The sequence below is a fragment of the Mytilus trossulus genome, chromosome 5 (genome assembly GCF_036588685.1).
Source record: "Mytilus trossulus isolate FHL-02 chromosome 5, PNRI_Mtr1.1.1.hap1, whole genome shotgun sequence".
NCBI lineage: Eukaryota > Metazoa > Mollusca > Bivalvia > Mytilida > Mytilidae > Mytilus > Mytilus trossulus.
Window position 1 is genome coordinate 77,832,555 of NC_086377.1, and position 134,098 is coordinate 77,966,652.

Here is a 134,098-nt window from a genome sequence, read left to right on the forward strand (position 1 = left end):
TACAATCCGGAAAAATCAGTATGACGAGATATTCTAAATATATCCAACCTACATTATTTTTTACAGTGACGTCATTGTTGCTATGCCACACAGAAGAAGTGATATCCTTCACTGGTTATTCAAATCATTCTCAGAGTTCGTGCACTAATCAAGAAATTGTATTTCTTAAATTTAAACCTATTTATGTTTGCTGTAGATGATTCAAACATCAACATGCAGTACTTTAATTTGTAGGTCAACAACATTCAATGTAAACAAAGGCCGAAGGGATACATAAGTTTGGGGAAAGAAACGATTTTTTTCTTTTTGTCCTAAAATTATGTTTGAAGAATCTTCCTCCAATTCAGGAGCATCTCAATTGATGAGTAATTGTCCACTAAAATAATGGTTAATGTATCTGCACACTTATAATGTGACATTTAGTATATGATTAGTAGTTTACGATTAAAACTAAATTTGTGTACCAACATTATCATTGTAGTGGTAAAAAAAATCAAATTAGAAATGTTGCATTAGCAGTTTGAACCTATTTATTAATGAAATCTACAAATATTTCCAAATATAGTATCTGGAAACAAGCTTCACACAGTTTACATCAATCATCGTGTTTGTTATTAAGAAAAAAATAAATATCTTAGAGAACTGTCACAAAAAATGTAAAATGGTCCAAGCCTGCAGTTCAGAGGTACACATTTCAGATTTTAAAAAAATAATGTAGTTGTTGTTAAAATGACATAATTCAGTTGAATTTTAGATAATCAACTATCAACTTTAATCAAATGTTAAGATTTATAAATGCAGATCTCTTCCATTGGTCCAAATTGAATCCTAAACTAAGGAAACGAAATTACATTAAACAACAATTAAATTTCAATATTGTCAACCTTTCTACATGTTCTAGATGTTCCTTTTTCATTCTTTATATGAAGAATATCAAAAGATATTCCCCTACCCCCCCAAAAAAAAAATAAGAAACAAGGAACGTCTTTCCCCTCAGAGCTATTCAGCTCTTTGATTTCAGACTTAATTTTAAATGCTTAAACTATTTTTTCTTTTAAATAATTTTCTTTTCCAGACTACTGATGGGTTTTACTATCATCACTTTTAAATAATTTTATTTTCAAGAAATTCCATCTTAGAAACACTCAATTTCATATAAATAATAATTTTCATTCAATTTCCACAGGTCACACCTGTGACCTAATTAGAAACTAATAACTTAACCAACATATTTTTCAAGAACAACATGCATTGTTCTTCCCATAATCTCCCATGTAGGAGGAGATAGGGGTAAACAAATTGGCAAAAAACAAGCATTTTTCTAGTTTCATGAAAATAACTTGTGTGTAAGTGTATGGATCTTTCTGAAATTCTACTACAAGGTTCCATATCACAAAGGGAAAGCTGGAATTGAGTTTGGGGATAATTGCCAAAAATGTTTAGGAATAAGGGACAAGAAAGGGGCCAAAAATAAGCATTTTTCTAGTTTCCAGACAATAACTTGTGTTCAAGTGTATGGATCTCTCTGAAATTGTACTGCACGGTACCATACCACAACCGGAAAGCTGGGATTGATTTTTGGGGATAATTCCCTCAAAACTTTAGGAATTAGGGGCAAAATAGGGACAAAAAACAAGCATTTTTTCTAGTTTCGTTACAATAACTTGCGTGTAAGTGTATGGATCTTTATGAAATTGTACTACAAGGTTCCATATCACAAAGGGACAGCTGGGTTTGAGTATCGGGGTAATTGCCCTTAACGTTTAAGAATTTGGGGCCAAAAAGGGATATGTTCCTTACGTCGTAACTACAATCCTCTTCCCTTTCATAAATGTGACGTACCGAATTAGACTATTTATCTGATTAATTATCACATAAGCAACACGATGGGTGCTTGTGGAGCAGGATCTGCTCACCCTTTCGGATAACCTGAGATCATCCCTAGTTTTTGGTTGGGTTCGTGTTTTTTTTTTTAGTTTTGTATGTTGTGTCATGTGTACTATTATTTGTTGGTTTGTCTTTTTCATTTTTAGCCATGGCGTTGTCAGTTTGTTTCAGATTTATGAGTTTGACTGTCCCTTTGGTATCTTTCGTCCCTCTTTTTAGGTTCAAAGGATCCACAATTAAACTTAGTTTGATTTAACAAAAATTGAATATATGGGATTCTTTGAAATGCTGAATCTAACCATGTATTTATATTTTTGATTTTTGGGCCCCGTTATCAAATTGGTCCACATTGAGGTCGAAAGGGTCCAAAATTAAACTTAGTTTGATTTCATCATACATTGAGTTCTTGGGATTCTTTGATATGCTGAATCTTACCATGTTTATAGATCTTGGATTTTGGACCATAATAAGTAAATTAAGAAAAAATGTTCTTACACCTCGTTCATTCTGTGTCAGAAACCTATGCTGTGTCAAACATTTAATCACAATCTAAATTTAGAGCTGTATCAAGCTTGAATGTTGTGTCCATACTTGCCCCAACTTTTCAGGGTTCGACCTCTGCGGTCGTATCAAGCTGCGCCCAGAGGAGCATTTTATTATTTTTGTCTTGATATATCTCATTTTCACTAGATCTTCAGTTTCTCCCTTTCGCGTATCAGGGGAGTGATGTTTCATCACTATTTACTACATAAATAAATATATTGGATAACACTACCCACCCTCTTTGGTCGCAACACCTTCTACCACTTGTATTACTCATCTGAGTTTTATTTCAATTAATTTTGTCGCGGAAATTAGCGACTAATGTAGCGTCAGTCAAAATGAGAAAAACAAAATGACAAATACAAACCCAGGTCCTTAAAAATAAGATGACAAATAGGACGAAATAGGACGAAGCTCCAAAAAGATGAGCAATTCCAGATTCTACCAAGACACCAACCCGTGCGATTTTATGAATATCATGTTAGGGAATGTGAATCTACGAAAAAAAGAGACAGTACACAGCACTTCCAATAACGATCGATCAGACTGAGAGATGACACCTAATATATTTGTAGGGGTACCGATTTTATATCCCGAGCTTATTTTAAAATATAGTAAAAAAACATGCCTCTTTTATAATGGTTTGGGGAGAGGCAGGACTGATGAATTACTACAAAACTTTTTACAAAAAACAAATATGACAGACATGCACCAACGACAACCACTAAACTACCAGCTACTGACTTGGGACAGGCACATTACAAATTTGGCAAGCGGATTAGAAATAAGTTGAAAGGGCTTAACTCGTCAGATCGATACAAAGCACTCAAACTTTTAACACTTATATATATACATACCGGACTTGACAGCGTATTTACACATCCCTCACAACAACAAAGACACATTGTACAGATCTGAGAGTATTCTCAGTTATTGACAGCTAGCTAAAAGCCTATAACAACTAATAAAAAATCATATACATGTATCTAAGACAATGTGTGACATTCTTGTCCCGCGTGTGTCTTTGTCAAATGATTTGCCTTCTCCTGAACTCTCTCTTTGTTTGTCTACCATTCATTGGTTAAGGCAGGGTTGCCACCCTAATCATTACAGTGGTGGGTTGGATTTGGCCATTTTGACAATATCCAATACACAGAATAAACTCTGTCATGTCTGTATTGTATAAACTCTGTCATGTCTGTATTGTATAAAGCAAATCATATGATGACCCGCCGAATTTGTTGAAAATAGTTCGATGAGAATCTGTACAAATAATTCCCTGTATAATGTACAGTCAGGGGTACTACTTGTACAAGTACTTTTTATTTACTTGAAGGAGTAAATTTGTAGGATACTTATACAAGTGAAGTTTATTGCGTATATATTGGCGAGTTTTGAATGTGTTTATGGGCCACTCAATATCTCTCGGCCGGAGGAAGTCAGAATAAAATTCTCGGAATGTCTGGAAATTTTTCTATCGTTTAAACAAGTAGTTATCTTCGATTTTGATACGACCCCTTGGGCTCAATGGCTAGGCTACCACATTTAGCACATTGTAACAATCAAAGTAAATAAGTTTCTAAACAAGTATAATGACAACGTAATTATATTAATTTTGTTTTGAAATGACCGATGTACACTGTGGGTATCTAGGTCAATTATAACGAGGTATTATGCCTCGATAACATGCAAACTAAATATGTTTGAAGATTTAACCATGTGATATTGTGTATTTTCATCATAGACTTAGGAGAGAACATTCTGGTTTTAATATTTATATTAGATCGGAAAAGAGAAAAATGATATTATTATCAAACGTATGTAATTTGATTAATTTAACCGAAATCAAGAATAATTTAAGAAATATATACATGATACACAAAATACAAATGAAATATATACTGTATTTACTTTTCTGTAGAAACAATAATGACAATAATTGAAGTCAGAATATTTAGCATGTTTAGAGTTGCACTTTTTATGACAAGATACTCTGCTTTGGTATTTTTAAATATTCATTTGTAAATTAAATATAGTAATTAAATCTGAATGCATCCTTGCAACCTACAAAAAATGTTTATAAACATTGAAATATCATTATATTTCATACCGTTTAAGCTGGGACTATTATATCATGTTAGTATACAAGTCCCTGCAGGTTTAAGTAAGGTTTTATAAGTAATTGTTATCTTTTTTTTTGTATTATAATATATCAATTAAATTGTTTCCCCTGATTCCATTGTTAAGCGAAGAGTAGGACAAATTAATTGAATATTTAAATTTTATGAATGTGAATAAAAATACATTTGTACTTGTGTGTTTTCAATTCACAAAGCATGAATTTTAAAAAAAATCCTTACAGCTCACAAAAAACCGTAATCACAATTTACAATAATAATAACAAAATTTAATAACTATCATAATGGTAATTATCTTATACTGTTTTAGTATGGATTTATAAGTCTTTGCTTATATTTTATATAGTAATACAAAGTGAAATGTTAGAATTTAAAATAGATTCATTCGATAAAAAAAAATGTCCATCCGTAAATACTTGACGTTTGTGTTCATTGATTATGTCATACATGTGGATATTATATAAAATAAAATAAAAAAATACTAACAGGAACATATGTTTATTCGATTCATGAATATCAATAATGTGGTCATTTTTATAAATTTCCTGTTTACCAAACTTAAAAATTTTTTTTTTTGAAAAACTAAGGATTTTCTTATTCCAGGCATAGATTACCTTAGAGGTATTTGGCACAACTTTTTGGAATTTTGGATCCTCAATGTTCTTCAACTTTGTACTTGTTTGGCTTTATAAATATTTTGATATGAGCGTCACTGATGAGTCTTATGCGTCTGGCGTACTAAATTATAATCATGGTACCTTTGATAATTATTTATTATAAAATTTCAATTCTATTTTTGTTTGTTTTAATGGTTTAACCTTATAGCATCTATGGTACGATTTTGAAAATTGTATTCACTGTGTTGACCAACTATCCTACACGTCTTGATTCATGCACAATCTAGATTATATTTCAAACGGTTTGCGTTCTCAAAAATTCCGGATAAAATGTTGATGAATCTGCAGTCAAAACATTTGATGTAGATAGTTTGACATTCGAATTCAACTATTAGATTAACAAATGTGATGATGCAAATGCGTATTATTTTCCTGAGTATCAGTGCGTATACTTTCTATTTACTGTTGCATGCGCTAATATACCATGTGCATGCAAAAATATTAATTTCACTCGTGAAAGCGCATTTTTGTTTTTCTTATCTTAATTCAGTATACGACAGAAAGAGCTTAATTGGCATGTGACTTTCAAGCACGGTCATCTTATTAACGGTATTATGATCTCTTGTTGTTTGTCTTTTGTTTCTTTTTTGAGTCACTTTCCCATTATAAACTTTGACCTTTTCGAAAAGCTAAGGATTGTCTACCCAAAGAATAGATTTATTAACTTTAGAATTAATTTTGCCTTTTAACTTTTTTCATTCGAGCGTAACTTACATCTCGTGTACATCAATTCTGATTTCTTTATATCTACATAAAGTTTTATATAAATTGGTTATTTTGAAAGTGTGTTCAGGTATTCGTAAAACTTCAAAATTAAGCTATTCTTCGGCAAATCCAAATTTCCATGTAAAATGTTTGAATTGATTTAAGTAAAATTTGAGATGTTTTATGAGACCAAAATAACTCTTTATATAAGGTCCCAATTAATTCCATGCCACATGTGTCACCGCACATTGAAATTGGACTTTAAATTTATCTATACCACATCTACCATGAGTACAGACAGCTTCAATAACGCGGAGTTGAGAATATGAAGGCATCAATACAGGAAATAAAATAAAAGATATGATAGATAAAATAATTGTATCCAGAATTCCAGATTATAAAGAAAAATTAGTGCATAAAATTAAATTGCGATTGGTTTGTGCAATTTACATAAGTCATCCGGTTTGTATCTTCGGAAACATTATGTACATTCCCAAGTATTGAATAAAACAGTCGAACTTTAAAATGTATATTCAAATAGTAGATGTAAATATACACTTTCAACTGGCTTCTTCTATTCAAAGTCAATTATTTCACGTCTAAGCAAACACAAATTCAGCAACAATCTGTCTTAGGTTGATGCATTTTTTTTTAAAGAAAGCAACTTGTTATATACAGATAAAAGATTGTGTTCAGATTAGTACTGATTTGTTTAAACAATACATACGGGCCTCTGTATCCTCAGTTCCCAAGGCAACAGGTTAGTTATTTTTTCTTGAAATAAAGCCAACAAGAAAGTGCACATGCCTGTGTTCGCATACAAGTTGAACTTATACAAAACAAATGTACTATTCTACAAAAAAACATTGCCAATTGACTTTCTGAAATTATATGTGTCACAAAGTTGACGGAGGAAAATGTGACTCTTTGTACTGAATTACATGCATGTGTCACTGGGGTGAATGAGTTTGTAGATACGACACCCCTCCCCCTAATTCCAGACCCTCACTGAGGTGACAAAAGAAAAGATCCTCCTGTTGGGGAAATGGTAGCTTTCAGTCAATATTCATTGGCAAATTTATGTGAATCAATGGCTCCATTTAACTTACTTTTTTATAGACATTCACATGATTCATGGAACACGTTCTCATCTAAAATTAGAAATTCTCATATGCCACCTCACTTATTTTTGAGCGAAAAAGCTACATCTTCTGGGATGATTGATATATTTCGCGTTAAAAAGTCTCTTTATAGCATTCTTATTATTTGTGTGTAATTTTTTTGCAAGATTTGTTGTCTTTTTTTGTAAATGCGAATCCAAAACTACATCATTTTATCATAAACCTCTTTCATAGGATGCTAGAATAAACTATTTCAACATAAAGGAAATAGTTGAAGCAAATAAACCTAAAAAAAAATACTCATTCTACATTTTTGTTATACTGTCATGCCATTTTTGAAGTATGTACATAACATAGCATTCACCCATCTTTATTTCAGATGTTTCAATGAAAAGAATGCTGAATTCAGTCTTTTTTCTCTTACTTGGATTTGTCAGTTCTGTATGCCTGCATACCAACCTGGTTTATGCTAAACCCTCACTCTGTGTGTAGACCTTGTATGCTAAACTCTCACTCTATGAATTTGAAAGAAAGCTCTTAATTCTTAACTACAACACTCAGGGTTTTTTTCCTGTATATCAATAAAATTGAGAATGGAAATGGGGAATGTGTCAAAGAGACAACAACTCGACCATAGAGAAGACAACAGCAGAAGGTCACCAACAGGTCTTCAATGCAGCGAGAAATTCCCGCTTTTCAATAAACTCTGGTAAAAAATGGAATTCATAGGTTTGAATGTCGGCATACCGACCTATGGTCCTATTCACATTGAAACCAGGGGCGGATCCAACCATTTTAAAAAGGGTGGTTCCTAACCCAGGACATACAACACTGGTTTACAGTGAACACATTTTGTTTTTGAACTTGGATATATACAAAATTTGATTGTTTGTATATCCACCTATGTTCTATTGAATTATAGTCTTACATACATGTTATTATTGTCAAACCAAGCTGGTGTTCAATGACCTAGTATGATTGTGTTAGGTTTTTCCTCCAGTCTAAAATTTCTGCATATTTGGTGGCATTTATTGGCTATTTTGCAAGCTGAACGATTTGCATTCTAACAAGCCGTATGTTATATTCATATTTTAAATTGTAAAACTATTATTTTTCATCATGCTCTAATTTAGTAACTTCTCGAGGGGCGAAAGATACCAGAGGAACAGTCAAACTCATAATCGAAAATAAACTGACAACAACCATGACATGAAAAACACGAACCCCACCAAAAACTGGAGTGATCGCAGGTGCTCTGGAAGGGTAAGTGGACCATGCTCCTCATGTGGCACCCGTCGTGTTGCTTATGTTATTACAAATCCAGTAAATAGTCTAATTCAGTAAGTAACATTTATGAAAAGGGAAGGGGATTGTAGTAACGACGTAAGAAACATATCCGATATCATCTGTGAAGCGGTTATTCCATACAGTGGGATTGCCAGTGACACTAGAACAATAGAAAAGTCACTCTTCTTATGAAAGAGATAAAAAAGGTAAAAAAAAAGAGAGACAATTTACGCATACAAATAGATATGCATAGGGATGAATATCTCTTAAAACACAAAACCATTATATAACTTTTTGACAACCACTATACGTAAAGTATATGTTTAAGCTAAATTTGTTAATATATGATTTTTTAATTGCCAAACATGCTGTTAATTGAACAATCTATTGTTCAACATAGGGTGTGTAAAAAACTGTCAGATTTGACTGCATATTTTTCTTTTTTTTTTTTTAAATATTATATATCAAACCTTAATAATGTAGCTTTCTGAGTATCCAATTTTTGTCGTGTCCCGATATGTAGTTTCGTCACAAGAATTTTTCAAAGTTGGGTGATTTTGTCTATATGAATGTCGGTAAATACGTATGATCGAGCACACCGACAAGTGTATCGTTGGGACAACTCGATATAATGTAATCAATATTCGTGACAAATTACCCAATGTGAAGTTTATTAAAATCATCATAACATAATTGATCAACACATTATGTTTGAAAAACATAAGTCCTATTATATAAGATTTTAAAGATTCATATCATTTACATTCAACGTTTTAATTGGATTCTGTTTTACTACAATGTAACCTCGAGGTTCAACGTTGATAGTTAAATAAAATCCCAGAAAAATGTTGAATGAAATTGTAAATGATGTGAACCTTCGAATTCTTATAATATCGGAATAGAAAATATGTGATCCGAATTAACCATGCACGTGTGTTAAAGAAGACTTTGCACTTTTATAATGTACAGGATGTAAAAAAAAATTCTTAAACAATATTATGATCCCAAATTTGATGAATTTTGTTGGCATACTTTAATACAAACACTACATATAGGAAATTTTATGTTAAATCTCAATGTATTATTATTATGAAAAATGTTTGGCTCGGTAAAAAAAAACTTTCTTCCTCCTCCCGTTTTGCATGTAATGGGGGAGGGGGAAGGGGGGTTCCAATAACAGCAAAACGGTAAATTGACTTAGCTTAAAACAGATAACAAGGAATTGAAAAGGGACAATAACAGATAACAGTAAATAAAATCTTAAAATCAGTCCGGTTCAGGACCAATACAGTAGATTTAATTATATAACTGGTTATATGGACCTATCTATGCCTTAACAGAGACATATATATTCATTTTAATTATTATCCTCATCATGTATCCTTGGTCATATGTTTTCCTTTTAGTTATTTTGATAATTGATTTGAATTAAATATACATGTACGCATGGGGGTACAAGGAACATTATCCAAAATGATATGTTAAATTCAAATTAGAACAATTATCAATATCACAAAAAAGAAAAACCTATTACTAGGATGGGGATAGGCCTAGGTCCATACGACCTTAACAGGAACACTGCCTTTAACTATGAGCAAATCCATACAGCATAGTCAGATATAAAAGGCCTTGCAATGACAAACGAAAAACAAAATATCAAACGAGAAACTAACGGCCTAATTTATCTACAAATTACTGAACGAAAAACTTAGCAACAAATAACAACCACTGAATTACAGGCTCCTGACTTGGGACAAGCACATACAGAGTGTGGTGGCGTTAAACATGTTAGTCGGCGCCCGACCCTCCCCTAACCTTGGACAGTGGTGTAACAGTATAACATAAGGTATATTATGTTCTCATTGAATTATAATTTAATGCGGTGTACCAATGTTTTTTTTTATAACAAAATCCATACGATAAGTTATTGTAAAATTGAATTATAATTTGTACAAAAACTGTGTAAAAAGTCAAAATACAATAAATAGTTCGTAAGCAAAATGTGTACAAAGTCAAAATACAAACTTCAAGTTGAACACATTTTTTGTACATATTATAATTTGTACAAAATTATACATCTAAAAACATGTTCACAGACAAAGGAATTTATTACAAAGAATAATAATAATGTAGACTGAAATGGTCCTAGACCCGACTGTTTTTAATATGTTTATGTGATGTAGGTTACTGGAATCCTTCTGCAAATACATGACCCCCATATCACCAGTGGAAAGACCCAAATAGATGTAAGATGTGATATGAGAGCCAAAGAGACAACTCTCCATCCGAGTCACAATGTTCAATTTTCGTCAATTTCTACATAAAATTGGCTGTCAAAATGCTAACATTCCAATTTTGAATAACAGTTTACAGCAAATACAATCTCACAATAACAGATAACAATAAAAATAATAGTCCTATAACAGCTAACAAGGAATAAGACAATAACAGCTTACAGCAAATATATTTTCAGAATAACAGATACTAGTAACAAAGAATTTAATTACCCCATAACAGCATAACAAAACTTATTAACCCCTTGCCCCCCTCTGTAATGGATGAAACCTAAGGGGATTCGCACTACCTGCCTAAAAGGGGGCCCGTTCCAGTCTTGCGATAGTGATTTCGTATATAATAAACAAAATATTGTCTCACACTAAAAGGGGCAGCCGGGCAACCTGCACGGCCCAGCTTGTCTTACAAAACAGCCAAGATGTACAAAACATTACCAACAAAAACCTTCAGTTGGGCAATCTTACTGGAATCTAATTATCTCTACTGATAAATAATGTAACACTAATAACACATTTAAGTTTTGGAATGATTTTATTCAGAAAGAATGTTTTTCATTGATGTACATTTCTATGCTCTTGTCTTTTCGGAGTTTATATTGGAAATTAAAAATTGCTGCATGAAAGAGACTAGCTCCACATTCCTATGCATATGATTATCATATGTACGTGAAAATCATTCCATAAAACATCCATTTGGTACCCTTTCAATGTCAGACACTGTCTAGTCATTTTTCTGCCACAATTACAAGGAAAACCTGGCTAAACTTGTGCTGGATCAGACACTCGAATCTTACATCGTTATTGATGTTAAGCAATTAGTTGAAAGGACCATCCGGAACTGTTGGATTTTATGACAGTCTTCCTTCCATACAGAACATCGCTGCAAAAATAATTTGAACATTCAATTAGGTGATTATAATATTATTTGGCAATCCAAAGAGAACCTGAAAATATTAGACCAACGTTTGAACAGAGATGCAAAAAAAAACCACCAAAAAAACAGCCATTTTACTTTACAATTGAAAAAGTAGTTAGTTGCATGTCTCATCATCTTTTGGTTGTCGACCCCAGATAAATATATCTAAATTTTCGTAGCAGTTTTCCTCCCCCCCCCCCCCACCCCCCCCCCCTTCTCCCTTAACTGAATTTGTTCAAGGTATGGTGGTTTTACCCCTTTTCAGATTTCAGAATGTCCTGTCATGATATCTTTTATAAATTAGATGAGTTTCTAGTAAGTTTCTACGATATTCTTTATCATTTGAGAAAATACTATGCATCTGAATTAAATTGTTGACTATTTGAAAAAGCGCGCCTTCTTTTACTTTAATTTTACCTCCCTTTATTTCAGTTTCTAAAGCACTGTAAGAATCGGAACACATTTATTTGGTGTACAGGATATTTGTAGAGATCTGTATGGCATGTTATTCTGACCTTGAACTCTTTTTATGAACCATTGACAATCTTAAGCGCATTTGACACTTCTATTAAAACCCTTGATATTATAGACGTTCAACAAATATACTATCATTAGTAAAGCAGACGAGACATTAACGCATTTGCGCTCTGATATTCTATAGTCTGTAGTATATAGTTAAATTGATCCACAACTGCGTTGTATACAAAGAACTTAAGAAAGTACTGTTGCACAAAATGTTGGTTATCGTTCAATCTCAAATTACTCATGAAAGATGCTGTTTTGCTGTAATTTTTTGTTTGATGGATATCATTTTGGTTTAAACGTTGCATATCCATATTATTGGCTAAATAGTGTCGGTCTGCCTGAATTGCACTTGACCGATTCTCAGAGTTGAATCTTTCACACTTCTTTAGACACGTTTTTAGTTTGTTTTTTTTTTAACTTTCGGGGTAAAGTGTTGAAAAGAAAAAAATAATAGTTTTAATGTTCATCCTTATCAAAATAGTTACAGGCTTCAACCAGTTGCAGGTTTATCAAATGGTAAAAGAAATACAGATTTCTGATTACTAGTATTAAGTATGGTCACGCATAATCTTTCACGATCAAAATAATGCGTTGCCTGATCTTTCACGATAAAGTTTGATGGAAATTCAACAAATTCAAGATTTTCATATACAAATTAATGCTTTTAAGGGAAGAACATACTTTAATTTTACTGTACAATCAGATACACCAAAGATTAAATTTCAAATATATCATAATAAACTGAAATATGACATAGGTACATAAAGCGTGTTATTTGTAATTAATTTCATAGACATGCATTGCGCCTTTTGTGTTTTTTCATAAAGTACTTCATATTTTCTTTATCTTATTTCACAGTTATGATGAGAAAGTTAAACCATTTTGACAGACATAATTTTTTGTTCGGATTTGAAAATTAAGCGATTTTTTCAAAGATTCTGACCTAGAATTTACATGAAATGTCTTTCACGATCCGTTACCAGAGCTTTCACGATCGTCTCTCAATACTTGACCGCCGTTAGATATTCTTTCACGATTATTTCTCTCGTTAAACCGAATGATACCCGTGAGTTCGCCCACTGCATAACGGTCAACCTACTCGTGATGGCATTGCTGTCCGTAAAATTTACAATTGGATGATTTTACCTTCACCTTTTTGAACTCTTGGTTAGAAATTGATGGAGAAAAAAGGAAACTGTCTTAAAATCTGATATAATTCAATGGCAATATGCATACTAAATAGATAGTGATACAGCAAAGTTTTGAAGTCATTGTGTTTGCATCTCTGCCTGATGTTTATTCTGATTATTTTAAAAATTTGAATAGTCATGAATCAGACTTAATTAGGTATTTTTTAAAATAGCATTAAAAAAAAAACTCAAACATGTTTTCCATTTGAATCTCAATAATCTGTTGTCGTGGTTGTTATACATTGGCTTTTTTTTTTTTAAGTGTTAGAAACATTGACCTGACAGCACCTAATGACACATGTCTTTGGAAATGAGACTTAATTGATCTAACATTTATTTTGACATACAATCTGAATCATGCATAACTATTAATGGCTTAAGTTTGGAAAACTATGATATCCTGAAGTTCTAACTTCTAGAGAGAGAAAAAAATTGAATATTTTCTTGGAATGATAATGGTAACATTTAGCTTTGAATTACGACATCAAAAAATATACTCAGCAGCCTTTGCTACTTTGAATGGTGTGTCTCCTTCCTGTATATAGGGTTTCCAAATAAATATTTTATTATGTTCTGGAGGTCTATGAGCTAACAATTTATCAGATTGTCTAGTATGCTTTCAATATGCTAAGAATATGAATACAGTCATTCCTTAGAGAATAAATGCTTCTTGGTTGCTCAATTTGGCTTCAGTATTCTCACTAACTTTTCAAAGTTCTCCAAATCATCACAACAAAGGAACACTGTCACTGGTTGGTGGGTGCCATTCTCTAATTCATAAATGCAGGCATGGCAAATAGAATTAGTGCATATTGACAAATAATTATATCCTTTTCCATGTTGTTGAGTTATTTCATAATGAAATTTTAATCTTCTTACAAATGGTTATGTTGAAGAGGGTGGGCCATCATTAGAGGTCTTATCATCATGGAATATTGAACTCACATTGTTTCAAAAAAAGAAATTACCTCCTTCATTTTTATTTGTTTTGGGTGCCAGGCATTGTTATAGTAAAACCTACAAATGAAGTTATGAACCCACACATTTAAACTCTCATACATATAATGAAAACATTATTGTATTTGTAATAGACTTTTACATATTGTGACTTAGATGGAGAGGTGTCTCATTTGCACTCATACCACATCTTCTTATACATGTATCTATAATCCACTTTTATTATTAATTAAAATTACATGTACCTCTTATGTACATTTGAAGATTTTTTTCCTGCTTGTCAAATGCTCCATATTGACTGTGAAACAAAATAAAATCAAGCATACCAGGTATTTATGTCTCTGATTATCATGATTATTGAACATGTCAATTATAATTATTTCTAATTATAAAGAAATTAAATCAGTAAAGCATGCTTGAGGATCGAACAGAGGAATTACTGTTCCTGTAGCATTTATTTGAACTGTAAACTTAAACCAGGCTTATTTTAATACTTAAATAGTTTTATCAAACATGATGAACCATCATAATCCATATAAAAATAAGCCTTAAATGAAATATATATAACCAGGTTAACTTATTATGCCTTCTCACTATATATATATATACGTGTATATACATGAAAAAAAAACTTGTCCATCTGAAAAAAATCCATACAATTTGATTTACTATATAAATATATATGTTTGTGCTTGGGTCTCCATTGGGAACAGCTGCTGATGTTTTTTGGGTCTTTTAAATAACTTTTTCAAAACGACATTTCTTGGTAGAAAAACTTGTTGTCTAATCCATTTGTCCAATGAGCAATGAAATATGTTATATCTTTATTCTCATCACCAAGTACATAGGTACAGAGAAGACATGCATGTATAATACAATTTATTAACTACATAAACATAAATATACAATATATACAACAACAACAAAGACAAAAAGAACTTATTCAGGGGGACACACTGCTTGTTTATAATTCGTTAAAACTAAATCTGATAACTCAATACATATGGCCAATTATAGTTTTTAATTATAATTAAGCTTGGTTTATATATGACTATGATACTTTCTACCTCAGATTTCTTCACTATCTTTGTCTTTAAATTTGGTACTGCTCTTATCAGCTTATGAGATTTCTGTCTCATACAATCCTTTTCAGTAAATATCATATCAACTTGAATTGTTACTTCTAGATACCATGCATATAAAAGAAGCAACTACCCAGAAGATCCTTTGTTATGAACTGCATTCCTTAACCAACATAAAAATTTGACTGATATGCTAGGATGGTGCATGTGGCACCTAGTATTGACCACATTCTACTCCCGACATAATTAATATTGAAACAAGATTGTTTCTAATTGAGCAGTACGTGCATCAAATCATAGACCATACTATTGGTCATGATGCACCAAAGTTTATTTGTAACATTAAAAGTTCAAAAGGCTCTTTTACGGCATGTAATATTTCTATACATGTACTTGAAATGCTTGAGGTTGAACTTAATATCTCTCTCCTCACTCCTGACAATTGCTTCTCATATGAAAATGCACAACTGTTGCAGTGTTTGGCATCCTACGGCTATTTCTGTTTTTAAAGTACAATGTATACAAGTAGATTTACTTAGCCAAAGTGGAAATGAGTCTTTTAAATGTTACCAAATTTACCATGCATATATAAGATGCATATATTTATATTAATTCAATAAGTATATACTAAAGTATTAAAAGGGGGGGGGGCACTTCCTATATACAAGTTGATAGGACTTGCCACTGGAATGGGTTTTTTTTCAACTTGAAAATATGGGAATAGGTCTAGAAAACTATCAGAAATTACTCAAATACATGTATATGATAAGGTCTAAAGTTCCAATTACATGTACATGTATATATGAAATAAAATTTTATCTTCAAATATTCCACTTTTCAAACACACCCCATGAACCTCAACCAAATACGGTTAAAGGTTTCAATTTTACCAACTCAATATATGAAAAGGTATACATCTTTAGATCAATATTATACATTTATGATAAGGGTGGGGTACCAGAACGCCAGCGATACCCCAGGCCCGTAGCCAGGAATTTCCAAAGGGGGGTTTGTTGGACTCACAAACTCGACTTTAACAGTCCAAATTCGAACAGAACATTCACTTTAACAGTGCTTATTTGTTTGGCTACGGGTATGTACCCCCATATAAATTAAGTACTGAAGTGTCCCCACCGCCCTGAGGTTGAAATAACAGAATGTATAATTAATCATATAATTGTGATTATAACTACAGAAAATTGTTTTTTCCCCAACAATAAAGGTTGGTTTCATACTGTCATTTTAGAGGAAACGTATCTAATATATATGTCTTTTTCAAAATACCATATCTCATTATCTGCATGTACGAAGTAGCCAGAAAACTTTTAAATGTACAGTGTATAACTACTTAAACTAGTATAACTACATGTAGTATTCAAATTTAAAGGTTGTTATCCTGATTAAGTGATTTGGACATTAACCATGTTAACATTGTCTCCAAATCGAGATACATCTGACTATATTCATGATCTTTGGTGTGTTTTGAATCAATTTGTCTCCAGATCGGGAGATTGTCTCCAGATATGGACACTGTCTCCTGATCGGGGAATATTGCCTAGCTGCCATATCTCTTCTGCTTTGCATTTGGACGAAACTTTCTAAATGATGACTGAGAAGAAATTTTCAATTGTACATTTAAATGAGTATTTTTATTTTTTCAAGGTTAAAGTATTTATGAAACCAAATTTGAAAGTTGAAAGACAGTAAAACTTGGTGCGTTGCATTTGAACTGTTGAAGAGTTTTTAGCCACCAGGCGGCGCTGATGTTTGTCACTTTTTTTGTGACAAGTATCTTTTTTATAAAAAGCTTGTCGTGAACCTGTCATTTAGACTTTTATAAATGCATTTAAAATCAAAATTGTGCATCAATATAAACAGGTCAGGATTACCATTAATTGGTGGATTATAACTCAATTCAGGTATACATAATCTACCATTTGACATTATAATCATGATAGTGACCACATTATAGTGATGACATGTAATTGATTCTGACACTTCGTGCTGCAATTTGTTAGAGAAACCTAAAAACTAATGCAACCCTCCTTTTCCTACTGATAAATTCTGAGTTTTCATCTATTAAATCTCATTTTTGTTCTGTAGTCTCTTCCTGTCCATTTCGACTAACAAATTTTAAAGTTAGAACTGATGCAGACTTAAGGAAACCAATTGTGAATATCCGTCAATTGGTGGATTATAATCCACATTTTTTAAAACATAGCAGAGGAAGTCAGAAGCAATTACATGTCACTAATGCAGCCTTCACGATTAACTTTTAGAGTTCACAAGCCCCAAGCTCAATTTAATTTTTTTTTAGTTGGATTCTGTTGGCTTGTAGAGAAGAATTTTACAAGTCTGAAAGCAATTTCAATTACCAGCCAATGCCGTAGGACTTGTGGTTAAGCGTGAAGACTGCTAATGAGTACTCATCAAAGCTTAAGATGGTATATAATATATACTATATATGGACCATAATTTGGTATTGGGACCGAAGTGCGTAACTCTGGCCATTTAAAGATAGTCGTCGCCTGCAAAACCGTAACTTTTGCTTTCAAATAATAAAGAACATCGACCAATAAGAATAGTCAGAAGAAAATGCAGAGAACTATAAGTATTTCTGTAGCAGGTGTAAAAACACAAGCGTTACTTTGGTTTCCGATTTCGTAACGCAAATTTTAGATGGTGTAATCTGCTTTGTTGTAATAGAACTATTTATAACAATATACAAATACAAACTCTCGCGAGATGTTCAAACAAGTAAATCAGAGATGATTTACATTCTAGTTTTGTTCTTCGTAATAATTAAGTTAGAAAATGACGTTATCGTTATGCGTTACATTTCACACGAAACAGAAGTCCAGTTAATTCCTTTTTATGCCCCACCTACGATAGTAGAATAGAAAATGAAAGTGCATGTTTCAGGTTAAAGTTTTTGGTCAAGGTAGTTTTTGATGAAGTTGAAGTCCAATCAACTTGAAAAAAGTAAAAACACAAAAATACCGAACTCCGAGGAAAATTCAAAACTTAGTACACATGTTCCCTATGATATTATCTTTCTAATTTTAATGCCTAATTATATTTTTTATCCAATTTCACTGTCCATTGAACATGGAAAATGATAGTGCGAGTGGGGCATTCGTGTACTTTGGACACATTCTTGTTTTTTATTTAAATAGTTTTTTTCGTTAAGTTCTAATCATTTCCGGTCATACGTGAAACATGTGACTAACATGTGATCACGCGCTTACGGCCGGATATATAAAATACTAGGTCTAAACATTGTTTTTGTTTCCAACAGGATGTCAGCAAGCATATTCTGTAGACTTGTTTCATATTGTTTAAAAAAGGAAAATACAATTTTCAAAGAGATCGCGCAATGGGGTCTATTATTTTTCCTATGTGCATAATATTACATACGATCTTGAGTGAAAATAAATGCCCAATGACTTGAAAAAATCGATTTCAGATTTGACGGACGTGATAACGTAACACACTTTGTTTCCGGATACCATGTAAAGGGTCCTTGGAAAATTCAATCGACATTACGTCTCTTATCATTGTGCCAATGCTAGTTGAATTGATTTTGCTTCAGCAGTAAATATTACTGGATATTTTAGGTGAATACTGATAATTTAATAAAGATTACATGTTAATATACCGTTACACTTGGAATATCATGAATGTACAAAGTTGGTATCTTTGTCACAATTTTTTTTTTTTTTTTAATCCTGTGCTGAAAATACTTTTCAGAAATGCAATAAACTTGTCAAAGGAGAAGTAAACTTTTACCATGCATGACTTGGAAGGAAGTACTTTATTATTTTAGCCCACTCAATTAGGTTAAAATGTGGAAACCATGTAGATGGTGTACAGGTGTCTGGTCACAAATATCACATGATGCCTATTTTAAGATTTTAATTCCAAGTTAAAAGTTTTTTACTTTACTGGATTTATAGGATTTTGACATTGCCAATGATTTGGAATAAATTGTATAAAACTGGAATTTCAAAACCAATATGAATACATTTTTTTGGCTAAAACATCAAGATACAACGATTATGGTATCCTGTATCAATGAAGAAAATATTTCTGAATAAATTGTACTAATTGTTTTCAAAACAAGCACATACATGCAGTCAGGGGTACTATTTGTACAAGTAATTTTTATTTACTTGAAAAAGTATAAAAAAATATACATATAAGTAAATTATAATGTTTGAATAATCTCCCCTTAATTTTCTCAAAAATTTACTTATACAAGTAAAAAAAAATTACAAACCCACCAAAATTCTCAAGTTTTGAGATGAAAAATCATGCTATAATGATTTTTCCCAGGTTAGCTCATAATTTTTTATTAGAGTTCAATGTTTCATCTCATTAATTCAACAAAGAAACTGATTGCGCAAAGATCATGGTATAGATTATCTCTCTCTGAACAAAAGCATCCATTAGCATATTGAAGATTCTACTTTATAAGATTTTGTTTTTGTTTTCTGACAACATAAAAAAGAAGATGTGGTATAATTGCAATTGCCAATGAGACAACTCTCCACAAAAGACAAACATGACACAGAAATTAACAACTATAGGTCACCGTACGGTCTTCAACAATGAGCAAAGCCCATACTGCATTGTCAACTATAAAAACTGTGTGAACATTGAAACTGTTAAGGAGCCTTCCAATTTTATTCAATTGTAATCATTGACCCGAATAAAAGTTTAATTTTATGAATAAATGTGAAATTCTAAATAGTGATTTAACGTGAATAGAGGGATTTAAAGGAGTATTATAATGAAACATCAGCCAACCAAACAAAACAAAACAAAACAAAAAACAACATCTAAAGGTCAACATATAGCAATGATATAGTATAAATTAATACATAAGTTAATACACGAGTGTGTACAGTACATGAACCTGTATGTCAAGTTCTGAATTGAAGAGTCTTTAATTTTAAAAGCCGTAAAAATTATCCACAGTCCGTAATCATTTTTCTTGAGATGTTTCTCACTTAGACCACAAACAAAGAGATGTATTTATGATTCACATGATTTTATTTCCGAAAAACAATATAACCAATTTTTAGTTAGCTCTTCACAAGCAATATTTATATGTATATGAAAAATGTCGCCGGTAATTTGCAGCGATTACGTCGAAAAAGTCTGCCAGCGACGTCTTGCACTTTAGCGTTAACGTTGAGGTTACAAAGGGGGAACGCAATTATTAGGATAAATCGCGTTTATTATAGAATCCAGCACAGTGTCATATATTTTTTATTTGATATTTGGAGAAAGCATGACAAAATGCAGTTTATGCAGAAAAATTATAAAAATGACATTTTCAGAAACAGTTTATTTCTATATTTTTTGGATTACAAAAATACCACTTTAAGCATCTGGTCCGCAATTTCAAGCACAGCTTGAAAAAGTGTATAGTCATTCGTGTAGGGATTTATTTTTTTCCTTATCATTTTGCTTATTATCACTTATCACAGCTTCAAATTGAACCCTATCTTAATAATTTACGACAAAAAATATTTGCTCTAAAATTTTTATAACACTGCCTAACTTTTTTGAAAAATTGCACAAATCCCCCAATTTCAGCCTCAATTTTCTTGAAAACGAGCATGGTGACCTTTGTTTTATCTTGTGTTTTATTTTATAACTCGCCAAGGCCTACAACATGTTTCAATACTATAAAAATGACATCGAGAAACTGTATCGGATTCCCTTATTGCCTTACATCCTAATGGGGGTCTAAAATTAAGTTTGACAGCTTCAGACATACTAATTTTTGACCTTTTTTAACTGTACCAAATCACTACTTAACATAAAGATTCAGCACCCAAATTTTGTTATCATGTAATTTCATCCCCTTACTTAATATATCATGCATAAAATATCAAGAAATAAATCAGGAAAGGGTATGAAAAAAATTGGCAAGTTATACACTGTTCACACTTGGGACTATATTTGTGGACAACGAAAATCAAAGGACGATAACTGTGTCCTCGGACCTAATAGGATAGAAGGACTAGACCAATTTTAATTAAACTTTGCATGACCTAAGCTTACGGAATTATAAGATACATGATGTAGTTGGCCAAATTTCATGGCCATAGGATATATATTATAGAAACTATGGCCATTTTAATATTGAAATTTGGATGTTTAATTTTGACGTTTAAATCAAATAATTTCAACTGTCATTACTGTCAAGATTTGGGCTTAGAAAATTAAAATATTGCAAAAGTGAAAAAAAATAGCTTTTTAACTGCTCCTATATATAATATATTAAGTATTTAAAACAACTTAACACTCATCTGATTTATCAGATCTATTACAATTATCTAAAAGTCAAATTTATATATGAACCTGTGCCTAAAAATAGAGATTTTCAAATTAAGGGAAGCCTTACATAAACATGCAATTTGTTCACCCAATTTCAAGTTTTTGAAGTTATTTTACCATAAATTATTCTTCAATATATATTAAATGTACTTTAAATGTAAAGAAAAGTTACAAAAAGCATACCACATGAGAATAAAATGGTCTTTGGCCATGTGAGATTGAAAATCATTTAGAGTCGATTTAGGCCGTAGCACATATTTACATATAAAAATGCATACAGAAGCTTTGAGAAGTGGAAATATGTTACTTTTGTCCATTTCTATGCTTAGACGTTATAATACAAGAAGTCTTATTGCAAAAAAACTCATGCATTCAACTTTTTTTGCAGACAGCATGGTCTGATGCACAGTTTTTTCACTTTTCAAGGAAAACTTGCATGCAGTTTTAGCCTCAATTAGCATATATTTGAGGCACTAACTATTCTAAAGAAGACAATGTTGGTCGCATATGAAATGAATAAGGTGTACTGATCATTGTAAAGTGCTTTGTAGCTCACCTGGCCCAAAGGACCAAGTGAGCTTTTCTCATCACTTTGCGTCTGGCGTCCGTCGTGGTCGGTCGTCGTTAATTTTTACAAAAATCTTCTCCTCTGAAACTGCTGGGCCAAATTAAACCAAAGTTGTCCACAATCATCATTGGGGTATCTAGTTTAAAAAAATGTGTCCGGTAACCCGACCAACCAACCAAGATGGCCACCATGGCTAAAAATATATCATAGGGGTAAAATGTAGATTTTGGCTTATACATGTATCTCTGAAACAAAGAATTTAGAGCAAATCTAACATGGGGTAAAATTGTTTATCAGGTCAAGATCTATCTGTCCTGAAATTTATCGGACAACCCGTTGTTGGGTTGCTGCCCCTGAATTGGTATTTTTAAGGAAATTTTGCCGTTTTTGGTTATTACCTTGAATATTATTATACATGTAGATAGAGATAAACTGTAAACAGCAATTATAATGTTCAGCAAAGTAAGATCTACAAAAAAGTCAACATGACCAAAATGGTCAGTTGACCCTTACAGAGTTATTTCCTTTTATACAGTCCAGAGCTCAGACATAAACAAGTCGATTTTTATACGACCGCAAAAATTTAAATTTTGGTCGTATATTGGTATCACGTTGGCGTCGTCGTCGTTGTCGTCCTCGGCGTCGTCCGAATTATTTTTGGTTTTCGCACTATAACTTTAGTTTAAGTACATAGAAATCTAAAATTTAAACACAAGGTTTATGACCATAAAAGGAAGGTTGGGATTGATTTTGTAAGTTTTGGTCCCAACAGTTTAGAAATAAGGGACCAAAAAGGGCCCAAATAAGCATTTTCTTGGTTTTCGCACTATAACTTAAGTTTAAGTAAATAGAAATCTATGAAAATTTTACACAAGGTTTATGACCACAAAAGGCAGGTTGGGATTGATTTTGGGAGTTTTGGTTCTAACTGTTTAGGAATCAGGGGCCAAAAAAGGGTCCAAATAAGCATTATTCTTGGTTTTTGCACAATAACTTTAGTATAAGTTAATAGAAATCAATGAAATTTAAACACAAGGTTTATGAACACAAAAGGAAGGTTGGGATTGATTTTGGGAGTTGAGCATCCCAATAGTTTAGGAAAAAGGGGCCCAAATAAGCATTTTTCTTGGTTTTCGCACCATAACTTTAGTATAACATGTATAAGTAAATAGAAATCTATGAAATTTAAACACAAGGTTTATGACCATAAAAGGAAGGTTGGGATTGATTTTGGGAGTTTTGGTCCCAACAGTTTGGGAATAAGGGGCCCAAAGGGTCCAAAACTTAATTTGTTTGATTTCATCAAAAAATGAATAATTGGGGTTCTTTGATATGCTGAATCTAAAAATGTATTTAGATTTTTGATTATTAACCCATTTTTCAAGTTAATCCAATTCAGGGTCCAAAATTAAACTTTGTTTGATTTCATCAAAAATTGAATAATTGGGGTTCTTTGATATGCCAAATCTAACTGTGTAAATGTAGATTCTAAATTTTTGGTCCCGTTTTCAAATTGGTCTACATTAAGGTCCAAAGGGTTCAAAATTAAACTAAGTTAAATTAAATTAAATTCTAGGGCTTCTTTGATATGCTGAATCTAAGCATGTACTTAGATTTTTGATTATGGGCCTAGTTTTCAAGTTGGTCCAAATCAGGATTCAAAATTTTTATATTAAGTATTGTGCAATAGCAAGAAATTTTCAATTGCACAGTATTCAGCATTCAGCAATAGCAAGACATCTTCAATTGTACAGTATTGTGCAATAGCAAGAAATCTTCAATTGCACAGTATTGTGCAATAGCAAGTATTTTCAATTGTCTGTGCGTCCCAAAGGTGGTATCCATTCTCTAACTTTAGTTTGCCTCAACCAAATGTTATGAAACTTATACACAATGCTTAAATGTCCACAAAGCACAGATCAAGTTTGAATTTTGGTGCTTCACTTAAACCGTTCTAGAGTTATGCCCCTTTAAAAATGATAAAGCCTTTAAGGTGTTGAATTTTTCGTTCCCGTTCTCTGACTTAAGTTAGCCTCAACCAAATTTTGAAAGTGACCTTTACCGTTCTTCAGTTATGTCCCTTTATAACTTTATATGATATGCAAGTGGGGGCAACTTCTGTGTCCCATGGAAACATTCCCAATTTATTTGTATATGGAATCATTATAAGATGTACATGTCCAACTGGCAGCTGTCACCCGACGTTGACCTCATTTTCATGGTTCAGTCAGTCAAGGATATAACTTTATAGAGTTATTACAGAAAAAATAACATACATTTGTTATTGTGGACTAAAAAATCAAAGAACTGTGATAACATATGTATGTTACATGTTTCAAAGGAACAATATACATCATTAGTTTTGTTTAAATGTATACAAGTTCTATTGATATTACTATTGTTTTTATGTATACTCAACTATAGAAAGATATAACAGTTCATAGTTTCCAATCATGCATAGTACACCTATGTTATTACAGAAAAAGTACATGTATGTCTGTAATAACTAAAGGGTGTTATTACAGCTTCTCTTCATCACTCCAAAGCATTTGCTCAGACATATACATGCTTAATTACAATGTATTTTAATCTATTGTAAGAAATATGATCAGAGCATGTAATGAGGTTCTGCACAAGCTTCCCAGTAATTCCCAAGTTTCTCATATATAGTAAGTTACATGCCTTAAATAACTACGCCTTGTTATAACAGCTAAGTTTATCCCTTAAAAGCCTCGTCTCATTGATTTACCATGGTTAATGAAAAATGTATTAATTTGATTAAAAAATTCATGGCTATGCATTTAGTTTCCGCGCACAGTTTCAAGCGTTCCCTAGAGGCCACTGAAAATTAAAATAGTTATGATTCATTTTACAAATAACAAACATATTTGTCTTTACTTTGCTGAACTTGTAATCATTATTGTTTAGCCTTTAGGGGCCAGATCAAGTGTGCCTCTGGGTGCGGAATTTTCTCGCTGTGTTGATGACCCATTGTTGGCCTTTGGCTGTCTCTGCTCTCTGGTTTGGTTGTTGTCTTTTTGACACATTCCTTGTTTCCATTCTCTATTCTGTTTAATCTGTTTACATGTTTTAAATTTTAAAACTTTTTTTCAGATTCTGATTGACTGGTGGCAGAAGGGGTATGAATATAAAGTGGCATTAAGGCCTTGCAGACAGACTTAACATTAACATGCTGAAGTTGCAATAACAGTTTGACGAAGACCCACATGTAATCCCATATTGACGGTTGTAGAACTCGTACCAACAGATTTCACTTTGGGTATTTAATTGTATTGTAATAAGTAAGGGACTTTACTTTAACACATTTCTTTAAAATCACATAATCTTCAGTTTGCATGCTCAGATTGAAAAAGTATTGCTTACGAGCTTCACTGTTCGACTTTCTTTCTCGCCTTGTATAAGTAGTTAAACAGGTTTTTTTCCATTGTTATGCATGGTACCTATGCAATAATTTCACGACGTGAAACCGTGAAATTTCGTATGAATTGATTCAGTATGCTGAAAAAAGTGTTATTAAAGATCGGACGGTAAATAGCTCAACGTATTTTGTATAGTTTCATCACTCGATGCATAAAATTGAGAATGGAAATTGGGAATGTGTCAAAGAGACAACAACCCGACTATAGAACAGACAACAGCAGAGTCCGTCATAGGTATTTTTATCGATCAGCTGCTGTCCTGTTCAATATCTCCGATTATATAAATCCTCTGGATCATAGTGGGTGCAATATTACCTATTAAGTTAGAAATACGACGATGATGTATGAGTGCCAATTGAGATATCTTTCCATTCAATACACAATCTAGTAAAGTAAGCAATCATAGGTTCGTTGCTGAAAAGTAAGCTATAAAGTGACCAAAAATTATGTGTGTAAAATAACATAAAAAAACCAGCCTTATTTTATATACAAAAATAGATTTTTATATATCCAATGCATAAAAGAAATATAGTAGGTTTAGGTGTAAAGGTGCAATTTTCACAAAACATATCAAATTTCCCACGTTGTCGAACATAAACATGGATAACATCATTAATGATTTTATTAAGATTGACAAATGTTCGAGTCCGAGTCCGTTAAAAATTAAAAAAAAAATTAATATCTCCATTTGAAAAAAAATCATAGCAAAGACGAAAACCATATGAAACAACAGTTATTTTCCACTGCTGTCAGAGCAAAGGGAACAGTTTGAAAGTGCCAAATACTGAAATATGTCAAAAATCAATACTTTTTTGTAAACACTGTCATGTATGTAAATACTTTATAATGGAAACCGCCGAAACCCAAACTTCTGAGGGATGTTTATATACAAAAATAAGGAGATGGGGTATGATCATGATGATTGCCAAATGGGACAACTATCCACTTAAGCACAAATAAAGTGGATGTAAGTAATGATAGGCAACTGTAACGCCTTCAACAATGAGAAAACCCCATACCGTATAGTCGGCTATTAATGGACACGATTGATGATTATACGCTATTGTCTCTTAAAGACAAATATATAAACACATGTTGTCCTCGATTTAAATTACTTTTTAAACCTAAAAGTAGGTGCAATATATATTTTTAAACTCAAAAAATTTAGTGACCCCATCAGATACTTGACAAACTCTTAGTCTTCGTCTTTTGTATGAACACAAAACTCATGGATCACACATTTCTGTTTAATTATCTATACGAAAGTTTCTGCGCTCATGAATATTAGCATCGGCTGTAATCGACGGCTAATGTTACACTTGTATGTTTGTCTGATGTGTAATTGTGTTTTTAACTGTTGTTTCGTTGCTGTCTGGTGGACAAATACATGAATTCTGCATCTCATCATCAAACACGTGAATAGCTGTATATCTGGTAAAACCAACACTTTTTCTTCGCATAGAAAGAACTCTTCATTAATCTGAGCATGGAACGAATACTTTATATCACAAACTATAAATGTGGATACAAAAAATGAAAAACTAAGCGAAATTGTTAATCCCGCATTGCACGACAAAATGTGTTGTATTTAAGTAAGTAGCACATGTTCTTGGTTGATTGTAAACACGTAGTAGTCCATAATGCATTGTTGCTCATTTAGTGGATTGGTCAAAAACCCAGGTAACAATAAATTGCGTCACACGTAAATAAACAATTACACGTGCGAGAACATAAGTATGCTAATTCATGCATTTCCATATAAGGTAGTGTTCCTGACCTGAGTAATGATAACATCAAAATTTCTTTTTGACTTTTTTTTTAAAGTCATGTGTGTTATGAAGGTAGATGTCACAGTTGTTATGTGGTATTTTATTTTTGCTGTGTGTGTTAATGTTTATTTTTTTACATGATCCTGTTTGTGTTTCAGATTTGCAAATATCATTTTCATTATTAATTAAAAATGTACTTTCAATAAATTTTAGGGAGGAAGCTTGATGGTTCCTGCCATTCCCTCTTAATAAGAAAATAATCTATTATAAATATTCAATCAGAATCCAAATTCAGAGCTGTTTTAAGCTTAAATGTTGTGTCCATACTTGTTCAACTGTTCAGGGTTCGACCTATGCAGGAAAATCCAGTTTGCTGTCACTTGACAGCCTCTTGTTCTTATTGTTGAAGGCCGTACCATTGCCTATAATTGCTTACATCCACTTCATTTGAACTTAAATGGATAGTTGTCTCATTGGTAATCATATCTCCTTATTTTTATAAAGATACAATGATTTCATTTTCTTTTACAGGATATAATGGCAAGTTGGGATGGGGTAAGTTTTTCTTCTTAAAATTCATTGTCATGTGACCTATGTCATGTGACATATGTTATCTATAAACTGTACATAAAGATACAGGCATGCAGTATTCCAGGGGGAGAACAGGAGAAATCAAAATGACTACTTACAGTAAACAGAATTTCAATATACAAAATTCCAGGAGACAAAAAAAAAGAAACGTAAGATATTGTAGGACATTCACAACTCTTTAAGTCGAAGAGAATCTGACAACGCCATGGAAAAAAATGAAAAACAATCAAAATTCAACAGTCTACATTAGTCATTTCAGGGCCTTTTATAGCTGACTATGCCATATGGGCTTTGATCATTGTTGAAGGCTGTACAGTGACCTATATTTGTTATTTTCTGTGTCATTTGGTCTATTTTGTAGAATTGTCTCATTGGCAATCATACCACATCTTCTTTTTATATTCAAAACATTACATAGAAAACTAAAGACAGAGCAACACAAACCTCAACAAAAACATAGGCTGATATCAAAACTGATGCATAATACAATTGTCTACAGACTTTTCTAAAAAAAAAACTCTGAAATTATAGACAAAAATTTCACTCCTTCTTGGTAATCACTGTTTTTGGTATAAACTGTTGAAACTGTAAAAATGTACCTTGTGAAATTCAATTATTACATTTATAATACATTTGTATGTTCTAGAGGAAAATGTAAAAGCTTTGTTTTGCTTACAGAAACTTCTTACAGCTGCAGAGAATGGGAATATAAAAGAGGTAGAATTATGTGTAAAGAACGGAGCTAACTTGGAATGTAGAAGAGGTGTAAGTAAAGTAAAATGTTTAACACATTTACAGATATTTATTATATAGTACACATAATGCGGATCAGTTAAACATTGCCCTTGTTAGTGTTCAATGATTCAGTGTACATTCTAGTTATTGCAAATACTCTTGTCTTCAAAATATTAAGAAACATACTATTATGATATATTGTGATTAACTTTATTACACTGATGAAAACCACTCCAGTTTCAATGTCAAAGAGTTGCTGTCTGATACTTCTTAACTGTATACAATTGAAATATTGTGATTTACTTCATTACACTTAACATAGTATTCTACACAAAAAACATTACTTTGGTTCAAAAAATATCTTGCATGACCATTACTTGAGACATGACACCTGATCATACAACTTTCATTGACCACTCCTGTACTAAACATGACATGTGACACCTGATCATACAACATGCATTTACCACTCCTGTACTGAACATGACATGTAACACCTGATCATACAACATTCAATTACCACTCTTGTACTGAACATGACATGTGACATGCAGCATTCATTACCCATTCCAGCTTACCCATTCCAGTACTAAACTTGACATGTGACACCTGATTATACAACATTCATTCACCACTCCAGAACTGAACATGACATGTGACACCTGATCATATAGCATTCATTTACCACTCCTGTACTGAACATGACATGTACCACCTGATCATACAACCTGCATTTACCACTCTTGTACTGAAAATGGAATGTAACACCTGATTATACAACATGCATTTACCACTCCTGTACTGAACATGACATGTGACACCTGATCATACAACATTCATTTACCACTCTTGTACTGAACATGACATGTAACACCTGATTATACAACATTCATTAACCACTCCTGTACTAAACATGACATGTGACACCTGATCATACAACCTGCATTTACCACTCCTGTACTGAACATGACATGTGACACCTGATCATACAACCTGCATTTACCACTCCTGTACTGAAAATGGAATGTAACACCTGATTATACAACCTGCATTTACCACTCCTGTACTGAACATGACATGTGACACCTGATCATACAACTTTCATTTACAACTCTTGTACTGAACAAGACATGTAACACCTGATCATACAACATTCATTTACCACTCTTGTACTGAACATGACATGTAACACTTGATTATACAACATTCATTAACCACTCCTGTACTAAACATGACATGTGACACCTGATCATACAACCTGCATTTACCACTCCTGTACTAAACATGACATGTGACACCTGATCATACAACCTGCATTTACCACTCCTGTACTGAAAATGGAATGTAACACCTGATTATACAACATGCATTTACCACTCCTGTACTGAACATGACATGTGACACCTGATCATACAACTTTCACTTACAACTCTTGTACTGAACATGACATGTGACACCTGATCATACAACATTCATTTACCACTCTTGTACTGAACATGACATGTAACACCTGATTATACAACCTGCATTTACCACTCCTGTACTGAACATGACATGTGACACCTGATCATACAACATTCATTTACCACTCTTGTACTGAACATGACATGTAACACCTGATTATACAACATACATTTACCACTCTTGTACTGAACATGACATGTGCCACCTGATCATACAACATTCATTTACCACTCTTGTACTGAACATGACATGTAACACCTGATTATACAACATACATTAACCACTCCTGTACTAAACATGACATGTGACACCTGATCATACAACCTGCATTTACCACTCCTGTACTGAAAATGGAATGTAACACCTGATTATACAACATGCATTTACCACTCCTGTACTGAACATGACATGTGACACCTGATCATACAACTTTCACTTACAACTCTTGTACTGAACATGACATGTGACACCTGATCATACAACATTCATTTACCACTCTTGTACTGAACATGACATGTAACACCTGATTATACAACCTGCATTTACCACTCCTGTACTGAACATGACATGTGACACCTGATCATACAACATTCATTTACCACTCTTGTACTGAACATGACATGTAACACCTGATTATACAACATACATTTACCACTCTTGTACTGAACATGACATGTGCCACCTGATCATACAACATTCATTTACCACTCTTGTACTGAACATGACATGTAACACCTGATTATACAACATACATTTACCACTCTTGTACTGAACATGACATGTAACACCTGATTATACAACATTCATTAACCACTCCTGTACTAAACATGACATGTGACACCTGATCATACAACCTGCATTTACCACTCCTGTACTGAACATGACATGTGACACCTGATCATACAACCTGCATTTACCACTCCTGTACTGAAAATGGAATGTAACACCTGATTATACAACATGCATTTACCACTCTTGTACTGAACATGACATGTAACACCTGATCATACAACTTTCATTTACCACTCCTGTACTGAATATGACATGTGACACCTGATCATACAACATTCATTTACCACTCTTGTACTGAACATGACATGTAACACCTGATTATACAACCTGCATTTACCACTCCTGTACTGAACATGACATGTGACACCTGATCATACAACATTCATTTACCACTCTTGTACTGAACATGACATGTAACACCTGATTATACAACATACATTTACCACTCTTGTACTGAACATGACATGTGCCACCTGATCATACAACATTCATTTACCACTCTTGTACTGAACATGACATGTAACACCTGATTATACAACATACATCAACCACTCCTGTACTAAACATGACATGTGACACCTGATCATACAACCTGCATTTACCACTCCTGTACTGAAAATGGAATGTAACACCTGATTATACAACATGCATTTACCACTCCTGTACTGAACATGACATGTGACACCTGATCATACAACTTTCACTTACAACTCTTGTACTGAACATGACATGTGACACCTGATCATACAACATTCATTTACCACTCTTGTACTGAACATGACATGTAACACCTGATTATACAACCTGCATTTACCACTCCTGTACTGAACATGACATGTGACACCTGATCATACAACATTCATTTACCACTCTTGTACTGAACATGGCATGTAACACCTGATTATACAACATACATTTACCACTCTTGTACTGAACATGACATGTGCCACCTGATCATACAACATTCATTTACCACTCTTGTACTGAACATGACATGTAACACCTGATTATACAACATACATTTACCACTCTTGTACTGAACATGACATGTAACACCTGATTATACAACATTCATTAACCACTCCTGTACTAAACATGACATGTGACACCTGATCATACAACCTGCATTTACCACTCCTGTACTGAACATGACATGTGACACCTGATCATACAACCTGCATTTACCACTCCTGTACTGAAAATGGAATGTAACACCTGATTATACAACATGCATTTACCACTCTTGTACTGAACATGACATGTAACACCTGATCATACAACTTTCATTTACCACTCCTGTACTGAATATGACATGTGACACCTGATCATACAACATTCATTTACCACTCTTGTACTGAACATGACATGTAACACCTGATTATACAACATACATTTACCACTCTTGTACTGACCATGACATGTGCCACCTGATCATACAACATTCATTTACCACTCTTGTACTGAACATGACATGTAACACCTGATTATACAACATACATTTACCACTCTTGTACTGAACATGACATGTGCCACCTGATCATACAACATTCATTAACCACTCCTGTTTTGAACATGACATGTTACACCTGATTATACAACATTCATTTACCACTCCAGAACTGAACATGACATGTGACACCTGATCATACAACCTGCATTTACCACTCCTGTACTGAACATGACATGTGACACCTGATCATACAACATTCATTTACCACTCTTGTACTGAACATGACATGTAACACCTGATTATACAACATACATTTACCACTCTTGTACTGAACATGACATGTGCCACCTGATCATACAACATTCATTAACCACTCCTGTTTTGAACATGACATGTGACACCTGATTATACAACATTCATTTACCACTCCAGAACTGAACATGACATGTGACACCTGATCATACAACCTGCATTTACCACTCCTGTACTGAACATGACATGTGACACCTGATCATACAACCTGCATTTACCACTCCTGTACTGAAAATGGAATGTAACACCTGATTATACAACATGCATTTACCACTCCTGTACTGAACATGACATGTGACACCTGATCATACAACTTTCATTTACAACTCTTGTACTGAACAAGACATGTAACACCTGATCATACAACATTTATTAACCACTCTTGTACTGAACATGACATGTAACACCTGATTATACAACATTCATTAACCACTCCTGTACTAAACATGACATGTGACACCTGATCATACAACCTGCATTTACCACTCCTGTACTGAACATGACATGTGACACCTGATCATACAACCTGCATTTACCACTCCTGTACTGAAAATGGAATGTAACACCTGATTATACAACATGCATTTACCACTCCTGTACTGAACATGACATGTGACACCTGATCATACAACTTTCATTTACAACTCTTGTACTGAACATGACATGTGACACCTGATTATACAACATTCATTTACCACTCTTGTACTGAACATGACATGTAACACCTGATTATACAACATACATTTACCACTCTTGTACTGAACATGACATGTGCCACCTGATCATACAACATTCATTTACCACTCTTGTACTGAACATGACATGTAACACCTGATTATACAACATACATTTAACACTCTTGTACTGAACATGACATGTGACACCTGATCATACAACTTTCATTTACAACTCTTGTACTGAACATGACATGTGACACCTGATCATACAACATTCATTTACCACTCTTGTACTGAACATGACATGTAACACCTGATTATACAACATACATTTACCACTCTTGTACTGAACATGACATGTGCCACCTGCTCATACAACATTCATTTACCACTCTTGTACTGAACATGACATGTAACACCTGATTATACAACATTCATTTACCACTCTTGTACTGAACATGACATGTAACACCTGATTATACAACATACATTTACAACTCTTGTACTGAACATGACATGTAACACCTGATTATACAACATTCATTAACCACTCCTGTACTAAACATGACATGTGACACCTGATCATACAACCTGCATTTACCACTCCTGTACTGAACATGACATGTGACACCTGATCATACAACCTGCATTTACCACTCCTGTACTGAAAATGGAATGTAACACCTGATTATGCAACATGCATTTACCACTCCTGTACTGAACATGACATGTGACACCTGATCATACAACTTTCACTTACAACTCTTGTACTGAACATGACATGTGACACCTGATCATACAACATTCATTTACCACTCTTGTACTGAACATGACATGTAACACCTGATTATACAACCTGCATTTACCACTCCTGTACTGAACATGACATGTGACACCTGATCATACAACATTCATTTACCACTCTTGTACTGAACATGACATGTAACACCTGATTATACAACATACATTTACCACTCTTGTACTGAACATGACATGTGCCACCTGATCATACAACATTCATTTACCACTCTTGTACTGAACATGACATGTAACACCTGATTATACAACATACATTTACCACTCTTGTACTGAACATGACATGTGCCACCTGATCATACAACATTCATTTACCACTCTTGTACTGAACATGACATGTAACACCTGATTATACAACATACATTTACCACTCTTGTACTGAACATGACATGTAACACCTGATTATACAACATTCATTAACCACTCCTGTACTAAACATGACATGTGACACCTGATCATACAACCTGCATTTACCACTCCTGTACTGAACATGACATGTGACACCTGATCATACAAGCTGCATTTACCACTCCTGTACTGAAAATGGAATGTAACACCTGATTATACAACATGCATTTACCACTCTTGTACTGAACATGACATGTAACACCTGATCATACAACTTTCATTTACCACTCCTGTACTGAATATGACATGTGACACCTGATCATACAACATTCATTTACCACTCTTGTACTGAACATGACATGTAACACCTGATTATACAACCTGCATTTACCACTCCTGTACTGAACATGACATGTGACACCTGATCATACAACATTCATTTACCACTCTTGTACTGAACATGACATGTAACACCTGATTATACAACATACATTTACCACTCTTGTACTGAACATGACATGTGCCACCTGATCATACAACATTCATTTACCACTCTTGTACTGAACATGACATGTAACACCTGATTATACAACATACATTAACCACTCCTGTACTAAACATGACATGTGACACCTGATCATACAACCTGCATTTACCACTCCTGTACTGAAAATGGAATGTAACACCTGATTATACAACATGCATTTACCACTCCTGTACTGAACATGACATGTGACACCTGATCATACAACTTTCACTTACAACTCTTGTACTGAACATGACATGTGACACCTGATCATACAACATTCATTTACCACTCTTGTACTGAACATGACATGTAACACCTGATTATACAACCTGCATTTACCACTCCTGTACTGAACATGACATGTGACACCTGATCATACAACATTCATTTACCACTCTTGTACTGAACATGACATGTAACACCTGATTATACAACATACATTTACCACTCTTGTACTGAACATGACATGTGCCACCTGATCATACAACATTCATTTACCACTCTTGTACTGAACATGACATGTAACACCTGATTATACAACATACATTTACCACTCTTGTACTGAACATGACATGTAACACCTGATTATACAACATTCATTAACCACTCCTGTACTAAACATGACATGTGACACCTGATCATACAACCTGCATTTACCACTCCTGTACTGAACATGACATGTGACACCTGATCATACAACCTGCATTTACCACTCCTGTACTGAAAATGGAATGTAACACCTGATTATACAACATGCATTTACCACTCTTGTACTGAACATGACATGTAACACCTGATCATACAACTTTCATTTACCACTCCTGTACTGAATATGACATGTGACACCTGATCATACAACATTCATTTACCACTCTTGTACTGAACATGACATGTAACACCTGATTATACAACATACATTTACCACTCTTGTACTGACCATGACATGTGCCACCTGATCATACAACATTCATTTACCACTCTTGTACTGAACATGACATGTAACACCTGATTATACAACATACATTTACCACTCTTGTACTGAACATGACATGTGCCACCTGATCATACAACATTCATTAACCACTCCTGTTTTGAACATGACATGTGACACCTGATTATACAACATTCATTTACCACTCCAGAACTGAACATGACATGTGACACCTGATCATACAACCTGCATTTACCACTCCTGTACTGAACATGACATGTGACACCTGATCATACAACATTCATTTACCACTCTTGTACTGAACATGACATGTAACACCTGATTATACAACATACATTTACCACTCTTGTACTGAACATGACATGTGCCACCTGATCATACAACATTCATTAACCACTCCTGTTTTGAACATGACATGTGACACCTGATTATACAACATTCATTTACCACTCCAGAACTGAACATGACATGTGACACCTGATCATACAACCTGCATTTACCACTCCTGTACTGAACATGACATGTGACACCTGATCATACAACCTGCATTTACCACTCCTGTACTGAAAATGGAATGTAACACCTGATTATACAACATGCATTTACCACTCCTGTACTGAACATGACATGTGACACCTGATCATACAACTTTCATTTACAACTCTTGTACTGAACAAGACATGTAATACCTGATCATACAACATTTATTAACCACTCTTGTACTGAACATGACATGTAACACCTGATTATACAACATTCATTAACCACTCCTGTACTAAACATGACATGTGACACCTGATCATACAACCTGCATTTACCACTCCTGTACTGAACATGACATGTGACACCTGATCATACAACCTGCATTTACCACTCCTGTACTGAAAATGGAATGTAACACCTGATTATACAACATGCATTTACCACTCCTGTACTGAACATGACATGTGACACCTGATCATACAACTTTCATTTACAACTCTTGTACTGAACATGACATGTGACACCTGATCATACAACATTCATTTACCACTCTTGTACTGAACATGACATGTAACACCTGATTATACAACATACATTTACCACTCTTGTACTGAACATGACATGTGCCACCTGATCATACAACATTCATTTACCACTCTTGTACTGAACATGACATGTAACACCTGATTATACAACATACATTTAACACTCTTGTACTGAACATGACATGTGACACCTGATCATACAACTTTCATTTACAACTCTTGTACTGAACATGACATGTGACACCTGATCATACAACATTCATTTACCACTCTTGTACTGAACATGACATGTAACACCTGATTATACAACATACATTTACCACTCTTGTACTGAACATGACATGTGCCACCTGCTCATACAACATTCATTTACCACTCTTGTACTGAACATGACATGTAACACCTGATTATACAACATTCATTTACCACTCTTGTACTGAACATGACATGTAACACCTGATTATACAACATACATTTACAACTCTTGTACTGAACATGACATGTAACACCTGATTATACAACATTCATTAACCACTCCTGTACTAAACATGACATGTGACACCTGATCATACAACCTGCATTTACCACTCCTGTACTGAACATGACATGTGACACCTGATCATACAACCTGCATTTACCACTCCTGTACTGAAAATGGAATGTAACACCTGATTATACAACATGCATTTACCACTCTTGTACTGAACATGACATGTAACACCTGATCATACAACTTTCATTTACCACTCCTGTACTGAATATGACATGTGACACCTGATCATACAACATTCATTTACCACTCTTGTACTGAACATGACATGTAACACCTGATTATACAACATACATTTACCACTCTTGTACTGAACATGACATGTGCCACCTGATCATACAACATTCATTTACCACTCTTGTACTGAACATGACATGTAACACCTGATTATACAACATACATTTACCACTCTTGTACTGAACATGACATGTGCCACCTGATCATACAACATTCATTAACCACTCCTGTTTTGAACATGACATGTGACACCTGATTATACAACATTCATTTACCACTCCAGAACTGAACATGACATGTGACACCTGATCATACAACCTGCATTTACCACTCCTGTACTGAACATGACATGTGACACCTGATCATACAACATTCATTTACCACTCTTGTACTGAACATGACATGTAACACCTGATTATACAACATACATTTACCACTCTTGTACTGAACATGACATGTGCCACCTGATCATACAACATTCATTAACCACTCCTGTTTTGAACATGACATGTGACACCTGATTATACAACATTCATTTACCACTCCAGAACTGAACATGACATGTGACACCTGATCATACAACCTGCATTTACCACTCCTGTACTGAACATGACATGTGACACCTGATCATACAACCTGCATTTACCACTCCTGTACTGAAAATGGAATGTAACACCTGATTATACAACATGCATATGCCACTCCTGTACTGAACATGACATGTGACACCTGATCATACAACATTCATTTACCACTCCTGTTCTGAACATGACATGTAACACCTGATCATACAACATTCATTTACCACTCTTTTACTGAACATGACATGTGCCACCTGATCATACAACATACATTTACCACTCCTGTACTGAACATGACATGTAACACCTGATCATACAACATTCATTTACCACTATTGTACTGAACATGACATGTGCCACCTGATCATACAACATTCATTAACCACTCCTGTTTTGAACATGACATGTGACACCTGATTATACAACATTCATTTACCACTCCAGAACTGAACATGACATGTGACACCTGATCATACAACCTGCATTTACCACTCCTGTACTGAACATGACATGTGACACCTGATCATACAACCTGCATTTACCACTCCTGTACTGAAAATGGAATGTAACACCTGATTATACAACATGCATATGCCACTCCTGTACTGAACATGACATGTGACACCTGATCATACAACATTCATTTACCACTCCTGTTCTGAACATGACATGTAACACCTGATCATACAACATTCATTTACCACTCTTGTACTGAACATGACATGTGCCACCTGATCATACAACATACATTTACCACTCCTGTACTGAACATGACATGTGACACCTGATCATACAACATACATTTACCACTCTTGTACTGAACATGACATGTGACACCTGATCATACATCTTTCATTTACCACTCCTGTACTGAACATGACATGTAACACCACATCATACAACATCCATTTACCACTCCGGTACTGAACATGACATGTGACACCTGATCATACAACATACATTTACCACACTTGTACTGAACATGACATGTGACACCTGATCATACAACATTCATTTACCACTCCTGTACTGAACATGACATGTAACACCACATCATACAACATCCATTTACCACTCCGGTACTGAACATGACATGTGAAACCTGATCATACAACATGTGACATAGCAATGACACTCTTGTGCTCAACACCAACATGTGACATAGCAATGACGCTCTTATAGTCAACACCAACATGTGACATAGCAAGGACACTATGATAGTAAACACAAACATGTGACATAGCAATGACACTCATAAGCTCAACACCAACATGTGACATAGCAATGACACTCATATGCTCAACACCAACATGTGACATAGCAATGACACTATTATAGTCAACACCAACACGTGACATAGAAATGACACTCTTTACCTCAACAGCAACATGTGACATACCAATTACACTCTTTACCTCAACACCAACATTTGACATAGCAATGACACTCTTATCATCAACACCAACATGTAACATAGAAATGACACTCATATGCTCAACACCAACATGTGACATATAAATGACACACTACGTGTCTGGCGTACTAAATTATAATCCTGGTACCTTTGATAACTATTTACACCACTGGGTCGATGCCACTGCTGGTGGACGTTTCGTCCCCTAGGTTATCACCAGCCTAGTAGTCAACACTTCGGTGTTGACATGAATATCAATAATGTGGTCATTTTTTATAAATTTCCTGTTAACAAAAGTTAAAACATTTCGAAAAACTAAGGATTTTCTTATTCTAGGCATAGATTTCCTTAGCCATATTTGGCACAACTTTTTGGAATTTTGGATCCTCAATGCTCTTCAACTTTGTAATTGTTTGGCTTTATAAATATTTTGATATGAGCGTCACTGGTGAGTCTTATGTAGACGAAACGCGAGTCTGGCGTACTAAATTATAATCCTGGTACCTTGATAACTATTATAGTCAACATCAACATGTGACATAGCAATGACACTATTATAGTCAACACCAACATGTGACATAGCAATGACACTCTTCTAGTCAACACTAACATGTGACATAGCAATGACACTCTTATAGTCAACACCAACCTGTGATGTAGCAATGAAACTCATATGCTCAACACCAACATGTGACATAGCAACAACACTATTATAGTCAACACCAACATGTGACATAGCAATGACACTCTTATAGTCAACACTAACATGTGACATAGCAATGACACTATGATAGTCAACACCAACATGTGACATAGCAATGACACTTTTATAGTCAACACCAACATGTGTGACATAGCAATGACACTCTTATAGTCAACACCAACATGTGACATAGCAATGACACTCTTATAGTCAACACCAACATGTGACATAGCAATGACACTCTTATAGTCAACACCAACATGTGACATCACATTGACACTCTGATAGTCAACACCAACATTAGACATAGCAATGACACTCTTTACCTCAACATCAACATGTGACATAGCAATGACACTCTTTACCTCAACACCAACATGTGATATAGCAATGACATTATTACACTCATCACAAACAAGTGACAGATCACACTTATAGGCAATGCAAACTTGAAAAAAATAAACATGGCTTATTGCAGTTCTTTACTTATACTCACCACAAACATACACCATTGCTATATTACCCTTATACTCACCACAAACATACACCATTGTTATATTACCCTTATACTCACCACACACATACACCATTGCTATATTACCCTTATACTCACCACAAACATACACCATTGCTATATTACCCTTATACTCACCACAAACACACCATTGCTATATTACCCTTATACTCACCACAAACATACACCATTGCTATATTACCCTTACACTCACCACAAACATACACCATTGCTATATTACCCTTATACTCACCACAAACATACACCATTGCTATATTACCCTTATACTCACCACAAACACACCATTGCTATATTACCCTTATACTCACCACAAACATACACCATTGTTATATTACCCTTATAATCACCACAAACATACACCATTGCTATATTACCCTTATACACACCACACACATACACCATTGCTATATTACCCTTATACTCACCACAAACATACACCATTGCTATATTATCCTTATACTCACCACAAACACACCATTGCTATATTACCCTTATACTCACCACAAACATACACCATTGATATATTACCCTTATACTCACCACAAACATACACCATTGCTATATTACCCTTATACACACCACACAAATACACCATTGCTATATTACCCTTATACTCCCCACAAACATACACCATTACTATATCACCCTTATACTCACCACACACATACACCATTGCTATATTACCCTTATACTCCCCACAAACATAAACCATTACTATATCACCCTTATACTCACCACAAACATACACCATTACTATATCACCCTTATACTCACCACAAACATACACCATTGCTATATTACCCTTATACTCACCACAAACATACACCATTACTATATCACCCTTATACTCACCACAAACATACACCATTACTATATCACCCTTATACTAACCACAAACATACACCATTGCTATATTACCCTTATACTCACCACAAACATACACCATTGATATATTACCCTTATACTCACCACAAACATACACCATTGCTATATTACCCTTATACACACCACACACATACACCATTGCTATATTACCCTTATACTCCCCACAAACATACACCATTACTATATCACCCTTATACTCACCACACACATACACCATTGCAATATTACCCTTATACTCCCCACAAACATACACCATTACTATATCACCCTTATACTCACCACAAACATACACCATTGCTATATTACCCTTATACTCACCACAAACATACACCATTGCTATATTACACTTATACTCACCACAAACATACACCATTGCTATACTACCCTTATACTCACCACAAACATACACCATTGCGATATCACCCTTATACTCACCACAAACATACACCATTGATATATTACCCTTATACTCACAACAAACATACACCATTGTTATATCACCCTTATACACACCACAAACATACACCATTGCTATATTACCCTTATACTCACCACAAACATACACCATTGATATATTACCCTTATACTCACAACAAACATACACCATTGTTATATCACCCTTATACACACCACAAACATACACCATTGCTATATTACCCTTATACTCACCAAACATACACCATTGCTATATTACCCTTATACTCACCACAAACATACACCATTGCTATATTACCCTTATACTCACCACAACACATATGATATGAAGCAGCTGGTAGACACCAAACATTTTACACGGAAATACCACTAAATATGTTCTAAGCTTTGATCATTATTTTGAATCGACACAAAATACTGTTAATCAGACAGGTTTAATGGACAACAAATATTTGTAAGAATTATATAAAGTGGGGTCTCATTTTATTCGTAACATAGAACTGAATCAGAAAGTAAAGGTTTTATTTTGTTTCCTGACGAAAAATTATTTTGTAAACATTTGATTTTAATGAGAAGTTAAAGAGAACAAGTTGTGTTAACATCTTTAGTCAGATAATGTTAATTCTACAGATCTAATGTAAAACATCTTTTAAAAATAACAAATACTTGACAGAATTATATAAAGTGGGGTCTTATTTTTCTTGTCTCTTCGTACTGAATCAGAAAATATTACTTGTTTTAATGTTTCTTGAAAAATTTTTTTTTTTTTAACTTTGATCATTCAATGTAATCATTGTTAATCAAACAGATTTAATGGACATCAAATATTTGATAGAATTATATAAAGTGGGGTCTCATTTTAATTGTCTTGTCCAGCTGAGTCCATTGTTTAACCTGACAGTTCTGATGGAAGTTCTGACATCTCACATTAAAACATGTTGTTTATTTGTTGTTTATGTTGAATATAAATAAAAGTGTGACTGGTCATTTTATTCAGTGTTGACCACTGATTCATGTGATATATATTTTGTTTATATTTATTACACAACATTGTCCAGTTTATGACACAAGTTTTGATATCTGTTATATGTTGATATTACAGAATGGATGGACACCATTAATGTTGGCGGCTAGGAGAGGACACCTGGAGGTCGTGACTTACCTGGTCACTCACGGCAGTCAGTTAGAGGCTACAGACACCATGGTAATGATAGATATAATCACCTTACTCTGACCAAACATCACTTTATACAGAATCTACACAAAATCATGTTGTTAATCAGACAAGTTTAATGGACAACAAATATTTGTTAGAATTATATAAAGTGGGGTCTCATTTTATTCGTAGCACAGAACTGAATCAGATAGTTGAGGTTTTATTTTGTTTCCTGACGAAAAAATAATTTTGTAAACATCTGATTTTAATGAGAAGTTGATGAGAACAAGTTGTGTTATCATCTGAAGTCAGATAATGTTAATTCTACAGATTTAATGTAAAATGCCTTTTAAAAATAACAAATACTTGACAGAATTATATAAAGTGGGGTCTTATTTTTCTTGTCTCTTCGTACTGAATCAGAAAATATTACTCGTTTTAATGTTTCTTGAATTTTTTTTTTTAAACTGTTGATCATTCTACGTAATCATTGTTAATCAGACGGGTTTAATGGACAACAAATATTTGATAGAATTATATAAAGTGGGGTCTCATTTTAATTGTCTTGTCCAGCTGAGTCTATTGATATAAATATTGTTTATGTTTCTAGAAAAAAAGTTTTTTTTTTAACCTGACAGTTCTGATTGAAGTTCTAACATCTCACAATAAAACATGTTGTTTATTTGTTGTTTATGTAGAACAGAGATGGGTCCGATTACTTTCAATGAAATTGATTAAATTACAATTACTTTGTCATATGTACGATTAAATTAAATTAACGATTACATCATTTCTGAAAGTGTCTGATTAAATTAATGATTACATTGGCAAAGTAATCATGATTACATCTGATTACAATGAATAAAAAAAACACATTTTAAATGATGTGAATGAATTAACGTTTAATATATAACTATAGCACTTTTTCCAAAGGATTTTGTTTTGTATATTATAAAATGACAACATCAAATTACATCTATTTAATAAACCACAAAAGTTCACTACAAACATACATACATGTGTGCATGAACATTGTGTCACCCATTACACTTTATCATAATTTATCTCTGAATTATTTTGACTTCAATTGAATCTGGCTTTATAAAGAGTTTGCTGTTTGTCTTCTAACCTCTACCAGACTTTGCATGTATTTCAAGGTGCAGTCTATGAAAGTTAAAATTTGGATGAAATAAAGTTACCAGATAAAAACTATGTAAAGTTTTAATAGAATTCTTTTAACAAATTATTAACAAAATAAAATACTATAAATCAATGCATTTCACATGTCCAGTCCAAGTACATACTAAAATTTACTTATTTTAAGCAAGATATTTGTCCAATTTTTAATTAAGTTTGTGCTAATTAGATAAATTTTCACATGTCTGATTAATCTTTTTTCATATATTGTCCTACAGCTACATTATGTATACTCAATTGGTAATTGCATTAAAAACAAACCTTAATTGGTTTCCTACCTGTCAATTCAGAGTTGACAAAAATCACAATATTAACAAAAGATTATAATTCAGGGTTTAAGAAAAGTATAATACCACTTAAATATGATAGTTTTTAATCAAATATATATGTACGTCTTTAAATTGTGAATATATGTACAATATCTTTTTCTAGAGACATAACATTGTATGACATGTCTCTTCTTAGGCTTATTATGACTTTTAAATACTGTAACAGTTTATTTCTTACTGAAGTATACAATCAATTATAAACATGCTTTAAAAAGTAAACCAAACTATCTTAACTTGTTGAATATTCATTCAATAAGAAGAAAAAAAAGGTTCATTTATTGACCACAGTTCAAGATTTTTTTCATTGTAATCAGAATGTAATCATAAAGTAATCAGGATTACAGGGCATTTTGAAAAGTTATTGATTAAAATTAAATTACATGTAATCAGATTTTTGGCTGATTAATGATTACAATGATTACTTTGAAAATTGTAATCAATTACAGCTGATTAACGATTACAATTACAATTACCCCAAGTCTGATGTAGAATATAAATAAAAGTGTGACTGGTCATTTTATTCAGTTTTGACCACTGATTCATGTGATATATATTTTGTTTGTATTTATTACACAACATTGTCCAGTTTATGACACAAGTTTTGATATCTGTTATATGTTGATATTACAGGGGCGAAGGACACCATTAATGTTGGCCGCTGAGTGGGGACACCTGGAGGTGGTGACTTACCTGGTCACTCAGGGCGGTCAGTTAGACGCTACAGACACCAGAGTAATGATAGATATAATCACCTTAATCTGAACAAACATCACTTTCTACAGAATCTACACAAAATCATGTTGTTAATCAGACAGGTTTAATGGACAACAAATATTTGTTAGGATTATATAAAGTGGGGTCTCATTTTATTCGTAACACAGAACTGAATCAGATAGTTAAGGTTTTATTTTGTTTCCTGATGAAAAGTTATTTTGTAAACATCTGATTTTAATGAGAAGTTGATGAGAACAAGTTGTGTTAACATCTTTAGTCAGATAATGTTAATTCTACAGATTTAATGTAAAACATCTTTTAAAAATAACAAATACATGACAGAATTATATAAAGTGGGGTCTTATTTTTCTTGTCTCTTCGTACTGAATCAGAAAATACAACTCGTTTTGATGTTTCTTGAAAAAAATATTTTTTTTAAAAACTGTTGATCATTCTACGTAATCATTGTTAATCAGACAGATTTAATGGACAACAAATATTTGATAGAATTATATAAAGTGGGATCTCATTTTAAATGTCTTGTCCAGCTGAGTCCATTGATATAAATATTGTTTATGTTTCTTAGAAGACAGTTTTTTTTTTACCTGACAGTTCTGATGGAAGTTCTGACATCTCACAATAAAACATGTAAACATCTGATTTTAATGAGAAGTTGATGAGAACAAGTTGTGTTAACTTTGTTTATGTAGAATATAAATAAAATTGTGACTGGTCATTTTATTCAGTTTTGACCACTGATTCATGTGATATATATTTTGTTTATATTTATTACACAACATTGTCCAGTTTATGACACAAGTTTTGATGTCTGTTATATGTTGATATTACAGGCAGGAAGGACACCATTAATGTTGGCGGCTGTGAGAGGACACCTGGAGGTGGTGACTTACCTTGTCACTCACGGCAGTCAGTTAGACGCTACATCCAAGGTAATGATAGATATAATCACCTTACTCTGACCAAACATCACTTTATACAGAATCTACACAAAATCATGTTGTTAATCAGACAGGTTTAATGGACAACAAATATTTGATAGAATTATATAAAGTGGGGTCTCATTTTATTCGTAACACAGAACTGAATCAGATAGTTATGGTTTTATTTTGTTTCCTGAAGAAAATTTTTTTTTGTAAACATCTGATTTTAATGAGAAGTTGAAGAGAACAAGTTGTGTTAACATCTTTAGTCAGATAATGTTAATTCTATAGATTTAATGTAAAACATCTTTTAAAAATAACAAATACTCGACAGAATTATATAAAGTGGGGTCTTATTTTTCTTGTCTCTTCGTACTGAATCAGAAAATATAACTCGTTTTAATGTTTCTTGAAAAAAAGTTGTTTTTTTTTAACTTTGATCATTCTACGTAATCATTGTTAATCATACAGATTTAATGGACAACAAATATTTAATAGAATTATATAAAGTGGGGTCTCATTTTAATTGTCTTGTCCAACTGAGTCCATTGATATAAATATGCTTTATGTTTCTAGAAAAAAGTTATTTTTAACCTGACAGTTCTGATGGAAGTTCTGACATCTCACAATAAAACATGTTGTTTATTTGTTGTTTATGTAGAATATAAATACAAGTGTGACTGGTCATTTTATTCAGTTTTGACCACTGATTCATGTGATATATATTTTGTTTATATTTATTACACAACATTGTCCAGTTTATGACACAAGTTTTGATGTCTGTTATATGTTGATATTACAGTGGGGAAGGACACCATTAATGTTGGCGGCTGTGGAAGGACACCTGGAAGTGGTGACTTACCTGGTCACTCACGGCAGTCAGTTAGACGCTACAGACGTGGTAATGATAGATATAATGACCTTACTCTGACCAAACATCACTTTATACAGAATCTACACAAAATCATGTTGTTAATCAGACAGGTTTAATGGACAACAAATATTTGTTAAAATTATATAAAGTGGGGTCTCATTTTATTCGTAACACAGAACTGAATCAGATAGTTGAGGTTTTATTTTGTTTCTTGAAAAAAATATATTTTGTAAACATCTGATTTTAATGAGAAGTTGATGAGAACGAGTTGTGTAAACATCTTTAGTCAGATAATGTTAATTCTACAGATTTAATGTAAAATGCCTTTTAAAAATAAGAAATACTTGACAGAATTTTATAAAGTGGGGTCTTATTTTTCTTGTCTCTTCGTACTGAATCAGAAAATATTACTCGTTTTAATGTTTCTTGAAAAAAAGTTTTTTTTTTCCCTTTTGTCATTCTTAATCATTGTTAATTGGACAGGTTCAATGGACAACAAATAATTGACAGAATTATATAAAGTGGGGTCTCATTTTAATTGTCTTGTCCAGCTGAGTCCATTGATATAAATATTGTTTATGTTTCTAGAAAGAAGGTTTTTTTTTTAACCTGACATTTCTAATGGAAGTTCTGACATCTCACAATAAAACATGTTGTTTATTTGTTGTTTATGTAGAATATAAATAAAAGTGTGACTGGTCATTTTATTCACTTTTGACCACTGATTCATGTGATATTTATTTTGTTTATATTTATTTCACAACATTGTCCAGTTTATGACACAAGTTTTGATGTCTGTTATATATTGATATTACAGGGAGGAATCACACCATTAATGTTGGCGGCTGAGGGAGGACACCTGGAGGTAGTGACTTACCTAGTCACTCAGGGCAGTCAGTTAGACGCTACATCCAAGGTAATGATAGATATAATCACCTTACTCTGACTAAACATCATTTTATACAGAATCTACACAAAACCATGTTGTTAATCAGACAGGTTTAATGAACAACAAATATTTGTTAGAATTATATAAAGTGGGGCCTCATTTTATTCGTAACACAGAACTGAATCAGATAGTTTAGGTTTTATTTTGTTTCCTGACGAAAAATTATTTTGTAAACATCTGATTTTAATGAGAAGTTGATGAAAACAAGTTGTGTAAACATCTTTAGTCAGATAATGTTAATTCTACAGATCTAATGTTAAACATCTTAACTTCGAAAAGTTGGAATAAGTGGCAAATTTCTGTCTGCTCTACAGTCCTTATATGAGAATGTTACATGTAAAGTTCGTGTCAATGATAGACATACACCATGGTTTAATGTGGACTGCGGAGTAAAGCAAGGCTGTTTATTGTCTCCCACATTATTTGCCGCCTACATCAACGACCTTGCTAAACGTATCAATAATCTAAATTGTGGTGTTTGCTTCGATGATACTGTGCTGAGTATACTTTTATATGCAGATGACATTGCACTGATTGCTCCGGACGAGGAAAGTCTCCAGAAGATGTTAGATACTGTTACTGGTGCCGTGAATGGAAAATTGATATAAACCCTATCAAAAGCAACGTTATCCATTTCAGGAATAAACCCTTCAGTCGATCGGACTTCCCATTCAAATGTTCCGACTTGGATATTGAGTACACTTCTTCGTACAAATACTTGGGCATATGGTTCGATGAGCATTTGACTATGGACAAAGCAGTTAAAGAACTTTCGAAGTCAGCTAGCAGGGCACTAGGCGCGCTATATGGAAAGTTCATTAGTGCTGGTGGAATGACTCACAGTGTATACACAAAATTATATCCACTATTGTAGAACCCGTTTTATTCTACGGAGCAGGCATTTGGGGAACTAAAACATTTTCAGTGATTAATTCGATTCAGAATAAAGCATCCAAGTTTTTCTTGTCAGCAGGCAAATATACATCAAATACCGCCGTCAGAGGTGACATTGGATGGTCTTTGTGTTTTACCAAACCGCGTATTGCTTGTATTCGTTTGATGTGTCGAATAAGTAGATCAGACGATGTCCGTATTACCCTTAAGATATCAGCATGGATTGCAAATAGGCGTAAGGGATGGTACTACCAAGTTAGCAAAATGATACAAAAGATTAATGCTACGGACATAGTGAACGATAATATCATTACGACAAAATCTGCGATGAGAACAATTTATGAGCGCGTAATTATTGTAGACAACGACGAATTTGTAAGCGAACTTTTTAATGACAAGAACAATCCAAACGGCAATAAACTACGTACATATAGACATACAAAGAAAAAGTAGAAACAGAAAAATATTTGAAACTTCAGTTGCCAAGATCGGTCCAACGAGTTGTTGTCCTGTTCCGAAGTGGATCGCTTCCGTTGGCAATCGAGACAGGCCGATACGCACGACCGCAAATACCAGTTAATGAAAGAAGTTGTAAAGTCTGTCCGAATGACGTCTTAGAAAACGAGAAACACTCTTTAATGAACTGCACTATGTATGATGACTTAAGATATAATTTATTTTCTCGAGCCAAAAACTTTATAGAAAACTTTGATACTCTTGATATTGACGGTCAATTTATCAGTCTTATGAAATGTAAAGAAATACAATCCTCATTATCATACGCACTTTTCAATTTTTATTGGAGAAGGAAGAAATTTATTTGAATATTAACATATATTTTTCATAGTTATATTTTTAAATTCTTTTTACTATCATTTTTATTATTGTTACTTTTAAGTACAGATATTTTTTAGCTAGATCACTTACTTATATCATCACATTTTAAATTATTTTTGTTTCCCTAGAAATATATATATATATATTTTTTCTCTTTCTTTTTGTCAGTTTTTATTTAAATAAGTGTATCCGGTTTTTGGCAAAACCTTTTAAACATTGCTTATGTTTTTATCTGTAATCTCTTTATTAATATAGTCTATCTAATATTAATTGATACTTTTACTAGTAAAGATTTTTAAAAACAGCCTACTTAATGTGATAAACCAGTAATTATTTTTGAATTTTATAAAGAAATGCTCATTTTATTTTTTATATAAATGTACAGTTGTCTGTTGTGTTTTAAAGTGTCTCATCAGTCTATTCTAAGGCTGGATATTTGATCTTTGTTTGTATTATGAATTGTTGTATATATATATTGTCTGATCAAATATGTGACACTATAATAAACTAATTATTTATTTATTTATTTTACAAGATTGATCGTTTATATAAATATACAGTGTTAATTTCCATTGTTTAACCCAAGCGTTGTATATTTTAAATAAATAAATTGAATGAAAACAACAGTTACTAATTTGCATTGGGATTAAAAATTCGATATGTATCACTACTTTCTTTTGTTTACAACTCTGTCTTGTATTGCTCTGGTCGTACTGTTTCAAATATTCAATTTCATTACTGTATCATGTGTTTTCATAACTTTACCATAGTACTATCATATCTAATGTCTAATCTTACCGTTTTAATTTATTGACATAACTGCACGGCTCGATTCTCAATTAACAGTGGTAAGATAATCGTTGCAAAGAATCCTGCTCAAACTTTAGTGAAAGTCTGATTTAACTTTGCATTGTTGCGAGAGTTTATCATGTTTATATTCTTTGTTGAAGGCAATTGTAGTGACCTGCAATACAAGTACCATTAAATAGAGTTTAGTTATATGTCTTGTGTTTCTGTCTCTGCCCTAGGTTTTCTATATTTTGCATGTATAGTGCATCATGACATAAGACATTGTTACGTGTACCATGATGAGCTATCGTGCAAGACTGCTGTGTGTATTTTTTACATGGAACGTTTGATCAGACTTTGACTTTTTGACTCCTGACCTACATGTATGCACGTTGGATGTGTCATCATGTTGCATTGTGTTCCTCGGTATATTACCTTAATCTCAAAATATAATTTTCAATTGACATTGCTTCTGAATATGTGGCATGTAGATGTATTGTCATAAGATAATGAGTCTTTTGGCACGAGAAACTTTATGTGAGCTTGACCTTTGCCCTCAATGTAAAACTTGTATATTTTGTTTGAATTAAATGGAGAATTAACTGTATGATTGTAACTCATACCACATCTTCTTAGATATATTAGATATATAGATATATTGTTAGTTTTGTGTACCACGATAACCCATTTCTCAAAATCAGCTTTGTGGTTTTTTTTACAAGGATCTCTTGACTTTGACTATGACTTTTTGACTCTTGACCTTTGATGATTGGATGCGACTCTGTGCCAATGGGATGATTACCTTGACGTCAAGTCAGGAGTCTCTAGTTTTTGTTAGTCTTGTATGTTTTTAATTGTAAGTTTATTTTATGATTTGGAGTTTGAACTGGTACACATTTTGTTAAGGGCCATCTGAAGCCAGCCTCTGGGCGAGGGATTTTCTCGCTTTGTTGAAGACCCTTTGCCTTTCACTGCATGCTTTCTGCGATTTTGACATGGTTACTGTCTCATTTACACATTCCAAATTTCCATTCTCAATTTTTAAGAATGTTTTGGTTCAGATGAAACTAAATCCTTTAATTTCTGTGAATATCGAGTAGGAAAATTTACTGCTTCAGTAACATCGTGTGCTGCCAGTTGTGATAGATAATGCAAAAAGTTTCAATCATTTTACCTTAGATTTCATTTCATGGAAATGTAGGTATGATGAGTCAGCTTTTACATCATAAAAATTCACACAGAAGGTATACGCATGTCAATAAACTGAACTCAATGCTAAGAACCTTTAAAGTACACTTAGACAGAGAGCTCAATCTAGTGAAACACTTTGTTTAGTTGGTCACATTTAACTTGAAATATCACTGTCTGTTACCAATCTGCACAGAGATCCTGAAAAAAAATGTACAAGTTAAGTCTGTTAAAAGAAGAATCCAATGGAAGTAAATAAGCTGATTACTGACATAAATAGAGAATATGTCTATTAACCACAGATGCCCCTGCTTGTGAAAAAATGAGTAAACTTCCACATATAGATGCAGGATTCGCGTAATTTTGACCGTTTTGTGATCATAAGCATTGTGAATAAGTTTCAAAACTTTTGGTTGAGGCAAATTAAAGTTAAAGAACGGAAACAATAGATTTAGCAGTGTTCCTATCTCAAGGCTCCGGGTTGACACTTGAATCATTGGTACTGTCATGGTGTGTTATTTGGCTTAAATTTGTGTTTGTGTTATTTTGGATAAAAAAATGTTTTATTTTATGAAAGAAAATTTAATGTTTGTATTTTGTAAAAGTTTTAATTAATCTGTTTAATTAATTTTACCTATGCTGTGGCATTAGTACTCGAAATGTCACAGTTTGCTCAAAGCACTTAATTTTGAAAGACTAATTGTAATTAGCATATGTCACTTGGAAAGTTTACGTTTTTTATCAAAGCTGTAATCAAAACATTATAGGATTAGGCTTTGTTAATTAATGTCTATTTTTTGTTAATGAGAGTAATATTTACATGTCGAGTCATATTGATTTATATTTGGTTTTAATATAAATAGCGTTGTAAAATTTAGGAAAATCAGTCACCTTTCGGAAACCTAACCTTTCACTACTAAAGTCTATTATACTGGATCTGTAAGACTGTCGATCAGTCTACTAGTTGACTTTGTAGTGTTTAGACAAAAATGTATTTTTGACTCACCTTTTATTTTTGGGAATTTTAAGATAGCAGTCGGTGTTTCGGCAGCGTAACCTCACACTACTCATGTCATTATACTGGCCCTTTAAGACTGTCTACCAGTCTAGCAGTTGACTGTGTAGTGTGAGACAAAATTTATCTCTGACTCATAATTTAACTTTGGAAATACTTTTTAAAGATTGTTTTATTTTTGAAACTTTTATATTTTGAAATTGAGATTAAGTAAGTAAGTATGATTTAGTAATTTTGGCATTTAGTTTATATCTTACATTTTAAGGAGAAATAACTTTACTTTGGATTTGATATTTAGTTTTGATACTTGGTACTTTAATTAGATTATTATTATTATTTGGAATTGTTTACTAATTGATTTGTTATCATCATTCGTTTAAATTGTTACAGTTATTAAATTATGAAAACCTTCTTTGCGTTTTAGCTATGCCTATCAGAACATTAAGTCTAGCGATAGACTGACCCCCTGTCCCTTGGTTCAAGCACAAACGAGTTAGCTCCCCCTTATCTAACAGTGCTCTGGAGGAACCTTGGTGACAGATATGGCGGAGTTGACCTGAGGCATGATACAAAAGAGATTCTGAAACTGCATAGCTAGAATGTAGGTTGGCAAAATTCATTCAAAATTATTTAAAACTTAAAATTTCAAAATTGAGACAACAGCAGGAGAGACTATGAGAGGAAGAGAGAACCAGTAGCAGGAGAGACAAGTTGCAGATTAAACAACACATAACTAAAAGATAAGTACATCTTGCCTATTATAATACACTTTAATAACTTTTAAGTGAAAAGTATAGATGTATGTTGATTCTTGGTGTGAATCTGTTAACTTTAAATAAATATTTGTTTGTGCAAAAACTTTACAGGAGTTAAAATTCAGTTCAGGAAAAACTGTACTTGTGCAAATAACTTTATACGATCTGGAAATTTGACTCATAGTAGAGAGAATTTAACATTTAGTTCAGGAGAGATTTTATTTGCGTTATTAATAGAATATGATGAGTAACTTAAGGTAGAGAATAGAACATAAACAATATACTGACAAAAATACTTTAAGTTTCAGTTTGGTAATTGGAATAGAAATATCATCATGGGTAGAAAAAGGATTTCAAAAGGATGGTGCTGCCAAAAAGACAGATGTGCCAGGCTATCCAGTGTAATACCAGGAACAGCGGGTTTCCAGTTTACTACAACCGTGGAGAGGAGCTTTGTGTAGATTGGACTGGAGAATCATAGAGTGAGCTGTTTATTTGACAGTAGACCATCTTGGAGCTGTATCGGTCGACGTCAGTTGCGTCATCTAGGCGCCACTGCAGCAGTGCACGGATCAACGAGCAAGGATGCAATAGGTGTCCTTCGACAGGTGTTTGCAATAATCGGAGGAAAAGTGCTTTAACTTTTGGACATCTTACCAGAAATAATTTTGACCATTACTTGCTAGAGCTTATTTATAGGATTGAACTTTTGTGAAACAACAAAGCAAAAACAGTTTACAAGAACAGAACTTTGACATTATCAACTCAGATCATTTAGAAATTTGTGAATATCATGATGGTGCTTATTATGTAATACCATAGCAACCTTCCAAGACAGCAGGATTTAGAAAAACAATCAGTTTCTATCTTTATTTTTTTGTGGTTCTAGGAATTAGTAGGAGTGCACGCCTGTTGGTTCTTTTCACTACATCAATTTGAATTTTGGATTACTAGAATGTTATTTTATTTTTCATCTGTTAAACACATGGAATATAGGTTGCTGGGAGCTAGCAAGTTGAAATACATAGTTGTTGCTATATATTATAAGTATATATTTTGGCGCCAGGTTATATATAGTTTATTGGAGTGTATAAAGACTATTTTTAAGATGTTAATATGTGAATGTATATATCATGTTTGGGGACAAACATATTGGAGTAGGGGGGAATATGTCATGGTGTGTTATTTGGCTTAAATTTGTGTTAGTGTTATTTTGGATAAAAATATGTTTTATTTTATGAAAGAAAATTTAATGTTTGTATTTTGTAAAAGTTTTAATTAATCTGTTTAATTAATTTTACCTATGCTGTGGCATAAGTACTCGAAATGTCACAGTTTGCTCAAAGCACTTTATTTTGAAAGACTAATTGTAATTAGCATACATGTCACTAGGATTAGGCTTTGTTAATTGAATTCTGTTTTTACTTATGAGAGTAATATTAACATCTCATGTCATGTTGAGTTAATCTGTGTTTTAGTATAAATAGCATTGTGAAATTTAGGAAAATCAGTCACCTTTCGGAAACCTAACCTTGCACTGCTAAAGTCTGTTATACTGGGTCTGTAGGACTGTCGATCAGTCTCCCAGTTGACTTTGTAGTGTTTAGACAGAAATGGATTTTTTGACTCACCTTTTATTTTTGGGAATTTTAAGATAGCAGTCGGTGTTTCGGCAGCGTAACCTCACACTACTCATGTCATTATACTGGCCCTTTAAGACTGTCTACCAGTCTACCAGTTGACTGTGTAGTGTGAGACAAAATTTATCTCTGACTCATAATTTAACTTTGGAAATACTTTTTAAAGATTGTTTTATTTTTGAAACTTTTATATTTTGAAATTGAGATTAAGTACATTTTATGATTTAGTAATTTTGGCATTTAGTTTATATCTTACATTTAAGGAGAAATAGTTTTTACTTTGGAATTTATATTTAGATTTGATACTTTGTACTTGATTTAGATTATTATTATTATTTGGAATTGTTTACTAATTGATTTGTTATCATCATTCGTTTAAATTTTACAGTAATTAAATTATGAAAACCTTCCTTGCGTTTTAGCTATGCCTATCAGAACATTAAGTCTAGCGATAGACTGACCCCCTGTCCCTTGGTTCCAGCACATACGAGTTAGCTCCCCCTTATCTAACAGTGCTCTTGAGTGAACCTTGGTGACAGTACTCGTACCACAACTTTTAACATCTAAAAACTCATGAACAGTGACGCCATCGGGACCCAATATCGAACTTAATAGATCTGTGTTATGGGGTAATGTTAATCGCGTATAAGGTTCCTAACATTTGATTGAGTCAGATTTATTTAAGAGAAAGGAAACGAAAGAGTCAGCACTTCTTATGTTTTTAAAGGGACATGATAACTCTTGAACGGTAAAAGTGACACTTAAACATTTCAAATTTGATTTTGTGTTGAGGTGGGGATCATGTTCGGTCTGTATGTGCCTGTGGTAAGTAGGGAGCCTGTGATTCAATGAATGTCGTTTTTATGTGTTACATACTTGTGTTTCGTTCAATTTTTGTACATAAATTTGTTCGTTTATTTTCTCGTTTGAATATTGTTTTACAATGTCATTTCAGTGCCTTTAATTGCTGACTATATGCGGTACTGACTTTGCTCATTGTTGAAAGCTGTATATGACCTATAGATGTTAGTGCTTGTGTCATCTGGTCTTTTGTGGAGAGTTATCATTGTCACTCATGCCACATAAGGTGGAGGGTTGGGATCCCGCTAACATGTTTAACCCCGCCTTATTTTATATGCACGTGCCTATCTTGTTTTTCGTTTATTTTTTGTAAATGAATTAGACCGTTTGTTTTCTTGTTTGAAGTGTTTTACATTGTCATGTCGGTGCCTTTAATAGCTGACGTTGCCGTATAAATCTTTCTCATTGTTGAAGACTGTGTAATGACCTAGGCTACATTGTATAATTGTTAATTTCTGTGTCATTTAGTCTCTTGTGGAGAGTTCTCATTGACACTCATGCACCACCTTCTTTTATATTTTGTGTATAATTTTTGTAGTGTTTGGTTGAGGCAAATTCTAATATGACGTGCTTCTTTAGCTTTGTAAAGAAACCATACTTTATTATCCAATAAAATTAGTTTGCACATGCGTATATTGACTACGGCAGAAAAATGAATTTCGTCAAAATGGTATGCATTTAATGTATTTCCTTAAATTAAAACACTTTCAAACACTAAAATGATACACATTTTGTTACTAATACTTTAACAATGACAACAATGTGTTACAATTTGTAATTGAAAATAGTTGACCTAGATACAGCAACGTCCATGTTGGCTGTTCTAACTTCAAAACCCCTCCCCCTAAAAACACGTTTCATCTCTCCTGTTAAAAAGGCATGTCATTGTATATTAATTTCATTGAAACATATGTTCCGACGATAAAATATAAAATAAAAAATAGGTTACTATTACTGTTGTACTGAAATGACAAAATTGTTTCATATTTCTGATAAAATGGATTGACCCTAGCAGGGAATCGAACCCCATTCTCCTATAAAACAAATAGGCGTAATTACCAATATACCACCAAGGTTTCCAATCCATTTTACAAACGCAACAAGATTGTCACCCAGTATTAATTTTAATCTCATGTATAAATACAGCATTTGAAATCGTCAGATGCACAAAGGCGTGCCCTCTGATCAACTTTAAAAGGTGTAGCCACCGCAAGTATAAATGGATTTCTGTCAAAGGGCCCCTCCTGCCAAGTCTCGAATGTCAGCACAACTTTATCAAGAAATCCTCTATCAGATATGAACATATTTACCAATGCTACCATATTAACCGGCGGAATATTTACGATTAATTTAGTAAACAAAGACATACCCGATTCTCCTTGTGCGTCCACCGCCATTGACGACTGACTTGAAAATGTGCGTATCAGAAATTGACCTCAAAGGAAAAGACTGTTGAAATATAACTTTTCTGTTATATTGTGACACAAATATTGTTTTAGTTAATAAATTAATTTATTAATATCTGTTTCAATTTTGAATTTTAGAAATTTATACAACTTTGCCAAATTAAACTGGTATGAACTAGTTGGATAAAAATCGACAGGAAGGTTGATGGAAGAGCCTACACAAATACCGTACACTTTATACACAGCGAACATAGGTATTACCGTAATTGTCCTAATCAGAATCGAAATAATTGATGCCAGCTATACTTTATTGTAGTTTTAACATGGGTAGGCATTATATTCGTGTTATTTTAGCCCTCGCTATCGCTCTGGCAAAAATAATCACGAATATAATGCCTACCCATGTTAAAACTACAATAAAGTATAGCTGGCATCAATTATTTCTTAACTAAAGTTAGGAGAGCGAAACCCCTGGGATGTTCGGGACAGACGGACAAGTGTAACTCTTTATGCCCCTAAATCATGGCGCCAACACAGAAGTTCTGACTATTGTGCTGGTATACACATCCCATTAGCACTGTCATTAACACATGTACACATAATTTTATTATAAAAATATTCAATCTTAATTTTGATTTCTTTATTTTTGGCCGAATGATTATATGCATGCCCTTCACAATGACTGAATGAGTATCAAATTTGACAAATTTATTGTACATAATTATACATTTTATTATATTTTATAACTTTTTTCCCAACTAATTAAAGCTTACCAACTTATTGATCATCACTTTCCTTTATATGTGTTTTAACATTCTGTTTTGAACAAAAAGATTTGTTACATACTATACTTCACATGTATTTCTTTCAAATCTGACATCAGTCGAACTTGATAATAAATGTGCAATCAAATATATATGCAAGTCGTCAACTGGTCAAGTGGCTAGATGCCCATATCGTTAGCAATATAAACAACATTGGGTGGTTTTAAAACTTCAAGCATAGGCAGATCCAATGGGGGAGACGCCCCCCTTTCATTTCATGGGAAAAATTTGATTGATTATATAGGGAATCATTGAAGCATGACTGGAGCGGGATCCCCTTAGGAAAAGTTCTGGATCCGCCACTGTCTAGACATATTTACGTAAATAAGGGATGAGTAGAGGAAAAAAATGAAAACAAAACGACTGAATCAAATAAAAGGATGTTCGATGTACTGTATACTTCGGTTTGTTTTAAAAATCTATACGATGCTTTATTTTTATCTAGTTTCCTTATCAAAATAATTAAAATGAGAAGATAAATATCTTATAGCTTCCTTACTGTCGATGCTTAAATGATTAATGTTATAAAATAATTTTAGCGTCTTTGACCTACTTTATCTTTTTATTCGGAGACTTGCGGTTATCTTCTGTTATGTTCAACGGGAACATTAGAATGATCTATAATAGAACCCAGATCGAACCAAGAAATTGGGTTGCATAAACCAAACAACCCGGATGTTGAACCAGTTACCATGGTTCCGAACCAAAGAACCAAGGTTCCGAACCAGAAAACCCAGATGGAACCAAGGTTTTGAACCAGAGTGCCCGGATATAACCTAATTGCATTCGGAATTCTCATGATTTTTTATACCTACAATGTATTTTCCAAATCATTTATTTATTTAGTATATTTATATATAATTATTATTTAAAAATAACAAATACTTGACAGAATTATATAAAGTGGGGTCTTATTTTTCTTGTCTCTTCGCACTGAATCAGAAAATATTACTCGTTTTAATGTTTCTTGAAAAAAAGTATTTTTTTTCAACTTTGATCATTCTACTGAATCAACATAAAATCATGTTGTTAATTATACATGTTAAATGGACAACAAATACTTGTGAATTATATAAAGTGAGGGTTGCTATTATTTGACTTGTTACACTTATATAATTAAGAGTTTACTATTTTTTTACCTGTTTTGTTTCACTGAATAAGAAAATATACATTGAATTTATATATCTTAATCTACCATTTAATAGTTTATACACTAATATAATTGGATATATTCTTACCCGATGTTATTTTTCTTACATTTGGTAAATTGTTTGACTCCTCTCATGATTTTGTTATCACACACCATTAACATGTTTATATTTTTATATTGTTATAGTATGGACACACAGCTTTACATCATGCTGCTCAGTTTGGAGGGATTGATGTAACAAAATGTTTAATAGATCAAGGATGCAGTCCTTGGGTGAAAACAAAACAGGTAACATTCAGTTTTATTCTTATTAGATAGATAGATATGTTATTCTCTAAAAACTAAAGACAAGTCAACAGAGAAAGTACAATTACAATATAAATACAAATACAATAGTTGAGAGTAAACAGCTGCAGATGAAATATAATAAAGTACAACTTTTAAGTTTATGATGAAATACCTGTATAATAAACAGGTTAAACTAAATATGAAGAAATCAGTCTGTGCGTTACTTTTACATGGAGGGACTAACCTTTTTGTTATTATACTTAATGAATGAACACAGTTTTCTTAAGGAGGCTCACGGGTATAAGATTTTCAGAAAAAAATTAAACAATAATTTTTCATTACAAATTTCATTTATTACCTTAAGGATGTACACCTCTGAGAAGCCAAACAATTCTAGAATTAAACTTTTTTTCTTAACCTGATTTTTGGGTTTATAAGACTATAAAAAAAGAATTGGTGAAGAAAAAATCATATGGTGGTGCACTTCTTTTTTTGCTACGGCCCTTTGAAAATGCCCAATTTTGATGATTTTCCCATTTTTCATCTATTTTTACCTATTTTTGGGCTATTATCGTGAAAAAAATCACAGTTCCACAATTAAACTTTTTGTCATACTTTTTATTAAGATGAAGTGGTCTAATCTGAATAAATTTTACCTAAAAAAACTATAGGTAGGTGTTAATATAAGAAAGGTTTATCATATTTTGACGCTTTTTTGTGTAAAATTTATTATGCTGTCAATTTTGTATTTTTGTGATGTTTCTCAATTATAAGAACAAAATGCATATTATTTCAATTTTTTTGTTATAAATGATTGAAAAAATACATATCTAAGAAATTTGAAAAGACCAAAATGATATGGGATGCACATGAATTTTGTAAAATCATTTTTTGTATCCCTAACACATTTTCTCAAAATTTTGGCTAAAAATACTGACTTGATTGGTCAGAAAATTTTAAAACTGGATTACTCAAAAACCATTTATAGTAGATACACAATTTTTTCACAGAGTTATGTTTGATTATAATATTTTTAAATCTCATTGATATTGTTCACTTGTATAACATTTTTTGGAAATAATTCAAGAACGAGATTTCAACGAGACTGAACGAGACTGAAAAGTCAGAAGAATACATCCTTAAGTAGTTATTACTTTATCATTATGGTACAAGAATCATTCCAAAAAAATAATTCTTGTTGGCCTCAGGTGACTTTTAAAATGTAGATATTATTGATAAAGCTCCAAATTATCTGCCTTTGGTGCAAAAATGCCATTTTTAACCGGATTTTTGTGACAAAAATGTCGGTTATTGATTTGGGGAAGAACGGCGGCTGGGCCGTTGGGCAGTCGAGTCGGGCGGCAATCAAATGTTTTCCGTGCATTAACTCATGAACCGTTCAACCAAAGCTTTTAAAATTTTAATATGTTGTTACTGACAACTAAATGAAGGTCAAGTTCAATAATGCCGATTTTGACTTTTACCGTTCAGGAGTTATGGTTCTTGAAAGATTGAAAAATGGAGTTTCCAGTCGTGTCCGTGCATTTACACATGAACTGTTCTTCCAAAGCTTCCCAAATTTTAATATGTTTTTACTGATGACAAAATGGAGGTCAAGTTCAATAATGACGATTTTGACTTTTACCGTTCAGGAGTAATGGTTCTTGAAAGATTAAAAAATGGAGTTTCCAGTCGTGTCCGTACATTTACGCATGAACTGTTCTACCAAAGCTTCCCAAATTTTAATATGTTGTTACTGATGACAAAATGGATGTCAAGTTCAATAATGACGATTTTGACTTTTACCGTTCAGGAGTTATGGTTCTTGAAAGATTGAAAAATGGAGTTTCCAGTCATGTCTGTGCATTTACGCATGAACTGTTCTTCCAAAGCTTCCCAAATTTTAATATGTTGTTACTGATGACAAAATGGAAGTCAAGTTCAATTATGAGGATTTTGACTTTTACCGTTCAGGAGTTATGGATCTTGAAAGATTGAAAAATGGTGTTTCCAGTCGTGTCCGTGCATTTTCTCATGAACCATTCAACCAAAGCTTTTGAAATTGTTATATGTTGTTACTGATGACAAAATAAAGGTCAAGTTCAATTATGAGGATTTTGACTTTTACCGTTCAGGAGTTATGGTTCTTGAAAGATTGAAAAATGGTGTTTCCAGTCGGGTCCGTGCATTTTCTCATGAACCATTCAACCAAAGCTTTTGAAATTTTTATATGTTGTTACTGATGACAAAATATAGGTCAAGTTCAATAATGATGATTTTGACTTTTACCGTTCAGGAGTAATGGTTCTTGTGATATTGCCAGGACACAAATAAATGTTAATAAATCCGGTTTGCTGTCATTGTGACAGGCTCTTGTTTGGCATTAAAATAGAAATATCTTAAATTTACGCATTGGTGACCTATATTTTTTATTGTTGTTTTCGAAAAGCTGTACATAAACTAAATAACTGTAAAATTTAAGCGATTTCTGTAATTTAGTTCTTTTTTTATTTCGATATTACAACTATTTCCCCTATTAGGTCAACAGAAAAAAGGACATTAACAAAAGTGTATACTTCTTTCGAAGGCAGATTGTGAGCGTAAATGAACGGTGACCCCATTTTTTTAAAATTAAAAAAATGATTTAGACCTGCGAGCCCCCTTAAAGCTGTTTATTTTTTGTATCATATAGATAAAATCGTCATTATTGAACTTGACCTCCATTTTGTCATCAGTAACAACATATTAAAATTTGGGAAGCTTTCGACATAGAGATAGTGATCAAGCACTTCTTAAAAACTATATTTTAGAAGGAGGAAGACCTTGATGCTTCATACTTTGTATATGGATGCCTCATGTTACGAAGTTTCTGCCAGTCACATGTCCAATGTTCTTGACCTCATTTTCATGGTTCAGTGACTACTTGAAAAAAAAAAATGTTTGTAATGTTAAATTATCTTTTATAAGTAAAAGTATAACTATATTTGGTATGTGCGTACCTTGCAAGGTCCTCATGCCCGTCAGACAGTTTTCACTTGACCTCAACCTACAAACACACCTAACACCAATCCTACATTACTGACACAACTACCATCTCATCATACTCTACCAACACACCCTACACCAATCCTACACTACTGATACAACAACCATCTCATCATACATCACCAACACACTTAACACCAATCCTACATTACTGACACAACTACCATCTCATCATACTCCACCAAAACACCTAACACCAATCCTACACTACTGATACAACTACCATCTCATCATACTCCGCCAACACACCTAACACCAATCCTACATTACTGACACAACTACCATCTCATTATACTCCACCAACACACCTAACACCTATCCTACACTACTGACACAACTACCATCTCATCATACTCCACCAACACACCTAACACCAATCCTAAATTACTGACACAACAACCATCTCATGATACTCTACCAACACACCCTACATCAATCATATACTACTAACACAACTACCATCTCATCATACTCCACCAAAACAACTAACACCAATCCTACACTACTGATACAACAACCATCTCATCATACTCCGCCAACACACCTAACACCAATCCTACATTACTGACACAACTACCATCTCATTATACTCCACCAACACACCTAACACCAATCCTACACTACTGACACAACTACCATCTTTTCATACTCCACCAACACACTTAACACCAATCTTACATTACTGACACTACAACCATCTCATCATACTCTACCAACACACCCTACACCAATCCTACACTACTGACACAACAACCATCTCATGATACTCTACCAACACACCGTACATCTATCATATACTACTGACAAAACTATCATCTCATCATACTCCAACAACACACCTAACACAAATCCAACATTACTGACACAACTACCATCTCATCACACTCCACCAACTCACCTAACACCAATCCTACATTACTGACACAACTACCATCTCATCACACTCCACCAACACACCTAACACCAATCCTACACTACTGACACAACTACCATCTCATCATACTCTGCCAATTCACCTTACACTAATCCTACACTACTGACACAACTACCATCTCATCACACTCTAACAACACACCTAACACCAATCTTACACTACTAACACAACCAATCTCATCATACTCCACCAACGCACCTAACACCAATCTTACACTACCATGACTACTGCATAACTACCATCTCATCATACATCACCAACGCACCCTACACCAATCCTACATTACTGACACTACAACCATCTCATCATACTCTACCAACACACCCTACATCAATCCTACACTACTGACACAACTACCATCTCATCATACATCACCAATACACTTAACACCAATCCTACATTACTGACACTACAGCCAATCTCATCATACTCCACCAACACACTTAACACCAATCCTACACTACTGACACAACTACCATCTCATCATACTCCACCAACACAGCTAACACCAATTCTACACTATTGACACAACAACCATTTCATCATGCTCTACCAACACATCCTACACCAATCCCACATTACTGACACAACTACCATCTCATCATACTCTAGCAACACACCTAACACCAATCCGACACTACTGACACATCTACCATCTCATCATACATCACGAATACACTTAACACCAATCCTACATTACTGACACTACAACCAATATCATCATACTCCACCAACACACTTAACACCAATCCTACACTACTGACACAACTACCATCTCATCATACTCCACCAACACAGCTAACACCAATTCTACACTATTGACACAACAACCATTTCATCATGCTCTACCAACACATCCTACACCAATCCTACATTACTGACACAACTACCATCTCATCATACTCTAGCAACACACCTAACACCAATCCTACACTACTGACACAACTACCATCTCATCATACTCCACCAACACACCTAACACCAATCTTACACTACTGACACAACCATCTCATCAACCTCTACCAACACACCCTACACCAATCCTACATTACTGACACAACTACCATCTCATCATACTTCACCACCACACCTAACACCAATCCTACATTACTGACACAACTTCCATCTCATCATTCTCCACCAACTCACCTAACACCAATCCTACATTACTGACACAACTACCATCTCATCATACTCCACCAACACACCCAACACCAATCATACACTACTGACACAACTACCATCTCATCATTCTCCACCAACACACCCTACACCAATCCTACATTACTGACACAACTGTCATCTCACATATTCCACCAACACAACTAACACCAATCTCACACTACTGACACAACTACCATCTCATCATACTCCACCAACACACCTAACATCAATCCTACATTACTGACGCAACTACCATCTCATCATACTTCACCAACACACCTAACACCAATCCTACATTACTGACACAACTACCATCTCATCATACTCCACCAACACACCTAACACCAATCCTACACTACTGACACAACTACCATCTCATCATACATCACCAACACACCTAACACCAATCCTACATTACTGACACAACTACCATCTCATCATACTCCACCAACACACCCAACACCAATCATACACTACTGACACAACTACCATCTCATCATTCTCCACCAACACACCCTACACCAATCCTACATTACTGACACAACTGTCATCTCACATATTCCACCAACACAACTAACACCAATCTCACACTACTGACACAACTACCATCTCATCATACTCCACCAACACACCTAACATCAATCCTACATTACTGACGCAACTACCATCTCATCATACTTCACCAACACACCTAACACCAATCCTACATTACTGACACAACTACCATCTCATCATACTCCACCAACACACCTAACACCAATCCTACACTACTGACACAACTACCATCTCATCATACATCACCAACACACCTAACACCAATCCTACATTACTGACACAACTGCCATCTCATCATACTCCACCAACACACCTAACACGAATCCTAAACTGCTTACAAAACTACCATCTAATCATACTCCAGCAACACATCTTACTTCCATCTAATCACATTCCACTAATGCACCTCACACCAATCATACACTATTTAACAAAACTATCATCTAATCATACTCCAACAACACACTTTACTACCATCTAATCACATTTCACCAACAGATCTTACACCAATCATACACTGTTTACAAAACTACCATCTAATCACATTCTACCAATACACCTTACACCAATTATACACTATTAACAAAACTACCATTCAATCACATTCCACCAACACACCCTACAACAATCATACACTTTTATCAAAACTACCATCTAAGCATACTGCGGCAACACATCTTACACCAATCATACACTACTAACAAAACTGCCATTTAATTATACTCCAGCAACACATCTTACACCAATCATACACTATTAACAAAACTACCATTTGATTATACTCCAGCAACACATATAACTACCATCTTATCACATTTCACCCACACACCCTACACCAATCATTCAATAATTTCTTTAACAGCAAAATCTCAAATATTATTCATTGATCTTTTTTTTTTTAATGTTACTTCATATTTGTTGTTGGTTTAGGTTCACTGGTTTTTATTTCAAGTATATATAAATAAGACAACATTCTGCATTGTATAGGTAAAATTAATGCAACAGTTACCTTTTATTTAATGCTTTACAGTTTTTGAAATAAAAGATATATATGGGTATAATTAATGAAAGATTATTTGATTGTATTTCAGGGTAAGACTCCTTATGATCTGGTAGAAATAAAAAGCTATGATGATGAAGAGGAAAAAAGGAAGAAGGAAGAAGTGATGGACTTCCTTAAGGTAAATAGTCTTGTCTTACTTTAAAAGATATTCACAGATTATAAGAGACAAAACAGACTTGGTACAAAGAAATTACAATAAATTGTTGCCTGTAGTTTTCAATGTCTTTGTAGTATTTGTTGTCAGTTAACAATGTAAGTTGACAATTCCAAGCTTGTTGCCTAATATACATGTTGGCATATGTGAAAGACAAATGTTTTAAATCTGTGTTCTCATCTGTTGGATGTCTCTTATTTTTTGTGTCATCAGCTGCAGGGGTTAAAATCAACTAGCCAGACGCCCGGGACTAGATCATTTATACCTCGGCAATTAAAATGTGTAATCCGATATGCCCAACTGACTAGTAACAAAAAATTCTTGATGTTTCCAAAATAGAAAGTGAAAAATCCCTTCATCACAATTCTATGTTAGCCAATTCGATTCAATTAAATCATCTGGGATTCCAAGAATTTGAACTGGTTTGTACAGTTCCTGTTGTACATATTTTAAAATTAGAACAAATAACTCTGGCATGTCTGGGTTGTCTGGTATCATGTGTTGATCGCAATTCTCGTACTTTAAATATCGATTTCTCATACCATGGCTTGGGGTATTGTACATTGCTTATCGTGCCGAGATTTTCAATTAATGGTATTTGGGGGTATGATGTATTGATTGGTATTGACCTGTCTTGTTGCACAGCTGTTGAGCACAAAACCATGCAACAAAATATTTCTTAATATTTTAGTATGGGAACCCCAGGAACTTCGTCAGTTTCAAAACGAAAAACGGTAGATGAAAGGAGTAACGAGGCTGAAAATTCACCCCCCGAAAATGCTAAATACGACATGGAAAAGCCGCGGAAAAAAATTAATAGTGTCCAGGACAGAAGGGCTGCTAAGTCTTTAGTCTTTAAACTTAGTTGTTTTTTTCTCTTTGAACCACACTATTATTTTATTTATTATTATTATTTTATCTGTTAAGTCAGTGTTTGTTATATCTATTTTGCGTGACTGTATTTATGCATCCCGTCATACTTTGAACGACAAAATTATTTCATGTCTACCTGTGCGAATTTCAAACGCGCAATTTTACACCAGTACCCATACCCTCCTTCCTTGATGGGTGCATTTTACATAGACAAATATAATCGTATAATATAATCAAACTGAGGATGTTAATGTGATGTATGCCTTTTTGTGCTTCTTCGTTACATTTGTTGTTTTTATAGTGATTAAGATGATAACACAATGTTTACTGCTGTACCCCTATTTTTGACATTTTTACCTATTATGTCTGTTTGTTTTGTTCACGCATCGGTGACAATATAATGGAATTTGCGACTGTCTATACAAGTGAGAGGTTTAGCTAGGTATAAAACCAGGTTCAATCCACCATTTTCTACATTTGAAAATGCCTGTACCAAGTCAGGAATATGACAGTTCTTGTCCATTCGTTTTTGATGCGTTTTGTTATTTGATTTTGCCATGTGATAATGGACTTTCCGAATTGATTTTCCTCTGAGTTCAGTATTTTTGTGATTTTACTTTTTTCAAACGAAAGGATACTTCCGAGAACACCACGCCTGGTTATAACAAACTGAAAATGTTTGGGGACATATTTTAGATTTTTAAAACGTTCCAAAAAAAACCAAAAACTTATGCAACCATTTCCAGAGGTTCAAATGTTCTTATTATACAATTTAAGCTTGAAATACATTTTGATCGATTTTAAGTGTTATTCTTTTACCCAGGCTAAGAGCTATCGCGAAAACTGTCATTTCTTTTAAGAAAATGAAAAGAGTGAAATTCAGCTTATAATAAAGGCAGTTTCTGCGTCATGCAGGTACGCGTGGCATAATTGGACTTCTTAGGGTACGCGTAACCGCCAAATATTCATATATTATTGGATAGAGATAATTGTGTATTAAACTGGTAAATTATCAAAATAAGTGAAACACAGAGATTTTAAGATATGAGATGTCAACATACAATCAGTAATCCGATTTCATTTTTAGCTCACCTGGCCCGAAGGGCCAAGTGAGCTTTTCTCATCACTTGGCGTCCGGCGTCGTCCGTCGTCGTCCGTCGTCGTCCGTCGTCGTCCGTCGTCGTCGTCGTCCGTCGTCGTTAACTTTTACAAAAATCTTCTCCTCTGAAACTACTGGGCCAAATCAAACCAAACTTGGCCACAATCATCATTGGGGTATCTAGTTTAAAAAATGTGTGGCGTGACCCGGTCAACCAACCAAGATGGCCGCCACGGCTAAAAATAGAACATAGGGGTAAAATGCAGTTTTTGGCTTATAACTCAAAAACCAAAGCATTTAGAGCAAATCTGACATGGGGTAAAAATGTTTATCAGGTCAAGATCTATCTGCCCTGAAATTTTCAGATGAATCGGTCAATCGGTTATTGGGTTGCTGCCCCTGAATTGGTAATTTTGAAGAAATTTTGCTGTTTTTGGTTATTATCTTGAATATTATTATAGTTAGAGATAAACTGTAAACAGCAATAATGTTCAGCAAAGTAAGATCTACAAATAAGTCAACATGACCAAAATGGTCATTTGACCCGTTTAGGAGTTATTGCCCTTTATAGTCAATTTTTAACCATTTTTCGTTAATTAAAGTAATCTTTTACAAAAATCTTCTCCTCTGAAACTACTTGGCCAAATTAATCCAAACTTGGCCACAATCATCTTTGGGGTATCTAGTTTAAAAAATGTGTGGCGTGACCTGGTCAACCAACCAAGATGGCCGCCACGGCTAAAAATAGAACAAAGGGGTAAAATGCAGTTTTTGGCTTATAACTCAAAAACCAAAGCATTTTGAGGAAATCTGACATGGGATAAAAATGTTTATAAGGTCAAGATCTATCTGCCCTAAAATTTTCAGATGAATCGGTCAATCGGCTGTTGGGTTGCTGCCCCTGAATTGGTAATTTTGAGGAAATTTTGCTGTTTTTTGTTATTATCTTGAATATTGTTATAGATAGAGATAAACTGTAAACAGCAATAATGTTCAGCAAAGTAAGATCTACAAATAAGTCAACATGACCAAAATGGTCAGTTGACCCGTTTAGGAGTTATTGCCCTTTATAGTCAATTTTTAACCATTTTTCGTAAATTAAAGTAATCTTTTACAAAAATCTTCTCCTCTAAAACTACTTGGCCAAATTAATCCAAACTTGGCCACAATCATCTTTGGGGTATCTAGTTTAAAAAATGTGTGGCGTGACCTGGTCAACCAACCAAGATGGCCGCCACGGCTAAAAATAGAACATAGGGGTAAAATGCAGTTTTTGGCTTATAACTCAAAAACCAAAGCATTTAGAGCAAATCTGACATGGGATAAAAATGTTTATCAGGTCAAGATCTATCTGCCCTGAAATTTTCAGATGAATCGGTCAATCCGTTGTTGGGTTGCTGCCCCTGAATTGGTAATTTTGAGGAAATTTTGCTGTTTTTGGTTATTATCTTGAATATTATTATAGATAGAGATAAATTGTAAACAGCAATAATGTTCAGCAAAGTAAGATCTACAAATAAGTCAACATGACCAAAATGGTCAGTTGACCCCTTTAGGAGTTATTGCCCTTTATAGTCAATCTTTAACCATTTTTCATAAATCTAAGTAATCTTTTACAAAATCTCCACTGAAACTACTAGGCCACAATCATCTTTGGGGTATCTAGTTTGAAAAATGTGTCCGATGACCTGGTCATTCAACTAAGATGGCTTCCACGGCTAAAAATAGAACATAGGGGTAAAATGCAGTTTTTTGCTTATAACTATGAAACCAAACCATCTAGAGCAAATCTGACAAGAAGTTAAATTGTTAATCAAGTCAATATCTATCTGCCCTGAATTTTTCAGATGAATTGGACAACTGGTTGTTGGGTTGCTGCCCTCCAATTGGTAATTTTTAAAGAAATTTTGCCGTTTTTGGTTATCTTGAATACTATAATAGATAGCGATAAACTGTAAACAGCAATAATGTTCAGCAAAGTAAGATCTACAAATAAGTCAACATGACCTAAATGGTCAATTGACCCCTTAAGGAGTTATTGCCCTTTATAGTCAATTTTTAACAATTTTCATTAATTTGGTAAATTTATGTAAATTTTTACCAAATATAGTTCTCTGTTACTAATGGGCAAAGTTCATGATAGATATAATTGTAAGAAGCAAAATCGTTCAGTAAAGTAAGAACTTCAAACACATCACCATCACCAAAATACAATTTTGTCATGAATCCATTTGTGTCCTTTGTTTAATATGCACATAGACCAAGGTGAGCGACACAGGCTCTTTAGAGCCTCTAGTTACTACATCCCTAATACGCTTTTGTAGAAACGATCCTGGCTAGTTTTTGAATATTTTTCTTTAAATATTAACTATAATTATTGATTATCTATGCATATATATAACAAATTATTTATTCAAATAAATTAGTTCATCATATATAACCGTGACTTAATCTTTATTTTAAATTCTAAATATGAAGACCTGAAACGGAATTAGCAAGCAATTATTCCGGCGTTCTTAATGAATATATAATTATTAATTTGTTGTTGGTCCAGAGGTTGTTGGTCTAGACGTGAAACTTGTTGTCGGTCCAGAAATTGTTGGTCTAGAGGTGGAATTTGTTGTCCGCCCTGAGGTTGTTCGTCTAGAGGTGGAATTTGTTGTCGGCCCTGAAGTTGTTGGTCCAGAGGTGAAATTTGTTGGTCCTGGGGATACGGTAGTTGGTCCCAGTATTGATGATTGTGGTGTAGTTGGAGGCATTGCCCTTAACAAACTTTGGCAAGTTTAAATATAATAAATTTTTATTTAGATTGTTTTTTTACAATGCCATCAATAAACAGATTATATACCCGTTCATTATGTGTTATTGCGAACCACAGAGTTGTCTGCTCTTGACCAAGGTATTTAAACTTTTGTAAGTTTACCTGTCCCATTGAATCAATACTATAGCAATTGCTCTCTGTGTAGTTTATTCATTTGATACCTTAAATTTCTTCTTGGAGAAATCTATCGTTCATTGATTAATTTACCTGACCCAAAAATATCCTCGTTTTTGGTTGAAATACATGTATAAAATTGAGAATGGAAATGGGGAATGTGTCAAAGAGACAACAACCCGACCAAAATAAAAAACACACAACAGCAGAAGGTCACCAACAGGTCTTCAATGTAGCGAGAAATTCCCGCACCCGGAGGCGTCCTTCAGCTGGCCCCTAAACAAATATATACTAGTTCAGGGATAATGAACGCCATACTAATTTCCAAATTGTACACAAGAAACTAAAATTTAAATAATACAAGACTAACAAAGGCCAGAGGCTCCTGACTTGGGACAGGCGCAAAAATGCGGCGGGGTTAAACATGTTTGTGAGATCTCAACCCTCCCCCTATACCTCTAACCAGTGTAGAAAAGTAAAAGCATAACAATACGCACATTAAAATTCAGTTCAAGAGAAGTCCGAGTCTGATGTCAGAAGATGTAACCAAAGAAAATAAACAAAATGACAATAATACATAAATAACAACAGACTACTAGCAGTTAACTGACATGCTAGCTCCAGACTTCAATTAAACTGACTGAAAGATTATGATTTCATCATATGAACATCAGGCACAATCCTTCCCGTAAGGGGTTTAGTATCATACCATCATAACATATATGAGAAGAACATAACCCGTGTCATGCCAACAACTGTTTTTAGAATAAATGTGTTTAGTTCCGACGCAAAGACCTTATCAGTGACTCAATATTAACGCCAAAATATGCAATCTTTAATGACTTGACAACAGTATCGTAATTATATCCCTTCTTAATAAGTCTATTCAAAGGTTTTGTAAGTTTATGAGGTGAATACTGACACCTTTGTGCTTTATAAAGAATATTTCCATAAAAAATTGGATGTGAAATACCTGAACGTATAAAAAGTCTGCATGTTGAGCTATATTTACGAATGATGTCTTTATACCGATGATAAAATTTAGTAAATGTTTTGACTAGTTTGTGATATCGAAAACCCTGGTGTAATAATTTTTCAGTAATACATAAATTTCTCTCGTTAAAATCTAAAACATTGTTACATACACGAGCGAATCATAAACTGCATATGATACAGTATTTATTCAATATCAATAATATATTTTCAATCTGTACATTATAAACACTGATTCAATTATAAAAAAGTTTATTTCGGATTTCCAATAAGTTAAAGGAAGATTTGCATTCAGTACAGCTTTCATTGGTTGGACTGTATACTTCAGACATCAGACAATTCAATGCAATTACACCAAACCAGTCATATAAAATATATAGGCCTAAAGTCTGTCAAAGGAGGTTATAAATGATTTGTGACAATGCAAATACTAGATTTTAGAATATAAATGAATAACGTTAACCAATGAATTCAAAATACTAATAACTATTCAAATTCACAAATAGGTACTGAATAAACATCATGTAAATCATTAAATAAAGAAACATGAAATTTATAGTTTTAAAAAAGGGAAATAACAATGAACATTCTGAAACTGATTATACTAGTAAAGGAGACAACTACATATGCACTTTCATATTTAGTCAACGTGCATCACTATGTATTATCTATAAATTATGTGGCGAAGCGAAATGATTTTGTTCAATACAATGACTGTACCTATTATAACAAATAGATGCAAACAACAGAATCAAATGTGGAAATAGGCAAAGAATTACGGTCAATTCAAGATAATTGTCTGTGTCTAGTCAAAATAAGTTGTGATTGCATTGCGCATTTCAACTTCCTGTAAAATATAGAGTTATTGTCCTTTAAATCTGAGATTCACTTGTTGTCGAGTATCCAGTTGCGAGTTGCGAGTATCGAGTTGCAAGTTACAAAAGTCGAGTTGCGAGTTAAGAAAGTCGAATTGCGAGTTACGAAAGTGGAGTTGCGAGTTCAGAAAGTCGAGTTGCGAGTTACAAAAGTCCAGTTGCGAGTTAAAAAAGTCGAGTTGCGTGTTACAAAAGTCTAGTTGCGAGTTAAGAAAGTCGAGTTGGGAGTTATGAAAGTCGAGTTGCCGAGCCTGGCAATAATCGTTAGGGACCGCAAAATTTATTCTTTGGCAGTCAGACACTCAAAATTGTGGACATTAAAATTATATATGTCTACATTGGCTAGAGATACAGGGGAAATGATGTGCGTGCATAAAACAAGTTTAAACCCGCTGCATTTTTATGTCTGACCTTAGTCAGGAACCTTTAGCCTTTGTTGCTCTTGTATATTTTTTTTATTTTTGTTCATCTTTATATTTAGGAGCATAGAATGGCGTAAATATTCTTGATCTAAAGATATATAACACTGTGTTTCGGGGCCTGCTTGGGGCTCCCTCTAGGTGTGTGATTTCTCGTTGTGTTGAAGACCAAATGGCGTTCGGTTGAATTGCATATTTTGGTTGGGTTGCTGTCTCTTTGACTCATTCCCCGATTTTATTCTTTGGTCTATGCATGTAGCCATCAAAGATACTATTGTAAAAAATACATTTGCGCCATTTTACAGGTAAGGTTTAATTGGAAAATTTAAAATGTTTAGTGCTACATCGTGAATAAGATTTTTTTTTAAGTATTCCTCCTGGGTATTGGGTAACTTATAAAACTGAGTCACTTAGGTTTAAAATTATATAGTGTTCACACGTTTGAGATTGTCAATTATGAATTAATTAGAAAAACGGTTTCAGTTAGTTTTCTAAGAATTCAATTTGGATTGTTCCATATTCGGGAAACTAAAGATGATACTATGGTAATAACATCTGATGCAGGAGGTAACGGTCATACTGCCATGATGTCCATAGAGATGTTCGAAATGTAAAGCCCCGATCACAACAGATCGTACGATTTTTTGTCGTGGAAGATCAATAAAAAAGTTGTCGTGCAAAATCAAATGTCAAAAAAATATGTAGAGAGGTCACATCAGCTACGACATGTCTACGATGGTTCCACGATGGGTACAGTACAGGAAATAAGAATTGTAATTATACTGTTGTGGGTTTGTCGCAAATGAGTCTTGTGAAAGCCGTGCGACTGTCGTATAACAATCGTGAGTTTTTGGTTCTATTTTTCAGATTTTCATGTCATGGAAATATGCGTGTTACCGTTGTGTCACTGTCGAACGACTGTCGCACAACAGTCGTGTGTCACTCGTACGTTTGACTCCGAAATGCTAGTATATAAACATGATAAAGAAGGCCCGATTTATTGCGTGCCATTTGCCATTTGCTTTCAATATTGTTCAGTGTCATCATAAGTTTGGTCCAAATAAACGGCGTTATTCCATATTGGTATCATTTTAGTAAGTTTCTCGTTATGAATTGGATTTTGAATAAAAAAGCATATTCACTTCAGAAAGTGTTATTCACCACGCTAAACGTCACACCCTTTTACATGCAACGTAATGTATGGTAAAATGTTTCATGTAAAATTTGTTTTGGTATATGTTTGTCATTAAATACATTTTTTTTTCTCGGAATATGGAACAAAACAGTTACTGTCTTTTGTTTCGGTAAATATGGGGTTTAATTGACTTTGGAATAACTGATATTCACTTCGGCCGTCGGACTCAGTGAATATCATGTTTTTCAAAAGTCAAGAAAACCGCTTATTTACCTCATCAAAAGACAGTAACTGTATATTATTCGTATTATATGAAAAAGAAGATGTGGTATGATTGCCAATGAGACAACTGTCCACAAGAAACCAAAATGACATAGAAATTAACAACTATAGGTCACCATACGGCCTTCATAAATGAGCAAAGCCCATACCCCATAGTCAGCTATAAAAGGCCCCGAAATGACAATGTAAAACAAATCAAACGAGAAAACTAACGGCCTTATTTATATAAAAAAATAAAAAAATTGATACACAACTATTGAACAATATTAAAACATATTACATTTATAGTTACCTTTAAAACTAAGGGCTTGGACATTTTAACCTAGAATAGTTAATGACATGGACATGATTTCCTAGATTGATACACAACTCTTTCGTTTTGTCTTTAACAATATTAAAACATATTACATTCATATTCACCTTTTAAAATTAATGGCATGGACATTTTAACCTAAGACTATTAATGGCATGGACATGATTCCATAGCAAAATTAGTCTGGGGACATAAATTTTATCAAAAATATAACTATGCAACTCTTAAACATTACTAAAACATAACATCTGAATTTCCATGGTTTAAATGTAATTAAATATTATAGGATTTTATAGGACATGATTACCTAGGAAAATTAGTGTGGGGACATATATTAATAACATCGGACCAAATATACTAGTAAATTCTGTAACCATGGACTTTTTATACTAGCAATATTTGTCCCCCTAGACATATTTTACCAGGACAAATTTATCACTTACACACGCATGCTTTGTTTATCAAATGTGAATCGATCCTCAAAAATATTTTTGTAACTCGCAACTTGACTTTTGTAACTCGCAACTCGACTTTTTTAACTCGCAACTCGACTTTCGTAACTCGCAACTCGACTTTCTTAACTCACAACTCGACTTTTGTAACTCGTAACTCGACTTTCTTAACTCGCAACTCGACTTTCTTAACTCGCGACTCGGCTTTCTTAACTCGCAACTCAACTTTTGTAACTCGCAACTCAACTTTCGTAACTCGCAACTAGACTTTTTTTACTCGACTTTTTTAACTCGCAACTCGACTATCTTAACTCGCAACTTGTAACTCGACTATATGAAACCCTCTTTAAATCTACTGGCAGATAGAAAGGCTATTAGAATGTATATATGTATTAAACTATTTGACACATGGGGCATGATAGTTTATAGCATATTTTTCTTTTGTAGACTGTCATGTCAAAGACATCCCCAGAAGTAACTCCTGACACCCATTTACAGGAATCTGCAGCACCAGTAGTTGAAGGTAAAGCTCTAATGTTAATTATTCAGATATTGGCTGAAATGATTTATAATTACTTGTTTCTAATATAGGGAAACCTTGATATCTGCTTATAATGTTATAATGAAAAAACCCAGCAAATTGATGGGAAAAGTGAAATAGGCTATTGATGAAGATTGATTGATTACAGATCACATAATTTTTTTTAATCTGTGCATGTCCGTAAATAAACAAATAAACAGACTCATACATCAGCACGTAGACATATTGACACACTGACAGATTTAACACATTAACAGATTTATATATCAACACATTGGCATATCGATGCATTTACAGATCGACATAATAATAGACTCCTACATCAACACATTGACATATTGGAACACTTACAGATTAACATATCACTAGACTCAAACGTCAACACAATAACATATTGAAACACTGACAGATCAACATTTTTACACTCATACATCATCAGGATGATAGATCAACACATTAACAGACATATTGACACACTGACAGATCAACATATTACAAGACTCAAACTTCAACAAATTGACATATCGACACACTGACAGATCAACTCTTTAACACACATTTGTCATCACACTGATAGATCAACACATTGATATATTGACACACTAACATATCAACATATAAACAGATTCATACATCAACACATTGACATATAGACACACTGACAGCTGAATACATAAACAGACTTGTACATTAACACATTGACATATTGAAACATTGACAGATCAACACTTTAGCACACATACATCATTACACTGACAGATCAATACACAAACAGGCTAATACATCAACACAAAGACATAAAGACATTCTGACATATTTAACATATTGACATATCGAAAAATGACATATCAACATATTAACCAACAAATGAGGAAAAATTATCTATGAGTTTGTGTATGGATACATTTTTTTTCTCAACATGAACACATCAAAACTTTCCATTTTTTTTAATTTTTTTTAGATTCAATCGGAAAAGGGCAACAGTCTGCCATGTTAAATCGTTTATTAGGGAAGGGCAGCTATGAATCATTTGACATGAGATGCATGGTAACCGGTCAATTTTCTGTTGGGAAAACGACTCTTGTGAAGCTGTTAGCTGGGGATGTCCTTCCAGAAGGGCGACATCCAACTGATGGGATTTCTCTGGTAGAAGGTCGCTGTGGCCTCGACATTCAGTCAAAAGAGTGGATTCTTGTTGATCCAGGTGAGAAAGAGCACAAGTAGAATATCTGACCACATTTAAAATATACTCTATTGCATGGACTGCGCTTTCAGCAGACATGTTATAGCACTGATTTAAATAGTTTCACATTGTAGCCATTTTTTGTGCCTTCTATTCACGCACCATATTAATTCAATATCAAATCTGATTTGTGTATGAAAATCTTAACATTTTACTAATCTTATTAGAAAGATGTTAAGGTTTTATATTTTGAAATTGAATTTAAATGTTAAAATTATGCAATGAATTAACATTTATTTTCCATAATCAATAATTTCATCAATCAATCAGTTAAAATATGACTCTCTTTAAAATGTGTTAATAGCATTATATGAATGTTACACCTGATAAGATATGATTCTTATTTTAATTCTGATTTTTCTTACATTCTTCACTTGGTTTTGACAGCCTGCACCTGTTTTGGATTTGATTTGCATGATGTATTAAATATAATTTCAGACTCTTACAATGCCCTAGATGTTGTGTACCATAAGGTTTTAATGACCTCTCTGGAAGAAGAGGAGGAGAGTGAAGTTACCAACAAAGCTTCAGATACAAGCCCAACTGGTTATGCCAAAGCTACACTTTCCTCTTTGCCCTCAGAACAGTCTGCAACAGCACAATCTCTACCATCTACGAAATCCTCCAATGTGCCTCACACAGTAAACCAGATGGAACAGAAAATGAGAACAAGAATGACTAAAGAAGAAATAAGAAAGAAAATGGAAAAAGTCCTCAAAAGTGGGAAGTATAAAATGAAAGTTGGACGTCTTATCTTCTGGGATTTTGGTGGACAATACGTTTATTTAACAACACACCAGACCTTCATGACATTCCGAGCGTTGTTTCTTGTAGTATTTGATGGGAGCAAAGATTTGCATGAACAGGTCCCTGATGTGATGTGTTTTCCAGGGCAGCACATGACGCCAACGCCAGCAGGTAATATGCATGTTATTTACACTCCGATAATGCAAACAGGATACATTTCTATAACAGCAAGGGATAATTAAAAAAATAATTAAATTTGTCTTTTCTAAATATTTAAGAAAACCTAAATGTTTACGTAACTTGTTTACATTGCCACTTTGAGTTTGTCACAAACTACCATATTAACCTCAATATGTCTCACATTTTGAAACATTAATATGAGGTTATACAATAATATTTATCAAAGATTCCAGGTTTTATTTTTTGTATGTTGGAAAGTGTTTTGTATACACAAAAATGATCAGTTAAATTTGAATCAAAATGAGTGGCCAACTCTTTTAGGAAGTTAGAGCATGAGCAAACAACTGAACATTTTCAAATCAGTCGGCAGAACAATAGAATGACATCATGATATATTGTGATAAAGCGCTTTCCTGAAAATTTCTTTAGATTTTGCATGAGTGAATTTTCACAAAAAGGAGCTGATGATTTTATCATAAGCATGACCAGAGTGTTGCACTTATTGACAGACAACATCATATTTATATACCACCACAACACATTTTTGCGGTCGTATATTGGTTTGACGTTTGCTTCAATGTCATCATCCTAAGACACTTTACTTTTCGCACATTAACTGTAGTTTAAGTAAATGCATTTCTATGAAATTTTACCATACACTTCAATACCACAAAAAGGAAGGTTGGGATGGATTTTGGGGGTTATGGTACACGCTGTTAAGGAATTAGGGGCCAAAAAAGGGCCAAAAATAAGCATTTTTGTAACTTCCAGACATTAACTTGTGTGTTAGTGAATTGATCTCTCTGACCTTGTACCACAAGGTTCCATATCACAAAGGGAAGGCTGGGATTGATTCAGGGGGTAATTGCCTCAAAATTTTAGGAATAAGGGGCCAAAAAAGAAGCAAAAACAAGCTTTTTTCGAGTTGTACTAATAGTACTAAAAGGTTCCACAAAGGTGAAGCTGGAATTGAGTTTGGGGGGAATTGCCGGAAACGCTTAGGAATTAAGGGCCGAAAAGGGGCCGAAAATTAGCATTTTTTCTAGTTTCCAGACAATAAATTGTGTTCTAGTGTATGGATCTCTCTGAAATTGTACTGAAAGGTACCACACCACAATGGGAAGGGTGGGATTGATATTGAGGGTAATTTCCTCAAATTTTTTGGAATAAGGGGCCAAAAAGGGTAAAAAAACATGCATTTTTTTAGTTTCATGACAATAACTTGTGTGTAAGTGTATGGTTCTTTCTGAAATTGTACTACAAGGTTCCATCACAAAGGAAAGGCTCGGTTTGATTTTGTGTCCAAAAAGGGGCAAAAAAAACATGCCTTTTTCTAGTTTCCAGACAGTAACTTGTGTTCAATTGTATGGATCTTCCTGCAATTGTGCTGCAAGGTATTATACCACAAAGTGAAGGCTGGAATTGAGTTTGGGGTGATGAATCATAAGGGATATTTTTTTTCTTTAAAATTTTAAGTTGGTTATTTCTGATATATATATTAAAGCAAAAAATAATGATATGGCAGGAGATACACACCAAACAGGATATGTAAATTATTATATTAAGTATTGTGCAATAGCAAGAAATTTTCAATTGCACAGTTTTGCGCAACAGCAAGAAATCTTCAATTGCACAGTATTGCACAAAAAACAAGAAATCTTCAATTGTACAGTATTGTGCATTAGCAAGAAATCTTCATTTGCACAGTATTGCACAATAGCAAGAAATATCCAATTACACAAAATTGCGCAATAGCTAGAAATATTCAATTTCACAGTATTGCGCAATAGCAAGAACTATTGAATTGCACTGTATTGCGCAATTGCAAGAAATATTCAATTGCACAGTATTGTACAATTGCAAGAAATATTCAATTGCACAGTATTGTGCAAGAGCAAGAGATCTTCAATTGAAAGTTATTACAAATATTTTTAACCAATTTTTTTTTTTTTAGATAATTCACAACATTTTTTTAGTGTCTGAAACCTATATTATGTCAAAAATTTGATAACAATACAAATTCAGACAGTATCAAGCTTGAATTTTGTGTCCAAACATGCACAAACTGTTCAGGGTTCGACCTCTGCGGTTGTATGTATGTGCGTACCTTGCAAGGTCCTCATGTCAGTCAGACAGTTTTCACTTGACCTCGACCTCATTTCATGGATCAGTGAGCAAGGTTAAGTTTTGATGGTCTAGTATATTTGGTGTATGGAAGAATTCTAAGGTGTACATGTCCAAGTGGCAGGTGTGATCTGACCTTGACCTCATTTCATGGTTCGGTAATTATAGTTAAATTTTTGTGTTTTGGTCGTTTTTAGCTCACCTGGCCCATCACTTGGCGTCCGGCGTCCGTCGTCCGGCGTTAGCTTTTACAATAATCTTCTCCTCTGAAACTACTGGGCTAAATCAAACCTAACTTGGCCACAGTCATCATTGGGGTATCTAGTTTAAAAAATGTGTGGCGTGACCCGGTCATCCAATCAAGATGGCCGTCACGGCTAAAAATAGAACATAGGGGTAAAATGCAGTTTTTGGCTTATAACTCAAAAACCAAAGCATTTAGAGGAAATCTGAAATGGGGTAAAAATGCTTATCAGGTCAAGATCTATCTGCCCTGAAATTTTCAGATGAATCGGTTAACCTGTTGTTGGGTTGCTGCCCCTGAATTGGTAATTTTGAGGAAATTTTGCTGTTTTTGGTTATTATCTTGAATATTATTATAGATAGAGATAAACTGTTAACAGTAATAATGTTCAGCAAAGTTAGATTTACAAATAATTTAACATGACCGAAATGGTCAGTTGATCCCTTTAGGAGTTATTGCCCTTTATAGTCAAGTTTTAACCATTTTTCATAAATCTAAGTAATCTTTTACAAAAATCTTCTCCTCTGAAACTACTGAGCCAAATTAATCCAAACTTTGCCACAATCATCTTTGGGATATCTAGTTTAAAAAATGTGTGGCGTGACCCGGTCAACCAACCAAGATGGCCGCCACGGCTAAAAATAGAACATAGGGGTAAAATGCAGTTTTTGGCTTATAACTCAAAAACCAAAGCATTTTGAGGAAATTTGACAAGGATAAAAATGTTTATCAGGTCAATATCTATCTGCCCTGAAATTTTCAGATGAATTGGACAATCGGTTGTTGGCTTGCTGCCCTCCAATTGGTAATTTTTAAAGAAATTTTGCCGTTTTTGGTTATTATCTTGAATACTATTATAGATAGAGATAAACTGTAAACAGCAATAATGTTCAACAAAGTAAGATCTACAAATAAGTCAACATGACCTAAATGGTCAATTGACCCCTTAAGGAGTTATTGCCCTTCATAGTCAATTTTTAACAATTTTCATTAATTCGGTAAATTTATGTAAATTTTTACCAAATATTTTTCTCTGTTACTAATGGGCAAGGTTCATTATAGATATAATTGTAAGAAGCAAGAACGTTCAGTAAAGTAAGAACTTCAAACACATCACATCACCAAAATACAATTTTGTCATAAATCCATTTGTGTCCTTTGTTTAATATGCACATAGACCAGGGTGAGCGACACAGGCTCTTTAGAGCCTCTAGTTTTTATACTGTATGCCATTGGTCTACAATATTTGGTATATGAAATGATTGTAGGGTGGACATGTCCAACAGACAATTTCATAGAAATTGATCCAATATCCACCCATTTAGGTGTGAATCATATCTCTGGCCTACTGTTTGCAATAGCACGAATTGTTCTAAATAATAAGAATGTTCTTATTCCGGGCATACAAACAATGCCCTATTTGGCAAAACCTTTTCAACTTTTGATCTTCAGTGCTGTACAACTTTGTACTTTTTTCACTTTCGATCTTTTATATCTGGGCGTCACTGGTGAGTCTTGTGTGGACAAGACGCGTTTTTGGAGTATTGAATTTTAAACCTATTGCTTTTTGTTATATATAAATCATGTTTTTCTTTGTCGAATATGTTCCCCTATTTATTTGTATTGTAGTCCTGTAATATTATGTTGTCATTTCAATGTTATATTTAACTTTGCCATTAAAGTGCGAGATTAGGCATGCCATAAAACCAGGTTCAACCCACCACTTTTATTCCCCTTTAAAAGTGTCCTTGGAATGAAATGGTTTGAGTTTTTATGAAGATATCGGAATTTTTCGGTTTTCTTTGTAAAACATTTCAGGTCTAAAACACCAGTATTTTTAAAGCGTTCGCCCTTGAAGATTTCTAGGTCTAGACATTTTACATTGTTTTATGGGCTGTTTATTGCATAAATAATTTTTTAAGAGATTGGAGAGCTTTTAAGGATTGAGTTTATGTGAGTGTAAATAGCAATGTCACATATTTCAGGGGAAGCTGTTGCTCCCATTGAAGCTCCAATGATTTGTCGATATGAATTTCCGTGAAATGTAAATTCATTATTGGAAAGAATGAGTTTTGTTATTTCAATCAGAAAATTGTTGGTAGGTTTTGTTATAGAATATTCAATTTTGTCATGTTCATCAAGCGTTTTGGTAGTGCTTTTGTGATTTCTTCAAATCTGAGATTGGTATATATAGTGATGTTATATCATATGTAACAAGTAGTACATTATTATCAAATGTACAGTTTTCAATATTTCTGATTAACTGTATCAGAAATGTATGTTTTTTTGTGTTTTCACTAAGGGAAGTAAGAAATAATCTAAGTATCTCCCTAACCTTTCAAGTGGTCCATTACACTGTGATAATATTGGTCTACCAGGGACATTAATAGATTTTTTTTATTGTTTAGTTTTCAATGTTTTGTAAAACTTCACGGTCTAGTTTGTGAATTTTAGGGAGGAAGTATGCAAAAGGTGTTATTATAAAATTTGGTTCATTTTTAATGTATTTGAAAGATATTTCATCAATACAGTTTTCTTCTTTCATTTTGTAAATTATTTCATATACCTTTTTCTGGGTGTTTTTAAGATTTATCTCTTGGACTTGTTCATATAAAATTATAATCCTGGTACTTTTGATAACTATTTACACCACTGGGTCGATGCCACTGCTGGTGGACGTTTCGTCCCCGAGGGTATCACCAGCCCAGTAGTCAGCACTTCGGTGTTGACATGAATATCAATTATATGGTCATTTTTATAAATTTTCTGTTTTCAAAACTTTGAATTTTTCGAAAAAACTAAGGATTTTCTTACCCCATGAGTAGATTACCTTAGCCATATTTGGCACAACTTTTTTTGGAATTTTGGATCCTCAATGCTCTTCAACTTTGTATTTATTTGGCTTTTTAACTATTTTGATCTGAGCGTCACTGATGAGTCTTATGTAGACGAAACGCGCGTCTGGCGTATAAAATTATAATCCTGGTACTTTTGATAACAATCATGATGTATGTTAACATTCAATTGTTTTTCACCTTCTTTTAGGTAGTCAGAAAGATTTTGAATGACTGTTACATTGTTTTTATCTGCTTTATGAATGATGTATGATATTTTCATCATTTAAGATTCTTCAGACAATTTGTTTTCTTGTAGTGACAGGTTAAATTCATTTTTAGGGACATATTTAGATAATTCCATTTTCGTACAGAAAATGATTTTTTTTCTATATGGTTATCGGTAAATGCCGGCATCGAAAATTTTGATTTCTCCTTGAATGGATGAATTTTACTGGGAATATTTTGATTTTCAAGGAAAAAATATGAGAGTCTCAAATTTCTTTCCCTTTTTTTAAAATCTTTCATTATTTGTTTTATGGATGTTTTTGTTGTTGGAACAAAGTTTAGTCCTTTAGCAAGAACTAGTGTTTCTGGTTGTGATAATGTTTTAGAGGATAGGTTCAGCAAAAATTGTTTTGCAATTTTAAGCTTGATTTCTTTTTTATGTAGTTTTATTTACTTTTTAACAGCTTTGAATTTTTCAATGTTTTTTATACTTTTTCTTGTTTTTATTAAGTCTTCTATGTTTTCCCATGCTTTTCTTTTTGCATTGGTACTAATTTTATTTTGTAGTATTTCATATACTTAAATATGATTCTGTATCACTATTATCATTGGATGTAATTTCATAGAAATCAATCCAATATCCACCAATTTAGGTGGGAATCATATCTCTGGCCATACATTGATACTGTGCTATATACGCAATGTTTCGGGTTATTTCGGAAATGTTTTTATTCCATGGAAACCTTCATCAGAGACCACCCCTATTGTTTTTGTTTTGATTTGTTTATTTTTGATTTATTTTTGATTTTTAATTTATTTCTTTTTTATTACTATTTTACTTTAATGTATTTCTTTATATTTTCTTTAAAATATAGGGCAGAGATATGATTCACACCTACATGGGTGGATATTGGATCAATTTCTATGAAATTAGGTATGATCTGACTATAACCTCATTTTCATTTGATTGAGTTTTATAGTATTTTTTTCTAATACTATATGTTATAGGTCAGCTATTTTTGGTGAATAGAAATATTTGATGATGTACATGTCAGTCTCCAGGTATCATCTGACCTTGACCTCATTTTCATGGATCATTTATCAATGTTTAGTTTTCAAGGTTAAGTTTGTTTCTTAAATACTATAAGCAATAGTTCGACTATATTTAATGCATAGATTGATTGAACGGTGTACATGTCTGCCTGGCATGGTTCATCTGACCTTGACCTCCTTTGTATGGTGCATTGGTCAATGTTTAGTTTTCTTGGTCATATCTATAAATTAACTGTTTACAAAACTTTTGAAGTTTTGAAATACTAAGTCTTTTCTACCCAGGAATAGAATACCTTAGCTGTATTTGGCAAAACTTTTAGGAATTTTAGTCCTAAATGCTTTTCAACTTCGTACTTTATTTAGACTTTTTAACATTTTTGGATTCTAGCGTCACTGATGAGTCTTTTGTAGACGGAACGCGGTCTGGCGTAAATACAAAACTTAATAAAAGTATCTATGATGATTTTATTTAAGTCTGTTTCTTAGAAACTATAAGCAATAGGTCAACTACATTTAGTGTATTGAATGATTGTTAGGTCTACATGTATTTCTGTTTACTTTATCTGACCTTGACCTCATTTTCTTGGATCATGCTAAGTTTATGTGATAGTTGTAGTAAAACTTTATATTTCGGACTGTCAACATAATATAAATGGTTAGTAAAGAAGGCGAGATATTTCAGTGTGTGCACTATTGTTGTTATTCCTTAAATCTATTTTTGTTAAAACTTCGTATTAAATAGCAGCAAAACAAATGTTATTCTTAATTGTGTCAAAATATGTTTATTTGTTGTAAAATTAAGTTTAGCAATGTATTGTCAAATGCACAATTAATGGCCTAGTCATTAAGCAATGTTAAAAAAAATGTTTTCCTATAGAGATTCTTATTGTTTTAAATGAGTAAACCACAAAACATATTTAATGTTAGAATGTTTACATACTGATTTCTCAAAATATCTACCCACAGACTTAAAATAGTAGTTTTGATGAGGAGGATTTATCACGTTGGTATTTTGAAGGTGTTGCTTTGCTTGAACTAAAACTAAACACATTTATAAAGACAAAACATAGCATTTATAATAATAATAATAATAAATTCTTTATTTAAAGAGGGTAAACTCAGTTAGTTACAATAAACTAATCTTCCCTGAGGCCCTCACATACAAATTACAATACAATCAAAACAGATATTTACACATAGTTAATTTACAGTCATGTAGTTTAATGTATTGTTATTAACATAAGATATAATGCTGTTTAAGAAGTATACATGTAGTCAAAAAAATCAAATGAAAATAAAAAATATACATTACAAATGCATTGTCATGATTGTATCAAATATTTCTTAGCAGGATTGTGTTAGGTACTTCTTGATACTTTGCTTAAAAGTAAAAGTGTTTTGAGCCTTACGCATTTTGTGTGGTAGTCCATTCCATAATACTGATCCAGAATAAGCAAAGGATTTCTTAAATAGTTCAGCTTTTGGCTTAGGAACTATCAGATTACCTTGAGTGACACCTCTTAAGGAGTAAGGATTATTATCTGATTTCAGTTTAAACTTTTGAACTAGGTACATTGGTGCTTCCATACGCATACATTTATATAGAAGTAAATATTTGTGGTAATTTATTCTATTGTCAACTGTCATCCACCCAAGTTTTTTAAATAAGGGGGCTGAGGGGGATAAAGGATCTGCATCTAGAATTAATCTTGCTGCTCTTTTTTGGAGTTTTAAAATTCTTGTTTTCCCTTCATTTTTACATTCACCCCAAATAATACAGCAGTAGTCAATTAAGGGAAGAATATACCCATTGTAATATGTTTTCCTTGCATTTATATCTAAAAACTTCTTTATTTTAGAAAGAAGGTATATTCTGGATGATATATTAGCACAAACTTGGTCAATTTGATTTTTCCAGTTAAGTGTGTTGTCAATTTTAACACCTAATAATTTTTCACATGAAGAATTTTGTAAAACTTTTGAATTTATTATCAAGTTTGGTTGATAAGTCTGAATTGATAGTTTCTGTTTTGTTCCAGTAACCAAACATTTTGTTTTATTTGCGTTAATGAACATGTTGTTCATTTTACACCACTCTTCAACCCTGTATAAATCTTCTTGAACATCATCATGTATGTTTTCTATGTTTTTCCCAGATTTATGAAGAGTGGTGTCATCAGCATATAGGTCTGTTTCACAATTTTCAATACATAAGGGAAGGTCGTTTATAAATAGTACAAACAATAGGGGACCAAATATAGAACCTTGGGGGACACCAAATTTTATATGTTGTTGTTCAGAATAAACATTACAAATGTTGACCTGCTGTTTTCTGTTATTGAGGTATGACTTAAAAAAACTAACAGTAGCCTCACTAAATCCATAAATTTCAAGCTTTAAACAAAGAATATCATGATCTACCAAATCAAAAGCTTTTTTAAAATCTAATAAAATTGCTAGATTTAAATTACCATCATTCATTTCTTGCAACCATTTGTCAATGATATTGATAAGTGCAGTTTGACAAGAATGCTGCGGCCTGAAACCAGATTGTGTAGGGTGTAAAAGTTTAAGTTTAGATAAATATTTGTACATTTTATTAGAAACATGTTTTTCTATTAATTTTGATAAAGTTGGAAGAACAGATATAGGTCTGTAATTTGTTGCTAAAAGCTTGTCACCATCCTTGAAAACTGGTATTTGATATATTGTAGTTTGTCTGTCCATCCATTATCATTTCGGATAAAAATAAAATATTTTTTTAATCAGTTCTTACTTTAACGCACGTTTTAATTGAAGGAATAAAGCTTCTTTTTTTACGACCGCAAAAATTGAAAAAAATTTGGTCGTATATTGGTATCACGTTGGCGTCGTCGTCGTCGTAGTCGGAAGACATTTGGTTTTCGCACTATAACTTCAGTTTTAGTTAATAGAAATCTATGAAATTTTGACACAAGGTTTATGACCACAAAAGGAAAGTTGGGATTGATTTTGGGAGTGTTGGTTTCAACAGTAAAGGAATTAGTGGCCAAAAAGGGGCCCAAATAAGCATTTATCTTGGTTTTCGCACCATAACTTTAGTATAAGTAAATAGAAATTTATGAAATTTAAACACAATTGTTATATACAATGTATATTCACTTTTACTACCAACTGATAAATAAAAACAATCTTTACCATTCATTGATAACAATGGATAACAAGCACTTTTCTTAGATTTTAATATTCTATGATGTATTTAAATGAGTAGTTATTGTTGCAAACTCCATTAAATTTTTTAATTGAGATCAGTTTTGGAATAAAGGAAAGGGGGTGTATGTGAAAAAAAAATTGGGGGGGGGGGGGGTTCAATTTTTCTCATTTCAGATTTCATAAATAAAAAGAAAATTTCTTCAAACACTTTTTTGAGAGGATTAATATTCAACAGCATAGTTTAAAATTGCTCAAAGGCAAAAAAAGATTTTAAGTTCGTTAGACCACATTCATTCTGTGTCAGAATCCTATGCTGTGTCAACTATTTAACCACAATCCAAATTTAGAGCTGAATCCAGCTTGAATGATGTGTCCATACTTGCCCCAACCGTTCAGGGTTCAAGCTCTGCGGTCGTATAAAGCTGCGCCCTGCGGAGCATCTGGTTGATTTATATTTTTTTCAAATAATGCAATTCCAGAGTTACAGAACTTTGTTCACTACATACTTTAGTATGATTGAATCTGTATTAAAGGACATGCATCGTTAGAAACCCACTTATCAACATCTCCATTTATTGCATTAAGTTAAACTTTTCTATGTAATGCAACCTTCTTAGAACTGATTGAAATTATTCCGGAAAAATAAGATTTTTTTTAGCTTTCAGTTTTGACTTCTTAAAAAAACTAATTTTGAAAATAAATCTTAGGAAATGTGGTCTACTTTTCAACAATACTACCAGGCTTCAAATGTCTGTTGTACAGTCCGGGGACACAGTCATCATCCTTTGATTTTCCTTCTCTACAAATAGAGTCCCTCATGTGACAATGTATAACTTGCAATTTTTTTTTCTTACACCATCGAGATTTATTTCCTTATATTTTATGCCTAAAAAAGTAAATACAGTTGGAATTACTTGTCAAATTTGGACATGAATTTGCATACAACCGCACACATTTGTTGGGATCATATAATGCTATTATGTCGTCGTCCGTCGACACATTTACGAGTTTGACTGTCCCTTTGGTATCTTTCGTCCCTCTTTTAGTTTCCAGACAATAAATTTAGTTTTAAGTGAATGTATCACTATGAAATTTTACAATTATATTCAATATTACAAAAGGAAGGATGATTTGGGGTTTATAGTACCAACAGTTTAGGATATAGGGGCCAAAAAGGGACCAACAAACAAGCATGTTTGTAGTTTCAGGAGAATAACTTGTGTGTCAGTGTACGAATCGATGTGGCATTGTACCACAAGGTTCCATATCACAAAGGGATTGAGTTTGGTGGTAATTGCCCAAATCATGCAGGAATTAGCTGCAAAAAAGGGGGACAAAAACAAGCAATGTTTGTAGTTTCAAGACAATAAGGAAGGCTGGGATTGAGTTTGGGGGTATTGTTTCAAAGTGGGGGGGGGAATATTTGGAGGGGGGGATTTTTTTCCCCAATTTTTTTAAGGGTTCATGTCTATTTTTATTTCAAAAAAATTTGAAAATTTTTAAGAATAGATTTTTAAGGTCTTTTACCGCAATTATTTTGTGTCAGAAACCTATATTTATTTCAAAAATTTGAACTCAATCGAAATTCAGACAGCATCAAGCTTAAAGAGGTCCTAATTTGCCTCAACTGTTCACGGTTCGACCACTGCGGTCGTATTAGACTGCGCTCAGTAAGCATTTAATTTGGTAATGTAGGGATTTTGTCCATTTTGAAAAGGCCAATAATTAGTATATCTGAGGCTGTTACACTGAATTATAGACCCTCTTAACCTTAAATTGTCCACATATTGAGTTAGAGCTGGTGGATATTTCTATAATTTATCATAATTTGTCCCAAAAGTGGTACATTATACTATATAAATCTTTTTTGGATAGAGCAGGTGTGATTTTTTTAATTTGCATTTTTTTGTTTAAAAGAAATGCACCACGGAATAACTGTGTTCTCGGCCATAAATGATAATTAAAAAAAAACCAAGACAGCGATTAGAACAAACACACAATCCAAGGGCTATTCCATAAAATCTTGCACAGGACCGCAACTTGAACTTGCCATCATTTAAGTGGTGTGAAATATTAGTTTGTATACATTTTAATTGTATGCAGGCCTAAAGCATTGTAACCTTGTAATATGCCTTCCTTTAACTATCCTGTGTTAATGAAATAGTCTGAAGAACAAATACAACAATTTAGAATGAACATATATTCTGAAGCAGTTGTCACTTTTTGACAGAGAATCCAATTTAAAGGAAGACTATTACCATGCAGCTGTTTAAATATTAGGTTCATAAAGTATTAATACTTTATCAACCTCATTTATTTAAACAGCAATTCAGCCAGTTTTTTTTTAAATAAGGGGTTAACAAGACAAAAGACAATGAGATTGTAAAAGTGTAGTATCACAAATATGAAAAATGCAGAATGTATATACTTGTTTATACTTTTTTTTATGACAGATTTTGATTTTATTTTGTAGTATTCTTGCAGTATTGGGTCAATTCCATCCTGACCTATTGTAAGGTTGTATATGCAGGCATTCCAAAGATTTTGTTTGTTGCCACTCACAAAGACAAAGTACCATTGGTGAGTGATCTTATGTTAGAAATAAAGTAGTTAGTCATTGCCATTTAAAACACTTGAATAATGTGTAAAAACTGCTTACATAATGATAATATGCCGATATGTCTTAACTTTACCAAACTTCGTGTAAATCTACACTTTTGAAAGAACAAGATCCTAATTGATTGGTGGGTAATAGACTTAAGATCAGATTACAGGGCCTATAACTAGAGTAGACTATATGAAGAACCACTTATAGATAAGAAAAATGATATTCGTTTTGCGTTTGTTTTAATATTCAAAAGTAAAATCACAAAAATACTGAACTCAGAGGAAAATCAATTTGGAAAGTCCATAATCACATGGCAAAATCAAAAAACAAAACGCATCAAAAACGAATGGACAAGAACTGTCATATTCCTGACTTGGTACAGGCATTTTCAAATGTAGAAGATTTTCATGAAGATTCTTTGCCGTGTCACTCTCGGTCATGGTCTTTTCACTTTAAACAATTGCTCAGTTTAAATTGTTAAAGTTTGTATTTTCTTGGCCGTGTCACTCTCGGACTTAGTCTATTGACTTTAAACAATTGCTCAGTTTAAATGTTAAAGTTTGAATTTTCTTAGCCGTGTCACTCTCGGGCATGGTCTATTGACTTTAAACAATTGCTCAGTTTAAATGTTAAAATTTGTTTTTTTATTTGCCGTGTCGCTCTCGGGCATTGTCTATTGACTATAACAATTGCTCAGTTTGATTGTTAAAGTATTTAAGTCAGTTTTATTTCAACAAATATTTTGACAAAGTGAAAGTTTAGCATTTAGTGGTACTGGACTAGATATACGTCTTAACTGTATTTTCAGTGATGTAAGTCCCCAAAATATTTGAAATTCCAAAACGTAATACAAATGTTGATGAGTTGATGAAATCAAAAATCTGGACAGGGAATGCATTAGGACGATTCATGCTTTGTTTTAAAATAATTATAATTTTTATCAACAAAAAATTGAACTATAACAATATCCATATGTTCATGCAAATTCCCTCTTGACCTGTTTTAGATGTATTGCCAACTTATTAAATGTGACTTATTTGTTTACTTGTGTTTCTATACTAGGTAGGTAAAGTGAATTACCAAACACAAATATAAATAGCTAGTGTTTCTTTCAAAAGACCCTTTTCATTTTATTCCCCTTGGAATGTAAGATTTAACAACTGATAACAGTTTCAGTCTGTTATCTTTGAAAGTATAAGATCTAGGTTAAAAGTGTAAAATTGACCTATAAGAGAAGATGTATGTCATTTGAAAATTTGAGATTGTAGTACGTGTTGGAATATTCCACCATTGAAGATGCATATAAATCACCAGGTGTGCGATGCAGTATCAGTGTATTATTTTGTCAACTTTTTATGTTTAACAGGAGAATATTGCAACCAGACGTGAAGAGCTTTACAGAGGAATTGAGGAATTGTTTAAAGACCACGAGGGAAAACATCATCTGGTCCTTAGACCTCTAATATTTGTCAATGCCAAAGATCAAGCCGACCCAGAAATAGAAGTTCTGAAGAAAACAATAACAGAACTAACATTCGACCACCCATGCTGGGGTGAAAGGATGCCGAATGCATGTGTTCCACTGGAGCTTGAGATCGCTGAACTAGTGGCAGAAGGAAAGCAAATAATGTCATTGGCTGAAGTTAAAGAATTAAATGCTATCAGCGAGGTGTCTGTCCTGTCATCTGAGCAGTTGACCGATTTTCTACATTATCAACATTCTCTAGGGAAAATTGTCTATTTTGACACACCACAGCTAAGAGATAATGTTATCATCAGTCCCCTTCTTATGGTGGAAGTTATGAGATCTTTTATTACTGGTGTGTAAATATTTTCATTGAGTAATAATTAAATTGCTGGTAAAAAACATACCAAAATATTGTTTACCAGCCAATAATAGCACTAGGGACTGTTAAATGGTGCCCTTAACTAATCTTTAAGTTGGTTTTTCAGAACTTTTTATTATACAATTAGTAAAAAATTATAAATTTTAGTATTCACAGTTTCAATACTTGTTAAATTATAGCTAATTATTTTATTATGCTGTGAAATTTTGGAGAGAATAACAGTTTTAACTTATGTTTTGTAAAATCATAATGGAAAATTATGATAAAAAAACATTTTTTTTAAACTAACTCTGAAACGTAATAGCTTAACAGGTATAGGTATAACTATAAAACTTCAAGGTTTATAAATATAGAATAAATTTTAAAGTGTAACATTTTTCCACAATGAGAAACGATTCAATTTTGATCATCAAATGCCTTGATTAAGGAAAGATAATTTGTTCTAAAATAGAACATGTTATAGAATTATTAAGATAAGATTATTTTCCTGTGCTGATCAAGGTGGGCAACATAGCTTCCATAGATACATTTTAATATAAGTATATTTTTGACTTTAATTTCAAGTCTTAAGATTGATTTTATTTCTTTTTATAGATGTTGAATTCTGGCCAAAAGAAGATAACACAAGAAAAACCTTCAAAAAGATGTCTGAAAATGGAATGATACAAAAATTAGACCTCTACCAGATTTGGGAGCAAGAAGAATTTTGTCAGATATTACTCTTTAAAGAGTACATATTTGATATGCTGATACACCTTGATATCGTATCTGAACAGCGTAGATATGATACAAAAACAGGAAGTCGGCTACCAGTAGAACACTTCTTTGTACCTTGTATGCTTACCCAAAGAAATGATACAGATTTCTTGTCACAAGAATGTACACCAGAGAGGACTGTTAGTTTGGCCTTTGTTTTTAACGGAACCGTTGTTCCTCCAGCTTTACCGAATCGTCTCATATGCGCATGTCTCAGTATGTGGACATTGAAGCAATACCGTGGAAGGAAACTTATGTTTTCTGGGTTTGTGGGGTTATCAGTTGATAAAGAGCATGATATTGTTGTCTGTGTAGAAGGAAATAAGATCTTATTGCACCTAGTCCACAAGCGCTCCAAGGGTTTGATAATACCTGATATAGCCACCAGTGTCCGGGATTGTTTGTTTGTTACTTTAGAGAGAATCTCCGAATTTTATCAGTTCTCCATCCATTGTAAAGCCAGCAGCAAGTTACCCTTCCACACCGAGTATTCATGCTCGAAATTAAACTGTTTCACTTCAGAAAATAAGATGGCTTCCGAAACTGAGGAATCTCTTTGTGAACACGGAGAAAACATTAAAAATAACTGGAGTATTTGGAACAAGAAAAGGGTATGTAAATAATTTTAGGTACATCATTGCGAGAAATTTAAAATTGATTTCTAAGCCTGAACAAATGTCGCCAAGTTCCCTTATTGCATAAGATAGGTACTATATTTGCATTATATGTTAGACATTCAATCTTGCAACTCTATATAAAAAATAAGATATGATATATGATTGTCAACGTAACAACTCTCCACCATAAACCACATGACGTAAAATTCAGCACATATAGGTCGCTGTGAGGCCTTCAACAATGAACAAAATATATGCCACATATCAAGCTCTTAAAGTTGTCCATGTTGTTATGTTAAAATGTTCATACAGTCAGAGACAAATTTATATCTGTACCAACTTGTTGATGTTGGTATGATAGTAAACTAAACAGCAAAGGACAAATGTATTAGACAGCGAAGCAAATGGATGCTAATGTTGCTATGACACCTCTTTGTTTAAACCTTTTTTTTTGTAAGGTAGAGGAGTGGATTAATATTTATAATATTTACCTGACTTTGGTTGTACAATGTAGTAACTATCAGTATTTGTCAATATCGATATTTTTATTATGTGTCATTAATTTTTTGTCATTAGTTTCACACATTTTTCAAAATGAAATGTTTTTTTGGGGACCGACAAGCAAGTAGGTTGTTTACATGGAATTATACAAATACTTGGATTGTAGAGTTATTTTCTATTTTACAGGAACAAAAGCAGTGTGATGCTAATTGTCCAGGTAAATGTATCATTAATCTCTCTGCACTTCCATATTATTGACCAGAGTTAACATTTAACTTATTAAAATATCCAATTTAATTACAATCTCATGACATAAAACCATGCTACTGATATGCCATAATTGTGATAAAGCTTAAACAATAAATAATGATTTTTCACATATTTCAGATTGGAACAACCGTGGAAAAGTAATAAATTTTTACCATCTGAGTTTACAATTACCAAAGATACATGTATTAGAAACTTTTAATTTAAAATATATGATTTGCAATTTTGGTTAAGATTAATTGCTGTAAATTACTAAAATGTATCCTATATGTCTTATGATTAAATTGTCTAGGATTGCTGTCAACAGATAAAATATGTGCTATATTTAAGATAATACATTTAGGTGTATTTTGTGAACATAGGTTCGAAGAAATTAGAATTAGATTACTGCATATGTTGATTATATTGTGTACCCATTAACTTCCAATGCTGAATAGTTATCTCATCTTATCTCAGTATATTAAGGTACTTTCTTTACAAATCATACATGTATGTGTTTTGAAATTCGTTTTAGGTTTGAGTGAAGATGCATTATCTCAGATCCCAAGTAACACAGAGTTGCTTCGTCTGTCTAATCATTGTGAGGCACATATGCTACATGAATTGGCTCTCCATCTTGGAATGGAAGAGATGGTATGGAGTGATATGGTAGAGAATTACCGAACAAATACACAGATGGTCAAATTTTTGACGCTTATTCATTTGAAAGAGAATAATGAAATCAGTTTCTCAGAATTGGACAACGGATTGAGACAAATGGAAGTAACAACACATAAACTATGTGTGGTAAGTAATTACTGCAATGGACTGATGCAATTGTATTTATCTTTTCATATATTTCTTTAACTGGCATATGGTGTGGTTTTATTGTGAACTTGTCTGTTCTGTAGTGTTCTTCTGACCTGGACCTACAATTTCATCGGAAAGTACCAAGACTTAATAGAGACATGTATGCAATATCATATTAAGTTAAAGATTCTAGTTTGTTTTGAAGTTGTGAATCTTTCAATTTTGCTTCAGTTTTCACTTTATTTGCTTCTTATGATCTTATGAATATTGATATGATTCTCTATCATTACATACTGCCATCAGGTTTTTGTCGATCCTGCGAAAGCGAAACATAGCGATCATAGAATCCGGTGTTGGCGTCGGCGGCGTCAGCATTTGGGTTCAATCTGTAGTTTTATTAGATTTTTTCAAATCTTCTGGGAATTTTATTAAATTTGGACAGAAGCCAAATATTGTATCAAGAGCAAATTGATAAGGTCCTTAAATGGCCCCTATTTCTGGCTAAAATTTATAATTAGGATTAATTGACCAATACAAAAATGAATCATAGCTTATACAATGACAATATCGAAAATATAACTTTTTTTTTTAATTTACGTACTAGCGCTCTGTTCATGACGTCACAAATAGCAATCGTTTTGATTTTCTACGAAAACTCATTGAAAATGGATAAGGCTTTTATAGCTACATTAACTATGCGGTATGGGCTTTGCTCATGGTTGAAGGCCTTACGGTGACCTATAGTTGTTAATGTTTGTGTCATTTTGGTCTCTTTAGGACAGTTGTCTCATTGACAATCATACCACATCTTCTTTTTTATAAGATCATAGGCGTCGAAAAAAAATATGTTAGCTTAATCTTTGTCACGGCATTTTACATATCTGACACACATATTTAGTTTGTCGACGCCAGCACTCTATGTTTCCTAGGCATTAATTTGGTTAAAATCAATACGATTTTGTCAAATTTTGCAAAAGTCTCTGTTTCTGACCTAATTGAGATTTGAAAATTAACGCTTCAGAATACTACTTTGACAAAATACTTCTATTTAACTTCCTACTTTTCATCAACTGAAAATAGTTATCAAAGGTACCAGGATTATAATTTAGTACGCCAGACGCGCGTTTCATCTACATAAGACTCATCAGTGACGCGCATATCAAAAATATTTATAAAGCCAAACAAGTACAAAGTTGAAGAGCATTGAGGATCCAAAATTCCCAAAAGTTGTGCCAAATCGGCTAAGGTAATCTATGCCTGGCATGAGAAAATCCTTAGTTTTTCCAAAATTTTAAAGTTTTGTAAACAGGAAATTTATAAAAATTACCATATTATTGATATATTTATGTCAACACCGAAATGTTGACTACTGGGCTGGTGACCCTCGGGGAAGAAAGGTCCACCAGCAGTGGCATCGACCCAGTTGTGTAAATAGTTATCAAAGGTACAAGGATTATAATTAAGTACGCCAGACGCGCGTTCGTCTACATAAGACTCATTAGTGACGCTCTTATCACAATATTTATAAAGCCAAACAAGTACAAAGTTGAAGAGCAGTGGCATCGACCCAGTGGTGTAAATAGTTATCAAAGGTACCAGGATTATAATTACATTTGTTATCCTGCAGTGTCTATTTTGTTTACCCTTGTTTAACTATATTTCCCTAGTGTTCACTTATCTGTTTTTGACCTATTTGACATGTTTGAGATTTAAAAATCAACGCTTCAGAATATTACTTTGACAAAAAAACTTCTATTTAACTTCCTACTTTTCGTCAACTTAAGACATGTGTTATCCTGCAGTGTCATTCTATTTTGTTTACCCTTGTAACTCTATTTCTTAAGTGTTTTCTTATCGAGAAAGTTCTTATACTATACATATTATTTAACCAAACACTTATATTTATGTTATTGTGGAATTTGTAATTTAGTATCTACTATTTTTTCTTTTTTTTTGCGTCTTTGCTACATTAATTTGTATTTTTGTTTGAATATTTTAGTTAGTTGTGTTGTATGTCTGTGATGAATATTTATATAGTTTTGGCTGCTAGATCTTAATTATTGTCACATTGACCTTTTTACTTCTGTTAGAGTTACTCAATTTACCGGAAATATAAACTACTGTCATACAAGTGTGAGGTTTAACTGGCTATACACCGGATATAACAAATTCGTCTTCGGAAAAGTGCCTGTACATGAGTCATGAATGTGGCCTCTAGTTTTTCACTTTTTCAGTTGATTGATATCGTTTAAATTTGTCAACTTTGATGAACGTCCCGTTTTATACGCCCGTCAAAATTTTATACAAATGTTCGGCGTCCACATGTAGCACCGTACATGTAACTTGAGAACCACTTATCCAAATTTCATGAAACTTAACATAGTTGTTTCTTATGATGGTCAAACGATCTGTATACTTTTTGGTGAAAAATAGGGGGTTTATCCATGTCGCACCGTATCTCAAAAACCATTAATGATTATTGCTTAAAACTTTACACACTTCTTAGCTATATTAATCTAAAGATCTTTATACATTTTGGTGATGATTCAAAATTTAGAGTGAATGAGTTTTGTAAAAAAAAAGGGGGTTTTCACGTGTCACGCCGTATCTCAGAAACTATTATGATTATTGCATAATATTTCACACACAAGACAACGAGCGTATCATGAGCTCGTGGCGCAGCTTTTCATTTAATTTGTTTGTGAGTATGGTACTTTTGTGATACTTTTCTACATTGATCTTTGATAAGGTTAAGATTATATGATATCAGTCTTTGAGTAAAACCTTCAAATTACAGACTCACAACATGGTAAACATAAATGCAATCAAGATAAGTAAAGCAGGCATTTCAGCTTGTTGTATTATGCTTGGAAAGGATGAGATAGTTAAGTTTTTAAACGGACATTAGCTGTCAAATTTATGTTGACCAATTTGACTCAAATTCTCATATTTGATTTAAATTTACAAACACGTATATCCAAATTACAAAAACTTTACATAAACAATTAACAATGCATAGACTTGATAATATGTATTAGCTTTTCGTGTGTATTCTAGTCTAATAAACCATTGAGATGACCTCCTAAGACTGCTGACGGTCATATAACCCCAGAAATAAACATATGAATGTATGAACAACACAATTATTTATTTTGTTAAACATATTTTTGTACTCCATGTTTACCTTACAACATTTTATTTTTTATTTACCTGTATACGTTATTTCATTTGGCAGCATTTTGTCCAAGGTTATTGCTGTCTTTCTGATATAGTTTTACATAGAACATTAATTTTGTAATTTCATTGTGTCAAAGATTAAATTTATTCGTTCAGTGTTATGTTCACTTGTTTTTGTTAATATGTCTTGATTGGGTTAAGCCATTTCAACTGATATTTTATAGTGTGTCAATGTTGTGATGTTAAATTATTGTTTCAGGTAAGGGTGAAGGGTCGCGCCTATTAAAAGGTTTAAACCCGCATCATTTGTTTACACCTGTCAGAAGTCAGAAACCTGATCTTCAGTGGTTGTGGTTTATTGATTTGGTTCATTTATGTTTCTCGGTTCTCGTTTTTTATATAGCTTAGACCGTTGGTTTTCCTATTAGAGTGGTTTTACACTAGTCATTTTTGGGGCCCTTTATAGCTTGCTGTTCGGTGTCAGCCAAGGCTGCTTTTTGAAGGCCGTAGTTTAACCTACAATGGTTTACTTTTACAAATTTGGATGGAGAGTTGTCTCTTTGGTCCTCATACCACATCTTTTTATATCTATGTATAAATATAAATAGATATTGACCATGTGCAATTGGATTTTTGTAGGTCTGCTTGATTTCATATTATAGGTTTAAAAAAAAATGTTAAATATAGTTTTTGTTAACTGTATCAGAATGTTTTGTTATGGATCCAATCCATATACCAAATGGTTCACCCTTGTTTCATTTCCAATGTTTACAATTGTTATGCCCCCGCAAAGGGGGAATTAATTTTTACCCTTGTCCGTCTGTACGTACGTCCGTACGTCCCAAAATTGGTTTCCGTTCTCTTACTTGAGTTTGCCTCAACCAAATGTTATGAAACTTATACACAATGCTTATTACCACAAAAGACAGATCAAGGTTGAATTTTAGTGGTGTCACTATAACCATTCTAGAGTTATGCCCTTTATAAATGGAAAAAATGCAAACATTTTAGTTTCTGTTATTTAACTTAAGCTTGTCTCAACCAAATATTATGAAACTTATACACAATGCTTATTACCACAAAATACAGATCAAGTTTACTTTGATAGCTTCACTCTAACCGTTCTAGAGTTATGCCCCTTTATCAATGGAAAAAATTACAAAATTTTAAGTTTCCATTCTCTAACTTAAGTTTGCCTGAACCAAATGTTTTGAAAGTTATACAAAATGCTTTTTAACTTAAGTTTGCCCCAACTATAACATTATGAAACCTTTACACAAGACTTATTACCATAAAACTCAGATAAAGTACAAATTTGGGTAACGTCACTTTTATTGTTCTTTAGTTATGTCCCTTTATAATATTGTATGCAAGCGGGGGCATCATCTGTGTCGATGGGGACACATTCTCCAATTGTTTTTCTTTTTTAAGCTGAACACGTTTAATACATGTGAAACCATTCAATTGGCAATTAGTTTAAAGTATTGAATGTGGGTATTGATCATAGCTAATTCCCTTAACAATGAATAATTTGAACATTTATTTTGAATCTGGTCTGAACCCTTTACTGCTGTAATAACTGTATGAGCTTGTTTTCAGATAACATGGATCAATGATAGATTTAACTTACCACTCTGAAATAAATTGATGTTAAAAATTATCATATTTTCAGGTACGTCGGAGAAAACAAGTGAAATCTGGTAAGTATTTTGATATCTAAGGGTCTTTATATGACATAATAAAAAAAGGCCTCTGTCTTAATGTTCTGTATCGTATAAATCATAAATGTTATGCTTACCTTGGTACAATATCTGATTAAGGGTAGATTATTTAACAATTTCTCATCTTGATTCCTTTTTACATAACTGTGCAACTTGGATTTTTTATATTTCATGGGATTGACCAGTAATTATAATGTTATTATCTTTATAAATAAAGGTAACAGTAGTATAACGCTGTTCAAAAGTCATAAATCGATTGAGAGAAAACAAATTCGGGTTACAAACTAAAACCGAGGGAAACACATCAACTATAACAGGAAAACAACAAAACAACAGAACACTGAAGTGCAACAAAAACAAAAGACAATGCAACATACACAGAAAGGAACTATGAGATCAGAACTGCCATATTCCTGACTTGGTATAGGACATTTATCATATTGTTATGTATCTTGTTTGATTATAAAGCAGTAAGCACATACCTTCAAATTATAATCAATCCCTTTGGAGATGTTTGGCTGTTTGTGTAATAACAAAGCAGTATTAGAGCATTCTTTCAAAATTTAATCACTCTCTTTACAGATGTTTATCTTTCATGCGGGATTTGGTTTTAAAAATGAAGTCATGACTGCCTCCCTGAATTTATTCCAATTAGTATATTCCAACTTTTAGAGGGGCACTAAGTGCAATGATAAAATGACTTTTTTTGTAGTCCCCCTTTCATATCCTTATACTTTCATATAGCCGATGTGAGCAATTCTTACAGTTTGAGTCATTTGCCAGTCGGTCATCAAAATCAGCAATATATGTATTGTTGGGGTTTTTTTTAACCTCATCTTCAGAATCTACTTTTAAAGTCGACACCAAACAACGTGAACATACACTTTTTTTATTTCGACCGCAAAAATGTTTGCGGTCGGATTTTGGTATCACGTCCTTGTCGCCCGAAGGACGGATGGTTTCCGGATAATAACTTTAGTATAAGTAAATAGAAATCCATAAAATTTTAACACAATGTTTATAACCACAAAAGGAAGGTTAGGATTGATTTGGGGGTTATGGTCATATCGGTTTAGGAATAAGGGGCCCAAAGGGGCCCAAAACATACATTAATCTAGTTTCAGGACAATAAGTTGTGTATAAGTATTTCAATTACTCTGAAATTGTACCACAATGTTTATACCATTACTTAGAAGGTTCAGGATTTATTTTAAGTGTTATTGGGCAAACAGTCTATGAATTAACATGATTAAAGGCCAAAAAGGGGTAAAAAACAAGCATTTTTGAAGTTTCGGGACAATAACTTATGTTTAACTATATAGATCTCTCTGACATTGTACCACAAGGTTTCATATAATGAAGGGCAGGTTAGGTGTCAGTTTGGGGTAAATATCCCTGAACATTTAGGAATAAAGGGCCAAAAAAAGGCCGAATAGAAGCCTTTTTCTAGTTTACAAATAATGACTTGTGTTTAAGTGTATGCATCTTTCTAAAATTATACAACAAGGTTTCTTACTACAAAGAGGAAACTAGGATTGAGTTTTGGGGTTATTGCTCCAAGGGGGGTTCAATTAGTGAAGGGCCAAAAAGGGGTCCAAATAAAAATAAATCTCTCTGAAATTATACCACAAGTTTCCAAAGGGATGGTTATAGAGGTAATGGATCAAATCATTAAGCAATTAGGGGCAAAAAAGGGGGGGAAACAAGGGTGTTTATGGTTAAAGGACAATTTGGACAATTTAAAAGCAGTGTAAGGGAGGTAATCCAATTAAAACTTTAAAAAAATACTGTTATATATATGTTTGATTACTTGATTACCTTCCTTGCACTGCTTGAAAATTTTGTTAAAGGAAGTGATAAAAAATTGGGAGGGATTGTGGTAAAAATTTTCTCATTTCAGATTTCTCATAAGATTAACACACATTTAACTGTCGAGGTTAAACAATATTCCATTATTTTAAAAAGCATTTAGGGGAACACTGCAATTTGAGTCTTTAATTAGTTTTGACAAATTCTCTGTAGATATATTTTATTTCTTATTCCATATAGGTATTCCTGACGATATTCTAGACTGTATTCCATCAGACGAAATTTTAGATAGATTAGCACCGCTGGTTGGCAATATAGTTCTTCAACTAGGAATAGAACTTGGACTTTCTGTAGAAGAGATAGAGAGTATTAAAGAGAAACGTGATCGTGATTTGACAGCACAGAATAAGGAAGTCTTGTTTGCATGGAGGAAAGACAGAACAGTGAAACCTACAATACGGGTACTTGAGCAAGTTTTTGTAGATATTAGTAAAGGAGCAAGGTGTTTAAAGGAGGTTGTAAAGGACGTTGATCCAAATACACTTAAAGCAGTAGAAATTGTTACAGGTAATACTATATGAAGGGTGTGAGTTAATAAAAAACTACCGTGTAAATCAGTTATTCAGTACAGGAAATATGTTTTTCCTAGGTTGATCATGTTTATAACAGAAATATATAAAGTCAGTGCAAAAATATTTTTGCCTATTATTTTACAAAGCCCCTGTCGTTATGTTTGTTGAATGAAATTACATACAATCAGGCAAATATCTAAAACAAAGTTGGTCTATTGTACATCACCATATGGTTATGCAAAAATCTCTTCTCTACCGCCATTGTCTGACCTATTAAGTTAGAGAAATTGACACAAGCACGAACTTGTTAGATCTATGACTGTAATTTGAGTTCAAAAAGTCGGCAAACATACACATTGTGTTATAGAAAGCCCTTAAAGTTACCCATGGTTATTGTAGTTGTTGAAAAACACCAAACATCCTCTGTCCCAATACCAATAAAAGAACAGGTTGGGAACAAACCCTCTATATGATTATTATACCTGTAAAGAGGGATAATCCTTCTTTAGATAGGGGTATTTTTGTTTAGACTGGATTTAAATTTTAAAAAAAATAGGGCAGAATGGCATTTTCTATTTATTATGGCAGTAACCTGTAACAGTTGATGCACCAATTGATGTACTTAATTTAATTTACAAATGCCCAGTTTGCTGCTTATCTGACTAAATATACAATCTATTGTTCACCATGATTGAAAGCTGTGATGATCAGGTAAATTCCACTCACTTACATGTATGTCTCACTGTACAGAATTTCTATTGTTAGATTTAACATAAAATTTTAAGGTCAACTATTCCTTTTGTTGTTGATCAGGTGTTCAGATAGGTATACAATTGATAGCAAGTTCTGTTACTTTAGCAGAAAACTGGTTATCTCAATTTTTAGTAAAGTGCATATGTTGATGCATATAATGCTATAGATTATAGCCGATATAACTAGAAAATACCATTCTGCCCTAATTTGCCCAAATAAATCCAGTGTAAACAAAAAAAAATACTTACACCATACAGGGGGTTTGTTCCCAACCTGTTAAACAACTTCATGGTTTACATGAATAATTATATTGCCTTCTTGCATTAGAATCTGAAAAGTACCAACCCTACTATTTCCAACAGTGTTTAGTTTTCATTTCATTAATAATACTTGTGTTGCATACCAATGCATTTGCATCATTTTATGGGGACTACAAATCATTGCTTAGACAGCAAAATAAATTTGGATTTGGTATTCAAAGAGAGAATTTCTTCATCATTTTACTGTTTATTGAAAATAGGTTTCTAAAGTAGCAATTCGCCGTTTCAGAATCTTAAGAATTCTAGGTATTATTTTCAAAAGCGTACACCAAAACGTTGTGATTGGTTAAAAACCTCCTAAACAATTGAAATTCAACCAATGGCGTAACGTTATTTTCATTTTGGTGTACGAACAACGAGATTACCGAGAGTCCTTTAGATTCTGAAAAGGCAAATTACATGTACAACAGTGGTTGCCAATCAGAGATATATATTTAAGAATTTGAAAAATGATGTACCATTCTTTATACATGTATACACATGTACATAATATAAGCTAATTATAACACTTGCATATATATTAAGTTCACGTCACAAGATGGTTTCATATTAAATAAAATTAAAAAATAAAATCCTCCCACCCGCCTCTTTTTTTTAAAAAATTTGGATGAAAATCTAATTAATTTCAGTTGGCCTTAACATCAAGGTATATTATAGAACAGTCACTTTTTCTACATTTCATGGCAGTTTTCTTAAATAAAATAATATGTTTTTTGGCAACAACATTTTATAACCAAAATAATGTAAAATAATTGAAAGCATTGTTTTATTTGATGATCCTCTAAACTTCATTTTGGTTAATAAACCGATCTGCTCATTTACAGATAGAATCAGAGAAAACGAAAACAGAATCATACAGGACATACAAACCAGCCAAATTTTAGACCATATGATGGCACATCTGGTGATATCAGTAGATGACAGACGTCGTATTGAACAACATGCTGGACAAGATGATCAAAACAAAGCATTGTTGGATATTGTGACCAAAATGAGAGAACCTGCTTACAGTGTGTTTGTTGATGGATTACGTATTTATGGATACGAAGATATCGCTAATGATTTGAAATGTGAGTCCAGTCCAAGTCCAACATCAGCATCTGCGGAAAATGAAGGTATATCTGAAGGGTTGATTATAAACACAAACAAAGAAGGATTTTTACTGAAAACATTTTTAAATCTTGTTATATATTCATTCAAAATAGATATAATGTATTTAATTCTAAAGACTATCTACCAGATCAAAATAGATATAATGTATTTGATTCTAAAGACTATCTACCAGATCAAAATAGATATAATGTATTTGATTCTAAAGACTATCTACCAGATCAAAATAGATATAATGTATTTGATTCTAAAGACTATCTACCAGATCAAAATAGATATAATGTATTTGATTCTAAAGACTATCTACCAGATCAATAGATATAATGTATTTGATTCTAAAGACTATCTACCAGATCAAAATAGATATAATGTATTTGATTTTAAAGACTATCTACCAGATCAAAATAGATATAATGTATTTGATTCTAAAGACTATCTACCAGATCAAAATAGATATAATGTATTTGATTCTAAATACTATCTACCAGATCAAAATAGATATAATGTATTTGATTCTAAATACTATCTACCAGATCAAAATAGATATAATGTATTTGATTTTAAAGACTATCTACCAGATCAAAATAGATATAATGTATTTGATTCTAAAGACTATCTACCAGATCAAAATAGATATAATGTATTTGATTCTAAAGACTATCTACCAGATCAAAATAGATATAATGTATTTGATTCTAAAGACTATCTACCAGATCAATAGATATAATGTATTTGATTCTAAAGACTATCTACCAGATCAAAATAGATATAATGTATTTGATTCTAAAGACTATCTACCAGATCAAAATAGATATAATGTATTTGATTCTAAATACTATCTACCAGATCAAAATAGATATAATGTATTTGATTCTAAATACTATCTACCAGATCAATAGATATAATGTATTTGATTTTAAAGACTATCTACCAGATCAAAATAGATATAATGTATTTGATTCTAAAGACTATCTACCAGATCAATAGATATAATGTATTTGATTCTAAAGACTATCTACCAGATCAAAATAGATATAATGTATTTGATTCTAAAGACTATCTACCAGATCAAAATAGATATAATGTATTTGATTCTAAATACTATCTACCAGATCAAAATAGATATAATGTATTTGATTCTAAAGACTATCTACCAGATCAAAATAGATATAATGTATTTGATTCTAAATACTATCTACCAGATCAAAATAGATATAATGTATTTGATTCTAAAGACTATCTACCAGATCATTTGCGTCGTATTTAATTTATCATAAGTATACTACTTTTCTTGCATACCAAAGTAGGTCACTGGTATATATGATGAGTCTTTCAGGACGAATTTCAGTTGTGTCAAGTAAATATGATCTTAGACATTGTGACATTGAGTAATTATGATCTCAGTCATTAGGACCAAGATTCTTTTTACAGTTATAATGAAGTCACAATTCATTAAGTACCTTTTAAGAATCAGGCAAATATGACCTCAGATGAATTTCGCTTCTTAGATCCAACTGTAGAAAAGAATAGTGAACATATATAATGCAAAGGCATTAGTTTTGGTCAACTATAAAAAAAAAATCAAAGTGAGAGAAAATAGAATAACAAACAAATTGGCAATTAACTATAAATTGTGAATAAGTATGTTTACCAGCTCTCTTTAAAATGTCAAACGCTTATCATATGTGTTTGATAAATTCAGAGCATACATCATCAATTTGTATGAAGAAATGTAAGATCTATCATTATATGTGGGCATTCAACTTATTCATGAGACATTAGATTTAAAAAAAAAAAAGGGTGAATAAAACTAAAACAGTAGAAGGGCTACATACCTGAAAGTACTGAAAAATGGCCAAATCCATCTAATGCCAACTTTGCCCGAATGAGTTGAAACGTTAGTTTCTGCATAATTTAAAAAAAATATAAACGGTAAATTTAAGAAGGGTTTGTTTAAAATCATGTGAGTAGCAAATTACTGAATACTGAGCTAATAATACTTTAGGGCATGTATAATCCACCAGAAGAGGTATCGACCAAGTGATGTAAAACAATAAAAACGTTATAAATTTCATGTGGTCCAAATATCTTTTCTGGATTTAACCTCGTCTTTAGTCATAAAAGGTCAATAGCATTATCTGAAGAAAAAAAAATCTTTTTGTATTTTGTAGGCTTATCAGTTTGTAATGTTCCATTATATAAAGTTCGTCTACAAAAGAACTACATCAAGGTCATCACTGATATACAACACGAGAACATAGTCGATCATCTAATATCAAGAGAGGTAGTGTCAGTTGATGATGGGAAGAAGATAGAATCTGGTAAAACACCACAGGAAAAGAACAGGAATTTAATGGACATGCTGTTGCGTAAAAATGAACAGGGATTTAATGAATTTCTCAAAGCCCTACGAAAAGACTCAATTTATGCAGATTTAGCAGATCAAATAGAGAAGACAGAAGTTACTAGCACAGATATGGCAACTCTTCATAAATGCTTCAAATAAAATAAAAGTATTTTCTTTCAGAAAAAAACAGCTAGGAAAACCATCAGTTAACAATTAATAGAAGGAAGTATTGTCAATCCAAGGCATTACGATTTGGTCACTTCAATAATCCACTGTAAATTCAAAAATTATTGCGTGCATTTATTATTGCCTTTTTTTAAATGGGACAAAAAAGCGATAGTAATTATTACAATGTCAAAAGAATCTTTATACTAATATATGTATCAGTTTAAGAATTTGAGTTCTTATTAATGCGATACTCACTCAGTCGCATTTTTCGCATTAATAAAAACCTCAAAATAATTTCTGAATTTACAATATGTGAATGAATCACAATGTAATAGTGATAACAATCTTTTATCTTAAACATATTTCATGTGTAAGTGTCATGCTTGGCAAGGAAAAAGCTAACATATGTACTAACCCCTTTTATGAGAGTTGATTCCTACAATCCCAATATCCATTTGACGTGGCTCAGTAGTTATACAGCCCGTCATTTTGTTATTGTGCTATGGTAAATTGTTGTATTCTCGCTTTCGTTTTTGCCAATATGCTTTGTCTATATGCCTTTTTGATTTTTTTATAATGATTTAGACTATAACACAATGTTTACTGCTGTATCCTTATTTTTGACAATTTTACCTATTATGTCTATTTACTTTGTTCACACACTAGCGTCAATCTAATGGAATTTAATGCGACTTTTATACAAGTGAGAGGTTTAACTAGCTATAAACCAGGTTCAGTATACCATTTTCGACATAAGCAAATGTTTGTACAAAAATAGGAATTTAAAAGTTGTTATCCATTCATGTAGCGTGTTTGAGCACATACGTCTAGATGAACAAACCTTCGTGTTTTTGATAATACATAATTTTGTAAACAGATAATTTGCACACGTGATATGTCATAACTACTGCGCTGGTTATACCCGTTAGAACGTAACAACCGCCAGTAGTTGCATCAACCCGTTGATTGTAAAAACTCGTAAAGTATACTTAATTTGTTATGCTGGTCGGTAAACCAGCTGTGTTTAGAAATCAATTAAATTTAAACTTATCATCATTTCTAAAGTTACTTTTTTTTGTATAGTTAAATAATACCATTTACATGTTGGACAGAGATCAACTGATGAACTGCTAGATTGAAATTGTTTGTAAATAAATGGCTATTATTATGTCTTTCTTTCTGTAATGTGTATACAAGTATCAGTCTATTTGTAATTACCCATTTACAAAGGTTGCATTTCTGTAAATATAAACAGTGCAATTTATCAGTAAACAGGACAGTGTAATTTCTCAATAAGCAGGACAGTGTGATTTCTCAGTAAACAGGACAGTGTAATTTCTCATTAATCAGGACAGTGTGATTTCTCAGTAAACAGGACAGTGTGATTTCTCAGTAAACAGGACAGTGTAATTTCTCAGCTTCTTTTACAGCTTTAACTGTACCATGTTTACACTGAAGTTTCGCACGAATTTGTATCCAAGAATGGAAAGTTCATTAGCACTTTTATTTTTGAAAGGTCAAAACGTAAGTCTGTGCAGCATGTTTTCAACAATTATATACCTCAAACTTATAAGAGTTTAAACTGATACACAAATTATGTACTTTCTCACCCTTCACGTTTGGTCATACTCAGAATTTAGTTTGGCAGCTACACATGTGTATTTATACTAGTTAAAAATTCCCCAGGTGTGTAGCTGAACTATGGAGATGATACCAGTAAATAAACTAAACATAAAATATATAAATATCTCCCCTAGATACAATATTTAATAATACTATTTTAATTAATTTTGAAAAAACCCTACATAGCTACAATTACGAGTTTCATTTCATTCGTAACTTTGTATATCAATAACTTAAAGCTGTTCAATAATACCTTAATATTTAATTTAGTTCTAAATTTAAGTCTAATGGATACTAAAGTATGTACATATGAAATAACTAAATCAAAGACCGAATCTTGTCCTTCATGCATTTCTTATGGGGGTGTCCGAGTGATTATATAGTATAATGGATACTAAAGTATGCACATATAAAATAACTAAATCAGAGACCGAATCTTGTCCTTCGTGCATTTCTAAAAACATGACAGCAGCTAATTTAAATGTAAGCTTGTAAATAAAAATGTCTCTTCATCAATAAGGTTTTGAACAAAAATGCATGTAATGCATATTCACCATTTCCTTTCTCAATTTTATCTGTTCTATCAAATGAAATAATGGTTATGCCCCCACGTAGGATAGAAGAGGGCCATTATGTGTTCTGGTCTGTGTCTCCGTTCGTTCTTTCGTTCGTTCGTCCGACTGTGCGTCCGTTCGCTTCAGGTTAAAGTTTTTGGTGAAGATAGTTTTTGAAGAAGTTGAAGTCCAATTAACTTGACACTTAGTACACATGTTCCCCATGATATGCTATTTCTAATTTGCATGCCAAATTATAGTTTTGACCCCAATGTCATGGTCCACTGAACATAGAAAATAGTGTAAAGTTCAGGTTAAAGTTTTTGGTCAAGGTAGTTTTTCATGAAGTTAAAGTTACATTAATTTGAAACTTAGTACACATGTTCCCTTTGATATGATCTTTCTAATTTTAATGCCAAATTAAAGTTTTGACCCTATTTTCACGGTCCACTGAACATGGACTATGGACACATTCTTGTTCATTCATCAGAAAAACGGAATTTAAATTGAAATAGATCAGTGATAATTGTTTGGTTATATTATATAATCAAATATTTGAAAGTGTTTGAGAACATATCAAAAAACATTTATGGACTTACAAATTGTGCGTCTCTACAGTTATCTACACCATGTGTTGTTTCTTTGTGTTTAAGCGTAATGCTATACAACTTTCTGTTTGATTTGCCCTTTTTAACATTTTTATTATATTCAATAATATTCAATAGAGATTAGATTTTGTAAGGCCCCTCATGGGGGTGTCCGAGTGATCATATAATCATAATTTTTTTAACAATATAATCACAGAATCATTAATTGTTTTTCTAAACAAGATAATTAAATAATCAAAAATACAGTTCTAGATAATTAAATAATAATAAAATAGTTGGTCTTGTAACCTAAAAGCCAAATAACCATTATTAAAACAGCTGAATAAAGAAATACTCAATAACCCCCCGAGGAGGCTTTATGTCGGATATGATTTTACAATAATAATAATAGTATGATTTCATGCTTGATAATTTTTTCCTTGCACTCAATCACCCCAAATGTGTACTATAAAATCTAATGCCAGATTTGTCATCAATTTGTCAGCCTTTTTCAATGCTTATACATTTTGCCTTCAAACAGTTAGCTATAAATTAATACAATTGTTTTATTTTAAATATATAGAAACTTTCTTATTTGCAAATTTAATATGATATGATACAGTTGTGTTGTTGTTGTTGATGTTATTATTGTAGCACTATATGTGTGTAAGAACTGTCTTATATTTGTATATATGTATAAACTGTTTGTGCATTCTACTACCCTTGAAAGTAAAATCAAAAGTAAATAAAGGTTCTTGTTCTTATTTATTGTGCCACAAAATGAACGAAGCAGCGACACAGTGATCATGACAGTCCAACCATTAATAAAAACAGAAACTAGTTAAAAGACACAAAAGTCATATTCAAACTCATAAGTCGAAGACAAGCTGAAAATGCCATATCTAAAAATAAATGCGACCAAAATACAAACAACAGTTTACAAAATGCAACGTAAAAAAATAGACTGAGAAGCACAAAAACTTCAAAAAACTGGAAGCTGGAAATCTTTTTCGTAAAATGAAAGGTACATACTTTGGTTACCCCATGTTTATCAGTAGAAACATTCTTTTAAAAATTAATAACACCTGATGTAAATAAAGGTTCATTTGCGGTGACAAAATATCATTGTATATTTTTACAAGTCACTAATCAAACAATCGTTCCAGGTAGCACATGTTTACAAGTCACTAATCAAACAATCGTTCCAGGTAGCACATGTTTACAAGTCACTAATCAAGCAATCGTTCCAGGTAGCACATGTTTACCAGTCACTAATCAAACAATCGTTCCAGGTAGCACATGTTTACCAGTCACTAATCAAACAATCGTACCAGGTAGCACATGTTTACCAGTCACTAATCAAACAATCGTTCCAGGTAGCACATGTTTACCAGTCACTAATCAAACAATCGTACCAGGTAGCACATGTTTACCAGTCACTAATCAAACAATCGTTCCAGGTAGCACATGTTTACAAGTCACTAATCAAACAATCGTTCCAGGTAGCACATGTTTACAAGTCACTAATCAACCAATCGTTCCAGGTAGCACATGTTTACAAGTCACTAATCAAACAATCGTTCCAGGTAGCACATGTTTACAGGTCACTAATTAAACAATCTTTCCAGGTAGCACATGTTTACAAGTCACTAATCAAACAATCATTCCAGGTAGCACATGTTTACAGGTCACTAATTAAACAATCGTTACAGGTAGCACATGTTTACAGGTCACTAATTAAACAATCGTTCCAGGTAGCACATGTTTACCTGTCACTAATCAAACAATCGTTCCAGGTAGCACATGTTTATCAGTCACTAATCAAACAATCTTTCCAGGTAGCACATGTTTACAAGTCACTAATCAAACAATCGTTCCAGGTAGCACATGTTTAGCAGTCACTAATCAAACAATCGTTCCAGGTAGCACATGTTTACAAGTCACTAATCAAACAATCGTTCCAGGTAGCACATGTTTACAAGCCACTGATCAAACAATCGTTCCAGGTAGCACATGTTTACCAGTCACTAATCAAACAATCGTACCAGGTAGCACATGTTTACAAGCCACTAATCAAACAATCGTTCCAGGTAGCACATGCTTACCAGTCACTAATCAAACAATCGTACCAGGTAGCACATGTTTACCAGTCACTAATCAAACAATCGTTCCAGGTAGCACATGTTTACAAGTCACTAATCAAACAATCGTACCAGGTAGCACATGTTTACAAGCCGCTAATCAAACAATCGTTCCAGGTAGCACATGTTTACCAGTCACTAATCAAACAATCGTACCAGGTAGCACATGTTTACCAGTCACTAATCAAACAATCGTTCCAGGTAGCACATGTTTACAAGTCACTAATCAAAGAATCGTACCAGGTAGCACATGTTTACAGGTCACTAATTAAACAATCGTTCCAGGTAGCACATGTTTACAAGCCACTAATCAAACAATCATACCAGGTAGCACATGTTTACAAGTCACTAATCAAACAATCGTTCCAGGTAGCACATGTTTACAAGTCACTAATCAAACAATCGTTCCAGGTAGCACATGTTTACCAGTCACTAATCAAACAATAGTTCCAGGTAGCACATGTTTACCAGTCACTAATCAAACAATCGTACCAGGTAGCACATGTTTACAAGTCACTAATCAAACAATCGTACCAGGTAGCACATGTTTACCAGTCACTAATAAAACAATCGTTCCAGGTAGCACATGTTTACCAGTCACTAATCAAACAATAGTTCCAGGTAGCACAAGTTTACCAGTCACTAATCAAACAATCGTTCCAGGTAGCACATGTTTACAAGTCACTAATCAAACAATCGTTCCAGGTAGCACATGTTTACAAGTCACTAATCAAACAATCGTTCCAGGTAGCACATGTTTACCAGTCACTAATCAAACAATCGTTCCAGGTAGCACATGTTTACCAGTCACTAATCAAACAATCGTACCAGGTAGCACATGTTTACCAGTCACTAATCAAACAATCGTTCCAGGTAGCACATGTTTACAAGTCACTAATCAAACAATCGTTCCAGGTAGCACATGTTTACAAGTCACTAATCAACCAATCGTTCCAGGTAGCACATGTTTACAAGTCACTAATCAAACAATCGTTCCAGGTAGCACATGTTTACAGGTCACTAATTAAACAATCTTTCCAGGTAGCACATGTTTACAAGTCACTAATCAAACAATCATTCCAGGTAGCACGTGTTTACAGGTCACTAATTAAACAATCGTTCCAGGTAGCACATGTTTACAGGTCACTAATTAAACAATCGTTCCAGGTAGCACATGTTTACCTGTCACTAATCAAACAATCGTTCCAGGTAGCACATGTTTATCAGTCACTAATCAAACAATCTTTCCAGGTAGCACATGTTTACAAGTCACTAATCAAACAATCGTTCCAGGTAGCACATGTTTACAAGTCACTAATCAAACACTCGTTCCAGGTAGCACATGTTTACAAGCCACAAATCAAACAATCGTTCCAGGTAGCACATGTTTACCAGTCACTAATCAAACAATCGTACCAGGTAGCACATGTTTACCAGTCACTAATAAAACAATCGTTCCAGGTAGCACATGTTTACCAGTCACTAATCAAACAATAGTTCCAGGTAGCACAAGTTTACCAGTCACTAATCAAACAATCGTTCCATGTAGCACATGTTTACCAGTCACTAATCAAACAATCGTTCCAGGTAGCACATGTTTACAAGTCACTAATCAAACAATCGTTCCAGGTAGCACATGTTTACAAGTCACTAATCAAACAATCGTTCCAGGTAGCACATGTTTACCAGTCACTAATCAAACAATCGTTCCAGGTAGCACATGTTTACAAGTCACTAATCAAACAATCGTTCCAGGTAGCACATGTTTACAGGTCACTAATTAAACAATCGTTCCAGGTAGCACATGTTTACAAGTCACTAATCAAACATTCGTTCCAGGTAGCACATGTTTACCAGTCACTAATCAAACAATCGTACCAGGTAGCACATGTTTACCAGTCAGTAATCAAACAATCGTTCCAGGTAGCACATGTTTACAAGTCACTAATCAAACAATCGTTCCAGGTAGCACATGTTTACAAGTCACTAATCAACCAATCGTTCCAGGTAGCACATGTTTACAAGTCACTAATCAAACAATCGTTCCAGGTAGCACATGTTTACAGGTCACTAATTAAACAATCTTTCCAGGTAGCACATGTTTACAAGTCACTAATCAAACAATCATTCCAGGTAGCACGTGTTTACAGGTCACTAATTAAACAATCGTTCCAGGTAGCACATGTTTACAGGTCACTAATTAAACAATCGTTCCAGGTAGCACATGTTTACCTGTCACTAATCAAACAATCGTTCCAGGTAGCACATGTTTATCAGTCACTAATCAAACAATCTTTCCAGGTAGCACATGTTTACAAGTCACTAATCAAACAATCGTTCCAGGTAGCACATGTTTACAAGTCACTAATCAAACACTCGTTCCAGGTAGCACATGTTTACAAGCCACTAATCAAACAATCGTTCCAGGTAGCACATGTTTACCAGTCACTAATCAAACAATCGTACCAGGTAGCACATGTTTACAAGTCACTAATCAAACAATCGTTCCAGGTAGCACATGTTTACAAGTCACTAATCAAACAATCGTACCAGGTAGCACATGTTTACAGGTAACTAATTAAACAATCGTTCCAGGTAGCACATGTTTACAAGCCACTAATCAAACAATCGTACCAGGTAGCACATGTTTACAGGTCACTAATTAAACAATCGTTCCAGGTAGCACATGTTTACAAGTCACTAATCAAACAATCGTTCCAGGTAGCACATGTTTACAAGCCACTAATCAAACAATCGTACCAGGTAGCACATGTTTACCAGTCACTAATCAAACAATCGTTCCAGGTAGCACAAGTTTACCAGTCACTAATCAAACAATCGTTCCAGGTAGCACATGTTTACAAGCCACTAATCAAACAATCGGACCAGGTAGCACATGTTTACAAGTCACTAATCAAACAATCGTTCCAGGTAGCACATGTTTACAAGTCACTAATCAAACAATCGTTCCAGGTAGCACATGTTTACCAGTCAATAATCAAACAATCGTACCAGGTAGCACATGTTTACCAGTCACTAATAAAACAATCGTTCCAGGTAGCACATGTTTACCAGTCACTAATCAAACAATAGTTCCAGGTAGCACAAGTTTACCAGTCACTAATCAAACAATCGTTCCAGGTAGTACATGCTTACCAGTCACTAATCAAACAATCGTTCCAGGTAGCACATGTTTACCAGTCACTAATCAAACAATCGTTCCAGGTAGCACATGTTTACAAGTCACTAATCAAACAATCGTTCCAGGTAGCACATGTTTACAAGTCACTAATCAAACAATTGTTCCAGGTAGCACATGTTTACACGCCACTAATCAAACAATCGTTCCAGGTAGCACATGTTTACCAGTCACTAATCAAACAATCGTACCAGGTAGCACATGTTTACAAGCCACTAATCAAACAATCGTTTCAGGTAGCACATGTTTACCAGTCAATAATCAAACAATCGTACCAGGTAGCACATGTTTACCAGTCACTAATCAAACAATCGTTCCAGGTAGCACATGTTTACAAGTCACTAATCAAACAATCGTACCAGGTAGCACATGTTTACAGGTCACTAATTAAACAATCGTTCCAGGTAGCACATGTTTACAAGTCAATAATCAAACAATCGTTCCAGGTAGCACATGTTTACCAGTCACTAATCAAACAATAGTTCCAGGTAGCACATGTTTACCAGTCACTAATCAAACAATCGTACCAGGTAGCACATGTTTACAAGTCACTAATCAAACAATCGTACCAGGTAGCACATGTTTACCAGTCACTAATAAAACAATCGTTCCAGGTAGCACATGTTTACCAGTCACTAATCAAACAATAGTTCCAGGTAGCACAAGCTTACCAGTCACTAATCAAACAATCGTTCCAGGTAGCACATGTTTACCAGTCACTAATCAAACAATCGTACCAGGTAGCACATGTTTACCAGTCACTAATCAAACAATAGTTCCAGGTAGCACAAGTTTACCAGTCACTAATCAAACAATCGTTCCAGGTAGCACATGTTTACCAGTCACTAATCAAACAATCGTTTCAGGTAGCACATGTTTACAGGTCACTAATTAAACAATCTTTCCAGGTAGCACATGTTTACAAGTCACTAATCAAACAATCATTCCAGGTAGCACATGTTTACAGGTCACTAATTAAACAATCTTTCCAGGTAGCACATGTTTACAAGTCACTAATTAAACAATCATTCCAGGTAGCACATGTTTACCAGTCACTAATCAAACAATCGTTCCAGGTAGCACATGTTTACCAGTCACTTATCAAACAATCGTTTCAAGTAGCACATGTTTACAAGCCACTAATCAAACAATCGTACCAGGTAGCACATGTTTACAAGTCACTAATCAAACAATCGTTCCAGGTAGCACATGTTTACAAGTCACTAATCAAACAATCGTTCAAGGTAGCAGATGTTTACAGGTCACTAATTAAACAATCTTTCCAGGTAGCACATGTTTACAAGTCACTAATCAAACAATCATTCCAGGTAGCACATGTTTACAGGTCACTAATTAAACAATCGTTCCAGGTAGCACATGTTTACAGGTCACTAATTAAACAATCGTTCCAGGTAGCACATGTTTACCTGTCACTAATCAAACAATCGTACCAGGTAGCACATGTTTACAAGTCACTAATCAAACAATCGTTCCAGGTAGCACATGTTTACCAGTCACTTATCAAACAATCGTTTCAAGTAGCACATGTTTACAAGCCACTAATCAAACAATCGTACCAGGTAGCACATGTTTACAAGTCACTAATCAAACAATCGTTCCAGGTAGCACATGTTTACAAGTCACTAATCAAACAATCTTTCCAGGTAGCACATGTTTACAGGTCACTAATTAAACAATCTTTTCAGGTAGCACATGTTTACAAGTCACTAATCAAACAATCATTCCAGGTAGCACATGTTTACAGGTCACTAATTAAACAATCGTTCCAGGTAGCACATGTTTACAGGTCACTAATTAAACAATCGTTCCAGGTAGCACATGTTTACCTGTCACTAATCAAACAATCGTTCCAGGTAGCACATGTTTATCAGTCACTAATCAAACAATCTTTCCATGTAGCACATGTTTACAAGTCACTAATCAAACAATCGTTCCATGTAGCACATGTTTACAAGTCACTAATCAAACAATCGTTCCAGGTAGCACATGTTTATCAGTCACTAATCAAACAATCGTTCCAGGTAGCACATGTTTATCAGTCACTAATCAAACACTCGTTCCAGGTAGCACATGTTTACAAGCCACTCATTAAACAATCGTTCCAGGTAGCACATGTTTACCAGTCACTAATCAAACAATCGTACCAGGTAGCACATGTTTACAAGCCACTAATCAAACAATCGTTCCAGGTAGCACATGTTTACCAGTCACTAATCAAACAATCGTACCAGGTAGCACATGTTTACCAGTCACTAATCAAACAATCGTTCCAGGTAGCACGTGTTTACAAGCCACTAATCAAACAATCGTACCAGGTAGCACATGTTTACAAGCCACTAATCAAACAATCGTTCCAGGTAGCACATGTTTACCAGTCACTAATCAAACAATCGTACCAGGTAGCACATGTTTACCAGTCACTAATTAAACAATCGTTCCAGGTAGCACATGTTTACCAGTCACTAATCAAACAATAGTTCCAGGTAGCACAAGCTTACCAGTCACTAATCAAACAATCGTTCCAGGTAGCACATGTTTACCAGTCACTAATCAAACAATCGTACCAGGTAGCACATGTTTACCAGTCACTAATCAAACAATAGTTCCAGGTAGCACAAGTTTACCAGTCACTAATCAAACAATCGTTCCAGGTAGCACATGTTTACAAGTCACTAATCAAACAATCATTCCAGGTAGCACATGTTTACAGGTCACTAATTAAACAATCTTTCCAGGTAGCACATGTTTACAAGTCACTAATCAAACAATCATTCCAGGTAGCACATGTTTACCAGTCACTAATCAAACAATCGTTCCAGGTAGCACATGTTTACCAGTCACTTATCAAACAATCGTTTCAAGTAGCACATGTTTACAAGCCACTAATCAAACAATCGTACCAGGTAGCACATGTTTACAAGTCACTAATCAAACAATCGTTCCAGGTAGCACATGTTTACAAGTCACTAATCAAACAATCGTTCCAGGTAGCAGATGTTTATCAGTCACTAATCAAACAATCGTTCCAGGTAGCACATGTTTACCAGTCACTAATCAAACAATCGTTCCAGGTAGCACATGTTTACCAGTCACTAATCAACCAATCGTTCCAGGTAGCACATGTTTACCAGTCACTAATCAAACAATCGTTCCAGGTAGCACATGTTTACCAGTCACTAATCAAACAATCGTTCCAGGTAGCACATGTTTACCAGTCACTAATCAACCAATCGTTCCAGGTAGCACATGTTTACCAGTCACTAATCAAACAATCGTTCCAGGTAGCACATGTTTACAAGTCACTAATCAAACAATTGTTCCAGGTAGCACATGTTTACAGGTCACTAATTAAACAATCTTTCCAGGTAGCACATGTTTACAAGTCACTAATCAAACAATCATTCCAGGTAGCACATGTTTACAGGTCACTAATTAAACAATCGTTCCAGGTAGCACATGTTTACAGGTCACTAATTAAACAATCGTTCCAGGCAGCACATGTTTACCTGTCACTAATCAAACAATCGTTCCAGGTAGCACATGTTTATCAGTCACTTATCAAACAATCTTTCCAGGTAGCACATGTTTACAAGTCACTTATCAAACAATCGTTCCAGGTAGCACATGTTTACAAGTCACTTATCAAACAATCATTCCAGGTAGCACATGTTTACCAGTCACTAATCAACCAATCGTTCCAGGTAGCACATGTTTACAAGCCACTAATCAAACAATAGTACCAGGTAGCACATGTTTACAGGTCACTAATTAAACAATCGTTCCCGGTAGCACATGTTTACAAGTCACTAATCAAACAATCGTACCAGGTAGCACATGTTTACCAGTCACTAATCAAACAATCGTTCCAAGTAGCACATGTTTACAAGTCACTTATCAAACAATCGTACCAGGTAGCACATGTTTACCAGTCACTAATCAAACAATCGTTCCAGGTAGCACATGTTTACAAGTCACTAATCAAACAATCATTCCAGGTAGCACATGTTTACAAGTCACTAATCAAACAATCATTCCAGGTAGCACATGTTTACAAGCCACTAATCAAACAATCGTACCAGGTATCACATGTTTACAAGTCACTAATCAAACAATCATTGCAGGTAGCACATGTTTACAGGTCACTAATTAAACAATAGTTCCAGGTAGCACATGTTTACAGGTCACTAATTAAACAATCGTTCCAGGTAGCACATGTTGACCTGTCACTAATCAAACAATCGTTCCAGGTAGCACATGTTTATCATTCACTAATCAAACAATCTTTCCAGGTAGCACATGTTTACAAGTCACTAATCAAACAATCGTTCCAGGTAGCACATGTTTACAAGCCACTAATCAAACAATCGTTCCAGGTAGCACATGTTTACCAGTCACTAATCAAACAATCGTACCAGGTAGCACATGTTTACAAGTCACTAATCAAACAATCGTACCAGGTAGCACATGTTTACAGGTCACTAATTAAACAATCGTTCCAGGTAGCACATGTTTACAAGCCACTAATCAAACAATCGTACCAGGTAGCACATGTTTACAGGTCACTAATTAAACAATCGTTCCAGGTAGCACATGTTTACAAGTCACTAATCAAACAATCGTTCCAGGGAGCACATGTTTACCAGTCACTAATCAAACAATCGTTCCAGGTAGCACATGTTTACAAGCCACTAATCAAACAATCGTACCAGGTAGCACATGTTTACAAGTCACTAATCAAACAATCGTTCCAGGTAGCACATGTTTACAAGTCATTAATCAAACAATCGTTCCAGGTAGCACATGTTTACCAGTCACTAATCAAACAATAGTTCCAGGTAGCACATGTTTACCAGTCACTAATCAAACAATCGTACCAGGTAGCACATGTTTACAAGTCACTAATCAAACAATCGTACCAGGTAGCACATGTTTACCAGTCACTAATAGAACAATCGTTCCAGGTAGCACATGTTTACCAGTCACTAATCAAACAATAGTTCCAGGAAGCACAAGTTTACCAGTCACTAATAGAACAATCGTTCCAGGTAGCACATGTTTACCAGTCACTAATCAAACAATCGTTCCAGGTAGCACATGTTTACCAGTCACTAATCAACCAATCGTTCCAGGTAGCACATGTTTACCAGTCACTAATCAAACAATCGTTCCAGGTAGCACATGTTTACAAGTCACTAATCAAACAATCGTTCCAGGTAGCACATGTTTACAGGTCACTAATTAAACAATCTTTCCAGGTAGCACATGTTTACAAGTCACTAATCAAACAATCATTCCAGGTAGCACATGTTTACAGGTCACTAATTAAACAATCGTTCCAGGCAGCACATGTTTACCTGTCACTAATCAAACAATCGTTCCAGGTAGCACATGTTTATCAGTCACTTATCAAACAATCTTTCCAGGTAGCACATGTTTACAAGTCACTTATCAAACAATCGTTCCAGGTAGCACATGTTTACAAGTCACTTATCAAACAATCATTCCAGGTAGCACATGTGTACCAGTCACTAATCAACCAATCGTTCCAGGTAGCACATGTTTACAAGCCACTAATCAAACAATCGTACCAGGTAGCACATGTTTACAGGTCACTAATTAAACAATCGTTCCCGGTAGCACATGTTTACAAGTCACTAATCAAACAATCGTTCCAGGTAGCACATGTTTACCAGTCACTAATCAAACAATCGTTCCAGGTAGCACATATTTACAAGCCACTAATCAAACAATCGTACCAGGTAGCACATGTTTACAAGTCACTAATCAAACAATCGTTCCAGGTAGCACATGTTTACAAGTCATTAATCAAACAATCGTTCCAGGTAGCACATGTTTACCAGTCACTAATCAAACAATAGTTCCAGGAAGCACAAGTTTACCAGTCACTAATAGAACAATCGTTCCAGGTAGCACATGTTTACAAGTCACTAATCAAACAATCGTACCAGGTAGCACATGTTTACCAGTCACTAATCAAACAATCGTTCCAAGTAGCACATGTTTACAAGTCACTTATCAAACAATCGTACCAGGTAGCACATGTTTACCAGTCACTAATCAAACAATCGTTCCAGGTAGCACATGTTTACAAGTCACTAATCAAACAATCATTCCAGGTAGCACATGTTTACAAGTCACTAATCAAACAATCATTCCAGGTAGCACATGTTTACAAGCCACTAATCAAACAATCGTACCAGGTATCACATGTTTACAAGTCACTAATCAAACAATCATTCCAGGTAGCACATGTTTACAGGTCACTAATTAAACAATCGTTCCAGGTAGCACATGTTTACAGGTCACTAATTAAACAATCGTTCCAGGTAGCACATGTTGACCTGTCACTAATCAAACAATCGTTCCAGGTAGCACATGTTTATCATTCACTAATCAAACAATCTTTCCAGGTAGCACATGTTTACAAGTCACTAATCAAACAATCGTTCCAGGTAGCACATGTTTACAAGCCACTAATCAAACAATCGTTCCAGGTAGCACATGTTTACCAGTCACTAATCAAACAATCGTACCAGGTAGCACATGTTTACAAGTCACTAATCAAACAATCGTACCAGGTAGCACATGTTTACAGGTCACTAATTAAACAATCGTTCCAGGTAGCACATGTTTACAAGCCACTAATCAAACAATCGTACCAGGTAGCACATGTTTACAGGTCACTAATTAAACAATCGTTCCAGGTAGCACATGTTTACAAGTCACTAATCAAACAATCGTTCCAGGGAGCACATGTTTACCAGTCACTAATCAAACAATCGTTCCAGGTAGCACATGTTTACAAGCCACTAATCAAACAATCGTACCAGGTAGCACATGTTTACAAGTCACTAATCAAACAATCGTTCCAGGTAGCACATGTTTACAAGTCATTAATCAAACAATCGTTCCAGGTAGCACATGTTTACCAGTCACTAATCAAACAATAGTTCCAGGTAGCACATGTTTACAAGTCACTAATCAAACAATCGTACCAGGTAGCACATGTTTACCAGTCACTAATAAAACAATCGTTCCAGGTAGCACATGTTTACCAGTCACTAATCAAACAATAGTTCCAGGAAGCACAAGTTTACCAGTCACTAATAGAACAATCGTTCCAGGTAGCACATGTTTACCAGTCACTAATCAAACAATCGTTCCAGGTAGCACATGTTTACAAGTCACTAATCAAACAATCGTTCCAGGTAGCACATGTTTCCAAGTCACTAATCAAACAATCGCTCCAGGTAGCACATGTTTACAAGTCACTAATCAAACAATCGTACCAGGTAGCACATGTTTACCTGTCACTAATATAACAATCGTACCAGGTAGCACATATTTACAAGTCACTAATCAAACAATCGTACCAGGTAGCACATGTTTACAAGTCATTAATCAAACAATCGTACCAGGTAGCACATGTTTACCAGTCACTAATCAAACAATAGTTCCCGGTAGCACATGTTTACAAGCCACTAATCAAACAATCGTTCCAAGTAGCACATGTTTACCAGTCATTAATCAAACAATAGTTCCAGGTAGCACATGTTTACAAGTCACTAATCAAACAATCGTTCCAGGTAGAACATGTTTACAAGCCACTAATCAAACAATCTTTCCAAGTAGCACATGTTTACCAGTCACTAATCAAACAATCGTACCAGGTAGCACATGTTTGCAAGTCACTAATCAAACAATCGTACCAGGTAGCACATGTTTACCAGTCACTAATCAAACAATCGTTCCAGGTAGCACATGTTTACCAGTCACTAATCAAACAATCGTTCCAATGGTTCCAGGTAGCACATGTTTAATATCATCAGTCAAACCGTGAGCAACAGTACAAAATTATTTCCAGAATTTGTCCAAACGACAATCTTTTAAAAACGGGGGCGAAAGATACCAGAGGTACAGTCAAACTCATCAATCGAGAATAAACCGAAAACGCCATGGCTATAAAAAATATCATGACAAACAGAGAAATAATAGTAAAAAAAAATCACAAAAAACGCAGAGGAAAATTCAAAACGGAGAGACCCTTATCAAATGACATAAATGATAAAACAGTCCGATATGCTGTTTAAATAGAAGAAAAGAATTCGACCTCTTGTGTTTAGAAGGAAGAAAAGTGAAATGAACTTTGTATATGGTTGTCAAGATGTCACAAAAGTTACTTTCCGTAAAGTCATTATAAATATTTGCATTCACGTTGATTAATTTTCATATTGTACAATTGTTTACAATGCAACTTGCAAAAAATCGTTTTTAAAACGACCATAAGTCAAGTTGTTACGTTATTTGGGGGGTATCCTTATAAACTGCAAAATTACAAAAATTGAAAAATTAATTGTCAATCGTTTAAGACCATTTCCAAAGTGGCACACCTAAATTTGACATTTGGGGTTTTGTTAATTAATTTACACATCGAACACACCCCGTCCTACATATGTAACATCACATGACTTTTTAGTGATTAAAACGTGTTTTTTTTTAATAATACTTGCATGTTTGACAAGTTTATTCTTAAACAATTAAAATTACACTGACATAGTGTGATTTTGTTTTTCTTGTATCTTAAATTGGGATTGCACTTAGTTATTTCATTGATTTCTTTTGTGTTATACTTTCGATACATTTTTATTCAATTTTATCTGATACAGATAGCATCTTAAAATTGTCCGTCGAAATAATACGATATTTGTTTTGTTCGCCAATATTATTCACACGATTGATACGATTTGAATTTATTATCTTTATCTTTTTTTTTTCTTAATAGTTTATCTACATCTATATTTTCAAGACATTAAGAGTCTACTTATTTAACAGTTTTACATTGGACGCAATCGTATTATAGTTTATCACATAAAGACTCGATTGTATTATAGTACTTTACTTGAATAACCGTCCCACTGTTAGTTCTTCACAACTCAGAAACACATTCAAGAATATCAAAGTTCCCTTATATTAATTTTTGCCGTATACGGTGGCTCACTCTATTTTTCTCATGCATGCTCACTATTACAAGTCAAGTACTAGTAGTACACGAGTGTCTTCATATTTCATGTACTACACATGTGGTGGATTCAGAAATGTTCTTACGGGGGGCCCACTGGCTGCCTAAGAGGAGGCTTGCTCCACTCATGCTTCATTGATTCCATATCAAATCAATCATTGTTCCCGCACAAACGGGCGGGTCTGGCCCCTTAAAACACCACTTTATCTGCCCCTGCTTACATATGTTACTCGAGTGTGAAACATGCAACAATACTTTACCAAAGCAAGCCAGGAAACAATCACTCAACAAGGAAGTAAGTTAATCATTTGACTTCAAAGGGGGTATGGTTTTCTTGTCAGAGCGATGTTTTTTTTAATGAATCTTACCCCCACTTTATTTAACAATTTGATGAGAAAAGCTCACTTGGCCCTTCAGGCCAGGTGAGCTTATAAAAACGGAACTATTATGTTGTATGGAAAATATCGAGTTTGCTTGATATTGACAAATCAAAAACTCAAGTCACATGGTAATGTTTTGGATGCTTAAACCTTTGACATATTTCTTAAGTTGAAAAATGAATATATTTAAGACATTTTTGGGTGTTAACATTAACGGTTGACTGGCATATTTCATGTAGAATGTACAACCTGTTTTATTTTTTTTTTAAAAATGGTTTTTAAAAAAAATCCGAAAATTCAGTATATGTTCTTGAACAGGGCTCGAATTAAAAAAAAAGTTCAGATGATCAAGTTCTTTGAACAAGGAGAAAAGAGAAACCAATGGCACTGCTCAGAGTATAGTATATCATCTCAGAAATTATATGAATTATTATCATCAGTATTAAAAGACTATGAAGGATGCATTCATATCTCTGTGTTATGCATGCGTTTGACAAATTCTAAAAAAAAACGATTTCCTATTGTGGCATAATTTTATTATTATAGATTATTTCTCCTACATATCTTTATATATTGGTTTCTTTAGTTCAAATCGGAATCTCAGATTAGCATCTGGTACGGTAAAACCTCTCCTCTCTGTGCCATGCCTCTTGTCGACATGTGTACTTCACAGAATAATTGCTGACTGTCAGATGTATAGCAGAACTTCCACATAACTTCTTGTTAAAAGTGCTTTCTATCACCCTTTTCGACATTAAACAAGAATATGAAATAAAGAAAAATATAAATTGAAAATGATAAATTATCATTTATGTCTATGAAACCACAAGATCCTACTTAATTGACCATGTTTTCAAATCATATCAATTGTTTTCATTGGTCTTCACTTGTAAGAAAAATGCACTGAATTTATTATTAGCTAAATGATCAATGTTAGGTAATGCAGTTATTGCATATTCTTCAGAGCTGGATCTTTAACTTATGTAATGAAAAAAAGAGGGGATGGATTTGCGTACTAAACATGTGTCTATTTTTACAACCTATCTAACAAACATGTGAAAAAAAAATAGTTTTAGAATACGAAATATCTCTCTCATTTTGTTTACACATAAATTAATGTATGATTGTTATGGTATTTTGGTGTATTTTAGAGCAACACCACAACTCCCCACCACCCCACCCCCCCCCCCCACCCCCCCCCCCCCTCACCCCGACCCCATTTTTTTGTAATATACATCACCATTTTGTTTTAGCTAGGATAAAGAACTAATACGCGATAGTACTATAATGTTAGACTTCAGAGTATCATATCATTTACATTCAACATGTTTATCGGATTTTTTTTACTATCAATGTTGAACCGTTAAATTTTATCGGATTTTTTTTTACCTACCAATGTTGAACCGTTGAACCGTTCAACATTGATCATGTTGATAGTAAACAAAAATCCGATAAACAATGTTTAATGTAAATGATATGAACCTCTGGTATTAAAGGACAATATATAAGACTTCTGAGGTTCATATTATTTACATTCAACCGTTTTATTAATGTTACAATGTAACAAACCTATCAAACACACCGTGAAAATAACATTATCTCCTTTGGAAATGCTTAACAACAAGACACAAAAAAACTGCTACCTTTTTTGCCCTATATCACATAAATATGAAAACACATTACATGGATAGGGAATATTGTGCGTGTGTACATGTTTGAATGTGTAGGTGGCACACTCAGAACGATCGTCTCTATAGATTTTTTTTTTAAATAATTCCATCGCTTTCCGTGTTCACGTAGCAACCCGTTTCGTTCCCTTCCAGCTATTCCTGATTATGAATTAATCCTAAACATGCATTTATCCCAAAGCAATAACTATTAAACAACTCAACTATACAAATGGTGATCGTCTAATTCCTAGCTGATTCCCGTAATCGTACCTTTCTTGACGACACCCATCGGTATAGCGTCTACCGTTGGAGGTAGTGAAATTTCATGATTTGACAGGAGAGTGAAATAAACGTGGGGAGCAATTTTATCGAACCGCATTCCGGAATGACAACACATCAAACGATTGGACAACAACTGTCATATTCCTGACTTGTTACAGGCATTTTTAAATGTAGAAAGTGGAAGATTGAACCTGGTTTTATAGCGCTAAGCCACTCACTTGTAGGTCCGTCGAATCAAATTCCATTATATTTACAACGATGCATGAACAAAACAGACATAACAGGTAAAATTGTCAAAATAGGATTACAGCAATCATCATTGTGTCACAATTTCAATTTAAACAAACGCAAACAAATATTTAACAAAGAAGCACAAAAAGCATCTATCAAATTTAACAACCACATGCATTGCTAACTTATAATTTTGGATCATCAATGCTCTTCAATTTTGTTCTTGTTTGGCTTTATAAATATTTTGATATGAGCGTCACTGATGTGTCTGATGAAGACGAAACGCGCGTCTGGCGTACTAAATTATAATTCTGGTACCTAATTATATATATATTTTAAATCAACCCATACAGAATTAAAATAAATGAAGTCCTGTAACTGGATTCACATCAACTCAAGGGTAGATTCGCGTGTTTGACGGCAGAATGTAAATGTCACAGTCAGGAAGAAATATAAAATAATTTAGGTATTTTTAAAATTAAAATTTCACATGGGGAATGGTGGTACACAGGGTTGAACAATTTAAAGTTGTGTTAGAACAAATTTCAGAAAAAAAACACCGAGATTTAAAATTATCAGGAAGTCCTTTAGAATTTTTAAAAATCCAAATAATTATGGTTAATACCACTACGCATGTAAAATAATTTGGTTCAAAGTATTTTCAGATTTATAATAGAAAGCAAATTTAATGGCATCATGATATAATAGTTACATAATGACATGATGTTTAAAAGTACAGAGCCACGTTATATGTACTAAAGAAACACAAAAGTTACACATACAAAACACACCAACAAAAATAAAAGATCATACAAATAAAACATTTACGGGATGTGTAAGTACCGAGTCATGTCAAATGAATATCACAGAAAACAGACCAAAAAGTTAAAGTTATAATGATAAAAGATCAAACACAAATAAAAGAACAATACAACACGTTTTTAAGATGATAAACAACATCAGTACGCAGAATCTATACATCAAGACCATCATGCATTATTTGTGAAGTTGATACGAAATATTAATCAACAAGGTCTTGGTAAATTATGATGAACTTGTTTGTGCATTCTACTACTCTTACTAATACTTGTATATATGTGCATTTAAGGTAAAAACAAAACTGCATGCATGTTCTATTTATTTATGTGCCAAGAAATCAAAGCAGCATCGACACTGTGAGACTGACAGTCCAGCCATCCACAAAATCACACAGAGGTGAAAGATGCCAGTCATATTCAAACTCATAATTTGAAGACGAGCTGACAACGCCATGGCAAAAATAAATCCGACCAAAAGACAAACAACAGTTTACAAAATGCAACATAAAAAACTAGACTGAGCACCAAAAACTGGTAGCTAGAAGATTTTTTTCGAACAATGAACGGGATGCACTTTTCTTCAACCTTATGTTCATCAGTAGAAAGAAGACCTGATGAAAATAAAGGTTCCTTTGCGGCGAAACAAAAGCATTGGTCATTTGTACAATTCCAGAATCAAACAATCATTCTAGACAGTAGAGGTTGAAAATTAAATTTACCAGGGGTTTTAATGAGTGTAAATCTCCATCCGAATATGATAGGGATCATATAAAACATGGTAGTTATATCATGCCGACATGAACAGATGGTTTCACAAGACCGCTCTCTCCAAAAAGAGTTCCTATCTAAATTTGTATTGATTCTGACACTGTGGTTTCGTTGAGTGAAAAATCGGCTCAAACATTGAATTCATCAGGGGTTTTGATGAGTGCAAACCTTCATCCATGTTTGATAGTTATCATATAAAAATCAGTAGTTATATCTTGACCACATGAAAATAACCTGCAAAAAAGTCCCTATTAAAATTTGCATTGATTAACTGAGAACAATTTTTATATAGTTGACAAATAAATCGATTAACATTCAATTAAATTATCAATCTGATAAATACAGATCTCAATTCAAATTTCTAACAGGGTTTGCAACCATAATTACCAATTTAAATACACCATAAAAGTCTTCAAATAGAACATGACATACATATTCAAGGCTAAATTTAATATTGACATGATTGATTAAAATTAACTTTTAAAAATAAATGATAGCTAATCACCCATAAAATTTCTTTATACATAAATTACAAGCAGTGTAAGGAAGGTAATCCAAAAATACACAACATTGTACTTTAAATAAGTTTGGATTACTTCCCTTACACTGCTTTGAAATAGTTTTCATTGTCAATTACATTGTTTTTACAAGGAAACCCTTGTTTTTCACCCTTTTTGCCCCTATTCCTTAATGGTTTGAGCCATAACCCCCCCCCCCTTTTTCCCAAGTAAATCTTATCATTCCCTTAGTGGTATGGAACATTGTGGTACAATTTCAGAGAGCCATACACTTAAACACAAGTTATTGTCTGGAAACTACAAAAATGGTTATTTGGGCCCTAATTCCATGAGTTTACGCGTATGGTCCAGTACGAGCTGATAATACATATTATTGGATCATATGGGTTAAATTTAAACAAACATTTATCACAATCTTTATTTTAAGTTTTATAAATTGTTATTATCATAATTAGATGGATAAAATGAACAAACGAACATTTGAAATTAAATATTTGTTTAATTGTATAACTGAATCCTATTTTGGTACTCTCGCCCAAGGTGAGGTACGTTACGTAATATTTTTTACATTATCATGTTGCATCAATTGTCCTCCCACATTATGTTTACTTTTATATCTTAAATTTCAGTGATCAAAATTCAATTAATGTATTACAGATCTACTTGCTAATAGATACAAGCAGAGATTAAAAAGTAAAATCACAAAAATACTGAACTCAGAGGAAAATCAATTTGGAAAGTCCATAATCACATGGCAAAATCAAAAAACAAATTAGATTTCAAATTACGGATTTCAAATTACAATTAGCGTGATTTTAAAAAAAAGTTAAAATATAAAGTTTTTATTACAATTAAAATTGAACTATTTTATATTAATTTGAGAGTTAAGTTACGTTGATCTGTTATATGCATTTGTATCTTATAAACTTGACCAACTCCTTAATATAAGTCAGACCGTACGCGTACAGTCCGACCGTATGAGTATTTTGAAAAAGTACGCATATGGTCCAAATACTTATACGGTCTGGAACATATACACCTTACAATCATTCTGCATTCCAACGTTTTTACGGATAAGATATGTCAAATTGACTTAATAAATGAACTTTCTAACCATAATTTTACAAAATTTGACTTTGACTAATACCTTTGTTTTTTGTTATTTTCTTGTATTTTATATAAGAATTTACATGCAAATGACATAAACAAATGAACACAAATTGAACAACAAAAACAGGTAATTCTGACATTAAACATGTTAAAGGTATCTTACAGACACACAATTTTTTTTTATAGAGGACAGGCTTAACCCAAATTCAACTTGCCTCTTGTATTATATAAACTATTTAAAGGGCATGTCAATTTTAGAATACTGGCCAGTTGGACTCATTGAAGTCAACAAACTCATGTTATTCTATTTAAAGATCATTAATTATATACACAACATTTAATAAGACAATTCAAAATTCTCCTTGTGTATCAAATCCATATGACAATAAAACATATAAAAATTCTTGAAAAAAAAAGTCCCATCCTGACACAGTCTGCACCAGACAAATGTCTCTGTCCATTTCTTCTATAATAATGTCATCTGACATTTTTCTCTTCATTCCATATTTCTTTAGATTCTTCTCTCTTATTTGTTCTTTTAGTATAATTCTAAGTTGGCTCTTTCTCCATGTTCTCCAAGTTATTTTTTTCTCTTTTTGGGTGTTCTGTGTGTGTTCTTTTTGATGTTTTCCAAGTGTTCTTTATGGATGTTTTCCAAGTGTTCTTTATGGATGTTTTCCAAGTGTTCTTTATGGATGTTTTCCAAGTGTTCTTTTTGGATATTCTCTGAGTTTTCTTTTTGGATGTTCTCTGTATTTTCTATTTGGATGTTCTCTGTATTTTCTATTTGTATGTTCTCTGTGTTATCATTCTGGATGTTCTCTGTGTTATCAGTCTGGATGATCTCTGTGTTATCAGTCTGGATGTTCTCTGTGTTATCATTCTGGATGTTCTCTGTGTTATCAGTCTGTATGTTCTCTGTGTTATCAGTCTGGATGTTCTCTGTGTTATCAGTCTGGATGTTCTCTGTGTTATCAGTCTGCATGTTCTCTGTGTTATCATTCTGGATATTCTCTGTGTTATCAGTCTGGATGTTCTCTGTGTTATCAGTCTGGATGTTCTCTGTGTTATCAGTCTGGATGTTCTCTGTGTTATCAGTCTGTATGTTCTCTGTGTTATCAGTCTGTATGTTCTCTGTGTTATCAGTCTGGATGTTCTCTGTGTTATCAGTCTGGATGTTCTCTGTGTTATAAGTCTGGATGTTCTCTGTGTTATAAGTCTGGATGTTCTCTGTGTTATCAGTCTGGATGTTCTCTGTGTTATCAGTCTGGATGTTCTCTGTGTTATCAGTCTGGATGTTCTCTGTGTTATCAGTCTGGATGTTCTCTGTGTTATCAGTCTGTATGTTCTCTGTGTTATCAGTCTGGATGTTCTCTGTGTTATCAGACTGGATGTTCTCTGTGTTATCAGTCTGGATGTTCTCTGTGTTATCAGTCTGGATGTTCTCTGTGTTATCAGTCTGGATGTTCTCTGTGTTATCAGTCTGGATGATATCTGTGTTATCAGTCTGTATGTTCTCTGTGTTTTCTATTTGTATGTTCTCTGTGTTATCAGTCTGGATGATCTCTGTGTTATAAGTCTGGATGTTCTCTGTATTATCAGTCTGGATGTTCTCTGTGTTATCATTCTGGATGTTCTCTGTGTTTTCAGTCTAGATGTTCTCTGTGTTATCAGTCTGGATGTTCTCTGTGTTATCAGTCTGTATGTTCTCTGTGTTATCAGTCTGGATGTTCTCTGTGTTTTCTATTTGTATGTTCTCTGTGTTATCAGTCTGGATGTTCTCTGTGTTATCAGTCTGTATGCTCTCTGTGTTATCAGTCTGGATGTTCTCTATGTTATCAGTCTGTATGCTCTCTGTGTTATCAGTCTGGATGTTCTCTGTGTTATCAGTCTGGATGTTCTCTGTGTTATCAGTCTGGATGTTCTCTGTGTTATCATTCTGGATGTTCTCTGTATTATCAGTCTGGATGTTCTCTGTGTTATCAGTCTGGATGTTCTCTATGTTATCAGTCTGGATGTTCTCTGTGTTATCAGTCTGTATGTTCTCTGTGTTATCAGTCTGGATGTTCTCTGTGTTTTCTATTTGTATGTTCTCTGTGTTATCAGTCTGGATGTTCTCTGTGTTATCAGTCTGTATGCTCTCTGTGTTATCAGTCTGGATGTTCTCTGTGTTATCAGTCTGGATGTTCTCTGTGTTATCAGTCTGGATGTTCTCTGTGTTATCAGTCTGGATGTTCTCTGTGTTATCAGTCTGTATGTTCTCTGTGTTATCAGTCTGTATGTTCTCTGTGTTATCAGTCTGGATGTTCTCTGTGTTATCAGTCTGGATGTTCTCTATGTTATCAGTCTGGATGTTCTCTGTGTTATCAGTCTGTATGTTCTCTGTATCATCAGTCTGGATGTTCTCTGTGTTTTCAGTCTGTATGTTATCTGTGTTATCAGTCTGTATGTTCTCTGTGTTTTCAGTCTGGATGTTCTCTGTGTTATCAGTCTGGATGTTCTCTGTGTTATCAGTCTGGATGTTCTCTGTGTTATCAGTCTGGATGTTCTCTGTGTTATCAGTCTGGATGTTCTCTGTGTTATCAGTCTGGATGTTCTCTGTGTTATCAGTCTGGATGTTCTCTGTGTTATCAGTCTGGATATTTCAATATTGAATTTCAGTGTGCAGTATATGCATAAAAAACGAACATGAATTAATGATAGTTGATCGGAACTGATATATATATAGTTAATTTCCCGGCTTTTAATGAAAAGTCTGTAATTCTTTATCTCATTTAAACCAATAACTGTTGCTGATTCTCAGCCGCATCACAAAGTAACCAATCA

General features: G+C 33.5%; 3 protein-coding genes and 1 long non-coding RNA gene across 4 annotated transcripts in view; 3 read left to right on the forward strand and 1 right to left on the reverse strand.

Moving 5' to 3' along the window:
* Nucleotides 1-25,419: 25,419 nt before the first annotated feature.
* On the forward strand, nucleotides 25,420-28,800 carry LOC134719177 (uncharacterized). Its single transcript, XR_010107533.1, has 3 exons — nucleotides 25,420-25,521; nucleotides 27,982-28,005; nucleotides 28,720-28,800. It is a non-coding gene; the product is annotated as an uncharacterized LOC134719177 (long non-coding RNA).
* Nucleotides 28,801-43,571: 14,771 nt separating this feature from the next.
* On the forward strand, nucleotides 43,572-77,173 carry LOC134718328 (ankyrin repeat domain-containing protein 50-like). Its single transcript, XM_063580823.1, has 9 exons — nucleotides 43,572-43,688; nucleotides 45,797-45,898; nucleotides 46,732-46,830; nucleotides 47,624-47,722; nucleotides 48,513-48,611; nucleotides 48,959-49,231; nucleotides 60,190-60,291; nucleotides 67,081-67,170; nucleotides 77,030-77,173. The coding sequence occupies exons 1-9, from the start codon at nucleotides 43,572-43,574 to the stop codon at nucleotides 77,171-77,173; spliced, it is 1,125 nt and encodes a 374-aa protein (XP_063436893.1).
* A 963-nt stretch (nucleotides 77,174-78,136) lies between these two features.
* LOC134719178 (uncharacterized) lies at nucleotides 78,137-109,498 on the forward strand. Its single transcript, XM_063582150.1, has 11 exons — nucleotides 78,137-78,327; nucleotides 78,805-79,284; nucleotides 91,442-91,548; nucleotides 92,943-93,396; nucleotides 94,018-94,790; nucleotides 95,484-95,514; nucleotides 96,079-96,350; nucleotides 101,203-101,230; nucleotides 103,301-103,627; nucleotides 105,530-105,820; nucleotides 107,987-109,498. The coding sequence occupies exons 1-11, from the start codon at nucleotides 78,159-78,161 to the stop codon at nucleotides 108,319-108,321; spliced, it is 3,267 nt and encodes a 1,088-aa protein (XP_063438220.1). The 5' UTR covers nucleotides 78,137-78,158; the 3' UTR covers nucleotides 108,322-109,498.
* Nucleotides 109,499-131,852: 22,354 nt separating this feature from the next.
* LOC134718329 (protein PFC0760c-like) overlaps nucleotides 131,853-134,098 on the reverse strand; it is a 2,578-nt gene continuing 332 nt past the window's right edge. Inside the window, exons 2-3 of the mRNA XM_063580824.1 lie at nucleotides 133,076-133,894; nucleotides 131,853-132,910 (exon numbers count right to left, since the gene is read on the reverse strand). Coding sequence (XP_063436894.1) covers nucleotides 131,853-132,910; nucleotides 133,076-133,894 — 1,877 coding nt within the window. The remainder of the gene's footprint in view (nucleotides 132,911-133,075; nucleotides 133,895-134,098) is intronic.

Excerpts from the sequence above, each read along its gene's own strand:
- LOC134718328 (XM_063580823.1), top strand. The coding sequence starts at position 43,572 with ATGTTGATATTACAGAATGGATGGACACCATTAATGTTGGCGGCTAGG. Across the intron at positions 47,723-48,512 it reads AGTTAGACGCTACAGACGTG|GGAGGAATCACACCATTAAT; the intron begins GTAATGATAGAT and ends TTGATATTACAG. Across the intron at positions 48,612-48,958 it reads AGTTAGACGCTACATCCAAG|TCCTTATATGAGAATGTTAC; the intron begins GTAATGATAGAT and ends TCTGCTCTACAG.
- LOC134719178 (XM_063582150.1), top strand. The coding sequence starts at position 78,159 with ATGAGATGCATGGTAACCGGTCAATTTTCTGTTGGGAAAACGACTCTT. Across the intron at positions 91,549-92,942 it reads ACAAAGACAAAGTACCATTG|GAGAATATTGCAACCAGACG; the intron begins GTGAGTGATCTT and ends TATGTTTAACAG. Across the intron at positions 93,397-94,017 it reads TATGAGATCTTTTATTACTG|ATGTTGAATTCTGGCCAAAA; the intron begins GTGTGTAAATAT and ends TTCTTTTTATAG.